The sequence below is a fragment of the Chelonia mydas genome, chromosome 1 (genome assembly GCF_015237465.2).
Source record: "Chelonia mydas isolate rCheMyd1 chromosome 1, rCheMyd1.pri.v2, whole genome shotgun sequence".
NCBI lineage: Eukaryota > Metazoa > Chordata > Testudines > Cheloniidae > Chelonia > Chelonia mydas.
Window position 1 is genome coordinate 54,229,653 of NC_057849.1, and position 144,179 is coordinate 54,373,831.

The following is a 144,179-nucleotide window of genomic DNA, read 5'->3' on the forward strand; positions in this document are numbered from 1 at the left end:
AGATCCTGGCTTGCCCTTAATTCAAACACTGATTTTGGGCTTAAATAGATCGGAGACACTGTGCTAGGCCCTCCCGGAGCTGGGCAGACCGCCGAGCCCGCGGCCAGCAGGTGAGCGACGCCGGCTGGGGCCTGTCAGCAGAGCTCCAACTCCGCCCCTGCGCCGCCACGGAGCCCCGCCCCCACCGCTTTCCCTCTGCGCCGCCAGGGAGCCCCGCCCCCATGCCCCCGTGCCCCTCCATGGAGCCCCGCCCCCACCCTGCCGTGCCCCTTCCCACTCCCCCGGAGCCCCGCCGCCCGTCGCTCCTGGTGTCCCAGCACAGACTGTCCCCCACGGGCCTAGACAGCGGAATCATAATTCCTCGGCGTCGGTTCCCGGGGGGGAATATTTTCGGGCCGCTCCCCGGCAGGTGTGTGAGGTGGCTGGCGGGGGCGCGGCGAGGCCGGTTCCGCTGCGGGCGGGGAAGATGGCGGAGAGCCGGGGTGAGGTGGCGGCGGCTCCGCCGTCGGGTTCCTCTCAGGGGCTCGCCGGCAGCACCGGGACCGCGCCCCCCAGTAGCAACCCGCTGTCCCGTAAGCTCCACAAGGTCCTGGAGACGCGGCTGGACAACGACAAGGTGAGAGCGGGGCGGGCTCCGGGCCTCCCTGTGCGGCCGGCACTGCCTCGGGGGGGCGGCGGGGCTGGGCGTTGGGTACCGGGGGCAGCGGGCTGCCCAGGCCGGAGGGGGCGAGTATGGGGGTGTGTGCCCAGGCCGGGGGCAGCGGGCTGCCCGTGCGAGTTGGGCGAGCACTAGAGCAGGGGGAATGGGGAGATGCCCTGGCGGGGGTGGAGAGCAGGCGAGAACGTGGGGCGGGGGGCAACGTGCCTGGGATCGATGCTCTACACCGTCTGGCCCCCGAGCATCCCGGGGAAGAGGTGAGCCCCTCCTGACTGATCTCCAGGGCGCTCTGGCGGTCGGTGCTCGCCGAGATGCTCTCATGGAGCCCCAAAGCAGGTGTTCACAGTGGTTCGTACCGTGACCTGCTGTACTGGGCCAGGCGGGTTACTGGGCCAGCCTGCGAGTAGGGGTGGCTTGATGTTGGAATGAATGGGTGATGGTGGCTGCCCCAGCACACCCTTATGCTCTTCTCTTATCCTGCATCATCATCCCATTAGAGTGTAAAAACCCAGGTGTGGCTCAGGCCTGCATGGGTAGGTGTCTGGTCCTCTGGGGGTAAAACCTGCAATGTTGATGATAAAGTATGTTCGCTGGGGTATATATAGGCACCTAGATCTCTTTCCAAGAGTCCTCCAACAAGCTTCAGCTATGGAAGCAAACTTTTCAAAGTACATATTTACCCTTTTAATTGGAATAGTATGTTATAGGATTTTGGCTAGAGTAGTTTTAATGTGGTATTACAGTATGGTCAGCAGTTTGCAACAGAAAATATTCAGCAGGCAGCTGTAATATCCCATAACTTCAATCAGAATAGCAATAAATACTATCTACATTATGTGTTTCTGTCACAACCTTATTTTCTAAGACTTTATTACTTGGACATTAAAATTTATGTATTTTGTGTTTAAATTAACATCACGTGTCACCCACTCTTTTCTGACCATAAGGAAATTCGCACTGAAGAACACCTGATGGTTAATTATTTGTGTCAATCTAAATCTTGATTGGTGCATGGCACATTCATATCAGTTATTAATATGGTGGTTGAAAATCATGCACCATGTCACATATGAAAATTTGAAAAAAATAAAATAGAGATAATCTAACTGCTTGAGGAGTTTGTTCTAATTTTTTTTTAAGATGTGTTAACTTTAGATGGTTAAATAATACTCAACACCAACGTCTTGTATCTCAGAACAGAAGTTTTTAGTTAATTTTCTTATATTGTACAGGAAATGCTGGAAGCTCTCAAGGCTCTTTCGGCCTTCTTTGTCGAAAACAGTTTGCGCACCAGAAGAAACTTACGTGGAGATATTGAGCGCCGTAGCTTAGCCATAAATGAAGAATTTGTCTGCATTTTCAAGCAAGTTAAGGAGGTAACATTTTTGTTAACAAATCATCTTAAAACATCTAGAATTGATCTGAAAAAGACCCCTGTAAGCTTGAAAACTCATCTTTCACCAATACAAGTTGATCCAGTAAAAGATGTTATCTCACCCACCTTGTCTCTCTAGTATTGATTACATGAAAACCAAGCCTGAAAGAATTTTTCCTTTTCCAAAACAAATTTACCATCATAGTAGAATTGTTTCAGCATCTTCTATAATTTGACCACTTTTCTCACGTGTAAGGTGTTCATCATTTGGCTTATGAACATAAATACACTGGACATAAAGCCTTCCTGGAAATGACTTGACTCAGTGCATGTAAATATGTACGGTTGGAAAGAGCCTTCAGTGACTGGAGTTCATCGTAAAATGATTTCACTAAAATCACGCAAAACAGATACTCTTTACTGAATTGTCTCAGGGACATCAATTTGAAATTTGTTTGGCTGTAATGTACAAGTCTGAGTCAGACTAATAAGAAACAGAGATATGCTAAACTTCCAAAACTAGTTGCTTTTCCCTTAAAAATGAACCAACTAAATGCTCTGTGGTATCCAGATTTAGTTTTTATTGGTATGATAGGCTGGCACTGAAGAGCCAAAGGAGTGGCAAGTTTTCTTCTGTAGTAATAAAAGGTCCTTCATATTTTGCTAAGCAGAACAAAATTGCAGTATACTGAACAGTCTGTACAGATGCTGATGCATCATGGAAGATAGTGTGTGCACTGCTTCTTAGCAGATAAAATGGCAATATTTTCTACTACTCTTTAATCCCAAAAAGCTCACTAGTATTCTTATTGAGTGAAATTAAACAAATTTAGGAAAAGTACATCCAAGAAGAAAAATGGACTAATAACTTCTACTCCTGAGAGGGTGGGGAAGGGGGAACTGTTGCTGAAACATAGATAAATCATGCATGCCAACATTTTGAAAACTTCTGTAGGTAGATTCAAATTGTAGACTTGATGTAGCATGACCATTACAAAAAAATATGCCCCAATACAAATAAATTACCAGTGTTATTCTATTCTTAGGAACTTGAAAGTATAAATGAAGATGTTCAGGCAATGAGCAACTGCTGTCAGGACATGACCATTCGTTTGCAGGTACTGTAGGAATAGATGTCTGTTTTTCCTTGCCTTTCCCTGCTGTATCTTGACAGGTTACTTAACTGCTTTCTTTTAACACAGTAACCAAAGAAGTTTTTTCTGTTAACAGCTCTATTAAAGCAACTCTAGAATATTAATGCTACTATTTAACTGTTATCTTAGTACTGTAATCAATGTGTTTCTAGCTCTAAGGAAAAGGCGTTCAACGACTTTGGGGGGAGTTACATATCACTACTTCTATTTCAGTTATGGGAGTATGTTTCTTTCAGAGTATCAAGGTATCCATCAGTTTTTTATATTGTGAAAAACTGATTACGTGAAGAATGCTGTACTTTAATTTTGAATCTAAAAGTGTATTATATAGTATAATAAAACTATCTTGTTCCTCCTTAAGGTGTGTATGGAACTATTATGAGGATTGTCAAGATTCCTTCCCCATTCTGAACTCTAGAGTACAGATGTGGGGACCTGCATGAAAGACCCCCTAAGCTTATTCTTACCAGCTAAAGTTAAAAACTTCCCCAAGGTACAAACTTTGCCTTGTCCTTAAACCCTATGCTGCCACCATCAAGCATCTTAAACAAAGAACAGGGAAAGAGCCCACTTGGAGACCTCTTCCCCCAAGCCCTACACCCCCTTTCCTGGGGAAGGCTTGATAAAAATCCTCACCAATTTGTACAGGTGAACACAAACCCAAACCCTTGGATCTTAAGAACAATGAAAAATCAATCAGGTTCTTAGAAGAAGAATTTTAATTAAAGAAAAGGTAAAAGAATCACCTCTGTAAAATCAGGATGGTAAATATCTTACAGGGTAATCTGATTCAAAACATAGAGAATCTCTCTAGGCAAAACCTGAAGTTACAAAAAGACACAAAAACAGGAATATACATTCCGTTCAGTACAGCATATTTTACCAGCCATTAAACAAAAGGAAATCTAACGCATTTCTAGCTAGATTACTTATTAACAGAATTTCTGAGACTGCATTCCTGATCTGTAGCGCAGCATGGTCGGTTTGCAGGTGGAAACGCTGTCCCCAAACGTATGGGCGTAGCTTTTCCAGAGCGTAGATAATGGTGTAACATTCCTTTTCACTGATTGACCAATGGCTTTCCCTCTCAGACAGCTTCTTGCTGAGAAACACGATAGGATGGAACTCTTGGTCCTTCCTGTATTAAGACTGCTCCCACACCACACTCGGACGCATCTGTGGTTACTAGGAACGGTTTGTCAAAGTCTGGGGCCCTTAGCACAGGGTCAGACATGAGTGTTGCTTTAAGCTGGTTAAAGGCCTTCTGACACTATTCAGTCCACTGAACGGCATTTCGCTGTTTGGTTTTGGTTAGGTCTGTCAGTGGGGTGCGATTTGGCTGTATTGCGGTACAAAATCGCCTGTAATATCCGGCCAAGCCTAAGAAGGATTGGACCTGTTTCTTTGACTTTGGGACAGGCCCCATAGCATCCACTTTGGCCTGTAGGGGGTTGATAGTTCCTTGATCCACCTGGTATCCAAGGTAAGTCACTCTGAGGCCTATTTGATTCTTCTTAGCCTTAACAGTTAGTCCTGCCTCCCTTATGCGCTCAAAGACTTTTTGTAGATATTCCAGGTGTTCTGCCCAAGAATCCGAAAATATGGCCACATTGTCAAGGTAGGCAACTGCATATTCTCCCAATGCCGCTAGGGGACCATCTACAAGTCTTTGGAAGGTGGCGAGTGCATTTCACGGCCCGAAAGGGAGCACATTAAATTCATACAGCTCGACGTGTGGTGAAGGCTGATCTTTCCTTGGCGGATTCACCTGCCAGTACCCCTGGTTAAGTCCAAAGTAGAGATGAACTGGGCCCATCCCAGTTTCTCCAATAGTTCATCTGTGCGTGGCATTGGATGGTTGTCTGGACGAGTTACATTTTGGCCCGGACTACCGTAAGCTAAATGCTGTATCTCCCCATCGGGTTTGGGAACTAGAACCACTGGAGATGGCCATGCACTGCCAGAGGGGCGGATTACACCCATCTGTAGCATACCTTGGATCTCCCATTCTATAGGAGTTTTAGCTTGAGGAGACACCCAGTAAGGTTGGGCTTTAATTGGATGAGCATTACCTGTGTCAATGGAGTGGTATGCCCGTTCAGTCAGTCCTGGGGTGGCTGAGAACGTCGGCACGTCGCTAGTGCACAGCTCCTTGATCTGCTGTCGCTGCATACGCCCAAGGGTCATGGAGAGGTTCACCTCTTCCACGCCACCATCACTTTTCCCTTCGTAGTAGACACCTTCAGGCCACTCAACGTCATCTCCTCCCTGGGTTGTAAATTGACAAACCTTTAATTCTCTGGATCGATTAGAAGAGCTGAGAGGCGGTGGGTTGCTCCGTGTCACCGTCCAAGCTCTCTGGAGGCTTTCATCTGCTTCCTGTTCCGTCTGGAACTGTTCCCTTGATGCTGGAGACATCAGTTCCTCACTGGACTGTGGACCTGGGCTTGGTCCCTCCGGAATAGATGCAGGTGATGGGGCTGTTCCTGTTGACTGTGAACCGCTCTCCGCTGGTGCGCTTTGTTGGGGTTCAGGCTCCGGCTGAGCCTCTTGTGTAGGGTTATGGGCTGCTGTTGGTTCAGGTTCGGTGGGGCCCTCTGGTGTTGGGGTTGCAAGTACTGGATTCAGTGCTGGCAGTGGTTCTGGTGCTGGTTGTTCCATCGGTTCCGGTTCTGAGACTGGCTCTGTCTGGGTCTCTGTGGCTGGATCCACTACTGCTGTTGCAGATGTTGGCATGGGGTCCGGTTCCATCACCTCTGACTGGGTCCTGGTAGAAGTTTCTGCAACAGAGCTAGGTGTGACAGCTTGCTTAGCCTGGCTGCGGGTGACCATTCCCACCCTCTTGGCTAGCTTCACATGATTGGCCAAGTCTTCCTCCAACAGCATGGGGATGGGATAATCATCATAGACTGCAAAAGTCCACGTTCCTGACCAGCCCTTGTACTGGACCGGCAACTAGGCTGTAGGCAAGTCAAAAGAGTTTGACTTGAAGGGTTGAATTGTCACTTGGACCTCTGGGCCGATTAAATTGGGGTCCACTAAGGAAGCATGGATAGTCGATGCTTGTGCTCCAGTGTCCCTCCACGCAGTGACCTTCTTCCCACCCTCACTCACAGTTTCCCTCTGCTCTGAGGGTATCTGGGAGGTATCTGAGCCTGAGGACCTCTGGTGTGATTCCGGTGCAATGATCTGTAGTCTATTGGGGTTCTTGGGGCAGTTGGCCTTTACATGCCCCAGCTAGTTACATTTAAAACATCGTCCAGCTGACAGGTCACTGGGGCGAGGTGGGTTGCTGGAGAACTGTGTGGCGGGACGATAAGGTGTCTGGAGTGTTCCTTGGGGTGTAGTTGGGGCCTTGGGCTGCCCCCGGTAGTAGGGAGGGGACTGAGGTTGTCCCTTTTGGTATCTGCTCCAACTGCGACCAGGGCTGTTTCTCCTCCCTCCACCCATTTTGTTCCGGTTTGCCCTGCCTCTCTGGCGGTCTGGGACTGCTTGTATTAATCAGCATAAGAAGCAAGACTTTCTGCTGAGTCCATTTTCTTATCCCAAGGGTGTGACCCGTTTTCATATATTGACTTTGCTACCATGATCTGGGGCAGGGATTCAATGTAGCTAGTAGCTGAATTGAAAGGGAGGCTATAAGCCTGGGAATGGGTAATGAGGGAAGAGATTGAAGGGTAAATGGGAATTTGAATTAGTAGGGGAAGATGGAGGAGGAACTAAAAGCACAACAGTCATGGATCAGCGAGTGACAAATAACAACTTGTTCATTTTTTGCATGTTTCAATCCCTTCTTCTCACTCTTTTTGGTCCTCTGTTATACGAAAGCCTGTCATTCTGACCAATATTGTCACATTGGTTCCTTGTACTTCCCCATTGGTCTATGTCCATCTGTTGTCTCTTGTCTAAGGCCTTGTCTACGCTACCAAGTTTTGTCAGCAGAGCTGCCTTTTGCTGATAAAACGGGGGAGGTGTACACACTACAAAGCTACTTTTGGTGGCAAAAGGAAACCACCTCAGTATGAGGCATAAAGCTTTTTGTGGCAAAGTTAAAACAACAAAGCGTCAGTGTAGACACTGGTGTTTGTTTTGTTGACATAACTGCCTTCCATTTGTATTCCACAATGCTTGCCATGACCGCTCTGCTTACTGTTTTGATCTCTGCTGCCCTGCAGGCATGCACCCTTCCCCTTTCAAAGCTCCAGGAAGTATCTGACAGCTGAGCATGCTGCTACCTTGCTAGCAAATCATTAATGTGGAATGCTCCTGTTCTGCCTTGCACTATGAACACAGCAGCAGGGGACAGAGGGGACTGCTGTGCTGTTTTGACATTCCTCAGCACAGAGAGCTCACAGAGGGGCTGTGGGAGAACTCAGAGGGAATCACAGAACCATACGCAGGCAGAGCTGGCTGCTTCAGGAGAGACTGCTGTGCCGAGCAGAGGGGTGTGTGTGTGTCTCCCCACCTCAGGATAGGTCTGTCAGCCTGCTGTCTCTGCTGTCCCAGAGACACCACTCTCCTCTCCCTCCCGCAACACATTTCAGTTGGAAAAGCCACTGACAATCTCCTAGGATGTTCCTGGAAGGATGGGATTGAGGAACCTGCATCATGTGACGCTGTACCTGCTCTCTGAGGCATTGCAAACCCTTCCCAAAGCACTCTGTGACCAGTTGCACAGTGGGATAGCTACCACAGTTCATTGCTCTCTGTGTCGATGCAAGAGCTGCTAGTGTGGATGCATTCTGCTGACACAAGATGCTAGTGTGGACATGCAACATCACTTTTTAGTAAAGTGACAAAACGTTTGCCGACAAAACTTTGTTGTGTAGACAAGGCCTAATACTTATGTGATAAACTCAGGGACGGAATTTGTTCAGTGTTTGTATAGCACAAAGCACAATGGGGTCCTGGCCTCTAGCACACTGGAGCTCCTAAGTGCTATGTTAATACAAATAATAACAATTGGGAGCTCCTTGGGGGCAGGGATACTGTCTTACTCTATCTATGTGCAACATCTAGCCCACTTTTGGGTGCTAAATAAATAAGACATTCCCACAGATGTATATAGCCAGCTCTGAATCAAGATCTTTCTAATTTTTCTCTCCAGTTTTGGTGTTGGTATTTCTTTTAGCAATTTGTATTTCAATTCAGAAAGGAAACTAGGACCTTGACTTTTCCAAAAGAGGTGTTCTTCAGAAAGGAAGCTGATACCTTCTCTTGTGTTTTGTGGCTTTTTTTTTTTTTTAAATTAAAATATGTAACTTTGGAGAAAAGATCTGGATACAATGCACTTCTTCACAAAATGGTTTAGACTCAAGTCCTTAATTCTGGGCACCTGAATTTCATTTTAATGACCATTAAAGGCTGCATTTCTTTATTATTGATCTATTCTGATTCTTCACATTTGTGTAATAATGTTCAGTTCTAAAAGGTCCTAAAGACATTAAACTTCATAATCCAACCACACAGTATTATACTTGTTAACAAAATATTTTGTAGATACTCATGAATTCAGGAAAGAGGTAAATGCATTTTAAAGTGCTTTCTGGAATAAAACCTGGAAAAAATTGCCATGCACATTTTAAAATGCTTCCTTTACTTTATTATTATTTCCTTTTTTGCTTTAAGGTTAATGATGCTTTCTTTACATTCGGGAGGATGTGATTCTGAAGAGCAATTCACAATGTGCATGCTCTACTATGTTTTTGACAATGGCTAATAGTATATTTAACTAATCAGTTACAATGGAAGAAAAGCTAACTGGGATAGTGGAAAAAAGATTCAACCTAACGCAGTAATATGAAATGTGTTTGGGCGAAGTCCCATCCCAGTGCAACTTCATTAATAACTGTGATGTTTCTTACCTGCCCTCTTCTCCCCTCCCCACACTGCTCCTCTGATAAAAGTACCCACTGAGAGAGAGAGAAAGCAAAGGCAGTTTGATAATGGGGAGTTAGTACCCAAAACTGTGTTACCTGGAGGTTGAATGAGACCTCTGAAATATATTATCAGAGTACATTTATACATGCTGTTAAAAACTTTTAACTGTATCTTTTTTAAAAACTCTGAGCCTCTTCCCTGTAGAGTTACCCTTTCCTCCCTACCCCCAACAAAAACCTGTTGCTGAGCCTTACAGTATACCTTTATGGTCAGTAGCCTTATGGCTTTGACACATGCATTGTTATTGAGGGCTCTGGAATAGGACTGATCTACTTCCATACCACCAGTGGTAAAATCTAGGGCCTGTTCTCATAAACTCCTCAGCTGATCTTGATTGTTGTGGCATAATTGTTAGTGAGGATAATATTTCACAGAAATGTAGAACTGAAAGGGATTTCAGTAAGTCATCTAGTCCAGTCCCCCTCACTGAAGCAGGACTAAGTATTATCTAGACTATCTCTAACAGGTGTTTGTCTTAAAAACATCCAATATCAGAATTCCATAACCTTCCTAGGCAATTTGTTCCAGTGCTTAACTACCCTTACTGTTAAGACATTTTTTTAAATGTCTAACCTAAATCTCCTTTGTTGCAGTTTAAGCCCATTGCTTCTTGTCTTGTCCTCATTGGTTAAAGAGAACAATCTATTGTCCTCCTCTTTTTAACCACCTTTTATGTACTTGAAGACTTATCACGTCCTCCCTTAATCTTCTTCAGACTAAACAAACCCAGTTTTTTCAATCTTTCCTCATGCTTTTTAGAACTTATTCATTTTTGTTGCTCTCCCGTGGACTTTCTCCAGTTTGTCCACATTTGTCCTGAAGTATAATGCCCAGAACTGGGCACAATACTCCACTTGAGGCCTTATCAGGGTTATAGTGGAATGGAAGGAATCACTTCTTGTGTCTGGCTTACAAAAATCCTGCTAATACATCCCAGAATGATTTGCTTATATTATAAAGTTTGTGATCCACTATAACTCTGTGACATACCAGTGTACAATTCAGACCAACGAGTAACTGTATCACCCCTGCCTTGTAACGTGGGGTGCCCTTTACAGTGCTTTGCTCCTGTAGCCTCCAACTGGGACTGCTCACAAATAGCCTCCAGCATGTAAATCACTTCCAACTTTCTGTGTGTGCTGCAGCCAGCCAGCTGCATCATGTCTCTTACCAGCCTTAAAGAGTACTAGAGAGTGACCGCAACACACTCCCAAGCCCAGATTTTCCCCTGGGAATGTATTTCCTGTACTGCCCAGCCCTCTCCTAGCTAGTAGAAATATATTGAGTCTGTTATTCCTTTAAGGGAATATTATGCACAAAACTTGTTATCCCAAATGGGGTTGCCCGGGCACTTCATCTTGAACACACTGGATTAGATAAAACAAAACCAAGCTTATTAATTATAAAGAGAGATTTTAAGTGAGTACAAGCAATGAGCATAGAAGTCAGAAGTGATTACAAGAAAAATAAAGATAAAATACTTACTGATGCCTAACTTAACTACATTAGATTCAAAGCAAAGTTTTCTCACTACATGCTTGCAGCAGTCTTATCCCCAAGCTCCTTTGGTTAGGACCCCTCCCCTAGAGTCCAATGGCTGCATCCTTTGCCTCTTCTGTTGAAGTGGGTAGGGGGAAAGAGTGCAGGGAGGTGTCTACCTCTTCTTTTTATATTCCTTTTCTGCCCTTAGAGAAGCATTTCCAGCTGGCAGCAAGGCGACCAGCAGTCTGTGTGGAAGGAAACTGCATGCTGTTGCTTTGCTAAGATGTAGATTTTTGCCCCTGCCTCCTTTCCTGCCAGAGAACGGCTACTTAGTGGGTAATGTCTGTCAGCCTTGTTTATAGCTGGCTGAGATGTCAGCTTGTCCTGTGTCTCTGGCGACTACCCAGACTTAGCTGGCAGAACATACTTTTAGTCATGATTTCAGCCTGTGTTTATATCTTCACATATAATGCTGCTTTGTGCATTTTGTCATGGTATTATTGATCAGCAAATTGAGTTTTGAAATGATACCTCAAAAGATATGCCTTGTACAACAATTATTACAACACTGTGTGGGGTGTTTACACAGGTGTATTCTGTCAGATCCTTTTCTGAATAAAACCCATGGACTTCAAAAAAGCAGACCATAAACTCAGATAACTGGTAGGTAAGGACCAATGGGTAGAAAAATTTTAGCGATAAAGTAGTTCAGGAGACAATACTAAAGGCACAACAGCAAACTAGCCTGATGAAGAGGAAGGACAGGAAGAGGCCAATATGGCTCCATCAGGAGCTCTTCAATGACCTGACACTCAAAAAAGAATCTTACAAAAAGTGGAAACATGAACAAATTACTAAGGATGAGTACAAAAGAATAGCACTAGTATGCAGCAACAACAGCAAAAAAATCATAAAGGGCTCAGGGACAAAATGATTTAAACCTAGCAAGGGACATAAAATGGCAATAAGAGGTTATTTAAATACATTAGGAACAAGAGAAAGACTAAGGAAAGTGTAGGTCCCCTACCTAGTGGTGAAGGAGAGTTAATAAGGGATGGCATTAAGAAAGCTGAGGTGTTTAATGACTATTTTGCTTCTATCTTCACTAAAAAGGTTATTTGTGATCAGATGCTTAACACGATATTAACAACGAGGAAGGAACATATTCCAAAATAGGGAAAGAACTTTAAAGAATATTGAGTTAGATGTATTCAAATTGGCAGGGGCTGATGAAATGCTTCCCAGGATATTTAAGGAACTATCTGAAACAATCTTTGAACTGTTAATATCTTTGAGAATTCATGAAGGGCAGGTGAGGTCCTAGAAAACTCGAGAAGGGCTAACATGGTACCTGTCTTTAAAAAGGGAAATAAAGAGGACCTGGGAAATTACAGAACAGTCATCATGACTTTGAAAGCATCTAGTGAATAATAGGGTTATAAGTAATAGCCAACAATGGATTTGTCAAGAACAAACATGCCAAACTAACCAGTACTTAGCCTAGTGAATAGAGGGGGACAGTAGATGTTACATCTTGATTTTGGTAGGGTTTTTGAGACAGTCCCACATGACATTCTCATAAAAAAGAAAAACCCTAGGGAACTGTGATCTAGAAGAAATTACTGTAAGGTGGGTACAAAGGTGGTTGAAAGACCATACTCAAAGAGTAGTTATCAGTAGCTGACTGTCAAATGGGGGAATATATCGAGTGGAGTCCTGTAGAGGTCTGTCCTGTGTCTGGTACTAGTCATTCATTTTATTAATGACTTGTCTAATGGAATGAAGAGTATGCTTATAAAATTTGCAGATGACACCATCCTGGGAGGGGTTGCATACATTTTGGAGGGACAGGATTAGAATTCAAAATGATGTTTACAAATTGGAGAATTGGTCTGAATTCAACAGGATGAAATTCAGTAAAGACAAAAGCAAAGTACTGCATTTAGGAATTAAAAATCAAATGCATAGCTACAAAATGGGGAATAACTGGCTAGGGTGTAGTACTGCTGAAAGGGATCTGGGTTATAATGGATCACATTGTGATGCAGTTGAGAAGAGAAGACTGAGGGGGGAACTTTATAACTTTTCAGATATGCAAAAGTCTGACAAGAAGGCTTAATCTGCTGCAAGGGCAATTTAGGGTAGATTTTAGGATATAGGAGACTTTTTAACTATAAGGATAGCTAACCATTGGAATAGGTTTCCAAGGGAAGTTATGGAATTCCTGACATGGGATGTTTGTAAGAACAATTTGGACAAAAATCTATCAGGGATGGTTTAAGTTGACTTGGTCCTGCCTCAGAGCAGGGGACTGGACTAGATGACCTCTTGAGATCCCGTCCAGCCCTACATTTATATGATTCTGTGATTGTTTCCTATCATATATCTTTCTAGGTCTTTTTCCACTACTTCTGTTGGGAGATTGTTCCACAGCTGAATACATCTTGCTGTCAGGAAGTTTTTCTTGATACTCAGCCTAAATCTTACTTTAGGGTTTCCTCTGTCAGTGGAATGACATCCACGGTATCTAGAGGGAGTACAGATAGACCAACAGTATAAAATAGAGCTCATTACCTCATGGCTCAAAGTCACGTTCCTGTGCTATTTCGTTTTGACACTAGAGAGAGCCCCAGCTCTGGTGCAGTTGGCTGTCACCTGGGGGGCTAGCCCTAACGGATCTGTTGTGTTGTCACTGCCCAGCAGCCAGAGCCTATGCTGGGTGTACTATGCTTAAAGGCTCCCCAGAGAGTGGGGATAAATAGATATCTGAGCCCTTTTGCGTTCAGATGAGCATGTCCAACTCATTTGTAGCACAAAATATTTGCAACTGAAGGACCAAATAAAATAATTGAAACTAATTATAATATGTGTTGAAATGGTTTTGTAGCACAGGTCAAGAATTTTAAATGGAATTCCTTTTTTATGCCTAACTATTGAAAACTAGGAAATAATTGATTAATGGTTATTATAACAAGGCAGTTCTCCTTCAAAGAGTACTTCGTTTAAATGTCTTGTAATTAGAGGGCTTTTAAAAATATATTTAAAAACAGCAGAAATGGAATTAGTTTGGTACTGTATGTTAACTTCATATAGCTACAGTGATTCAAATTATATTCTAGGCAGCGAAGGAACAGACCCAGGATTTGATGGTGAAGACGACAAAGCTACAAGCAGAAAAGTATGTATGCTACCTTATTTATAATTCATATAATATTGTGGATTGCTTTTAAACTGGATTCTGCCATCCTTATTTTAAGAAGTACCTTTTTTTGCAAGAGGTCTCAATTGAAACTCAACTTAAATAAAGGTAGCAGAATTGGGTCCTAGTTATCATAAGATGACGTGAAGCTCATTAACACACTGCTGCTTGTTGTTATCAAAAGTCAATGTTTCCAGTAGAAAATAACAACTTACTGTGGTACAGTATGATGAACTATAATGCAGTTTATCTGATGTTTAGCTGGTATATAACATTTACTACAATAATACATTATATATCAGTTCATGGTACATAGTTAAGGCTACGTTTTAGTCACAGGTATTTTTAGAAAAAGTCAGACAGTTCATGGGCAGTAAACAAAAATCCACGGGCCGTGACCTGTCCATGACTTTTACTAAAAATACCAGTGACTAAAACTTGGGGGGGCTGCCCGGGGGCCTCGCGAGTGCTGAGGGGGGGCAGGCGGGTGGTGGTGCATGGCCCAGGATCCTCGCTGGTGCTGGAGGGCAGCAGCACACGTCTTGGGACCCCCGCCGGTGCTGAGGGGGGATTGGCAGAGTTGGCAGGCTCCCTACCTGGCTCCGTGTGCCTGCCCCCCCCAGCAGCAGAGTTTGGGAGGGGTAGGGAATTGGGGCACGGGATGGGTCCGTGCTTACCAGGGGAGCTCCCCGGAAGCGGCGACATCCCCCTTGCTCAGCTGCTAGGCGGTGACATGGCCAGGCAGCTCTGTGCGCTGCCTCCACCCAAAGCACCATCCCTGCAGCTTCCATTATACTCCCCTCCCTCCCCCCCCAGAAAACAAAAACAAAACTGCTCCCATTTACAAATCCTAGACAAATAACTTCTTAACCAAACATTACCTAGATCCCAGTGCTCAGACTCCCATTGTAGGCTGGGTTTTTGTTGTTGAAAACCACTCATTCAGTGGGCTAGTATTGTGCTATGTTAAGTCTGCAGGGGAGAAAAAAAGTATGTTGGTACAAAAAAAAAAAATTAGAATACAGTTCGATTTTGCCATATTTAAAGTCCATTCCGAAATATAAAACTGCTCTTTAATATGAATTAAAATGAATAATTTCCCCTTAAACTCCATTGGATACCCAGTACCAGTGAAAAGGAAGATATCTTTTCTTTGCTTTTACTCATGGGGACCATCATGGCCCATGATAGCTTTATATACTCTTTACGTGTTTTGTTCTTAGGACATATCTTGTTACAGCTTTAGTATTTATTGTCATCTTAAGGAGAATTAAGCTGTTTGCTCTTGTGTCTTCTTCCTCTGAAAAGTATATGTAGATCACTGGAGATTAATTTATCACAAGAAATAATTATTTAGAACAGAAATTATGAGCTAGAGTAGACCTGATTTTGCTTCAAAAGAAGTCAATCGGAGCGTATCATGGATTTTACTGGGAGCTGGATTGTGCCCTATGACAGTGTGAGTGTGGGGCTGTAGTGTAATTTAAACATAGATTTAAAGTAAGATGTAGGATGTTGGGTACATTAAAGAGATGATTGACTTTGCCAAAACCTTGATACAAATTTCACTCTTTGAATAAGTAATTAAGTAAAAGATAGGTAACTTTGATAATTCATTAGTTTGAAAGATGAATATGTGAAATGGTTAGAACTGAGATGCGGTTATCTTTTTTGTGGATATATAAATATATTTTAACAACAAATGGCTGCTTATGGTTGAACGTAGTTCTGCAGGAATTTCTGACTAATGGGAATTAATTGCATATCTGAAGATAGAAGCCAATTGGGTGAAAGTGATCATGAAATGGTAGATTTCATGATTCCTAAGGAAAGGGAGTGAGAGCAGCAGAATAAAGACAATGGACTTCAAAAATACAGATTTTAACAAACTCCAGGAATTAAGAGGTAAAATTGTGAGGCTTCCTTGGGGGTGTTCAGAACTATAAATCGCCTTGTTACCCCTCTGCCTCAGCGAGAGAGAGGTTTGCTGCTGTTAAACTTGTGTTAGCTCCCTGATACTCCAGACTGTTAGGTAGCCCAACAAACACCTCAGGACCCTTTCAGCCCTTACTTCAGCTTGCAGGTAACACTTGGTGCATTTTAGTTCCTGCACTCTCTTGGCGAGCATTCCCCTGCTACAAAATGGGGAATATTGGGTTGGTTGTAATACTGGTGAAAAGAATTTGCAGGTTATAGTGAATCACAAATTGAATATGAGCCAACAATGTGGGATAGTTGAGAAAAGAAGACTGAGGCGGGAAACCTGATAACTGTCTTCAAATATGCAAAGATTTGTTATAAATAGGACAGTGATCAATTGTTCTCCGTGTCCACTGAAGGTATGGCAAGAAGGCTTCATCTGCAACAAGGACAATTTAGGTTAGATATTAGGAAAGCTTTCCAAGTATAACCACTGGAATAGGCTTCCAAGGGAGGTTGTGGAATTGCTACCATTGAAGGTTTTTAAGAACAGGTTAGACAAATACTGATCAGAGATGGTCTAAGTATACGTGGTCCTTCACAAATTTTATAAGCACGCTCTCCACTCCATTATCCAAGTTATTAATAAAAATATTGAATTGTACTGGACCAAGGACTGACACCTGCGTACACCACTAGATATGCCAGAAACAACTGAAACATACTCGGAGTAGGGTTTTTTCCGAACAGATGTGCACCCGTGTTACGGTAATTTCTTCTAAACCAGTGGTTCTCAACCAGTGAGGTCCACAAACTGTCTAAGATTTCCAAAGGGGATCTCATCTGCGTTCGAAATTTTGTAGAGGTCTGCAAATGAAAAAAAAGTCGAGAACCATGGATCTAAACCATATTTCCCTAGTTTATGAGACTGACATGTGGGACTGTGTCAAAATATTAATATTGGACATCTACTGCTTCTGTCGTATTCACTAGGCCAATAACACTGGCAAAGAAGGAAATTAGATTGGTTTGGCATGATTTGTTCTTGACAGTTTCATGTTAGCTATTCCTTATCACCCTATTATCCTCCCAGTGCTTACAAATTCATTGTCTGATAATTTCTTCCAGCATTTTTCTAGGTATCAGAGTTAGATGTCACAGTTCCGGGCAATGGCTCCTATATTCTACTTCTGTGGTCCATGGAGGGCACCCACTTTAGGCTTCTGGTTCCTCAGCAGTCACCTCTCTTGGGCAGAGACCTGTGTCCCTCTCCCCCCTGACTGAGGTTTCTCCAAGCCTCAGTTTCCTGGCGACACTGCATTATTCCCAGCAAGCCAGACTGCCAGAACAGGCCAGTGCCTGCATTTTACTTCCTCTTTGAAGGCTATCAACAGTGTAATGACACACTGGCATAAGTTAGCACAAAGATTTTCTAAGCAAGCACATTTATTCTTAAGGTAAAAGCATAACAGAGGAAATATATTAAAAATGATTAAAAAACAAACAAACCTCTACACACATACTAAAAATCGCAAACTTTGCAAAAGGACTATGAGGGTGAGAAACTGTTTTAGCCAAAGGATTGTAAACTGTTAAGTTTTAGTCATTAAAAATTGTGTTATACTCTGGTTTTATTTGTAACCATATTCTGTTTCTCTTATCCTTGCTTAATATCACTTGAATCTCTGCTCTTATTAATACACTTATTTTGTTTTATTATAAATTTATCTCAGGTGTGCATCCTCAGCTGAGCCAGCAGGCTGTTGTGTATACTGTCTCTTTGGAGACAGTGGAATAGGTAATTTCTGTGAGTGTCCAGTGACAGGGGCTGGATACGGCAGGGGAATGCTCTCCAAGGAGTTCAGGAACTAAAATGCACCAAGTGTTACCTGCAAGCTGAAGTAAGGGCTGAAAGGGTCCTGAGGTGTTTGTTGGGCTACCTAACAGTCTGGAGTATCAGGGAGCTAACACAAGTTTAACAGCAGCAAACCTCTCTCTCGCTGAGGCAGAGGGGTAACAAGGCGATTTACAGTTCTGAACACCCCCAAGGAAGCCTCACAATTTTACCTCTCAATTCCCGGAGTTGTTTGAAATCTGTATTTTTGAAGTCCATTGTCTTTGTTCTGCTTCTCTCACTCCCTTTCCTCAGAATCATGAAATCTATGATTTCATGGTCACTTTCACCTTCTACCTTCAAATTTGCAATTAATTCCCATTAGTCAGAAATTCCTGCAGAACTACGTTCAACCATAAGCAGCCATTTGTTGTTAAAATATATTTTGTTAACAGGTGTTGTAATTAGTATTGAGTTTGAAATTGTCTGGCAATTAGGTTCACTTTAAAACTAAAACAAATAAAAATATTCAACTCTGGAATGGGGGATGGAGACCTTTTTCTATTGGGTCTCTCAAATACAAACAAAGCACTTGTTTGAAGCATTGAAATAATGCCAGAGACCTTATTTCCCCTTACTTTACCACATTTTAATTACTTCACATACATATAGACCTCTCTTAATTTGTCTCATCTCAGACAAATCACAGGTCACATACTCTTCTTTAAAGGTAGCTGCTTATGTTTTGCAGGAACCACACCATCCTCGAAAGGGTAGGCGATTTCCTCAGGGTAGCCAGTGTGCAAGAAAATCAGAGAGTAAGGAGTCTTTGAGTCCTCTGAGACTTCAGTTGGTGCTTCCATCTTTGCAGATTATTCCCATTGATCTCTTCTGAGGCAGCTGCCAAGGATAATGGTCCAGTGCAGGGACCCTGCAGGTTTATTCAGTTATGTTCTATAGGTTGGTTGTTTATCTTTTCTTTTTGCTTGAAGTATAGTCTCCTCATATGCTGTACACAGGTCATATGACTCAATTCCTGGTTAGTCAGACAAATTTTGAAGGCTTTCAACTTGGTAACTTACTTTTTGACTTAGAGAAGGACTTAGGGAAATTGATGGAGTCTGTAAATGAAGGGTGGTCCTCTGGATTACCATAAAATAATCCTAAACAAAGAAGTTGGCTCTTTTCCTTTAGGGGCTTCTTCTGATCCGACAAGTTTGGCCATAGCAGTGAGGACAATCGGAGTTGTAGAATGTTGAGCTCTTTTGAAAATTAGCCCATAATGTGGACAAGTCCTTTTGTCATTTCACAGTAGTGAAGATTTAGGAGCATATTTACACCTTACGTCAGCCTGGCACTGCTTGGGTTCTATGGAGGCTTTCCTAGATCTGCTGTTGTGGGCCTATCTAAACATGCCAATCTAGTAATTCTCCTCAGGTACTTGTTTAGCTATGTATCCTTTTAATTTTGTTTAAATATTTTCTAGCAATTGCAGCTCAGATGGTTTTCTTGGAGGCCTCAGAACAGTGGTGAATCATGAACATGAAATGAGTTGTAATGCCTAGATATACCAGGTAGGCAAGGAATAAAATAGTTATATAGCAAAAGCGGCAATGAGTCCTGTGGCACCTTATAGACTAACAGACGTACTGGAGCATGAGCTTTCGTGGGTGAATACCCACTTCGTCGGATGCACAAAGTGGGTATTCACCCACAAAAGCTTATGCTCCAATACGTCTGTTAGTCTATAAGGTGCCACAGGACTCATTGCCACTTTTACAGATCCAGACTAACACGGCTACCCCTCTGAAGCTAAAATAGCAAGGAAATTCCTTACTTTTGTACATGCTTAAGAAGCTTTTGGACATTATTTTAATGTGGAATTTTTTTTAAAGATATGTAATAACTTGTTTTTTTTTTTAGTGAAGGGCTCTATATTTGTTTTAATAGTAAACTTCTGAAATTTGGTGCATCTGTGGGTTAACATTAACCTTAGCTGTCTTACATTTTTGGATCTGAGATTGTAAGATGATTATTTCAGTATTAAAATAACTGGGCTCAATTCAGCCCGCTGTTATATAGATACAGAACACTTTTTGGTTAGGTAAAATACATTAACAATTATGATGATTTTGTGGCATAGGATCTTTCAGTGCAGTATTACACAGCATTGTGTATTATTCTTACCCTACAAATCACTTAGAAATAACTGGGCTTATAGGTATGTTACCTTTTTCTTTTTTCACAGAACATTTATTATTCGTTAGATAAGTGTTATGAAAAGCTTATATTCCATTTAAGTGTTCATTGCAGCTTGGTTTGAATATGAGGCATGTATCTGAAACAAGTTGGTAAGGTTTTTTTCTGTTTGGAGGGAGTGCCTGTAGTCTCTGCTGTATCAACATTTTAGCCCACAAAATGAATTACTGGAAAGGTGGAGAGACTATAGTATCTAGTGAGCACCATAAGAATAAGATAAGGAAGAAAATGTGTGATCCATAAGACTAAAGTAATGCTGTAATTTTGAAAATAGTTTAAAATAATAAAATGAGTGTTTAAATACTAAATTTAATTCTTTGTTAGCCCAAATACACATTTTATTACATTGGAGATAAACATTTAAGTGCTCTGCTAAGCAAAGTAATATACATTTGGAAATGCCCTATTGGGCAAGATTGTTCAGGCTGAGCTGCAGAGATCAGTTAGGAAACAGTTGAATGCTTTCTTGGGAGAAACGAAATATTGGAAGTAATGAGCCATAATGAGCTGATGGACTTTTTCTTGTCTCAGGACTTTGTTGCTTTTGTCTAGAATTTCCATCTACAGATTTGTTATGAATCATTGAACATTTAATTCTTGTTTAAGAATGGCTAGAATCAGTGACAGCTTAAATTTCTTTTCATTACCAAGGTGGGTGTATATTTTGAAATCATTATCTTAAAATTATTTACAACTCAATAGAAATATAAAATATTTCTATAAGACAGCCACATTTCCCACATAGATGCGCCTTGTAAATCTTGCCGACCTGATTTTTACCTTAAAACAAATAAAAGATGAACAAACCATGTGCTGTAGTTTGGTTTTTAAAAAAGCATATCTTATCAATGCATACCTGGGTACAGAATGTAATTGTGTTCAGAAAAGTTATGTAAAATTCTTATAGAACATTCTGGTAACTAGTTGTTTTAGTGGTTAAAATAAGATTTCACAGCTTTTTCCTCTTTTTAGCACTGCTAAGCCAATACAGCTATGGTAGAGTGAGCAGGATTCTTTTCTGGTCCATGTATCAACAAAATTATTAAGTTCCAATTGCAGAATCGCTTATTACTGATGGTAATGTGCAACCTGAAAGTATCCAGCTTGACTTTCATATCGCACATTGATTTGGCAGGGCTAGCAGTTGCTTTGGTAGTGAACTAATTGAAAAGATAAAATGGAATCCCACACGGCCAGTTTTACAGTCACTTTTCAAAAGAGTCATGATTTAAGAGAGACCACAAAAAGAGTAGTGCTTGGAAATAAAAATGAACTGATGACAGTGAAAGTCTACTGAAAAGATATTTAAATTCCCATTAATAATAATTGAATGTTGGCAGTTTTTATTGGAAAAAAGACCTTAAAACGCGTAGTAATGGCGACTGTTCCATCCTTCTTTACTGCACACTGACCTAACCTCCTCTGGATGTGGTTGCTCTTTGGTCATTCTGGGATGCAGTGGTGGAACTTTGTGGGGACAAACTGTTCTTTACCTATCTCATTTTTGTTTTAAGATTTTGTGTATCTCAGCTCAGTCTCAACTGTGGTGTGTATTGGGATTTATTACGTGTTCCAGCTATATCTAATCTTGATGTTAATTCAGAGCTCGGCTTGCCTAATAAGTGTGTTGGATATAAACAGTGTAACAGAATCCAAGATAGACAGCCATCATGGGAGAGAGCAAGTCCTATGTAGTAGCAGAAAATGGACAAATATATATTTATCCTGCTTAGTTCTACTATGGGTTATGATTCGATTTCACTTGCAGTGAACTTGTAAGTCTGATGAATCTGCCAGTCATCCTGATGGAAGATTGCGAAGCATCTTGAGAGTGACAAGTATATCCATGCCACTGACCCCTCTCATATATTTAGAAAGCATTATACATAGGATGAAAAAAGAGTAGAATGTTGTTTTTCACCAAAATCAAGAATTAGCAAGAACTGAGCTACTGTAGGCTGAAGAGCTACTTAAACTGTTTGTATGATGGTTCTCAGGAAGTGACATAACTCTTTTGAACCTGCAGTTTCCCTCTCTTCCATTCTCCATACCTTCAGGACAATTTTACTGCTCTGTCATCTTTTCCACTCAGAATACTCAGGAAAATACTTGCTACAACATGCCCTTCACACTCAGTATTGAGGATAGTATTGAAGGATTGCCTTGAGCTTTTTTCTTTTCTTGTTTTGTTATTATAATTTGAATTACACTTAGTTTTATGCTAGGGAAATATCTATGTCAAGACAGACTTTTAATTTGCAGGTTTTGGTACTTTATGGGATTACATGTCTTTATGGGTGCTAATCTTTGCCGTAGGATACAAAATCTTGACTAATGTTTAATGCTACTAGAAATTATCTTTATTTTGGCTACCTGTTTTCTGAAACATACTGTAGCTCCACAGGATCCTTCACAAGCAAACCAAAAACTATTCTTCATGTATAAACTGGACAACAGTGATGAACTAGGGCCCAGTTCTGTTGGACATACTCCCTGTACAACTCGGATTGTTAACAAAAATTGTGAAATTCAGCTTTCCTTTTTAATTTATATCATATGAAGGTATTTTACTAACTTACTTATTCCACCTATTGAAATACACTGCTAATGCATGATAAGGGTAAGAAACTGAAGAGAGACAGCATGTGATAAAGATAAATTATGAGCAATTCCCACCAATTTACTAAAGCAGATAAGCGTCAATCAGGCTGCTCAGCCAAGAAAAGGACACCTACATGATGATAGTTGCACAACAATCTTGGCACCAAAGCATTTGTATGTGTCAAAGAAGTAGCTCAAATTCAAAGTAGCTTGTGATCTGAAATCTGCTAGTAAGAAGCTAAAAAGGGTACTACTGATGATTCCTTTGTGTTTTAATATTGTGCTCCTTAGAACACTCTAAAAACACTTCCTAGGTAGTTACTGCATCTTTGAAGCAGGCTGATTCAGAAAAGCAGAACTAATTTTTGCACAATAAAATGTTACCATTTGTTATGTAAGTATAATTAAGTGACTTGAATATTTATTGTGTTCTTATGTCCATCTCTTCTCCCCTCCTCTCCTCTCATATGTTGCTTGTCTCCATAGATTATATCTTCGCGGGACTTTTTTTTTTTTTTTTTTTTTTTTTTTTTTTGGCGGGGAGGGAGGAACAGTTGTCTGCATTTGTAAAGTGTGTAAGACTGGTGACCTGAAACTGATTGGGGTCCCTGGATGAAACAGTACGTAGTTTATTATAAGAAGAACTGGCAGCATGGCCTATAATTATTTGCCCATTACCTCCTATCATAAGACCCAGTTTTCAGTTGCTGATAACTTTGCCAAACTTTTACCATTTGGGATGGAAATTGTCATGCTAAGTCTGTCTGCCTTAGGCTGTTTTTTGAAAAGTTTCAGCTAAAAGGTGGCAATTTTCACGAGTGAGGTTAGTTCAAAATATGTTGTTTTCCCATGTGGAAAAAATTGTAAGTGATTGTTTAAAGACTATCGTGATGCATGCACCTAAGGGGGACAGTTTTAGGTTGCCTAGGAATGCTTAATTATGGCATTTCCTAACCTTTGAGTGCTTGACTTTGTGACCCTAACATTCTTTTAATGTAGTTTTTTAAAAATATTTTACACACAGATACACACACACATATTTTACACACACAGAGAGAGGAGAGAGCATAGGGTTACATAACTCTTGAGTAACTAATGCGGCATTTAATGTGCTGGATGAGATACACCACATGTTGTGATAGGCCTTAATAGCAACTATGATGATTGTCTGGTTTCACTTACATTCTTTTAAATGAACTCTCACATAAAATTAAGACAAAAACACCACATCACCTGTGGGCGTACACTTTTCACAAAATGAGCATGCCATATCTGACCTCTCAGTCCTGGTCTTCAAAGGAAACCTACACAACACCTTCAAAAGTTGAGCCTGGGAGCTTAAATTCATAACTTTGCTAGGCACTAAAAATCATGGTCTTAATAAAGACACTGGTTTTATGACTTACTACGCTCATGTCCCCCTTTTGTGTCCTGTGATGACTGCAGAGGTGTTACTACCTTTATACCATACCTTATGCTACTATATAAACTCACATAGTATAACTACATCACTCAAGGATGTGAAAAATCCACACCCCTGTGTGATGCAGTTATACCAACTTAACTGTGGGTTTAGACAGTGCTATGTCGACAGGAGGACTTCTCGCCTCTCACAGAGGTGGATTAACTACACTAACAGGAGAGGCTCTCCCATCAGCATAGTAGAGATTGCACTGAAGCACTGTAGCGGAGTTGGTCCAATAAAAGATATTACCTCACCCTTCTTGTCTCTTTAAGGGATTTAGGAACTTTCAGTGAGACTTGTGCTCCTAAATACCTTAGACTTTTTAAATCTTCCCCTCGGTTTTCATGCTGTTAAGACATGTATTGTGGGCTGTGGGTCATTATTTTTAAAATGCATTTTGTTATTTTAAAACTGAAACTGCTCATATGAGCATGCCGTTAAAACTATATAAACTGAGAACAATAAATTTCTCTCTTTTTGTAGCAATCTTTCATTTGTGTATTTGTTTTGTTTTTGTTTTAATAAAAATGAATCCAGAAAAAAAGCCTATTGTGATATTGGAATATGTAGCTGTTATATTGATTCTGAAGAATTTGTTTCCTGTAGCATTAAGTAAATTAAACAAGATGAAACATCAATAAGCATTAAATAAATAACCTTTAACTATATTTTATAAAGTTTTTTTATGGTGGTCTCAAATGCATTACTAGTGTTTACACTATTTATAAAAGAAAAAAGTGAGCATAGAGAGAACACCCACAGTTCTCAGAAAAACAGGCTTGAAAGCCTTTCACTGGGAACAATGTTTTCAATAAGCATGCATTCTGCAACAATAATCTTGCACATTCTACAGTACTCCCTTAGCTGAGAATCTTATTGATGTGTTGGATATTTTTTATAGATTACTTTCCCATTAGTAATTGATTTAGAGGGACTTCAGGAAGTTCAGCAATGTTTGTGGCAGGTTGGAGAAATATGCTTTCATCAGTATCCATAGAGAAAAGAAAGTGGTGATTTGTACTAATGAGATGCACTTTGTGTCCTGACCTTTTGCTGGAATTACATTTTGTTTCTGTGAAGAACATTTCATGTGAAAGATCGCCTAATTGCCTAACCTTTTCAATACAAATTAATTTTTTGGGGGGGGAGTTAAGACCTGGAGCCTGATTCTCCTCTCACTTACACCAATATATAAAGCATAAGTAACGAGGCATTAAGCAGGAATAATTCCACTGAGGTCAGTGGAGTTTTGCCAGTATAAAAAATGGTATAACAGATGCAATTTGGGCCATCTATCTACATGAGGAAATTGATCTATTCCAGATAATGCCAGCTATGGCCACCTGCACTGCTATTGAACATTGTCTGTCTATTGGGAATTTTTTTTTGGTTAAGTATAATACTGTATTAGAACTGAGCTGAATCTGAATCAGTCTTTAAGAATCAGTCTCTAAGAACAGGTTAAACGTACTAACACCTGTGAAGGATGGTCTAGGTATACTTGGTCCTGCCCCGCCATTGGGGGACCTCTCAAGGTCCCTTCCAGCCCCACATTTCTATGATTCTTGAAGATGAACAGGTGAGTTCTTAATGGGAGAATTAGTGTAGATTAATGTTGGTTGGAACGTTAACCTATCATCATAAGATAAATCATGAATGCATTAAATACTATGTTCCTGATCCTTATTTTACATCACTGTAAGAGTGTAAAAGGGCATTACAGTGAGCATATATGTCCATTTTAAGATCCTTGACATTGCCCAAACATTGCTTTAATATAAATAAGAATCAGGCTCAGAGTTATATTTAATAATGTGGCCTACAAAAAGAGGTTAATCCTGACAAGGAACGAAAGTTATTTGATGTAAAACAACTTTCTCGTTTGTCTCTATCAACCTTCTTTTGGAGAACACATGGTGAAATACTGAAAAACTGATTTTTGCTAACTTTTTTTTGAATTCTGAACGGCTGTTTGGTTGGTTCATGGCCATTTAATTCAATATTAGTAGTTGAAATCCTATGTTGTTGCATGGGTGTAATTTGTAAATTCACATGTGTAAGAAAGCAGCAAATGGCTTAGAACTTACAATCCAATTTTTAACAGGCCGCAGATTCCACTGATGATTGAACCTGGTAGTATACTGAACAAAGAGAGCTCTCAACCATGCTTGTAGTTGTTTCCATTTCTTCACGTTGACTCAAGACATCTAGGGTATGTCTACACTACGAAATTAGGTTGAATTTATAGAAGTTGTTTTTTTAGAAATCGGTTTTATATATTCGAGTGTGTGTGTTCCCACAGAAAATGCTCTAAGTGCATTAACTCGGCGGAGTGCTTCCACAGTACCGAGGCTAGAGTCGACTTCCGGAGCGTTGCACTGAGGGTAGCTATCCCACAATTCCCGCAGTCTCTGCTGCCCATTGGAATTCTGGGTTGAGATCCCAATGCCTGATGGGGCTAAAACATTGTCGCGGGTGGTTCTGGGTACATATCGTCAGGCCCCCGTTCCCTCCCTCCCTCCGTGAAAGCAAGGGCAGACAATCGTTTCGCGCCTTTTTTCCTGAGTTACCTGTGCAGACGCCATACCACGGCAAGCATGGAGCCCGCTCATTTCGTCACCGTATCTCTCCTGTGTGCTGGCAGACGCGGTACTGCATTGCTACACAGTAGCAGCAACCCATTGCCTTGTAGCAGCAGACGGTGCAATAGGACTGGTAGCCGTCATCGTCATGTCCGAGGTGCTCCTGGCCACGTCGGCCAGGAGCGCCTGGGCAGACATGGGCGCAGGGACTAAATTTGGAGTGACTTGATCAAGTCATTCTCTTTAGTCCTGTAGTCAGTCCTATTGAACCATCTTATGGTGAGCAGGCAGGCGATATGGATTGCTAGCAGTCGTATTGTACCATCTTCTGCCAGGCAGGCAAGAGATGAGGATGGCATGCAGTCCTTCTGCACCGTCTGCTGCCAGCCAAAGATGTAAAAAGATAGATGGAGTGGATCAAAACAAGAAATAGACCAGATTTGTTTTGTACTCATTTGCTTCCCCCCATCCCCCATCTAGGTCACACTCATTCCTCTAGGTCACATTGCAGTCACTCACAGAGAAGGTGCAGCGAGGTAAATCTAGCCATGTATCAATCAGAGGCCAGACTTGTTCCATTAAGAACAATAACTTAGGTGCACCATTTCTTATTGGAACCCTCCGTGAAGTCCTGCCTGAAATACTCCTTGATGTAAAGCCACCCCCTTTGTTGATTTTAGCTCCCTGAAGCCAACCCTGTAAGCCGTGTCGTCAGTTGCCCCTCCCTCAGTCAGAGCAATGGCAGACAATTGTTCCGCGCCTTTTTTCTGTGCGGACGCCATACCAAGGCAAGCATGGAGGCCGCTCAGCTCACTTTGGCAATTAGGAGCACATTAAACACCACACGCATTATCCAGCAGTATATGCAGCACCAGAACCTGGCAGAGCGATACCGGGCGAGTAGGCAACGTCAGCGCAGTCGCGTGAGTGATCAGGACATGGACACAGATTTCTCTGAAACCATGGGCCCTGCCAATGCATGCATCATGGTGCTAATGGGGCAGGTTCATGCTGTGGAACGCCGATTCTGGGCTCGGGAAACAAGCACAGACTGGTGGGACCGCATAGAGTTGCAGGTCTGGGACGATTCCCAGTGGCTGCGAAACTTTTGCATGCGTAAGGACACTTTCATGGAACTTTGTGACTTGCTTTCCCCTGCCCTGAAGCGCATGAATACCAAGATGAGAGCAGCCCTCACAGTTGAGAAGCGAGTGGCAATAGCCCTGTGGAAGCTTGCAACGCCAGATGGCTACCGGTCAGTTGGGAATCAATTTGGAGTGGGCAAATCTACTGTGGGGGCTGCTGTAGTGCAAGTAGCCCACGCAATCAAAGATCTGCTGATATCAAGGGTAGTGACCCTGGGAAATGTGCAGGTCATAGTGGATGGCTTTGCTGCAATGGGATTCCCTAACTGTGGTGGGGCCATAGATGGAACCCATATCCCTATCTTGGCACCGGAGCACCAAGCCGGCAAGTACATAAACCGCAAGGGGTACTTTTCAATAGTGCTGCAAGCTCTGGTGGATAACAAGGGACGTTTCACCAACGTCAACGTGGGATGGCCGGTAAAGGTACATGATGCTCGCATCTTCAGGAACTCTGGTCTGTTTCAAAAGCTGCAGGAAGGGACTTTATTCCCAGACCAGAAAATAACTGTTGGGGATGTTGAAATGCCTACAGTTATCCTTGGGGACCCAGCCTACCCCTTAATGCCATGGCTCATGAAGCCGTACACAGGCAGCCTGGACAGTAGTCAGGTGCTGTTCAACTACAGGCTGAGCAAGTGCAGAATGGTGGTAGAATGTGCATTTGGACGTTTAAAGGCGTGCTGGCGCAGTTTACTGACTCGCTTAGACCTCAGCGAAACCAGTATTCCCACTGTTATTACTGCTTGCTGTGTGCTCCACAATATCTGTGAGAGTAAGGGGGAGACGTTTATGGTGGGGTGGGAGATTGAGGCAAATCGCCTGGCTGCTGGTTACGCGCAGCCAGACACCAGGGCGGTTAGAAGAGCACAGGAGGGCGCGGTACGCATCAGAGAAGCTTTGAAAACCAGTTTCATGACTGGCCAGGCTACGGTGTGAAAGTTCTGTTTGTTTCTCCTTGGTGAAACCCCCCACCCCTTGGTTCACTCTACTTCCCTGTAAGCTAACCACCCTCCCCTCCTCCCTTCGATCATCGCTTGCAGAGGCAATAAAGTCATTGGTGCTTCACATTCATGTATTCTTTATTCATTCATCACACAAATAGGGGGATGACTACCAAGGTAGCCCAGGAGGGGTGGTGGAGGAGGGAAGGAAAATGCCACCCAGTACTTTAAAAGTTTACAACTTTAAAATTTATTGAATGCCAGCCTTCTTTTTTGGGGGCAATCCTCTGTGGCGGAGTGGCTGGTTGGCTGGTGGCCCCCCCACCGCGTTCTTGGGCGTCTGGGTGTGGAGGCTATGGAACTTGGGGAGGAGGGCGGTTGGTTACACAGGGGCTGTAGTGGCAGTCTGTGCTCCAGCTGCCTTTGCTGCAGCTCAACCATACACTGGAGCATACTGGTTTGATCCTCCAGCAGCCTCAGCATTGAATCCTGCCGCCTCCTCTCATCACGCTGCCGCCACATTCGAGCTTCAGCCCTCTCTTCAGCCCGCCACTTACTCTCTTCAGCCCGCCACCTCTCCTCCCGGTCATTTTGTGCTTTCCTGCACTCTGACATTATTTGCCACCACGCATTCGTCTGTGCTCTGTCAGTGTGGGAGGACAGCATGAGCTCAGAGAACACTTCATCACGAGTGTGGTTTTTTTTTCTTTCTAATCTTCACTAGCCTCTGGGAAGGAGAAGATCCTGTGATCATTGAAACACATGCAGCTGGTGGAGAAAAAAAAAGGGACAGCGGTATTTAAAAAGACACATTTTATAAAACAGTGGCTACACTCTTTCAGGGTAAACCTTGCTGTTAACATTACATACATAGCACATGGGCTTTCGTTACAAGGTCACATTTTGCCTCCCCCCACCGCGTGGCTACCCCCCAACCCTCCCCCCTCCCCGTGGCTAACAGCGGGGAACATTTCTGTTCAGCCACAGGCAAACAGCCCAGCAGGAACGGGCTCCTCTGAGTGTCCCCTGAAGAAAAGCACCCTATTTCAACCAGGTGACCATGAATGATATCTCACTCTCCTGAGGATAACACAGAGAGATAAAGAACGGATGTTGTTTGAACTCCAGCAAAGATACACTGCAATGCTTTGTTGTACAATGATTCCCGAGTACGTGTTACTGGCCTGGAGTGGTAAAGTGTCCTACCATGAAGGACGCAATAAGGCTGCCCTCCCCAGAAACCTTTTGCAAAGGCTTTGGGAGTACATCCAGAAGAGCCGCGAATGCCAGGGCAAATTAATCCTTTCACATGCTTGCTTTTAAACCACGTATAGTATTTTAAAAGGTACACTCACTGGAGGTCCCTTCTCTGCCTGCCGGGTCCAGGAGGCAGCCTTGGGTGGGTTCGGGGGATACTGGCTCCAGGTCCAGGGTGAGAAACAGTTCCTGGCTGTTGGGAAAAGTGGTTTCTCGCTTGCTTGCTGTGAGCTATCTACAACCTCATCATCATCATCTTCTTCATCCCCAAAACCTGCTTCCATGTTGCCTCCATCTCCATTGAAGGAGTCAAACAACACGGCTGGGGTAGTGGTGGCTGAACCCCCTAAAATGGCATGCAGCTCATCACAGAAGCGGCATGTTTGGGGCTCTGACCCGGAGCGGCCGTTCGCCTCTCTGATTTTCTGGTAGGCTTGCCTCAGCTCCTTAAGTGTCACACGGCACTGCTTTGGGTCCCTGTTATGGCCTCTGTCCTTCATGCCCTGGGAGATTTCGACAAAGGTTTTTGGCATTTCGAAAACTGGAACGGAGTTCTGATAGCATGGATTCCTCTCCCCATACAGCGATCAGATCCCGTACCTCCCATTCAGTCCATGCTGGAGCTCTTTTGCGATTCTAGGACTCCATCATGGTCACCTCTGCTGATGAGCTCTGCATGGTCACCTGCAGCTTGCCACGCTGACCAAACAGGAAATGAGATTCAAAAGTTCGCAGTTCTTTTCCTGTCTACCTGGCCAGTGCATCTGAGTTGAGAGCGCTGTCCAGAGTGGTCACAATGGAGCACTCTGGGATAGCTCCCGGAGGCCAATACCGTTGAATTGTGTCCACAGTACCCCAAATTCGACCCAGCAAGGCCGATTTAAGCGCTAATCCACTTTTCAGGGGTGGAGTAAGGAAATCGATTTTAAGAGCCCTTTAAGTCGAAATAAAGGGCTTCATCATGTGGACGGGTGCAGGTTTACATCGATTTAACGCTGCTAAATTCAACCTAAAGTCCGTGTAGACCAGGGCCTAGGCTTTAGAGCAGGGGAGGGCAAACTACGGCCTGCAGGCCGGATTCAGCCCATCAGGGCTTTCAATCCGGCCCGCAGGATTTGCCAGCCCAGTGGTGCAGCAGGGCTAAGGCAGGTTCCCTGCCTGCCCTGGCCCCGCACCGCTCCCGGAAGCGGCCGGCACCACGTCCCTGCGGTCCCTGGGGGAGGAGGGAGCAGAGGGCTCTGTGTGCTGCTCTCGCCTGAAGGCACCACCTCCCATAGCTCCCATTGGCTGGGAATGGGAACCACAGCCAATGGGAGCTTCGGGGGTGGTACCCGCAGGAGGGGGCAGCGCGTGGCAGAGCTGCCTGCCCCCCCCCACCCCCAGGAGCCACTGCTGGACATGCTGACTGCTTCTAGGAGTGGCGCGGGGCTAGGGCAGGCTGCCACCCCAGATCCGCTCCTGCACCCCGCATCCCAACCCCCTGCCCTGAGCCCCTGCGCATCTTTCCTGCACCCCCAACCCCCTGCCCCAGCCCTACATTCATGGCCCTGCATACAATTTCCCCACTGAGATGTGGCCCTCGGGCCAAAAAGGTTGCCCACCCCTGCTTTAGAGAGATGTTGTGGGTTGTGTTGAGTTGTTGGTGGGTTATGTTGTGCTGGGAGAATTCTGTGCAGGTGGCGAATGAGGAACGTGTGCTGTGTTGAGAGGCTGTCTGTATTTGGGTTTAATGTGTATGCTTGTGTTCTGCTGGGAGAGTTGTGTGTGCTACTGGGTGTATCATTTGGGCCAGGTAATGCACCATCTGTGCAGTCTCCCTCATTCAACCAATGAAATTGTTTCATGCAAATTAGCTTTAGAGTAAAGCTGGTGTTTGGTTGAGTTACCGGAATGCTTACAAAAGGGAACTTATTCACTGAAATCAAGATTGGTTCATGAACAGAGAAACATAGATCAAATTTAGTGAATTTCTTTGCAATGAATAAGTTGCTTAGTTGCAATATTTAATAATCATAGAATTTGTTAACCATAGTACACAAAGGAAGAAGTTTTGTACCATTTCAATGCTGTTAATATCATCTGGCACCTAAAGTATTGCTTGTGATTTATCTTGTTTCATTTCCCCAAAAAGATTTTTACGGTGGGAGGTTTGTCTCTTTATGCCAGTGCTTGTGCAGATCTTTAATATCGTAAGGTAGGCCTGATCATCTTGTATTAATGTATGTAGTATTGTAGCCGTGATGCTCCCAGGAAATTAGAGACGCCAGGTGGGTGAAGTAATGTATTTTATTGGATCAACTTCTTTCAGTAATAGAGACAAGCTTTTGAGTTTACACTCTGTGTAAACTCAAAAGCTTGTGTCTCACCAACAGAAGTTGGCCAATAAGATATTACCTCACCCACCTTGTCTGTCATCTTGCATTAGGGTTGCCAGATGTCCAGTTTTTGACCGGAATGCCTGGTCGAAAAGGGACCCTGGAGGTTCCAGTCAGCACCGCTGACCAGGCCGTTAAAAGTCCTGTCAGTGGTGCAGTGGGGCTAAGGCAGGCTCCCTGCCTGTCCTGGCTCCACGCAGCTCCTGGAAGTGACCGGCATGTCCTTGCAGCCCCCAGGCACAGGTGTGATCAGGGAAGCTCTGCGTGCTGCCCCCGCCCCGAGTGCCACTGCCGCAGCTCCCATCAGCCAATGGGAACTCCGAGGGTGGCACCTTTGGGTGTGGGCACCATGCAGAGCCGCCTGGCCGCGTCTCTGCTTAGGGGCTGGACATGGCAGCTACTTCTGGGAGCAGCACTAAGCCAAAGCAGGCAGGGAGCCTGCCTTAGCCCCGCTGCGCTGCCGACTGGGAGCCCCCTGAGGTAAGCGCCACCCAGCCGGAGCCCGCACCCCTAACCCCCTGCCCCAGGTTGGAACCCCATCCCACACGCAAACACCCTCCCAGAGCCGGCACCCCCTCCTGCACTCCAATCACCTGCCCCAGCCCTGAACTCCCTCCTGCAGCCAAACTCCCTCCTGGAGCCTGCTCCCCGAACTCCCAGCCCTCAGCCCTCTCCCGGAGCCCCCAGCCCGGTGCCCCCTTCTGCACCCTGAACCCCTCATTTCTGGCCCCACCCCGGAGCCTGCACTCCCAGCTGGAGCCTGCACCCCCTCCCACATTCCAACCCCCTGTCCCAGCCCAATGAAAGTAAATGAGGATGTGGGAGAGTGAGTGACTGAGGGAGCAGGGCTGGAGTGAGTGGGGCAAGGGTGTTCGGTTTGTGCAAATTAGAAAGTTGGCAACCCTAGCTAGAATTGAGACTATTTAGTATGATTTTTAAATTTTTGCCATTGTATAGTTTTCCTTTATTATATCCTGTGACTTACATGAAGACATTCAGCAACTAATGGGTCCAACCTTTTGTATTAAAATGTGTGCTTATTAGGTAAAATATAAAACACAGACATTAATGGTACATTACCACTCTGCATTTACAGCATTTGTTTTCCTATTTGCAGCTGAAGTGCATGTTTGTGGATGGTTTCCTTGCGCTTACCAGTGTCTCCAGAAGAAGTCATCTTATGTTTTATTTTGTGTATATTCCTTCCCAGTATATGTTCCCTGAAAAAGCAGCATTTTTCTAACAACTTGGGGAAGGGAGGGTTAAAAATGACGGCTATGGTCTCTTTTTATGCTTTTTGTTTGTTTGTTTGCTTAAAATAAGTTGATCTTGAAACTTGTAAATTTCAAAGCTTTAAAATGTGATGAATCCTTAGTGCATTAAACTGAAATTAATTTTCAAGGGGTCAGAACGTGCTGCCATGACTCTTCATATGACGGAAACTAACAGACTGCCAGGAAATGTTCAGTAGCAATATAAAACTGAACCACAGAAAAGGCAGTCTCTCCCCCACCTCATTCTTTGAGGAGTCTAGGTGATAATCCTAGCAAACAGAACGCTTTTGTGTTTGGTTCAAGGGAAAAGTGCATGAAGTGCATAATTTTCCCAGCAGTTTGAGTGCTCTCACAGAAGTATTCTGTTTCCATGGTAACTATTAACTGGGAAATTGCTCTTCACTGGTTTCCCCCTGACAGCTTAAAGTGCAACAGTGTTTGGTACTTCCCCCTTTTGCATTGGTGCTACGTTCCCATGATATGTTAGTTTTGCTCTTTTATGCAGAGTTGACTTTTGAAAGGAACCATTGTATTTTGCATAGCAGTACAGTATCTGCATACCCTCTGCTATAATTTATATGCTCAGCACATAATTTAAAAGTGATCTCCAGTATGTCAGATAACATACTAGGGCCCGAAAAACTGTGCCAGGTACTAGACAAATCTTTTTATTATGTTGTCTGTGTAAGAGATGCTCCTCCCTCTAATTTTTGTTGTTGTACATACTCTGTAAATTGCACAGCACTTTTCCATCGTGTGTGTTAGCAATGCACTATCGTACGCATTAGCAGTATCTTTGATTGTGCTTGCTTTCTGCTGAATTGATGGCTCTTGGAACTATTATATTAAATTCCACAATTTATTTTAACAACAAAGTTCACGTACATGCTGTTGTTCAAGAAAATATGCTTATTTAAAAAAATTTCAAGTGTAAGTGGCTTTATATTAATGCTGTATACTGCCATGTGGAAGATGTTGGTTCGTTTTCCAGTCTCCTGCTGCCTAGGAGTCAGATTCTGTCACCCTTATTCATGTTGAAATCAGTGGGGCTACTTTCATAATAAAGTACTAGTCAACATAAGTAGGCTTGGAAGGATTAAATTTTTATTGATAAATGTCTATTTCACAGTACACCACAACCCAACAAAAATATTTCTATCTATAATTGAATTTTACAAATAGACCAAGCAAGAAAAATGCTGCTTGAGAATTTATTAGTCAAAATCCAGTGATTTAGGCTTTTTGAATTAGGCTTGTTACAAATGGACTAAAGAATGAATAGTAAAAACAGGTATGATATGTTCATTTGAGGATATTTACTTTGCATATTTTGATATCTGATGTTGACAAGTTTTCAGTGGTTTATAAAGCTTTAATATTTTGAATCTCAACATCTACTGTCATTAAATAATTGTCTGACCTCCCCATAATTTCACGCAACTGTGAAAATTTTACTAGATAAAAATGGGAAAAAGTACTTTAAAATAAACATCAGTATTATCTGCTGAAATTGTAAAGACGTAAAAATCACATTCTTCCAAGCCTAAACATAAGTGCAGTATAATCTGGTTCTGGACCCAGATTTAAGCAGCTAATTTAAATCCCTTGGAAGGGAAAGAAATCCTTTGTTACACAACAGTCGCTTAAAGAACAGCATTAATATATTTTGATGGAAGCCTAGCTATGAGGTGGGAAAAGGCTGTGTAATGTAGAAAGAGGGATTTTTAACTACTTTAAACAAGTTATCAGCTGAATGTCAATCTGGTGAACATAATAATGAGTAAGCAACAGGGTTTTAACTAACACACAAACTGATAGGATCCTTGTTTTAATAATTTTCCTCATAATCAAATTATATTGTATAAGATAGATAAAACATTGCTGCCACCTAGAGGCTCTTGCGTATTTTGCTGCATGCCATGTGCAATGCTGTTATTTGACAAATTCACCCCAAATCCTCAGGTTTTACTGCATTAGGCTGTGTTTTACTGAAATTATTTGATGATTGTGAGAATTCAAAGTGGGTCAGTTTGTTGTTCTGGCAGACAGTCACCAAGGACATATTGAGGCTAGAGTGGATTTAAAGCACATTGTTTTGGGAGGAGCATCACTCCTGACTGCGGTGACCACCCTGGAGAGATGATCATACGAAATGAGGACATTTGGAAGGAGTGAAGTTGCAGTGGGTGGATGGTTGCAGATGGATTGGGGTTATGAATAAAAAGATTATGAATGTGGCTAGTGAACCCTGAGAGGAGAGGACTGCTGCATTTTTCCATTTCTTTGGTAACATAAATGGTAGCTGCCTTCTCACAGTTATTTTTGTATTTTCTTTCCAAAGGTAATTCTCTCTAGAGCAACTACATTTGCGTATTGTAGTATGACTGTTCCTTTCAAATGTCCAAGCCTTTTGAAATTTTAGGCCAGTATTATTATTACAATTTTAAAGTGACTTGATTTTGAGTGCCTCAATTTTTAAGTCGTCAGCCTGAGACAACTTTAAAGGGACTTTATTTTCTGAGAGTGTGGGCCTCAGTACTTCTGTAAATCAGGCCACATAAGGAGAGCATCTCAAAATTGAGTTTCCAGAATCACTGGTCATTTATGAAAATTTAAACTAGCATAAGTAAACAGGGTACAGTTAAGAACATTTTATAAAAATAACTTTAAAATCTCCATAAAAGATAGCCACAAATAAACAGTTCAGTCTAAATCTGATCAACTTTTAACCAGAAAGTAAACAAAAATTTCTTCAAAACTAGGGGAACTCAGATCAGTCATTAAGTGAAGGCAGCTTAGTTAAGCAAGCTGCCCACCACTGCAAAGAAATCTGCTGATTGGGCTCTGCATAACTACACCCGTTGGGCTTCATTCAGGGCCTTCCATGACTGTAGGACTGGATTTGCCCCAATATGCACATAGATACTGCCCACTCAGTGATTTTTCCATTTAATTGTGAGATTTACCTTAAGGGAGTGGAGGGGAGAGAAGGGGCAAGAGGATGTGGGAACTGGCTAATACGTTTTTGAGGGTGTATGGAATTAGTAAATGACTCCTGACAGTGTGTTCTTAAATAGAAATTGCATCTGTTTTCCAGAAAATGGGTGAGTTAATGTGCCAGTTGTTTCTGGTTCTTCTGTTCTGGTGTTCTGTGGGTACAGCCTTTTTTTCATCTGTGAAAACTTGAGCTAAAGGCTGAGGCAGACTTCATTCTCACAATGAACTTCTTGAAAGGAAATGACAGGCATATATTGAACTATGGAAGTGTGGATACCTGTGCCAGATAATCTATGATATAAATGCTAACTGAATATTTTAATAACTTGTTCCTGCTTTCAAATACATGGGCTCACATTGCTGAGTAAAATCGATTGAAGATGTGTGTGAGCTTAGTAGGTAATAATATCAGGTATATGGTGATGCAATTTAATTATCTGAGGGCAAGATTGCACTATTAGAAGTAGATAGAGCATTGATTTTTAAAATACTAATATTTTCAAAAATCAGTACATGCAAAATAAGTTGGAGATAATATAAAAAACTAATGTCCTTGGCACTTTTATTACAGTCAAAGACTAGAAATGAAAGCACAAGTTACAGGTGCTTTCATAGAAAAATTCCAACTGAGTCCGGGTGAAATGAACGTTCTTCGAGGCACAAGAGATGGCCCAATTACTGAGGTAACTCATAATACATTATAAGTTTTTTTTTGTACTGAGTTAAAAACACAATCGTACATTATAGACCTTCGTATCACACCATTACTTTCCTTTTATATAGAATGAATTCATCTCTTAATGGAATGACGAGCTTCTGATAAATTTCGTGTGTGTGAGAGGATATCATAATGAGTAAAAATAATCAGAGTAAAAATTTCTGTTCTAATTAATGACTTTGATGAGGGGCAGTAAAACTGATATTTTAATGTTGTATTTCTCCTCCACTATAAAAAGATTTTTTTAAAGCCTCAAATTCTGTATTTTTAGTTTGTTAAAACTCTGTCTTGACCAAGTAAAGAAACTGAACAGTTTGTGGTGCTTTCAGATCATGTAACACCACTGTTGTGTGTGTATATATTTTGCTTGGCTACTGCAATATTTAAAGTGTTTAAGTTGATTTAAAGTAGGACTTTCCCTCATTGTTTCATTTGTTGTTGTTTGAAATATTAGGTGCTGACTCACTTATTTTTAGTCACCTTCTAAACTAAGTTTTTAAACATATTGATATGTTTTTGCTTAAAGCACATTGTTCTTTGGTGAAAGCAATTAAAATATCCAGAGAATTAAGTACATTTAATAGCTTTTTATTATTTTAGTTACATGGAAACTTTCAGTGAAATACTGAGTCTCAGTAGGTATTCTGTATCTCATTTCCACAGACATCCTGTTAACAGTGAGAGCATTATTAAAGACATGGAGCAGATAGCCATAAACAGTACTAACAAAAGCACAAATGAAAGCATGTTAAATGATCATGCACTTGAGTAATTGCCATGTATTTAATAAAACACCAAATGTTACCTTGAAAGAAACATTTGAGTTGTGATAGAAAACAGTCAGTTCAAAATACAGACATTTTCATAAAACAGTTTTCTCAAATGTTTACTTATCAAGGCTCTAATCCAAAACTCCTTGAGGGTCTGTTTTTTTTAATTGACTTCAGTGGATTTTGGATTAGGCCCTAACCTTTATTTCTGTAATTATCTTTATGCTCCTCCTCCTCGCATGTAGGAGGCAATCCTGCAAGATGCTGCATGCCCTCTAATCCAGTTACAGTTGAGGGAGTGCAGTAGCTCACAAGATCAAGTCCTAAAAGATTCTCTTACCCATTCCTGAATGAAGTTGCTGAAGTTCAGACTCTGACAGAAGCTAAACTAAATCCATATCCTAACCCTTCTCACTACACCACACCTGTGAAAAAGGGAGTTCTCTGCTGTCTTCCTCCTTGCCTTCCTGGGAGAAAATGTATATTTCCTCCTGGTGAGCTCTCCAACAATGGCAAGAAGATCATTTCTCCCTACCCTGTCCAAATGGAGTATGGGCTAATAATCCATGAAACTCCTTTCATGTTTTCTCTCTTCTCTTGTGTAGGAAGGGATGGAGAAGAGTAGGGACATGAGCACCCACATAACTGAGTAAATTTACTCAACGTTTGGCTCAGGGCAGAGCAGGGAACATTCCTTTGTTGTGAATTCTTTATAATCTACCTAAGACTGTGCAGAAATTGTGCGAATAGAATTGCAGTTGGGGGAACTGAAGCAACAGACTAGATGATGCACAATCAGCTAGTTACAAGTCTAGTGTGGACCTGAACTGTAGATAATTCCAGTGTTTTTTAAAAATATATTGTAGGACTTGAGAATTACATTCCTCAGAATTGAAAAACACAGTTGGTAACACTGTATCAGAAGATAGTTTTATTTGATTCTTACCTTTAATATAGGTGATAACAAAATACAGTAGTTGATTATACAATCAATGACTACTTCAAGTAAACAAAACAATTTTTAAAATTAGATTTCCTGTGTAAAAGTATATTGAATGTCTAGTGGACCATGATGACCTCGTGTGTGTCCTCCAATAATTAAGCACAGTAGGATTAATTCAGAAAGCTACCAGACAACTATTGTGCTATGCTAGCAGAAAATTTATGATGCATGTTAGCTTTGATTTCTTTGCTTTTATTATTTTCTGTCAGAAATTTACTATTTTTGTTACCTAGCTTAGTGTGTGAATTTGCAAAGCTGTTCTCAAATCCCCACTCCCTCACTCATGTATTAAAAACTTTAAAATACCAGCCTCTTTAATCTAAAAGTATCTGTAGAATAATTTTTAATCTGTTGTCTAAAATCATTTTGGCCAAAGTTTACTGTGCAGGTTGACATGCATGCACTACAAAGTATTATGAACTTCTTAGGAAATAAAAAGTTGACACATGCCCAATGTCACTGTCTCTAAATCTGAAATAGTACAGAGACATTTTTAAACTATAAAAAACACTTCTGAAGTTGTTTCAGATTTCAGATATTTTCTCTGGGGAGACCTTGTATGTCAAAATTAATCAAAGATTAACTTTGCCTTTTAATGTTTATTTAAATGAAAGAAAACCTATATTTTGCTACCATGTTGGTTATAAATCCCCCAAATCAGGGACAATAATGGAAATATGGTACGTCCTTAATGATAACACAAAATACAAAAAAATGACTATTGTGGGAGTCTTTTTAACTGCTGATAGTGTATTGTATATTTTTGGCTTTTATTTTGATATGCAGAATGATTTATGATTAAAAAACTCTGGATTTTATTTTGTCTACTTCAAATACTTAGTTTCCTTAGTGGGTTATTATTCCATTCATATTTAAACAAGAATTAATGGAGAAGAAAGAGGCATAGGGAGGAATGATAAATTCAATTTTTTTCATATTTGATTTGCGATGGCAGTGGGTTCTTCAATCGGATAAGCAAGTGAAGCTGCTGGAGATGTGAAATTGAACCCAATGTGGGAAAGGTCAGACGGTAGATGTAAGAAATGTTTGCCGAAACTCTAGATATGGCAGAGGTCACAAAGTGGAATGTGTGCAGAGCAGAGGTTTCCTAATTGTGATCCATGGAACATTTGCTGGTGTTCCAAACATGCTGCTTATGTGCTGCTGGCTGTTGCCATTTTTATCACTGGAGAAAATCCAAACAGAAGAGGAAAAGCAGGTAGTCTGATGGCTCTGTTTCAAAAGAGGAGACAAAATGTTCATTGCACAAAAGTCATTCCAGCGTTACTTTTCCATGTATGTGGTTGCTGTGGTTGCCACAAGGCTGCTGTGAGCATGTGTGCGCTATGGAGGAGACGTTCTGCCCAGTTGCATACGCCACTTCCTCCAAAAATCCTGACTTCTAATGTCAAATAGTTGTCAGTACAACCTCCAGTATAGCATTTTAGAACTATTATTAAGTTTATTTTTCTTCATTTAAAAACTGGAAATGTTTTAAATCATGAAATTCCTTTTTTAAAGGATTTTTTCAAGGCATTAGGAAGAGTAAAGCAAATTCATAATGATGTCAAGATTCTTCTCCGTACAAACCAACAGAGAACAGGGTGAGTTTAATCTGAATAATTGTAAAGAAGTCATTTAATAGTTAAAACAGTAATTGTATGGAGATGCCTTATTTGTTCTTTCAAATGATGACAAAAGGCACTGCAAATCTGAACAAAATGTACACTTAATATAAGTCATTCATTTTTAAATTTCCATTTCTTTATAATGCTAACTTTTAAATTTAGATTTTAGATGCTTCTATAAACATCTAATAAAATATTTTTATTTTATAGCCTAGAAATTATGGAACAGATGGCTTTGCTCCAAGAGACTTCTTATGAGCGACTTTACAGATGGGCTCAAAGTAGGGTTACACCTTTGTTTTTGTTTTTAGAAGATTTAGATTTATGAATATTAGGGTGGTCAACTTTTTAGTTTTTTTAAATGGGGGTAATCTTAGCTAGAACCTTTTCTTTGACTAAATCAGAAGGACATCTAAAACATTACAATTGTTGACAGTTGTTTTCAAACTGCGGGTCACAGTTGTTTTCAAACTGCGGGTCACGACCCAGTACTGGGTCGCAGAATGTAAGGTACGGGGTCGTGGCGTCTCTGGTCAGCACCACTGACCGGACCATTAAATGTCCTGTCGGCAGTGCTACCCGGCTAAGGCAGGCTAGTCCCTACCTGTTCTGACACCACGCTGCACCCCAGAAGAGCCCAGCAGCAGGTCTGGCTCCTCGGCGGGGGGGCCACAGCGCTCCACGCACAGCCCCCGCTCCAAGCACCAGCTCTGCACTCCCATTGGTTGGTTCCCACACTGGGGGAGGGCAGTGACTGCGGGCGAGAGCTGTGCGGAGGCGCTTGCGTACCTCTGCCTAGGAGCTGGACCTGCTGCTGGCTGCTTCCGGGGCGCAGCGCGATCCATGGTGCTAGGACAGGCAGAAAGCCTGCCTTAGCACTCTCCTGTGCTGCTGACTGGAAGCCTGCACCCCAAGCCGGAGCCCCTTCTACACCCCAAACCCCTCATCCTTGGCCCACCCCAGAGCCTGCACCCCAACCCTCTGCCCCAGCCCAGAGCCCCCTCCCACACCCTGAACCCCTCATTCCCGGCCCCACCCCACAGCCCTCACCCCCGCACCCCAACCCTATGCCCCAGTCCTGAGCCCCTCCCATACCCCAAACCCCTCATCCCCAGGTCCGTTGGGTTGCGGGTATCAACAATTTTCTTCAACTGGGTCGCCAGAAAAAAAGTTTGAAAACCACTGCTATAGAAAGACCTGTGTAATTGGCTAGCAGCTGGGCAATAAACCAGTCACCAAGAGATTCTGTTCCTTCTCTTTGAGCCGCACTTATATTACAGGGCTGATCTGGACTCTGTTGTTAAAACTAATTTCTTGCTTGTCACATGACTTTCTTCCATGGCTAGAATCCTAAATGAATAAAATTTGGTACGCCAGGGACATACTTACTACTGGGACATAGGACATCGTGTTCTGACTTTTTGATGGTTTCAGGAAAGTTCTGATGAGTGCTAACTGGCAATCACTAACTGTAGTTTAGAATGTAGGAATGGTTTGATGCTACAGAAAGCGTATTTAGTTTTGGAATGTTCTTTGTTTCAATAGTAATATTTTATTCTTTCCTCATATAACTACTTTCTATTTTGGTTCTAAGATTCAAGATTTCCCAAAACATGTTGGCAATGTAAAATGCAAATGTTCAGTATCTCTCTTCTCTAAGAGATTAAAAGGGAGATTCCTGGGACCAGCTGATACAGTCAGTGAATTTATGGGTTAGTTTTTCGTCAGCGGAGACCTAAATTTATATTCATCTTAGGTCACATGGAAAATGAGATTGATAGTTGCAGCCAACTCCTTAATGGAAGTTTATCCATATCAGAAATCAAACTACACAATTTGACATGATTGTACCAGCCTTTTCACATGAATTATATAAGACTAAAAAGTCATAGTACATCCATCACTTAAAAAGCCACTCATGTATAAAGCTGCTCAAAACTAAATCTGCTTTCATTTTCCCAATAATTGTCATAGAATGTTGCAGTTCCTTATTTACTGCCAGAGTTTTGCTGGTTGGAAGCTTGTACAGCTCTTACCACTGATTTTTGTCTGCAGTTGTGGGTGCCCAGAACTTCTAAAAATCATACGTTCGGTACGCACAAACTGAGGCACTCAAAATCAATGGCCAGTGTGAGAATTTTGCCTTTAAGTGGCTTTATTCCATTTTGAGCTAGCTTGTTTCTTGCAGTATAGGAGTGTCTGGTTATCTCTTTGTAGGCACTGCTTCATTTAAAATTGAGGTAAAATGTGCAGTCTTTTAAAACCATCTTTATTTAAATTTGTATACAGTAATACTCCTGGCTTAAAAATACGAACTTGAGGGCATGCACAAATCTGTATTCAGTAAGCCTCATTTTATATTGTTTTTAAAAATTGTTAAGAATTGAGAACCACATCACTCACCTAGAAAACTACTGCTCAAGGGGAAATTATAGTGATACAGACATGGACAACCTGTTACATATTCTGAGAGTTATATTGTATAATGAAGAGACTCTACTTGTAACCTAGTATCTTTCTGGGACTTTCTCTCCTAACTCTCTTTGTTTCCTGCATGATAGCAAGACTTAAGAGATGTTATAGCATCTTTACTGTCTAAATAACATAGGTTTACCTAATATTGTATTGCTATTTTATAGGTGAGTGCAGGACTTTGACGCAAGAATCATGTGACATTTCTCCAGTTCTCACCCAGGCCATGGAAGCCCTGCAGGATAGACCTGTTCTGTATAAGTAAGTAAACGTTTATGATTATTTCTTACACATGTAGGGTATCTTTTCTTCTCTTAGCAAATAGATCCATTCCAAGTCTGTAACACAGGTACATACGTGTACAAACAATGATACTGAACATGATGATGATTAGTCTGGCATAAAATTTTAAGAAAGGCATGTTTCAGTGTCTCTAAACTTTCAGTGTATTCTTTGTGCAATCACTGTACAAGAAGTCTTGCTGCTGGTCTTCTGCAAACATATTTGGGATTCATTTCAAATAAAATGTTACACCAGCTATACTTTCCTCCAATTAAAATGTGAATGTGTGTGCTCCCTTAAGGTTTTTTTGTTTCGTTTTAGTGGGGCTAGTCTAGGTTTCCTTTGTCGGAATGCAAGTCAGCTAATTACCCTATTTACTTGTGGAAAGTAAAAATTTGCCAAAGCTTACTTAATTTTTATACAGATTCTACCAATACTTAGAGTATTTCCTATTCTGTAAATTATAGTAGTCCATTAAAAGCAATGTATTAAATATATATTCCCTACATGCTTTCTTTTCATATAAAGAACGCACTTGAAGATATTAGGTCTTCCAGTTCAGTGCATTACTTAAAAAGTTAATGATGAAGTACAAACTACTGTATGTGATTTAAAATGGAGATCGTCTGACAGCCTCATTTCCTGCATTGTTGGAGGCTCCCAGTCAAGGCCTTGGTCAGGATTTACAGGGCTTGATCCAAAATGCACAAGTACATTTCTTCACTAGTACTAATGGGGGATCAGGGTGAATTGTGTGTTCTCCAGGTTTCCACCTTGCTCATATCCCCTCCTCTCCTGGTCTATGTTTAGCCTTTCCCACCAACATGAATAAAGTTAATTCTGTTTTTTTTCTGTCTTTTGAATTCTTTAACTTTCTACTTTAATAACATAACTTTAACTTTTAAAATACAAATTTTTGTTTTATAAAGAAAGGACATTGTATGTGTAACTATTCTATTGACATCAAGAAAACTTTATTTATTTCCTGCACTACAGTAAATGGACTGCACAAGCTAAAGAGTAACTAGTTATCTTCTGTAGTGAATGCTTAATTCTTGATCAGAATTTTCTAACAAGACTTTTAAACCTAAATCCAGTTTGCTGATAACAAATGCAAATTAACCACAAGGTGGCACTATCAGAACTGTCTTTGTTTTTGCTTGGGATGCTCATGTTAGCATGTTATGCATTGTACTGCATTTAGCCTGGATAGAGCAAAATACTTAAGTGTGTCAAATTTTTAGCAGACGATTAGTCACTTTGACTTCAATATAACTACTTATGTGCTTTGCTGAATTAGGGCCTTATGAGCAATATTATTTGTGGCAGAACTGAAAGAAAGTAATCATGCTGAACATCAAACTCTTGAAATAACATCAGAAATTCATTTTCTTTTTCCAGCCATTGTGTTGTGACTTGAATGCAGAGTTAATTTTCAGTAATTATATGTATAAGTAATTTGAAACAAAAGTAATTTTAAATAGAAATAAAAAATATTTTTATCTCCTTCTGGGGATAAATGGAGATTCCTTAAATCTCTCCCCAATGCCCTTTTCAGACCAGTTTAGGGTATGCCACAATATTGCTCACTATATTTTATTAGGGTCATACTATACAATACATCTACAATAAATACTGTGTTGTGTTTAAATATTCCCACTTCAAAACCTGGGAAAGTGCAGTGATGTGTTATTAACCTTTACAGCAAGTTTCTGATCTTTGGTAATGCCAGTACTACTGTCTGTGGGAAAGATATTTCAGATATCTTTTGAAGGTTCTTTGCGGTCAAGTCAGATGTCTGTTCTTGCTGCAAAACTAAGAGTGTGAAAGAATTTGTTTCCCATAAATGAAAAAGTAAACACTAATGAAACACCCTGTTGGTGCTTTATAAAACCTCAAGGAGCATGGCTGCTACTCCTGAAACCTGTCATCATGCAAGACACTGAATTTAGCCGTATGGAGTGGAAATCTATCAACTTCCCACTGAATGCATCCGATGAAGTGAGCTGTAGCTCACAAAAGCTTATGCTCAAATAAATTTGTTAGTCTCTAAGGTGCCACAAGTCCTCCTTTTCTTTTTGCGGATACTGACTAACACGGTTGCTACTCTGAAACCTGCTTCAAATAAAGGTCTCTAAGGGCTTGTCTACACTGGCACTTTACAGTGCTGCAACTTTCTTGCTATGGGGTGAAAAAACACCCCCTTGAGCGCTGCAAGTTTGAGCGCTGTAAAGACAGTGCACCAGTGCAGGGAGCTACTCCCTTGTGGAGGTGGGTTTTTTATAGCGCTGGGAGAGCCACGGCAGCGCTTTAGCGTTGCCAGTGAACACATGCCCTAAATCTTTACTAGAGCCAATAGTAGGCTTTCACAAAAAGAACAGAGGTGGTAGTTTGTGATATAATTTACCGGCCATAAAGTTTCTACCTAATTAGGAATAACATTTAAAGTATGTTCAGTTCTTTTTCTGAGTGAGAGCGAATCTTCACAGCAAAGTCAGGTTGAGTTATAACTGAAGTTTTCCCACGAATTACGTGGCGCATTAAGCTTGAGCCAACTAGTTCGGGAAGGGGGTTGAAACTTAAGCTGGCAATGCAGTGGAGATGCAACAGCTTCAGATACCACATCTCCTCTGAAGCTAATCATTTGTGCTGCTAATCAAATCACTCTGTAACTAGAGTGTGGTTTTGAAGTATGGTCACTGGAGCTAGGCTAGCTCAAGTGCAGTTACCTTGTGTGTGCTAATTTGAGCTAACTGTGCTTTGGTTAGGAAATGATCATCGTTTTTATTTAAGTGTTTCAAGAATGGCAATAATGTTTGTCATAATCGTAATATTTTATGACACAAAGTTTGCAATGAAAAAATGTGTTCAAATTAGTTTGTAAAATCAATGTATTTTGGAAACATTCTCAGTATTTTAGAAACTTAATTTCTCATTAGTGTTCATATAATTTTTAAATTTGAGAGATACTTGAACATTTTAGGTTAATTGTGAGTCCAGAGTGATGCCAAAAAAGGAGGAAATGTACATAAAGTGATACTATGTTATGGTGATTTGAATTGAAGATTATATTTTTTTACTCTTTTTTTCCATTTAAAAACAAAACCAAAAAACCACAGCTATTCTTGCACACAATCCAGTAGTGGAACAAACACTTCAAAAGTGTTCAAACCTGGTATTGTCCTCCTTGATGAGATTTTCAGAGATTTAAACAGTGCTGTTGTGCTAACTGAAAGCCAGCTGTCTTCCCAAAAAATTTGTGCTTACATTTAATACAGAGTCTTCCTAAGACAAGCAAAAGTTCGGAAAATAGGGAACAGGCAACAGTAGAAAAATCTGCAATTTTTCTTTTAATATTTTGGGTTTTGTCTTGTTAAAACTTAGTTAACAAAACTTATTAGCAATACTGACATACTTCCTGGAACTGCAGTCAGTCCAGAGCAACTGAAATAAATGCGTCATCTGGGTCTTCACTTCCTCTTCCCAACTAGAATAAAGACAAATTTGAAAACTGTGGGTTTTGTAGATGACGCATGAGCAGCCACAGCAAGAAAGGACATTTCCCTGCTGATTTCTCAAGGTTTTCTCCACCCTCTTCCCTTCCCCAATCTCCAATTATAGCTCCACTGGGAATATGGCCTATTGTTGGAAGAGAGGCTAAAGGAATCCAAATACTATTTTCCTTCTCCATAATGAATACTTATAATAAAGCTGTAGTAAATGCACCATTTCAAGTGCAGATAATAATTCGTTATTGCTGAATTTTTATACAGTGCAGAATTATGTCATAATTATATTGTATTCTATTGAGGGTAAAAAGAAAAATATAATTTTCTATTTCCTCTTGCAAACATAATTGTCAGTATTATGTTACAGTTCTCAAAACCGAGGGGGACAAAATTACAAGATCTAGTCATTTGCCAAATCTGATACTCTGTAATATCATTGCTTGTTTGGAAGAAAGAATCAGTTTGGTTTGTGCAAAACACCTATGGTCTTGTACTATTTTTTTCGGGGGGGGAGAAACATGACTGCTGTCCCTATTCTGTAGATAATGAGTTGACGTTAGCGATCTAGTGCTTTAATCAGATACTCTTCCTAAATACTAAAATTCATTTAAAAATAAATCTTTCACTTGATTCACCTAGCAGTAGCATTTGTTTTGTTTACATTCTTTTACCAATGGGTGGCAAGCAGACTTAATTTGCGGGTAAAAATATAATGGATTATGCAGAAATTTAAGTACCTATCAACGTGCTTATTGTTTGCAAAAAAATAACTAGCAATTTATAGTCAAGATAAATAAGGAGTACTTGTGGCACCTTAGAGACTAACAAATTTATTTGAGCATAAGCTTTCGTGAGCTACAGCTCACTTCATCGGATGCATTCAATGGAACATACAGTGGGGAGATTTTATATACACAGAGAACATGAAACAGTGGGTGTTACCATACACACTGTAACGAGAGTGATCAGGTAAGGTGAGCTATTACCAGCAGGGGGGAGAGAGGAAAAAACAAAACAAAAAACCTTTTGTAGTGATAGTCAAGGTGGGCCATTTCCAGCAGTTGACAAGAAAGTGTGAGGAATGGGCGGGAATAAACATGGGGAAATAGTTTTACTTTGTGTAATGACCCATCCACTCCCAGTCTTTATTCAAGCCTAATGTAATGGTGTCCAGTTTGCAAATTAATTCCAAATCAGCAATCTCTCGTTGGAGTCTGTTTCTGAAGTTTTTTTGTTGAAGAATTGCGACTTTTAGATCTGTAATAGAGTGACAAGAGAGATTGAAGTGTTCTCCGACTGGTTTTTTGAATGTTATAATTCTTGACGTCTGATTGGTGTCCATTTATTCTTTTACGTAGAGACTGTCTGGTTTGGCCAATGTACATGGCAGAGGGGCATTGCTGGCACATGATGGCATATACCACATATGCTTTAAAAAGCAAAAATCCTTGCAATCTCAGTGTATATTTTAAAAAAAAGTACTTATTGGTACATGACTGTCTCAAATCCTTCTTTACCTTATGACATACAGAATGGGATTCTGTCCTCACAAAATTTCTTGAAAATGCTGTAGAGCTTTCCTCAGCCTTTGGAAGCAGGGGGCAGTAACACCCCTATTTAGAACATTCTGATAGTATATGATTACTTTTTCCTCTTTTGCAGAGAGACAAGATTGCCAGAATTTGTATAAAGTTTCAAGATGCATTTGCTTTGTGTTCACAGGCTTAGAGAGGAAGTAAAAGTAGATATACAAAATAAAATATAAAAAAGAATAAAGAGGAAATATATACTGTAGTAATTAATATAAACCAGAAGCTAGGAATTATAGAAAATTGATACGAGAAGCAAAAGAAAACAAGGAAAAATCTATATCCAGCAGAGATAAGGACCCATAAGGAGGAATTTATGTATACAAAAATAATTATAACAGTGATATCCGTCTGTTACTAGTTGGAAATGGTAGAATTGTCAGTAATAATGCAGCAAAGGCAGAAGTGTTAAGTATTTGGGAAAAAGTTAAATAATGTAGTCATACCATATTATGATAATACTACACTTTCCATTAGTAACTCCGGAGGATGTTAAACAGCAGCTACTAAACTAAACATTTTAAAATCATCGGGGCTGGATAGTTAGCATCCACAAATTTTAAAAGAGCTGGTCAAGTAGCCCTCTGGACCATGAATGTTGGTTTTCAATAAGTATTGGAACACTGGGGAAGTTCCCGAAGACTTGAAGAAAAATATTTGTGCCAATATTTAAAAAGTTTAAATGGGATGATATTGATAATTATACTCCAGTCAGCCTGACATTGATCCTGGGCAAAATAATGTAATGATTCATATAGGACTCTATTAATAAAGAATTTAAAGGAGGGTGTGTAATGGGGTGTTCCCTCACACTAGCCTGGAAAGAATTAATGTGGCCCTGATAGGCCACACCTGAGGAAGAGTCAGGCTTGATAAGCAACCACTGATTGAGAATGAAGCCCAGCTGAGCAGGCAGGGCTAGTATAAAGCCAGGAAATATGCAGCAGAAAGAGAGCTGCAGCATGAAGGCCTCAATAACTCACTGGGTTTAGAGAGGGAAAGGAGGAAACACGGGGAGAATAGAAGCCCTGGGACCCTGGCCCTGAGGGAAAGGTTTACACAGAGGAGGGTGGGCAAGGAAGCCTGATAGGGGTGGAAAAGGGAAAGGCGCAGGAAAAGGGCAGTAAGGTTTTGGATGGTGCAGACCATGGCTGCTGGTTCAAGGGACCCTGGGCTGGAACCCAGAGTATTGGGCAGGCCCGGGTTCCCTTACTAGCTACTGGGAAAGTGAGTTGGAGGACTGCTGGGAACGATACCATCAGCCAGTCCTGTGAGACTTTGATACCTTATTGTGATCAGGCCAGAAGTCCAAGCCTCGAAGAGGGTTTTAGTTTTTTTAAAAAGAAAAAATGCAGAGAGGGTCATTGTGAATCAGATTTTTACAGCTAAATCACAAACCTCAACATTTGGACTTTGTATCTTGGAAACATTGACGCAACCATATATATATATATCCAAATGAATGGGCACTAGTACAATGCTCTTAAATTAAGCAGATGTACATTGTGAGGGATAAAATGTTTTTTCTGAATATCTTCATGTTTCAATTGAAGGTACACCCTGGATGAGTTTGGAACAGCTAGAAGAAGTGCAGTAGTCCGTGGCTTCATAGATGCTCTTACCAGAGGAGGTCCAGGTGGTACTCCCCGACCTATAGAAATGCACTCCCATGATCCTTTGAGGTAGGATAGTAATGAAACTGTTCATTACATAATATTTTTGTCATTCATACAATAAATCCTTTATGTGGCAATTCTTGTTTTTATTTAGATATGTAGGAGACATGTTGGCATGGCTGCATCAAGCTACTGCTTCTGAAAAAGAACATCTGGAAGCTATGTTAAAGCTTGTAACTACTCAAGGTATTATTAGATTTTAATGCGTATTTTGCAAATTGTAGAAACTGAAGTTAGTGGTGAGCAATATGCCAGAAAACTACAACAAAACTCCTAGAGTGGACTTCAGTTGCTCCGCTGAGGGTATTGTAAATGACTTCAGAAAATGTAATCGTTCAGTTTGCTAGGAAGAAAACCTTTAATCAAAGAGAATGTTTCAAAGTTCACTGGTGTGTGCATTTTCCTGCCCTCTCAATATATTTAGATTTAGAAGGGAACTTTTCATGCTAGACTTCAGAACTCAAGTGAATTTCTGAAAAGGAACTTTGTAAAAATGGCTTTGTAGGGTACCCTGCTTGTATCTTGGGGATTTTGGTATCAGATTTACTTTTTCTAGAAAACAAATATTTTTCTAACAGCCTATCCTGCATGCTCCTGCTCAGCCTGTGGATCAAGTCTGGCTTCCTTCCATCTTGTACCATATCACCATTAAAATGGTCCAAATGCCAAATAGGGCCCCTGCAACTCCATAATCTTCAAATTCTTCTGCATTAGCTAGTCCACAGAGCCTGCATTGAGTCTTCAGCCTGCTTGCAGTTTTTGAGGCAGATTTGGACCTGTTCTCAGTAGTGCAGTGGTAATCCCTGTAGAAGATGCCAGTGTGATCGATCTCTGTAGCTACAACCAGGGGCTTGTTACAGCTGAGCATACCTGCCTCACCTATAACAAGTATTGAGAGTTACTAGTGAAAGCCAAGTTTTTGTCATACTGAGATACAAACAGCTACTTGAACCTTAACTGGTTCACAAGGCCCTGCCCTGGGATTTAAATTTAATCTGACTTGTTTAGCACACACTTATTTTCCTGTACTTTTGGAAATAGAAAGTGGCATTCCTAATAGATGTCACATCAGCAAGAAGGGTGTTGGAAGAGCTCCCAGTTTCAGTCAAACCACAATAAGGTCAAAGATTGAGAAGTGTGGAAATTTTGTCTGTTTTGTGGTTATGTATATTTTAGGGTCCTTTGAAAATGTTTAAACATTTTCTACTCCTATTCCCAACTCTCATCACATTATCAGTTCTGCTCCAGTTATAGGCTATAAAAGTTGAATACTTTTTTGTACCGTGTTTAATACATTTAAGAAGCAAGAAGCCCAGACACTGCTGTGGGGTGTAGAAGAGGAAAAGACATGTCAATTCCATTAATTTTACATGTGCCACAGGAGCCCTATGCTTCCACTTCTTTTAGGAGGAGACACTCTCTTAGGAAGAGCTCTCTGAAAGCTGGAATCACAGAGTCCATCTCCATGCTCTGCTTTTGCTGTGTGCTTTACAGCCACTCCTCTCCCCACAGCCTCACCTCCTACTCTGAAATCACTATATACTGGGAATGTAAGGCTCTCTACTTAAATGCTCCCTTCTGAGATCAAATAATAGAGCATCTAACCCCCAATTCCTACCACACACACTCGTAGTGTCTGTAGCCATAACCACCCTTAGCCATAGACTGGACCAACATATCTGAGGATATGAAAACTATGAGTGTGCATGAGAAGAGTGTCTGACCACAATTCCCCGTTTAGTTTTCTGGGAGAATCTGGCACCTAATTGAGAACCCACGACAGGCTATCCAAAACTGGGAGTCTCCTGGGGAAAGCTGCACTCCAACAATGTAGTCTTAAGGTAAACCCAGCATTCAAGTTTAAAGTAAAATTTCATTTCCCACAAAAATAGGTCACTTGTCATTCTCTCCAAATTCCAAGCATTCTGGAGAGAACATGGTGCACAGAGATGTTAAAGACTGATATCCTGCTTGAAAATTCTCGTGCAGTTTGTGAGGAAAGGACTCCAAATCATCTATAAGCCTGCTAGGTGAGACTACTCACTAAGGGCCTATTCCAACTCCTATTGAAATCAAATGGAAGGCTTAGGTGGGAACTGGATCAGGCCATGAGCAGTAGCTACATCCTGAGCTAAGAGATTATATGCCTCATACAAATAAATATGGAAAGCTGCTACTTGGTCGTTATTGAGTATGTCAGCTAAGGTAATAAAAGATCATTGTGTAACTCTCAACTGATGTAGCCTTCAGATGACTGGTGTTGCACAGTGATGTAGCTCAGTAAGATGCCACAACTTAATTCTATCATAAATCATTTTTGTAGTTAAATAGTTATTAACTTCAATGATCTGCCTCCCAAAATTCACAGTTCTTAGGAAGCCCCCTGTAGAGTCTATGAATCCATCAGCAATGAAGAAAAGAAAAATGTATGAATCTGAAAACTTCCTTTAGTCTGCAAACACAAGGCCATAGGTCCATCCCTCCCTACAGAATGGAGGGTGTTGGGCTCGGGGAGAGTGAGGAGGATGGAGGTTTGGTGTTGATGGAGGAAAAACTGTTCAAGGCTCAAGTGACACATTTGAAGAAAAATGTGAAAAGTCCAAGCTCACATTTTAAGAAAACTGCCCTTTGTTTTTTAATAAAAATAGTCAAATAGCACATAATCACATGGTTGAAAATAGTTTCAAACTATTTTAAAAGCTTTGCATTTCAAATTCTAACTTTTAATTTAGTCCAACAACTGTGCTGTTTTAAATTTGAAAGGGCTAATAGCAAGTGCAAAGACATTTAACCCCCAACTTTGTAGAGCCAGAAAAGAGAGATTCTCTCTCCTTCTGTGGAGCTTAGTTGCTCCAGCAGAAAGAAATAGCAAAGACTTTCCTCTCTTGCAGAGTTCCTGAGCTCCACAGGAAGGGAGAAATCTCAAGAATTCTGCTAAAGGGAAGCAACAGAGACTCCCCATCCTGTGAAGTTAAAGGGACTCCACTGTAAAGAAGCATCCAAAACTGAGTGGGAGAAAGATACTAGATATGTCCCTGCCGGTTACTCACATCTGCTTTCTGCCACTGTGCAAGTGCCTTCTAAAACTCTGTGACTTTGGGGAAAAAAAGTATCCTGTAATCTTTTGGGTCAGCGTGGCAAACTATTGTGCAATTAACAGAGCTGGCAGGTTTATTTTTATTGAATGAAAATTACCAAATTAAATGCAAAAACAATCTACATTAATGTACGTATGTGTATGCAATATGAACAAATCATTGTTGCTGTGTGTAAAGTATTACTACCTGAATTTTTACTTTTCTGCAACTTAAAATTTAGCCCATATGCATTAAAATTTAGATTTTTTTTTTTTTATTTTTAACCTGTTTTTAATCGTCAGTTGTGTATGTGGGCAAGGATTTATTGTTCTGATGAGCACTAAAATGTGAGGGCTCCAGATAGCCTTACAGGTAAAGTATTAAAAGGGATAATGCAAAATCAGGAACGTTTCTTTTAGATAGTAGTAGTTACAAAATAGGTGTATCATGCGTGTGTTAGCTGATTTTCCTTATTGTCAATGTTTATACATGTTAAATTTCTGAGTGATTATTGATTTACCAATTTATGGCATTAAAACTCTTAATTCAGTGTAATTAAGAACATAAGAATGGCCATACTGGGTCAGACCAAAGGTCCATCCAGCCCAGTATCCTGTCTACCGACAGTGGCCAATGCCAGATGCCCCAGAGGGAGGCAACCTAACAGGTAATGATCAAGTGATCTCTCTCCTGCCATCCATCTCCACCCTCTGACAAACAGAGGCTAGGGACACCGTTCCTTACCCATCCTGACTAATAGCCATTAATGGACTTAACCTCTATGAATTTATCCAGTTCTCTTTTAAACTCTGTTATAGTCCTAGCCTTCACAACCTCCTCAGGCAAGGAGTTCCACAGGTTGACTGTGCGCTGTGTGAAGAAGAACTTCCTTTTATTTGTTTTAAACCTGCTACCCATTGCTTTCATTTGGTGGCCCCTAGTTCTTATATTATGGGAATAAGTAAATAATTTTTCTTATTTACTTTCTCCACACCACTCATGATTTTATATACCTCTATCATATTCCCCCTCCTTAATCTCCTCTTTTCCAAGCTGAAAAGTCCTAGCCTCTTTAATCTCTTCTCATATGGGACCCGTTCTAAAGCCCTAATTTAGTTGCCCTTTTGTGAACCTTTTCTAATGCCAGTATATCTTTTTTGAGATGAGGGGACTACATCTGTACGCAGTATTCAAGATGTGGGCATACCATGGATTTGTATAAGGGCAATAAGATATTCTTCGTCTTATTCTCTATCCCGTTTTTCAATGATTCCTAACATTGTTTGCTTTTTTCACTGCCGCTGCACACTACGTGGACGTCTTCAGAGAACTATCCACAATGACTCCAAGATCTTTCTCCTGATTTGTTGTAGCTAAATTAGCCCCTATCGTATGTATAGTTGGGGGTATTTTTTCCAATGTGCATTACTTTACATTTATCCACATTAAATTTCATTTGCCATTTTGTTGCCCAGTCACTTAATTTTGTGAGATCTCTTTGAAATTCTTCACAGTCTGCCTTGGTCTTCACTATCTTGAGCAGTTTAGTATCATCTGCAAACTTTGCCACCTCATTGTTTACCCCTTTCTCCAGATCATTTATGAATAAGTCGAATAGGATTGGTCCTAGGACTGACCCTTGGGGAACACTACTAGATACCCCTCTCCATTCTGAAAATTTACCATTTATTCCTACCCTTTGTTCCCTCTCTTGTAAGCAGTTCTCAATCCATGAAAGGATCTTCCCTCTTATCCCATGACAACTTAACTTACGTAAGAGCCTTTGGTGAGGGACCTTGTCAAAGGTTTTCTGGAAATCTAAGTACACTATGTCCACTGGATCCCCCTTGTCCAAGTTTGTTGACCCCTTCAAAGAACTCTAATAGATTGGTAAGACATGATTTCCCTTTACAGAAACCATGTTGACTTTTGCCCAACAATTTATGTTCTTCTATGTGTCTGACAATTTTATTCTTTACTATTGTTTCAACTAATTTGCCCGGTACGGACGTTAGACTTACTGGTCTGAAATTGCCGGGATCACCTCTAGAGCACTTTTTAAATATTGGCGTTACGTTAGCTATCTTCCAGTCATTGGGTACGAAGCTGATTTAAAGGACAGGTTACAAACCATAGTTAATAGTTCTGCAATTTCACATTTGAGTTCTTTCAGAACTCTTGGGTGAATGCCATCTAGTTCCGGTGACTTGTTACTGATAAGTTTCTCAGTTACTTCCAAAACCTCCTCTAATGACACTTCAAATCTGTGATAATTCCTCAGATTTGTCACCTACAAAAGGCTGCTCAGGTTTGGGAATCTCCCTAACATCCTCAGCCGTGAAGACTGAAGCAAAGAATTCATTTAGTTTCTCCGCAATGACTTTATCATCTTTAAGTGCTCCTTTTGTATCTCGACCATGCAGGTTGTTTAGCAGGCTTCCTGCTTCTGATGTACTTAAAAACATTTTGTTGTTCCCTTTTGAGTTTTTGGCTAGCTGTTCTTCAAACTCCTTTTTGGCTTTTCTTACTACATTTTTACGCTTAATTTGGCAGCGTTAATGCTCCTTTCTATTTACCTCACTAGGATTTGACTTCTGCTTTTTAAAAGATGCCTTTTTATCTCTCACTGCTTCTTTTACATGGTTGTTAAGCCAGGGTGGCTCTTTTTTAGTTCTTTTACTGTGTTTTTTAATTTGGGGTATACATTTAAGTTGAGCCTCTATTATGGTGTCTTTGAAAAGTGTCCATGCAGCTTGCAGGGATTTCACTCTAGTCACTGTACCTTTTAATTTCTGTTTAACTAACCTCCTCATTTTTACATAGTTCCCCTTTCGGAAATTAAATATCCCAGTGTTGGACTGTTGAGGTGTTCTTCCCACCACAGGAATGTTAAATGTTGTTATATTATGGTCACTATTTCCAAGCCGTCCTGTTATAGTTACTTCTTGGACCAGATCCTGCGCTCCACTCAGGACTAGATCGAGAGTTGCCTCTCCCCTTGTGGGTTCCTGTGCCAGCTGCTCCAAGAAGCAGTCATTTAAGTATTGAGAAATTTTGTCTCTGCATTTCGTCCTGAGGTGACATGTACCCAGTTAATATGGGGATAATTGAAATCCCCCACTATTATTGAGTTCTTTATTTTGATAGCCTCTCTAATCTCTGTCAGCATTTCATCGTCACTATCACTGTCCTGGTCAGGTGGTCGATAATAGATCCCTACTGTTAGAGCATGGAATTACTATCCATAGAGATTCTGTGGAACATGTGGATTCATTTAAGATTTTTATTTCATTTGATTCTACATTTTCTTTCATATAGAGTGCCACTCCCACCCCCCCCACCCCACTCCCCCGCCCAAGGCACGACCTGTTCTGTCCTTCCAGTATATTTTGTACCCCGGAATGATTGTGTCCCATTGATTGTCCTCACTGCACCAGGTTTCTGTGATGCCTATTATATCAATATCCCCCTTTAACACGAGGCACTCTAGTTCACCCATCTTATTATTTAGACTTCTAGCATTTGTGTACAAGCACTTTAAAAACTTGTCACTGTTTATTTGTCTGCCCTTTTCTGATGTGTCAGATTCTTTTTTATATGCATGTTTCTCATCTGAACTGGCCCATACTTTATCCTCTTCCATCCTCTCCTTCTGACTAAAACCTAGAGACTCTCTATCAATAGACTCTCCTCTAAGAGAAGTCTCTGTCGGATCCACATGCGCCTCTGCAGCAATTGGCTTTCCCCATCTCCTAGTTTAAAAACTGCTCTGCAACCTTTTTAATGTTAAGTGCCAGCAGTCTGGATCCACTTTGGTTTAGGTGGAGCCCATCCTTCCTGTATAGGCTCCCCCATCCCAAAAGTTTCCCCAGTTCCTAATAAATCTAAACCCCTCCTCTCTACACCATCGTCTCATCCACGCAGTGAGACTCTGAAGCTCTGCCTGCCTACCTGGCCCTGCGTGTGGAACTGGAAGCATTTCTGAGAATGCCACCATAGAGGTCCTGGATTTCAGTCTCTTTCCTAGCAGCCTAAATTTGGCCTCCAGGATGTCTCTCCTTCCCTTCCCTATGTCATTGGTACCTACATGTACCACGACCACCGGCTCCTCCCCAGCACTACACATAAGTCTATCTAGATGCCTCGAGAGATCCGCAACCTTCGCACCAGGCAGGCAAGTCACCATACGGTTCTCCCGGTCATCACAAACCCAGCTATCTATGTTTCTAATGATCAAATGTCCCATTACTAACACCTGCCTTTTCCTAATGACCGGAGTTCCCTCCCCCGGAGAGGTAACCTCAGTGTGAGAGGATACCCCATCATCATCTGGAAGGAGGGTCCCAACTATGGGAAGTTTCAGAGTGGTTTCCCTCTGCTCCTGTTGACTGCTCTCCTTCCCTGGGTCTTTCATCCTCCTTAACAGTGCAGGGGCTGTCTGACTAGAGGTGGGACAAATCTACAGAGTCCCGGAAAGCCTTTTCAACATACCTCTCTGCCTTCTTTAGCTCCTCCAGTTCCACCACCCTGGCCTCCAGAGCCTGTACGCGCTCTCTGAGGGCCAGGAGCTCCTTGCACCAAATGCACACACATGCCACCCGCCCACAGGGCAGGTAACCATACATGCTGCACGGAGCACAATAAACAGGATAGCCCCCACTCTGCTGCTGGGCTTCTGCATGCATTCTCTCCTACAGCTGCCTAGGTTAATGATAGGGTTTTTGTTTAAATCAAGAAGTTTTGATTAAAGTTTAGTTTAAAGGTTTTAAAGAATGGCAAGTGTACCTTGCCCCCTTCCCAACTCCCTCTCAAAGCTCCCTGTTAGCAGTCCCTGGTCGCAAAGCTCCCTGGTCACTTGCTCACTGCTTTAGAAAGCCCTGGTCTTCTTGTTAGCCCCACCCCCTGACTAAGGCTCAGCCAGTGAACAGAGGCTTCTAGATTTCAAACCTTGTTTAGAAGCTCACAGCTTCCAACTGCTGGCCACAGCACATAGTCCTTCAAACAAACAAACAAACATACAGACAAACACAAGCTCAGCACACACCAAGTAACCCCCAAATACAAACGCACACTACAGACAGCCGCTTATCCCAAGGGTCCCGTATTTGCTCCTCCTTCACCTGGAGAACTCCCTCTCTCAACTCCCTGTTAGCGGTCCCTGTTCCCAAAAGTTGCCTTGTTTTAGTTGCTTCTGCATAAGCAACCTCTCTCACGTTAATACAAAATGATGTGGCTTGTCTCTGATCTTGCTTCCCAAGGATTAGTGTTCACAATTCGTGTCTTCGTTTTGTGGCTGAAAGATAATCTGTTTTGGTGTGAAATAGGGAAGTAACATGGCCTAGTGTCACCTGATTTTATCACGTGGCTTAACCACACTTAGTTGCAGTTTATCTCTGAGGTTGATCTCATGTTGATAGGTTTTAAATTACAATTATTTTTAGACAGTATTATATTGAGACGTATAGAGTAGGTATTTCTGGATGGATAAATTTGACAGTACTGCTTTTCTGTTTCATGACAAGAAGATAGGACAATAAGTTTTTTGTTTGTTGGTTTATTTTGTGAGGAAGGTTGTGTTTGCACTATTCACTTGAACTAGTTAAGGTCCCAATGAACAAGTACACCTCTACCCTGATATAACACGGTCCTCAGGAGACAAAAAATCTCACTGCGTTATAGGTGAGACCGCGTTACATCGAACTTGCTTTGTCCCCTCTCCCCGTTCCTTGTTCCCTGACCACCCCCTTCAGAGACCCCAGTCCCTAATCACCCCCAGGACCCCACCCCCTACCCAACCCAACCCCCCTGCTCTCTGTCGCCTGACTGCTCTGATCACTATCCACACCCCCCCGGCCCCTGACAGGCACTCACCAGCAGCGACAGGAAGCGGAGCAGCCTGGCCCCAGCCCGCTCCACTCCACCACCTCCCAGCCGCAGCGCTTCACTTCCCGCCGCTGGTGGGTGCGGGGAGGTTGGAGAAAGAATGCCCCACATACTCACCTGCGGCGGGAAGCAGAGCACCGTGTCTGGAGATGGGCTGGGGCCAGGCTGCTCTGCTTCCCGCGGCCGGTGAGTGCGTGGAGGTTAGGGAAAGGACGCCCTCCGTACTCACCGGCGGCGGGAAGCGGTGCGACGCAGCCCCAGTCCACTCTGCTTTCCTAGCCCTGGCTCCAGCAATGTTGCTCGAGGGGCGGGGGGGTGTTGGGGAAAGGTCCCACACTCACCTGCGGCTGGAAGCAGAGCACCATGGCTGGGAGCTGGCGGAGTGGAGCGGGCTGGGGCCGAGCTGCTCTGCTTCCGCTGCTGCCGGTGAGTGTGGGGAGGATCCCTTCCCCCAAACCCCCTCCTCTGAGCGACACGGCTGGGGCAGGGGCTGGGGCGAGGGAAGCGAAGCGGGCTGCTGCTCCCGGCCCCCCGCTGATCCCACAGGCCACTCTGGGACTGCGGGGTCCCCAAAAGTGCCCCCCCACAGCTCCTGCCTCCCAGGGAGCTCCTGACCGCCCCCGAGACCCTCTGCCCCTTATCCAACCCCTCGGCCCAGGCCCGGCACCCTTAACACGCTGCTCAGAGCAGCATGTTGGAGTTTTACCGCGTTGTATGCGAACCCGCGTTCTATCACATCGCTTTATATCAGGTTAGAGGTGTATGTGTTATGGTATGCTATGGCAGGGAAGTAAGTGTGGTACATAGTGCACATGTATCTTATGTACTAGTTTTTCCAGGGCGCACGTAAATTGCTTTTAGTGGAGAGGTATGACCTAAGATGAAACAAAATTTAGCAAATGTGTGGGAAAAAAAGAAACGAAAGTAAATTTGTATAATGCTTACTGTATGTTTTCTTTTAACTGTAGGTGTGGAAGAAAATGTACAAGAAGTAGTTGGGCACATCACAGAAGGTGTCTGCAGACCTCTGAAGGTGGAATATTTTGTTTGTGTGTGCCTGCTGCTCATTAAAGCTGTCTTGTGTTTTTATTGCAAAATGCATTTTGTCATATATATCAACTGAACACAATAACAGTGTATTACCATGAGTGGTAGATACATAACTTGAATATTGAGGGATTTTATTAGGACCCTACGAAATTCACGGCCATGAAAAACACATCATGGATCAGGAAATCTGGCCTCCCCCTGTGAAATCTGGCCTTTTGTGTATTTTTACCCTATACTATACAAATTTCACAGGGGAGACCAGCGTTTCTTAATTGGTGATCCTGACCTAAAAGGGAGTTACAGGGTGGGGTCACAAGGTTATTTTAGGCGGTGTGTGGTATTGCCACCCTTACTTCTGCGTGGTTTGCAGAGCTGGGCAGCCAGACCGCAGTGGCTGCTAGCTGGGCACTCAGCTCTGAAGTTCAGCGCCCCGCCAGCAGCAGTGCAAAAGTAAGGGTGGCAATACCATCCCATGCCATCCTTACTTCTGCGCTATTGCTGGCGGTGGCTCTGCCTTCAGAACTGAGCTCATGGCCAGCATCTGCTGCTCTCTGACTACCCAACTCTGATGGCTTTACTGTTGCCAGCAGCAGCACAGAAGTAAGGGTAGCAATACCACAACCTCCCCTACAATAACCTTATCAGCCCCCTACAACTCCTTTTTGCGTCAGGACCCCTACAATTACAACACCATGAAATTTCAGATGGTAATAAATGAAATCATTAAATTTTTGATTTTTAAAATCCTATGACCGTGAAATTGACCAAAATTCCATATAAGCTATAAATCAGTTGTTTTTTAAAGTAGAAAAATTACGATATTTTAAGGAATTTTATTCTATCTGACTAGTTGACTAATACTGTAAAATGTCTGGTAATCTAAATACTAAAAAGCAGGCTGTGGCTGAAATATCCCCATGTCCTTGACTGGAGAGGTGAAAAATTGAAAGAAGGATCAGAAAGGGGGTGTGTTTGTGAAAGAAAAGACAAAGGAGAAAGCACCACTAATCATGTAACCACCATAACATTTCACAACTTCAAAACTTGCTTCTTACGATATACCACAGCACCCTCTTTTCCCTAAGCATTTGAATGTTAAATGTTAGTGTAACACTTATTTTAAGATGGACTTACTTTTTTTCTCTGATTACATCTGAATATATACCAGATTGTATATGACTTTTTTGATGGTTTAGGCTTACTTATAAAGATGTCTCTTTCCTTGTAATTTCCTAACGTTTGAAGAAATAGTTTGGTTATATGGAATAGAAATTGTCCCCATTTCTTAATGATATTTTACTTGTGCTTGTAGATCTTAAAGGTCACCATTTTCAAGCTTGGATGCCTAAAATAAATGAGTTAAAATAAAAAGTAGGGCTGTCAATTAATCGCAGTTAACTCAAGTGATTAACGCAAAACAAATTAACTAGATTTTTTAGAAGTTGCAATTAATCACAGATTTAATTGCACTGTTAAACAATAATAGAATACCAATTTAAATTTATTACAGATATTTTTGGAAGTTTTCTACAGTTTTAAATATATTGATTTCAATTACAACACACAAAGTGTACAGTGCTCACTTTATATTATGTTTTATTACAAATATTTGCACTGTAAAAAAGATAAACAAAAGACAGTATTTGTCAATTCACCTCATACAAATACTGTAGTGCAATCTCTTTAGCAATTTAGCAATCTCTAGTGCAATCTCTTAGCAATTGGCTGAACAAGAAGTAGGACTGAATGGACTTGCAGGTTCTAAAGTTTTACATTGTTTTGTTTTTGAGAGCAGATTTTTTAAAAAAAATTCTACATTTATAAGTTGTGATTTCACGATAAAGAGATTTGCACTACAGTACTTGTATGAGGTGAACTGAAAAATGCTATCTTTTGTTTATCTTTTTATCGTGCAAATATTTGTAATATATAAAGTGAGCATTGTACACTTTGTATTCTGTGTTGCAGTTGAAATCAATATATTTGAAAATGTAGAAAAACATCAAAAAATATTTGATACATTTAAATTGGTATTCTGTCATTGTTTAACAGTACAATTAAAACAGTGATTAATCTTGATTATTTTGTTTAATCTCAGGATTAATTGCGATGGATCATTTTTTAAATTGTTTGACAGCCCTAATAAAAAGCAGCCTAATTTTCAGAGTGGCTGAAAATCTGCAACTCTCTTTTGCTTCTGTGGGATTGGAAAAATACGGCCACTTTTATTTAGGCACCTGCATATAAATTAAAGTCGAAAAATTTGATCTGAGTTAGTGACTAACTCTCCAATTTCATCATAGAGGAGACTGTGGTTAAAAATCACAAAATATTTTTTTCCTTCTGATTTAAAAGGTTTTGATATTCTACTAAAGCCAATTAAATATAGAATTCTTAGCACCCTATCTGTCCTCCCAAAACACACAACCAAAAAAAAAAAAATCAGAAAGTGTGATGGTGATAGATGTCAGCCTGGCAAACTTGTCTATAGGGGGTGGAGGAGCTCCCTTTATAACTTTTAGCACAGTAGTTAGGGTATCTCCTGGGATGTGGGTGACCCAGGAGCCAGTCCCCCCGTCCAGTGATTTGAACTGGGGACTCCAACATCCCTGGTGAGTGCCCTGACCACTGGACATTAAGTTACATGGCCTCCCCTTGGCTTCTTGCTAAAATGCATAGCTACCTAATGCCAAGTGAGGTTTTGCAGCTGAGAATCCCAAATAGAGGGAAATGCCTCCTTGCAGCCCAAACAGAGGCACCTATCCCCAAGAGGGGTGAAGTTTAATATATGCACTTCGCTTGGCACTTCCCATTGACTAGCTTAGGCTAGGAGCTGCCTAGGGTGGTGGCTTTTGTATATCCCATTCTGATGCACCTGTCTTTCCCCATTCATTGAATAGGGAGCCTATGTGCCAAACTCAGGCTTTGTGAATCTCAGTGACCTTCTAGGTGCCTAAAATTTAGGCATGGCAATGCTCAGTGTCACCACGCCTAATATTCTTTGTGAATCTGACCCTGGGATGCTACACTGAGCAGCAGACAAATAATTTGGAAGGATGATGAATGGTTAGCAATATGTAGATGGACTTGTCACATATAAGCACTTGGGGAATAGTGCTATAATAGTCACTGACCATGATTGCTTCCTAAATGCCTAAAAACTGATTGTGGGGCAGCCCCCTTATGATCATGTTGAGGCTGCACGTGCCATGGAGACAAAAAAAGTCAGGCCTGTTTTGCTCTGTAATCCAGCCTCTCTTGGCCCAGTCAGCATGTCAATACATGTTTTGTAATAGCTTCAAATATATCTGCTTACCTACTGTTAGCATCTCTTTTTTCAAGATAAAGTACTGGCTAGAGGTCATGACTAGGAGGTGAGATTAAATCAGGTAAAATAAACTAAATAAACTCCTTGATAGATCAGTTCTGATTATTCTGCATCTCTGCTGAGTGCTGCCATTGATGATCTGTTGTAATTTAGGGATTTTGCAGCTGTTCTTGCTATTCGGGGCTGGGTGGAATTCCAGTATGTACTGGTGCTAATCCACAAAATGATCTCATTATATAGAAATTTCCAGCAACAAGCTACATACAAAACTATGGGAAACAAGGCCGTTCTTAAGGAGTGGCATACACCTGCTTGTTTTCTGCCCTTCAACTTGCTGCAAAGAAATGCCCTATTCAAGAGGAATCCTGCAATATAAGTTGACGATGTGATGTTCTTATGCTTCTTGCAAAGTTTATTTGTCCATGAATATCCCTCATGCACGTAAAAGCATCGAGGCTGTTTTTCAGAATATGCCTATAAATAAAAATGATTATTTTTTGTTCCACAGGTCAGAATTGAGCAGGTGATCGTTGCTGAACCGGGAGCAGTTTTATTATACAAAATATCTAATCTTCTCAAGTTCTATCACCATACAATCAGGTATACAAAATTACAAAACATGTTAAGTAACTCTCCTGTTTGAACATGCATCAATTCTGGTACAGTAAAAAACTCTCCCTCTGTTTTGCTTTGTTTTGTTTGTTTTTTGGGGGGGGTTGTTGGTTTGTTTGAGTTCTGATTGTGCTCAGCCATTTACAGAACAAAGAGGAAGACACAGCCCTGACTTGAAGTAGTAATCAATTATTTTAATAGAAATCTGTCTGTAAATGGAAAAAAAATTCAACATATAGACATACTTTATCACTCTGTAGCATTGTAGATAAAGTTCACACAAAAAACTACATTAAAAGAACATTAAGGTTGCAAAATTAAAAACACTCAAAAGTTAGGAAATGCCAGAATTAAAGTTACCTGTGCAAACCTTAGCTTCAGTTTCAACGCTTTACACGTCTCTGAATATGTACACTGTGAGATTTTTTTTTCAGAGGTTTATATCTTGGCAGTTTTTCATGGGAACAGTAAAAGCCACATCTCTGACATAAAGTCAACCTGCGTGCCAAGTTTTAATTCCCTACTCTAAAGAATGAGGCAGTACAGTTTCTCAGTAAAACAGTTGTAAGATTTTTTTTTTAACATAAGTTAAACAGCATATTTTCTCCTTATCTTGTTCTCAAAATGGCAGAACCATTTTTGCTAAAACTTTCCAAAAGTGGGTGAGGAAGACAACCAGAATACTTTTTTTTTTAAGCCCAAAGTTTAGCAGTTACAAGCAATTGAAAACAATCTTATAATGGGGAGTGTTTTGCAGCCTTAACTATAGGCATTGCTGCCTATACTGTATTGTTTAAAGATCAAAGATTATAGTACTGATCCTACTAGTCAAATGTTTTTTTCAAAAATAGAGGAAAACAGATCTAATTACTATAACAAGGTCTAATTTGAGAGATGGTGACTTTACTGGGGCTGATGGTGCTCTGAAAACCAAGCTGCTATTTTTTTTTTAAGGATGTCACATTAGTCCCACTCAGATATGATAGTTTTTACCCAAGACAGTCTGTAACTTAGAATTACTTTTAGTTTAGACGACAAACTCATATGCAAGAAGTGTGTAGAAAAGTGTCATGGCATAATGGGTATAAAATGGTTGTAGTAAAACTAATAAACTAATTTTACACTTCCAGTAGCCAAGCATGTACTCTTTAAAACTTCAAAAATGTACAGTTTTATATGTGAAGAGACACATTTACCTGGAAAGTAGTGGAGGTGGAATGATGTTATCAACACATCTTTCACATTTGGATTTTGTTCTCTGTAGCAGAAACAAAGTTGAGTATTTTTTCCCACTTATTTAAAAAGACAGTAGCATATTGGATAGGTAAATATTTTTAGCCCATCTTGACAAAATAAAATGTTTGTTTTGTTATGGACTACGTTTTTTTGCTGTAAAACTGAAAATTTAGCATTTTCTCTTCCTTGTTGGCTTTAAACATTCAAACAAAAATCCACCAAGGCAAAACCTGAATTGGATGCTCAGGTAATTTTCTTTTTAACAAAGCTGTAATTCCAGTATTTTTTTTTATTGAATATATGACTTAATTTAAGTTATGCATATGTTATAGCTGAGATAGTATATAATTGTTTATTATCTTGGCTGGTGGTGCTTGTTCTCACTAATCATCCTATCTTACAAATTATTATTAGCATTAGTTAATAGGGGACGCTGTTTCCTATGACAGTCACTGTGCATTTCCAACTTTTAGACTTGGTGTCATATTCTTGAACATTGACTAAAATATCTGGATCTGTTTTATATTTCTTTCTTGGATTTAACAAAGTATTTTCTTTTTGGTTTCAGTGGTATTTTGGGAAACAGTGCAGCCACGTTGTTAACCACAATTGAAGAAATGCATTTGTTAAGCAAAAAGATATTCTTCAATAGTCTGAGCCTACATGCAAGTAAGCTAATGGAAAAGGTTTGTTTCAGAACTATAAGCTTTTCATATTTTAAAACACATTATCCAGTTTTTCCTTAATGTAAGGAGACTGATGGAGTAAAAATTGTTGTTTACAGTTTGATTCATTATCTTAAAATTGACGTTTCATGTTGCTATGTGCTCTATAACACATACAGTAAATGAGGGTGGGATGAATTAATTATTAGTCACGTTATTGTCCCTGCCAGTTGTCCAACTATATATGTGTGCGTATTTCTGATCGAAGACTTTTCGTTAGCGGCATCTGCAGGTCTGCGCCTTGTGCTCCAGACCGTGGGTATATAGGTAGGGACAGAGGCACCACCACTCCAGTTCCTTCTCAGCCGCCTGTGTAGCTTGAGACAGAGTGTTGCGGTGTCCGCTAGCTAGCTCCTTAGCTTGCCTATTTTCTTCTTTACTTTTTTAATATTTTGTCCTTTTTTATTTAGTTTGTAGTTTTCTTCTCTGTTTTATAGCATAGGTTTGTACTTCCATGAGGGTTCCCACCCCATTCGTAGTCATGGCCTTCACCCCCACAGCCTCTCTTTTGTTTGCGGCCTGTCTTACATGGGTTATGCCCAAAACTACAGGCTTCAAACCATGCCAGATCTGTCCCTGGTCCTTTCCCCTCAGCAAGGGTCATTCGAGCTGCCTCAGAGAGTCCCACATCCCATTGAATGTAAGGTCTGCTCCGGCTTCAAACGTAGATCCAGAAAGATGAGGGAGGACAGATTGAAACGACTCCTTATGAATTGCTCCTTGAGATCTGATGAATATACAGACCGCCCATCTGTATCGTCTCTGGTACTGCTCGACACATCCCATCCTGAGGAGTAGTGCCCAGGATCACCAGTACTGACCATGTTTCTCTTCCAGGAGGTTCTCCAGCTGTTGGAAGGACTGAATCCCTCTACTACAAGTACCAGAGAGGCATTTCCTGCCAGTACCAACATATATGCATGCCCTGACATGTCCTCCAGTACCTCCGCACCTTCACACATGAAGTCAGCCACCGGTACTGATGTGGATGATAATACTCTCTTGGCCTCCAGTACCAACATGGCCACTAGTACCAACGCCCCTAGCTCTTCCCTTGGATGCAGGGGATGACACTTCCTCTGACTTGGAAATTTCTCTCCAGGTGGTGGAATCCTTCCCATTCCAGCCTCCTTTGGTGGCATACCCGGTTGATGAGACTAAGGGCTAGTCATTGTCCACCCCATCCTCCCTGGCAGGAACACCGTGGGATTCCTTCCCCTTTGCTTATGCTCCTCCACAATGTGTTTTTTGGAACCTGGGGCTCCCTACAGTGACCAGTTCTATAGGATGTCCCCACATAAGAAGAACCATCAAAATGAGTAGGCACAGTAGATGGGCCTCTCTTCCATAGGGAGACCCTTTGGAAGAACAGGAACTAAGGGCAGAGGAGGGGACACACCCTTCAAACAAATCCTCTTCCTCCCCAGATGAAGTTGTTATGCCTCCTCCTACATCCTATGCTAATGATTTCAACATCTTTTGGAAACTGATCAGGAGACTGGCTGAGACTTCTCAGATCCCTCTAGAGAAGATACAGGAATCTCAACAATTGTTGGTAGATATCTTGCATACCTCTCTTCAAGGCAAGCCCTGCTGCTAATGATGCCCTCTTGTTACTGGCCCATCCCATTTTGCAAACACCAGCTACCCTCCTACTTACATACAAGAAGGCTGACAAGCAGTACTGTGTGGTAGCCAAGGGCTCGGAGTACCTTTTTTCTCACCCTAGCCCAAACTCTCTGGTGGTCAACGTAGTTAACAAAAGAAAAAGATGGTGCTGATCCAGATCAGCTTTTCACGATAAGGGGCTCAAATGCCTGGACCTCTTTGGCCATAAATCAATCTCTGGCTTCACTGCAGTTCCACCATGCCTTGTTGGCAAAATGTGACTACATGAAATATAGTAAAATTTTTTCATTTTATTGACCATCTACCACAAGCCCTCATCTCCAAGAGCCAGATGACTGCCAAGGCTTCTCTGTGGGCCTCTCTTGACACACACGATACCGCATCTCGCTCTATGGCAATAGGCATAATTATGCATCAGACTCCAAGGCTGCAGTCCTCTGGTCTCCCCAGGGAAGTACAGCACATAGTGGAGAATTTTTTCTTTGAAGGAGCCATACTCTTTAGTGACAGCATGGACAGGTCTCTCCACTCTCTCAAGGACTCTAGGGCAACATTGCGATCCCTAGGCATCTACGCTACTACAACAAAAAGAAAATGTAGATCACAGACAACCCAGTGATCTCTCCCAGTACAGTATTTCACCTCCCAGAGGTGGACCAAACCTCCCCAAAAGAGGCCCAGGGTCCACAAGCAGGGGCCATCTTTCTCTGTTGCCTCCCAAGTGACCAGTTTGACCCACTGGTAGATAGTCATGAATCACTCCATTGCCCTACCTTCCATCTACCCTATGGGGACTGCCTCTCCCATTTCCTACTGTTCTGGGACGTCATTACTTTGGACAAGTGTATCACAGTAGTTTCCACAGGCTATTCTACCTAATTCAGTTCCACCCCCCTTCTCCACTCCCAGTCCCATTTCAGGGACTCATCTCTCAAGAGTCTCTAAAGACAGGAGGGTACAATCCCGCAAGTTCCTCCCAACTTCAGCAGAAAATGTTTCTATTCCTATTACTACTTAGGCTCCAAGAAAAAAGGAGAATGGAGACAGATCTTGGATCTCAGGACTTAGAATACATTTTATCCATGCACAGGATGGTAAGCCCTACAGCAATAATTTCAACTTTAGGTTTGGGAGACTGGTTCATTGCCCTCAACCTCTAGGATTCATACTGTAGCTTGATTTATAGGTTATGTATTAATTATATTGATTACAGTAGAACTTCAGAATTACGGACACATTGGGAATGGAGGTTGTTCGTAACTGTGAAATGTTCGTAACTCAGAACAAACCATTATGGGATGCTCCTCAGGGTGGACTGCTCAGAGCGGGGGCTCACAGTTGTGCCTCCAAACTTCAGCATCTTCACTTCCTACCTGTAAGTGGCTGCCCAGTGGGTGGATGTGTGCGTAGGCAGCTGGTTCTAGCCGCTTGGCTGCAAGAGTGATGAGTGAGGCATCCTGGGGCACCGCAGTGTCAGTGGGCACATGGTGCCCTTTAAAACTGAGCAGCTCCTCCAGAGCGCAGCATATAGGCCAGAGCTTGGGTTCCAGTAGCAAACATTCCAGGCCAGGTTCCAGAAGGAGCTTGGGAAAGGGGAGGAGGGAACCTGTGTCTCTGATTTACAGGAAAGCCACAGACCCCAGCAGTGCTCCTGCTCTGGGTCTCACAACTATGCCTGTGAAACCCACCATCTTCACCTCCTACCTGTAAGTGCCTGCCCCCCATGTGGTGGGGGAGGAGACGGGCAGCCCAGATGTGCCTACCTCTACAGTACAGGTGCAATACAGGTACAGTATTTGCTGGTTTTTTGTTTTTGTCTCTGCTGCTGCCTGATGGTGTCTGGTTGACCGGTCAGTCCGTAGCTCTGGTGTTCGTATCTTTGAGGTTCTACTGTACTTAAGAATTCCCCGTTATCACTTCGAGGTTTTACAGATTCTTGTCCCAAGATCAGGCTCAGTATTATTAAAATTACTATGTAGTTGGGACCCCCTGTAAGCACAGTTGCAACACTCTGACTGTATAGGAACCCTTCTATATTTACAATAGTTTATTAATACGTTTAGCAAAATCACAAACCAATTCAGTAAGGTAGATAGAGATAATACAGAATGTACATCTGAACATCCATATACTCACAACATCCCTTCAGAACAACTTGTGATGTTGGCCATTATCTTCCTCATCACCATCACCTTCCTCCCAAGGACTACATCTCTCTCTCTTCCCCCCGCCCCCCCTCCTGAGCACAGGCTGGGATACAGCTTTTATGTTACACTGACACCACTATGTCTAATGCATATTCAGGAGGGGTTTCTCCTCTCATTTGTATTTCCTCACCCTAGTAATGTTGGGGTGTCATTCTCTTGTAGGTTAGCATATTAATGATCTCAACTTATTATCATGTATGTCAGCTCATTGCCACGGCACTCTTGTGGTCAGACATTTATGGATGTTCTATCCAAAAACTGGTGTTAGCTCATGTTCCTGTGGCTGGCTGATGTCATTATGGACAAAATCCTGCCCCCACTCCTGCCCCCCCGTGTCGCCATGCCTAGAGTGGGCCACAGATGAGAATGCCCAGACTCAGGACAGACTGCCAGAAAATAGGGCAGACACCTCAAACCGGTGGTATATTCTATCATTAGATTTCACCACGCCAGTAATAAAAGGGTACTCGTGGATCATTGTACTAGTTTACCACAGAGTACAGACAGCCAGGCAAACTGGGTCTCATGATGTTAGGTTATTAAAACCAAAGCAACCACATGTTAGGTTTTTCCAGCCCCAAAGCATTGGTCATTCACCCAAGTTCGCTGGATACTTCAGGATCTCATCAAAAACAACGCCGTTAGCTAATCCTTAGTAAACTAACTAAATATATATTAATTAAGAAAAAGAAATGAGTTATTAGAAAGGTTAAAAGCAGATTAAAATACATTACAGTTGAATCAGAATATATGAGTCCACTTGATTGCAGAGATACCGTGTCTGCTAATTCTCCGTTAGTCTTTCAGGGCTTTCCCAAAACTAGCTTTTTGGGGATTTCAGTCCAGTGGCTCAAAACTCCCCCTGTTTAGAGTTCAGCAGATTAGAGATGGCAGGATCATGCCCAAGGTTTCTCTTTTTATAGTTAAAACAGGCTAGCAAGCTGACCATCGTTATTACCATGTGGGAATTTCCTTTGATGAAGAATAGGTAATTCAAACAGTCTGAATCTCTATTGTTAAACCAACCACACCCGCTTTGAAGTTAACCTTCTACTTCCCATGTATACACACATAATCCACAATGTATATTGATTTAGGTAAGGTAATTGCTGGCCATTCATTATAACAGGGCTAGATAATTGAAGACAATACAGGTAATATCATTAGTTTCATGAAGTATATACACATCTTTGATCTGAAGGTTGATTGAGTACAGGATACAGACAGATGAAAACAATACCATCCACATTTTCCTTGATCTCTTATCAACACAAGTGAATGGGCTGGTGTCTGCTAGCCCATTTAACATCCCTTTGATACAAACACACAATTGAATTAGCCTGACAGCATTGCACTGCCCCTTGACATGCCTTTAAAGGTTACACACAAGTGAACTGGCCTGTTAATTTTAACCTGAGCTGGTTTGTTGGCGTCACGCATTCTGTTTCCAGTTCCTCAAAACTTAGGGGTGACCATTAGGTCATTTGTCTGTGCCAAATTTCATAGACCTCAAGGCTTAGGCTAGCTGCTGAAGCCAGTGTCTTACAAGGTACAGGCCTGTAAGTTCCTTGCATTACTGCTGACTGTAATAAAAGACAGAATATAATGAAAGCAAGACAGAGAATATAATAAAGGCAAGCTAGCCCTATGGACTACATTACTTCCATGTTGCTGTGCCTCTGTGCCACAGATACTTCCGACAGTTCAGTGTGGGCAAGGACCACTATGAGTGCAGAGTTCTTCCTTTCAGCCTTTTGACCACTCCAAGGGTTTTTACAAAGGTCTTCTCAGTAGTTGCAGCCCATCTTTGACAGCTGGGAATAGTCATACTCCCCCACCTGGAGAATTGACTCCTCAAAGTTTGTTCCTTCCAGAGGTTCAGTCAGCAATCAACAAGGCCCCTAGCCCTCTTCCAGTCACTGGGTCTTTGTCTCAATGCAGAAAAATCGACAGCGACACTTGTCTAACATATCAACTTGATCGGAACCATCCTGGACTAGACAACCAGCGTGGCTGTAATAGGGTGCAGGTAGGCCCCTCTATCTTCTGCCTTTTCTGCACCAACAAACCAGCAAGAGATCTCTGCTTTGGTGCAATCACCCGTGCTCTTTATTTACAGTACAAGTTCCCACCATCTTGTAGATACAGACAGCGTCAGGCTCACAGCCTCAGGGACTGCTAACTTTTGCAGCCAACAGGGGAGAGCAGCCTCTAGCTCCTCCCTTTCCTCTCCCCTGGCTTCCTTCCTGCCAGCCTTTATGTAGCCCCTTGCTAACGAGGCTGGCAGCTGTCCCCTATTTGCCATTTAGGCCTGGGGTTACTCAGCCAGCTCCAGTTCCCCTTTCCTGATTGGAGCTGGTGTGACAGAGGGCTGGCTCAGGGTTACTCTGTCACAGTGGCATACCAGGTTTGTCATGTTGTGCAACCTCATTTCCTCTGTGCAGCAGAGTCCTTAGACCATAGCAAGGTCTTGCCTTCAACTTCTAGGCTATGTGGCCACCTGCACATTTATAATACCCCATGCCAGACTCCATTCTTGATGCCTGCAAAGCTGTCTCAAAGCCATTATACTCCCAACAAGCACTACCTGTCTGTGTGAATGTTGGTTCATCAGAGAGTCCGCAGGTCCTTCCACCACTTGAGGGATTCCTCAGTTTGTGTGGGAGACCCATTCTTTTCCCCTACAAAAGTCATCACCACAGAAACCTCACTGTTAGGTTGGAAAACTCACCTCCGAGACTTCATGGCACAAGGCAAGTGGACTCCACAGAAGTCATCCCTTCATTCAACCTATTAGAACTCAGACGGTTGGATATGCATACCTTCATTTCCTACCCAGGAACAGGGGTTATATAATAAAAGTTATGATGGACAGCAGGGCAACAATGTACTGTATAAACCACCAGGGAGGAGTAAGATCAAAGCCATTATGTGCAGAATCAATACAACTTTGGAATTGGTGCATACTGCACCGAATAGACATCTCAGCAGTCCATTTTGCAGGTCCGGAGAACGCTATAGCAGACACCTTGAGTAGACTTTTCTGTCAAGATCATGAATGGGAACTAAGTGATTCTGTATTTTGGAACTTCTTTATCTTCTACACTATCTCAGAGAGATCTCTTCGCAACACTGTCCAACATGAAATGCAAACTTTGCTACTCAAGGGGAGTTTTTGGTTGTAACTCTCTGGAAATTGCCTTTCTCACTCCTTTGCCTCAAATGCTGCTACATGTCTGTCGTGCAACACCGCTGCTCCTTGGGGTCCTGAAACAGGAAAGAGCATTAACTTATTCTCATAGCTCTATCATGTCTGAGACAGGTATGATTCCCCAATCTGATTTGCCTATCCGTGAAGTCACATCTCCACCTTCCCAAGTTGACAGACCTTGTCAAGGTTCCTTCCCTACTCTGAACTCTAGGGTATAGATGTGGGGACCTGCATGAAAGACCCCCTAGCTTATTCTTACCATCTTAAGTTAAAAACTTCCTCAAGGTACAAACTTTGCCTTGTCCTTGAACCCTATGCTGCCACCACCAAGCGTGTTAAACAAAAAACAGGGAAAGAGCCCACATGGAGATTGCCCCCCCCCCCCCCCCGCAAAATATCCCCCCAAGCCCTACACCCCCTTTCCTGGGGAAGGCTTGATAAAAATCCTCACCAATTTGTACAGGTGAACACAGACCCAAACCCTTGGATCTCGAGAACAATGAAATATCAATCGGGTTCTTAAAAGAAGAATTTTAATTAAAGAAAAGGTAAAAGAATCACCTCTGTAAAAATCAGGATGATAAATACCTTACAGGGTAATCCGATTCAAAACATAGAGAATCCCTCTATGGCATAACCTTAAGTTACAAAAAGACACAAAAACAGGAATATACATTCCATTCAGCACAGCTATTTTACCAGACATTAAAAAACGAAATCGAACGCATTTTTAGCTAGATTACTTACTAACTTTTTACAGGAGTTCTGAGCTGCATTCCTGATCTGTTCCTGGCAAAAGCATCACACAGACAGCCAGACCCTTTGTTCCCCCCCCTCCAGCTTTGAAAGTATCTTGTCTCCTCATTGGTCATTTTGGTCAGGTGCCAGCGAGGTTATCTTAGCTTCTTAACCCTTTACAGGTGAAAGGGTTTTTCCTCTGGCCAGGAGGGATTTTATACCACTGTGGACAGAAAGGTGGTTACCCATCCCTTTATATTTATGATACGCTCCCCAAATCACAGATAGGGTGAAACACTGGCTGTGATTTCTTACTGGAGCTCTAGGAGAAAACAGAGTTAAGACACATGCACCTCTGAATATATTACCAAGTGTATAAAGACTAACAATATTTTCCATATCTCAAGGACGATTTTAACCTGTTGATTCTGGGAAACTTTCACGGGAGAGTGCGTCAGCCACTTTGTTAGAAGCTCCTGAGATGTGTTGTATGTCAAAATCAAAATTTTGGAGACCTAAACTCCACCGAATAAGTTTTTTGTTATTTCCCATGGCGGTATGAAGCCACTGTAGCGCAGCATGGTCGGTCTGCAGGTGGAAACGGCGTCCCTAAACGTATGGGTGTAGCTTTTCCAGAGCGTAGACAATGGCGTAACATTCCTTTTCACTGATTGACCAGTGGCTTTCCCTCTCAGACAGCTTCTTGCTGAGAAACACGACAGGATGGAACTCTTGTTTCGATTCTTCCTGCATTAAGACTGCTCCCACACCACGCTCGGACGCATCTGTGGTTACTAGGATCGGTTTATCAAAGTCTGGGGCCCTTAGTGCAGGGTCAGACATGAGCGTCGCTTTAAGCTGGTTAAAGGCCTTCTCGCACTCTACAGTCCACTGAACTGCATTTGGCTGTTTCTTTTTGGTTAGTCTGTCAGTGGGGTGCGATTTGGCTGTATTGCGGTACAAATCGCCTGTAATATCCAGCCAAGCCTAAGAAGGATTGGACCTGTTTCTTTGACTTTGGGACAGGCCACTTTTGGATAGCATCCACTTTGGCCTGTAGGGGGTTGATAGTTCCTTGACCCACCTGGTATCCAAGGTAAGTCACTCTGTTTAGGCCTATTTGACACTTCTTAGCCTTAACAGTTAGTCCTGCCTCCCTTATGCGCTCAAAGACTTTTTGTAGATGTTCCAGGTGTTCTGCCCAGAAATCCAAAAAAATGTCCGCATCGTCAAGGTAGGCGACTGCATATTCTCCCAATCCCGCTAGGGGACCATCTACAAGTTTTTGGAAGGTGGCGGGTGCATTCCGCAGCCTGAAAGGGAGCACATTAAATTCATACAGCCCGACGTGTGGTGAAGGCTGACCTTTCCTTGGCAGATTTATCTAGCGGTACCTGCCAGTACCCCTTGGTTAAGTCCAAGGTAGAGATGAACTGGGCCCGTCCCAGTTTCTCCAATAGTTCATCTGTGCGTGGCATTAGATAGTTGTCTGGGTGAGTTACAGCATTTAGCTTATGGTAGTCCACGCAAAAACGTATCTCCCCATCTGGTTTGGGAACTAGAACCACTGGAGATGGCCATGCACTGCCAGAGGGGCGGATTACACCCATCTGTAACATATCCTGGATCTCCCGTTCTATAGCAGTTTTAGCTTGAGGAGACACCCGATAAGGTTGGGCTTTAATTGGATGAGCATTACCTGTGTCAATGGAGTGGTATGCCTGTTCAGTCAGTCTTGGGGTGGCTGAGAACGTCGGCACGTCACTAGTGCACAGCTCCTTGATCTGCTGTCACTGCATACGCCCAAGGGTCATGGAGAGGTTCACCTCTTCCACGCTACCATCACTTTTCCCTTCGTAGTAGACACCTTCAGGCCACTCAGCGTCATCTCCTCCCTGGGCTGTAAACTGACAAACCTTTAATTCTCTGGAATAAAAGGGCTTTAGAGAATTAATATGGTACACCTTAGGCTTTCGGTTGGAGGTGGGGAATGCTATGAGATAATTAACAGCTCCCAGGCGTTCTTGGTCCGTGAATGGCCCTTCCCACGACGCTTCCATTTTATGGGCCTGGAGCGCCTTTAAGACCATGACCTGGTCCCCTAATTTGAAGGAACGCTCTCTGGCATGTTTATCATACCAGGCTTTTTGCTCTTTTTGAGCATCCTGTAGGTTTTCTTTAGCAAGGGCTAAAGAGATTCGGAGGGTGTGTTATAGGTTGGTTACAAAGTCCAGAATGTTAGTTCCTGGAGAAGGTGTAAACCCCTCCCATCGCTGCTTCACCAGCTGTAATGGCCCCTTAACCTCGCAGCCATATACAAGTTCAAATGATGAAAACCCTAAACTGGGATGTGGTACAGCTCTGTAGGCAAAAAGCAACTGCTGCAACACTAGGTCCCAATCATTGGAGTGCTCATTTACGAATTTACGTATCGTGGCCCCCAAAGTTCCATTAAACTTCTCCACCAGGCCATTTGTTTGATGATGGTAAGGGGGTGGCAACCAAGTGATTCACCCCATGAGCTTCCCAAAGGCTTTCCATAGTTCCTGCATCTGTGAGGATGTTGGAGAGCCAACCTACCCTGGCAAAAATGTCTGTTAGTGCCTGGCACACACTTTTAGCTCTGGTGTTGCTTAGAGCTACTGCTTCCGGCCATCGGGTGGCAAAATCCATGAAAGTCAGTATGTACTGCTTTCCTCTGGGTGTTTTTTTCAGAAAAGGACCCAGAATATCCACAGCCACTCGCTGAAATGGTACCTCAATGCTGGGGAGTGGCTGGAGAGGGGCTTTGGCCTGATCTTGGGGTTTTCCCACTCTTTGGCACACCTCACAAGACCGGACGTAGGTAGAAACATCCTTGCCCATTCCCTCCCAGTGGAACAACTTTCCCAAATGGTCTCTGGTTCTGTTCACCCCAGCATGGCCACTAGGATGATCATGGACTAAGCTTAATAGCTTTACCCGGTGCTTAGTTGGATCTACCAACTGTCTGTGAGGATGCCAGTCTTCCTCGTGTCCACCAGAAAGAGTTTCCTTGTATAAAAGTCCTCTTTCTACAACAAACCTGGATTAATTAGAAGAGCTGAGAGGCGGTGGGTTGCTCCGTGCCGCCGTCCAAGCTCTCTGGAGGCTTTCATTTGCTTCCTGTTCAGTCTGGAACTGTTCCCTTGATGCTGGAGACATCAGTTCCTCATTGGATTGTGGACCTGGGCTTGGTCCCTCTGGAAGCGATGAAGGTGATGGGGCTGTTTCCGTTGACTGTGAACTGTTCTCTGCTGGTGCACTAAGTTGGGGTTCAGGCTCCAGCTGAGCCTCTTGTGTAGGGTTATCTGCTGCTGCCAGTGCAGGTTCGGTGGGGCCCTCTGGTATTGGGGTTGCAAGTACTGGATTCAGTGCTGGCAATGGTTCTGGTGCTGGTTGTTCCGCTGGTTCCGGTTCTGGGACTGGCTCTGTCTGGTTCTCTGTGACTGGATCCACTACTGCTGTTGCAGATGTTGGCATGGGGTCCGGTTCCATCACCTCTGACCGGGTCCTGGTAGAAGTTTCTGGAACAGAGCTAGGTGTGACAGCTTGCTTAGCCTGGCTGCGGTTGACCATTCCCACCCTCTTGGCTAGCTTCACATGATTGGCCAAGTTTTCCCCCAACAGCATGGGGATGGGATAATCGTCATAGACTGCAAAAGTCCATGTTCCTGACCAGCCCTTGTACTGGACCGGCAGCTTGGCTGTAGGCAAGTCAGAAGAGTTTGACTTGAAGGGTTGAATCGTCACTTGGACCTCTGGGTCGATTAAATTGGGGTCCACTAAGGAAGCATGGATAGCCGACACTTGTGCTCCGGTGTCTCTCCATGCTGTGACCTTCTTCCCGCCCACACTCACAGTTTCCCTCCTCTCTGAGGGTATCTGGGAGGCATCTGGGCCTGAGGCCCTCTGGGGTGATTCCGGTGCAATGATCTGTAGTTTTTTGGGGTTCTTGGGGCAGTTGGCCTTTACATGCCCCAGCTAGTTACATTTAAAACATCGTCCAGCTGACGGGTCACTGGGGCGAGGTGGGTTGCTGGAGAACGGTGTGGCGGGACAATAAGATGTCTGGGGTGATCCTTGGGGGATAGGTCGGGCCTTGGGCTGCCCCCGGTAGTAGGGTGCGGTCTGAGGTTGTCCCTTCCGGTATCCGCTCCAACTGCGACCAGTTTTTTTCTTTTCTGCCACTTCCACCCATTTGGCTCCAATCTCCCCCACCTTGATTACAGTTTTGGGCTTCCCATCTAGGATGTATCTTTCTATTTCCTCAGGAACACCCTCTAAGAACTGCTCCATTTGCATTAGGAAGGGCAAATCTTCTGGAGATTTAACACTTGCTTCTGATATCCAGGCATCCCAATGTTTCACAATGTGGTAGGCATATCGGGTAAATGACACGTCTGGTTTGCACCTTTGGGCTGTGAACCACCGACGGGAATGCTCGGGTGTTAGCCCCATTTTGACTCTCGCCTGGGTTTTAAACAGTTCATACTTGTTCATATGTTCCTTAGGCATTTCAGCCACCACCTCGGCTAAGGGTCCACTGAGCTGCAGCCTCATGTATTGGTCTGTAGAAATGCTGTACCCAAGGAAGGCCCTTTCGAAGTTTTCTAAGAAGGCCTCGGTGTCATTGCCTGCCTTGTAGGTGGGGAACTTTCTGGGATGGGAAATGGTACCTGGAGAAGGATTGCTAGGGTTTGTTGGTATATTCTGCTGAGCCTTTGCATTTTCCATCTCCAGTGCATGCTTCCTCTCTTTTTCCTTCTCCTCCGGTTCTTTGTCCCTTGCCTCCATTTCTTTTTCCCTTGCCTCCATGGCTTTCCTGTGGGCAGCCTCTAGGGCTTTTTCTGCCTCTTTCGCTACCTCCAGTCTGGTTAACTCCAATTTGTGTTGTGCCTTGGTTTCTGTCATCTTAGCCTCTCTGTTTTTAACTATACACCCAAGAGTTAGAAAGAAAACCACAAAAAACAAACCCTGGCTTGTAAAATTTTGCTGTGCTTTAACCTGATACCTATGTTCTCTGATAGCTATTCTCAGCCTACAGAAAAATCCTTTAAAAAAAACAAAAACTAACACCTTTGTCTCCAGGCAAATAGACAGAAAACCCCTCTAGCTGCTCTTAGCTTAAAAAAAACAAAACCCAACCTCTTCAGGTCTGTGAATTTCCCTGCAGGAGGTTAACTACCCTGCCTTTAGGTAGAGAAAACTCCAGCTCAAAAAAGAAAAATCCCTTTGTTATGCCTGCTGCTCCGTCCCCCCAGGCAGAGACATAGAATTTATAGCTGCAGTCTTCTTTACAAAACCTTTTAAAATCTTGCTGCGCTTCTGGTGTTCAAGATATTTTGCTCCATTATCTCCTCCTTTCCCCTCTGCTACAGAGTCCTTGTCTTTTTAGACTCTATGGTTGAGAAAAATGGGAGCAGCAGCAGGTCCATCCCTCCTTATATCATAGAATATCAGGGTTGAAAGGGACTTCAGGAGGTCATCTAGTCCAACCCCCTGCTCAAAGCAGGACCAATCCCCAACTAAATCATCTCAGCCAGGGCTTTGTCAAGCCTGACCTGAAAAACTTCTAAGGAAGGAGATTCCACCACCTCCCTAGGTAACGCATTCCAGTGTTTCACCACCCTCCTACTGAAAAAGGTTTTCCTAATATCCAACCTAAATCTCCCCAACTGCAACTTGAGACCAGTACTCCTTGTTCTGTCATCTGCTACCACTGAGAACAGTCTAGAGCCATCCTCTTTGGAACCCCCTTTCACGTAGTTGAAAGCAGCTATCAAATCCCCCTTCATTCTTCTCTTCCGCAGACTAAACATCCCCAGTTCCCTCAGCCTCTCCTCATAACTCATGTGTTCCAGTCCCCTAATCATTTTTGTTGCCCTCCGCTGGACTCTTTCTAATCCTTCTTGTAGTGTGGGGCCCAAAATTGGATACAGTACTCCAGATGAGGCCTCACCAGTGTCAAATAGAGGGGAACGATCACGTCCCTCGATCTGCTGGCAATGCCCCTACTTATACATCCCAAAATGCCATTGGCCTTCTTGGCAACAAGGGCACACTGTTGACTCATATCCAGCTTCTCGTCCACTGTAACCCCTAGGTCCTTTTCTGCAGAACTGCTGCCGAGCCATTCGGTCCCTAGTCTGTAGCGGTGCATTGGATTCTTCCGTCCTAAGTGCAGGATTCTGCACTTGTCCTTGTTGAACCTCATCAGATTTCTTTTGGCCCAATCCTCCAATTTGTCTAGGTCCCTCTGTATCCTATCCCTCCCCTCCAGCATATCTACCTCTCCTCCCAGTTTAGTGTCATCTGCAAACTTGCTGAGGGTGCAATCCACACCATCCTCCAGATCATTTGATTTACTTTTGGGTTTCACCTTTATTTAGTGGATAACAAGCAAGCTCTATGGAAAGGGGCCTTAAAGGGACTAATATTTGGGGCTTTATTTTCATTCTAAAATAAAAATTCTACACAACCTTGTGCTTTGACAAATGAAACTGCCCACCATCTTACTGGCTAGTATCCTTCTGGTTTCCTTTTGCTGATGATATTTGTAGTTTGATAAGTACTTGCTTCCCCATATCCCTTATCTTCTCTTTGAGTGATTCTGTAAAGGAGTCATAATTCTTGGTATAAAGTACTTCTATCACAAATTCAGAATGGTTTTACTACAGGATCAAGTAAGATAGTTTATGCCTATGTTCTATCAGTTTTCAGCCAGGCAAAATGTTGAGTGGGTATCCCAAAGATAGGTTCTAGGATTGGTGGTATTTAATATACTTATCAATGATGGGAAAATGAGTGAGGTGGCAAAACTTGTAGATGAAAAGATTGTTTCAGTTAGTTAAGACTAGACAAGGTTATCAGGAATTTGAAAAGAACTTAACAAAGCTAGGTGAATGGGCAGCAGGATATTGATTGAAAATCAATATTGACATATGCAAGATAATGCACACTAGAAGGAATAGATTATGCTATTCATACATCTTACTGGGTTCTAAAATAACTATAAACTCAGGTTAAAGACCTGGGCATCATTGTGACCAGCTGAATGAAGATCTCCGCTCAGTGTGTGGTGGTAGTAGTCCAAAAAGCAAACAAAATGTTAGTATGTGTAAACAGTGGGAGAGAAAATAATACAGAAAATATTATAATTCCAATATATAAATCATTTTGTGTTCCCTTAACTAAAATTTAACACGGTATTCTGTGTATCTCATCTCAAAAACTGATATAGCAGAAATAGAGGGGTATTGTGAGAGGCAAAGAGAATGACAAGGAATCTGGAAACACTTTCAAATGCAAGAGGACTGGGACTATTTACAGAGGAAATAAGGGGTGTTATGACAGAGGTATACAAAATAATGAAGGGTTTCAGAGTGGTAGCCGTGTTAGTCTGTATCAGCAAAAAGAACGAGGAGTACTTGTGGCACCGTAGAGACTAACAAATTTATTTGGGCATAAGCTTTCGTGAGCTAAAACCCACTTCATCAGATGAATGCAGTGGAAAATACAGTAGGAAGATATATATATATATATATATACACACAGAGAACATGAAAAAATGGGTGTTGCCATACCAACTATAACAAGACTAATCAATTAAGATGAGCTATTATCAGGAGAAAAAAAACTTTTGTAGTGATAATCAGGATGGCCCATTTCCAACAGTTGACAAGAAGGTGTGAGTAACAGTAAGGGAAGAATTAGCATGGGGAAATAGTTTTTACTTTGTGTAATGACCCATCCACTCCCAGTCTTTATTCAAGCCTAATTTAATGGTGTCCAGTTTGCAAATTAATTCCAATTCTGCAGTTTCTCATTGGAGTCTGTTTTTGAAGTTTTTTTGTTGGAGTATTGCGACTTTTAGGTCTGTAATTGAGTGACCAGGGAGGTTGAGGTGTTCTCCAACTGGTTTTTGAATAGGAAGCTCTACTATTCTTGAGAGTATAGTATAAAAACTCTACTCTTTCTCATAATACTACAATAAGTTATTCAATAAACTTAAGTCTAAAAACGGAATAAAATATTCATATGGTAATATATGCAAATAAAATATTTTTAAGAGTTAAGGGAGTTAAAAGTGTTAAAAATGGTTAATGGGATTAAACCAGCTGCTAACTGCCTCATGTTAGGAGGAAGGCTCACTTTATTGGCAGGTTATTCCATAATTGTCCCTACGGGGTATTTTTCACATTCCTCTGAGGCATCTGGTTCTGTTTCCTGTTGTGATGATTGGGCACAGTAATTTACCCTAATTGTGGGCTCAGCTGTATGTAAAAGTTCATAAGATGTCACAATGATCTATAATAAATATTTATGGGAAAAGACAAGAAAGGGAGACAGATTGTATTAGTCCAAACTAAAAGGCCTACTGATATAACTCAAGAACTGTGTTAAGACCATACTTGGTAAACAAGGAAAGTGTGGACCAGAAATCAGTGAACCAAAATTGGCGTGTAGAAACTAGGCCTAGTTGGTGGACAAAATGATGAGGGGGTAGACTATATTTCTCACCATTCCCTTTGTGGGTCCTGAAAGAAAGAGTCTTTGGGAGAGAAACTGGCTATTGAAGGGAGCTTCATCATCATGGCTGCCACCCCCACCATCTCCTGGGACCCTGGGCCTTTGTCATCCTGATCCTGAGAGATGTCCTGACCAAACTGGGCCAGAAAGAGGGACCCAGATGATATTACCTCTTCTATGCTCCAGCTGAATCCCAAACACCATGTGGGATGAAATGGGATCAGACTTTAACAACAGCAGCTCCAATCTGTCTCAGCTAACTTCTTCCTCTCTTTTCACCAGAAGGCCAGATATTAACATCTTTGTTACCATGTGAGACTGTCAACAAGGGGAAGAGGGGGGGGGATTTCTTTCTAAAAACTCCAGCTAAAGGATAAGGGATGTTGTTAAATGAAAGCCTTTCCTAATACTTTACATTTCAAATGCTTTAACTGGTTTTCCTCCCCCCCCCCCCCCTTTTTTTTTTTTTTTTAAATACAAAGTTAAATTTTTTTTTCAAGGGAGTGTTTGCCATGGCATTAAGAGATCTGAGGTCTCTGTATACCAAACCCTGGACCTCGTTTAACACAGTTTAATGTTGGACAGTGACTAGATAATGTTAACACCTTTGGCCCATATATTCCATTTAAATTAATACAACATGCATCTCATACATGGACCACTGGTCTGATCCAGTGTAGCATTTCCTGTGATTCAAATCAATTCTACATTGATTTTAAAAAATTGCAAAATTGATGACATAACTATATAGTCAAAACAATTTCCATAAAATAAAGTGTTTTATTTAGTTGTAACTAATTTTCATTACCTCTGTAAAAGTTTAAAAATGCAGACAATCAGCTAAACATTTATACTGGAACTTTTTGTTGATTTTAAGTTAGTGGTGAATGTCATTTTTTTTTAATTAAGAGGGATCACAGGGTTATGTTTTTAATCATCCAGTTTTTTATTATTGTGTTTCAAAACCGAAAGGGGGGGGGCTTCTATTCTATTCACATCCCTGCTTTTTTACCAGTTCATTGGATTGTGCTTATGTGCATGTATCAGCACACTGAAACTGTTTCTGAAAATGTTATGGTTTTCAGGGAAGATTATAGCACTAGAAAGTCTGTTGAGCTTACAGTATGCCATTTGCTAAGGATTCAGTGCACATCACCTGGCATGCACACTTGAGAATACTTGTTTGTAAAAGTAAAATGTGCTCATTGTTTTATTGTTTCTAGATTGTTTAACAGTTTCCCCTATTTCTTCATTATTGCTTGAATTATGTATTTTAAAGGAACTACTGTAAGATCTTAAGTCTCTTGATTGTTATGCCTGTTTCAGAGGATATTGAATATTCATTAAGTATATAAATGAAATAAAATTAATTTATAAAGCAATTAAAAATCACTTCAAAAACTTTTTAGGAATACCAGTAAGTAATTACTAAACTTATTTTTTGTAATCCAAATGAACCCTTTTTTAATTTAGACTATTTTTGTGTGAGAACTAAAAATGAATCTGATCTGGTTAAAATATAATTTTGATTATAATGCTCCCTTGATAACTTAATTTGTTTGGGGTAGTCCAGAAGTCTTAAACTGTTTATCCGGAGATTTTAAATAAATTGCAGCTTAGATTCCTGGAACTGCTTTCTTTTTAAAGGTCGTCTCAGTTTTTGTTAGTTACTGTTCACATGCTGAATTCCAGATGATTAGACCATTTATTCCTGTCTATGCTCTATACATTTGACTTAGGGCTCTTTTATACCACTTGCTAATGCTGAATTGGAAATGTACTTTTGCTGTGGTGAGGGAAATAATGCAGAATGACTGTCTAGATTAAACTGAAATGTCAAGTCTCACAATATGGATGCAGTGCTGCCTGTTTTGATAGATTTACGTTCTATGTCTAGTAGTCTGTGGAGAGAACAGAATCACATTTGAGCAATTCTTGATCTTGAGTACTGATGTGCCCCCACATTATATTAGTAAGTAAAAAGTGTCATTAGTACATAGAGCTACCAAAGTGTGTTTTTTCTCAAGATACCATGAGTTCAGGATTCTTGCTCTTTGGTCCTCATGCATTCAGTATAAGTTATGATGGAAAACCCCTTGCTCTTAAGGTTTTTGACCCTATGTGGCACATGTCAGCTTGTTCAAGAGCACTGCACTAGTCAGCATGCTTCCAGTGTCTCTGAGGCTCCAGTTCTGTGGTCAGCCAATAAAAGTTCCCAGCAGATTCAACCAACACAGTTTCAGTTCTTGCTGGAATCCTTTTTCTGCTTCTTTCCTGCTTCTGATTTGGCTCCTTAGGAGCTGTAATATTGTACATCGGTAACACATGTAGATCCTCAGCTTGGTGCCTGAGGATAAGTAAATCTTGGCCCGTGGAGAGTATAGGCATTGGGAAGTTGTCTTGGTTCCCCAGACCAGGCTTGAAGCATTGACACCTATGGCAAAGTTTGGTAGCAAGGGATCTTCTCCACAGTGCATCAGTTGTGTGGATCTTTCCATCCCCACTCAATACCAAACAATGCCTCCTAAGGACAAGAGCCTATACAGGAGCTCAGTGTCAGGGAGTCCTTCCCAGGCCACCTCAGCTTTTGTATGTCAGAGCCAACAGATTGGTTGAGCAACAAGGCCTTTCCCAGCGCCTCCTGTGTTCAGTGCATCAGCACTGTCAGAATAATGTTTTGCCAGGGGACCTTTCTTGAACTTCCACAGGGTTCCTATCCTGAAGAAACAGTTCAGCATCTGTCTTCTCCATGCCTTCTTGAATTCGGTGTATCAGTGCTGGTGGAGCAGTTTAGAACCATAGTCAGAGTTATTGGCATATCATTGCCTCATTGGCTTTCTGGACTGGTGTCATTAGAGTTTGGGTACCTTTAGTAATTTGAGCCCTCATATTGTGTGGTTTCTGGTGTTCTTGCACATTCATTGTTTGGTGTTAAATGCCTGAAGTCCTATAACTGTGATGCTTTTGCACTATATAAACTTCGACACATTCTCCCCAATTCTACACCTGCCAGTGTGTGTTCCCTTGACCCACTGTAGTGGAAGGATTCTGTGGCACTAGTTCATACAGGCACTCCCAGCAAGGATGCTGACACTTGCAACACCCAACATATTTTGCTGACCTTTATGTGAATAACTTTCACATGCCCTGAACAAAGTTGTGATTACTAGGACCAGGCACAGGCTGCTTCTGCGCAAGATCCAAGGGAGAGGAAAATTGTCCTTTCTTAACCAGAACACTCCCCTTTTTGGTTCTGATTTTATTCAAGAAAGTTCTGTTATCCCAGCCTCTGTGGGGGATTTGTAGCACACTCATTGCAGGATTTTGTTCACTTGATAGCCTCTGTTCCTCTGATTACTTTTCTGTCTGGAAACTGTGCAAGGTGTCTAAATTATTTGTCCATTATGAAGGGCTGTATAAATAGCACAATGGGCTGTTGACTCACTTCCAGCACTCCAGACTTCAATAAAATGACTTAAGAAGTTTATATTTTCCTCTACATTTTACAAGCCACTACAGATTTTAATTTTGCCAATTTCTGAAGCAGCCATGATGCATATTGCTGAATACTAAATTTAATGCTAGATATGACTGAGATGTTGGTTGGTTTTCTTTACTGTCAGTAAGTGATATTGTAACGCTGCAAGTCATAGGCAAGTATATTTTGGAATAAGTTATAGATCTGTCCAGTGTCAAAATATTGAACTCCATCTCTGCTTGACTGTGTGTGACTTTACCAGTAGCTGATTGGTACCTACTAACATGGATACATACTGCTTATTATTTCCTGTGAATATAACACAAATAGGGAATAAACCATCTGTTGTCTAGGTTGAACTCCCACCACCTGATCTTGGCCCAAGCTCTGCACTGAATCAAACACTCGCATTGCTACGTGAGGTTCTGGCATCCCATGACTCATCTGTTGTGCCATTGGATGCTCGTCAAGCTGACTTTGTACAGGTATAGTTTGTAGAGTTCATTTGAACACAGAGAAATATGCACATAATTTGGTCTCAATATAAAAAATACTGAAGAGGCATGAATTTGGTTTGCCAGAAGTTGGGAATGGGTGACAGGGGATGGATCACTTGATGATTACCTGTTCCGTTCATTCCCTCTGGGGCACCTGGCATTGGCCACTGTTGGAAGAAAGGATACCGGGCTAGATGGACCTTTGGTCTGACCCAGTATGGCCATTCTTATGGTTTTTGTCTGCAATTGTTTATAGGCTTCCTCCCACCCCCTCCACCCCCGATTTTAATACTAATAATACTGTGGCTAATAAAATCGATAATTACATTACAGCATGGAATGTCCTATGACAATATCCACATTCTGTTATCCTATTGATAGTTATTTTTCTTAAATTACATATATATACTATGCACATATGTTTGGTCCTGCCCCAGTGTGGGCATATGGACTAGGTGATCTCTTGAGGCCCCTCCCACCCATCATTTTTATGATTCTATGAACCACCAATCTTCTCTTCTAAGTTGCTCCATGTCCTGCGCAGGTAAAATCTATTCCTTTCAGGTTCTTATATCACACCACTAGTCTGGTAGCTGATCACCTGCTGGTCAAGAGCTATTTTCCACTAGATCTCAATAGGGGACCTCTCATTTCTTTTTATTTTGTTTTGGGAAATAAATAGATAATAAAGGCAAAATGGTCATTACCCCGCAAGTCTAAAGTTTCATGAAACATTTTTTTTCCCTCTTGTTCATATTGCCCTTTTAGGTTCTGTCTTGTGTGCTAGATCCATTATTACAGCTATGTACAGTATCTGCTAGTAATTTAGGCACAGCTGACATGGCAACCTTCATGGTGAATTCACTTTATATGATGAAGACTACCCTGGCTCTCTTTGAATTCACTGACAAACGTCTGGAAATGTTACAATTTCAGGTAAGTGTCAAGAATAAGTGCAAAGGTAATTGCATATTGTTTTGTAGCTGGTAAGCTGTGAATAGCAGACATAACCAACGTTTTCAAACTTGGGTGCCTAAAGTTAGGCTTCTAAATCCATATATAGGCACCTAAATGAGGCATTATTTTCATAGGTGCTGAGCAGCCCCACTTCCACTGAGATCAGTGACAGCTGAAAGTACATAGCATCTTTGAAAATTAAACCTCTTTTATTTAGGCACCTAAATATTGATTTTAGGTGCCACATTTCAGGCACCCAGGTTTGAAAATTTTGACCTATGGTTTTTATCGGAAAGTAAACCAATATAAGTGAAAGTATTTATTATTCCAGTCACTCATTTTTTAAGACAAACGATCTGAGATAGTTAAAACAAATGGAAGTGTAAACACCAATATGCAATATCCCTAATTATCTACTCCTGGGGGAATTCTGTGCCATTGCATGCATGCATAATTAATGTGCCATGGATATTTTTAATTTTATCGCAGAAAATAGCTTTGCAGGAAAGTTGCTGCAGTTCCACCTTTTGCCCACTTCCAGCCCGGTAGAGAAGAGAGAGAGCCTGCAGTGCCTTCTTCACAGCACCTGCCGGACCAAGTCAGGAGACAGGGGATATGAGGAGACAGACAGCTTGGGGATGTTGGGGGGGGGGGTCACAGACAGAGGCTCATAAGGGCTAGTGGGGCAGAACAGACTGGGGCAGAGGCTGAATGGGAGTGGAGGCGCAGGGCCACAGGGGGGAGAAAGGGGTGCAGGGCCACAGGGGAGAAGGGGGTGGCTGAGTGGGGGCACAGGGACACATGGGGACAGGGATTGCAAAGTCGCATGGAGTTGAGGGGAGGGGGCTGGCTGAGGGGGTGCAGGGACACATGAGGACGGGGGGAGGTGCAGGACCACATGGGAGAAGGGAGTTGCTGAGTGGGGGCACAGAACATGGGGACGGGTGGAGGAGGCTGGCTGAGGGGGGTGCAGGAACACATGGGGACAGGGGGAAAGGGGTGCATGGAGAAGGAAGGTGACTGAGTGGGGGCACAAGAACATGGGACAGGGAGGGGATGGAGGAAGGGGTGTCTGAGTGGGAGTGGAGAGACTCGTGGACAGGGGGTGCAAGAACATGTGGTGCAGGGACACATGGGGACAGGGACACATGGGGACAGGGACATATGTGGCTGACTGAATGGGAGAGGCTAGGGGTCAGCCAGGGTCTGCATGGAGGAAGCACCCTAACAATCCCTGCCTGCCCCCCCCACCCCCAAAAGCACCCATTCCTTACTTTTCCCACCTATACCCAATAACCCTCCCAAGTTCACACCCAGGCTCCTTCCCAGCAATTACTTCCCTCTCCCTCAGTTCCTCCATTACCCCTGACACCCCCAAGCCTTTGCACTGCTTCTGAGAGGTGCAAGTAATATGGTTCTGTGTTGTAGTTTAAATGAATTATTACTATGAGTTCTATATTAATATGCCTAGTAAGGAATCTATTTGTCAAAAAAAAATTCCTGTATCTTTTTTGTTGTCTGTATTGTTACAGACATACTTGCTGACAGGTATTTTGAAATAAATTACCAAAATAATTGAAACTTGTGTGATTATATTGTGATATTTTGACAAATAGAATATGCAGAATTTTAAAATATTGTGCACAGAATTTTATTTTTTGATGCAGAATGTTTGACTTTTTGGCATAGAATTCCCCCAGGAGTAATGATCAAAGTATGATCATCAGTCAGTGTTGTTGTTTTTTTTTTTTTTAATCTCCTTACTCTGAAGCGTCAGGATGACCATGGCTAGAGATTGGACAGGGAGAGCTAGGGCTCTGAGCTGGCACCAGGCATTCTCTCTTTCAGGTGCTTGGCTGGCTGCTTCTTGCTCACATGCTCAGGATTTAACTGGTTGCCATATGTAGGGACAGGAAGGAGTTTTCCCCCAGGCCAGATTGGCAGTGACTTGAGGGGTTTTCATCATCTTCTGCAGCATATGGATGTGGATCATTTGCCAGGACTATGGGGGTATATCTCACTTAATCATTTCCCTGCGGGGGAAATTGGGCACTGGTGCACCTCAGTCCCTCCTATTCTCTGTCTGTGGTATATAATAGTCTAGTCTTCTGTGGGCTGTAATACTTCGGTCTAATTTTGATTTTTGAGTTTACTGAGCAGGTGCTTGGGGGGGCTGGTGGCCTGTGATATTCAGGAGGTCAGACTAGACAATCTGGTGATCCTTTCTGGCCTTAAACTATGATTATGAGTAATCAAATTCTGTTTCCCTGAACATGGGGCTATATCCATGGTAGGATTAGATGTTACGTTTTTTCCCCAGTGCTTGTTTTTACTTAACATGCCAAAATAATGTTTTACATATTGTAATATTTTGAAGTAATAAATAATGTTAACACTAGCCACAGTTCACTAAGACATTTAAAAATATATGCTTTTTGGATTGTTAATTTTGGGACACATTTGGCATAATCCATCTTCAGATGTATAGATCAGTGGTTCCCAAATTTGTTCCGCCGCTTGTGCAGGGAAAGCCCCTGGCGGGCTGGGCCAGTTTGTTTACCTGCCGTGTCCGCAGGTTTGGCCGATCGCAGCTCCCATTGGCTGCGGTTCGCTGCTCCAGGCCAATGGGAGCTGCTGGAAGTGGCGCGGGCTGAGGGACATACCGGCCGCCACTTCCAGCAGCTCCCATTGGCCTGGAGCAGCGAACCGCAGCCAATGGGAGCCACGATTGGCCGACCCTGCGGACGCGGCAGGTAAACAAACTGGCCCGGCCCGCCAGGGGCTTTCCTTGCACAAGTGGCAGAACAAGTTTGGGAACCACTGGTATAGATTCCTTATGCCTGCAACAATTTTGCACTGCATCCCATGTCCTGATTTTGTTCTTTAAAATGTTTCCCAACAGGAAGCACAATTATAGGGGGTTTCTTTGGACAAGTTTTTAATTAGTGACTCTCCTGTAATATTTCAGAGGGTTGTGGAGGTTATCTCTTGCTCCTCTTCATTATCACCGCTATGTCATTAGCAATAGAAACTGTGGCACTTGAAGCTGGCCATTTAACTAATAAAAAAAATTCAGATTGTCTAAAACCAAACTAATAGTGTGTTGTTGTTTTTTTTAAGATACTTCTGGAATCCATTTATTCTGCTATTCAAAATCTAGAGACTAAGTGGGAAACATTTGCTACTAAACCGGATTCACTTTTTGTAAACATTTCACAGTTAAAACTAAATTGGAAGGGATGTCTTGAGGTCATGCAAAAGAAGGTTACTGATTTTGAGATAGACTAGTGTAGAACAGAAACATTTATTGGGGGTATTCATCAAAAATAATTTACTGAATAGGAAAATTGAGACCTTTGAAAATTATTGAAATCACCATATTCAAATATTAGGTTTTCCTTAGAGAGCAGGCTGGAAAGATATATTTTATTATATTCTAGTTTCCATAAATTCATTAGAAAATGATGATCCTTCTCTGGAGATATCAAAGATTTGTAGGATACCTAATAAAGGTTCTGTATCTGCTATATCTATTAAATTAAATTGGACTCTTTGTGCTGTAACAGAAGTTTTTTGTTTCTTGTGTAGACCAGGAGAGAAATAAAGCGAATGGAGGATTATGTATTTTTAAAAAAAAGTACATTTTTTTCACTTCTGTCTAAGGCCACTCAAACCTGAAGGAGAAAATTGCTGCTCCTTTGCGTTAAATCGACTGGATTTGGGTTCTTTGTTTTTATCTCCAGCAAAGTTGCAGTTGTACAAAAATTGTAAAATTATTTTATGAATATATGGCATTTTTGATGTCTCAGAAGTAATAAGGAAGCTTTTTCTGAAGATGATAAAAGCACAGCTGACAGTTATACAGCTCTTCATTGCCTAATTTTTGAATAGGTGCTTGTAGTTAACTTTCTCTTTCTTTAAAATAAAGTAAATTATGCCTTTTGAATCCTATACTGATTGCCTAACATGGTTTAGGTTTCAGTTTTATTCTCTTCATGAAATCTTAATGGTTTCATTTTATTTTTTGTTTGATCTTGTCTTGCACTCTTCAGGATTTTCAGCAAGAATTTGATTTCTTTCATGTAGTTTCAATGAATTATATCATTCTAGTTTTGATATTTTACTATAACTTTTTGAAGTTTTAATTTTAGGCATTAGTTTTTGTCTTTTATGGCTATGGATTTTTCAGATTTGAGCATTTAGGCGACAGTATTACAATGTGGGCAGACCCATGTGTCCAAGTCAAGCCCTGCTGAAGTTAGTGTGGTTTCATCTGTGCACAGGTTCTTCCTTTGTGGAGCTCACTGCAGGATAGGGACCTCAGCTTCTGGCAAAACATCTTGCTTCACTGAGCTCCCTGGTAATGCAAAATAATCAAGATCCAAATTGGCTTTACAAATTAAACCTTGGTTTTCTGTAGTCATGTGATTTGAATTCTTAGGTGCTCATTCTCCTTTTATTCTGAGTTGATTTTCTGGATGACTACTAAGCTGTCACTTTGTAATTAAGAACAACTTTTATTTAATGTTTCTTTTAAGTATTTCTTCCCCTCCAAATTTCAGATTGAAGCACACTTGGATACGCTAATAAATGAACAAGCTTCCTGTGTGTTAACTAGAGCCGGTCTAAGTTGCATATACAAATCTGTGCAGCAGCACAAACCAGAGCAGGTAAGTATTTACTTTTTCAGCAGCCAATTGAGTACTTCGTTTTGCCTGAAACTGTTGAAAGTGTGATGCTATCTGTTCTCTGTGGCTATCCTAACTTCAAGACCGTCAGAACTAGCGTGACACAAATAAGATTTTACTATCCGTTGAGAACCTGCAATCTTAGCTCCTGTTCACTCATCTTTTTATGTAGCTAATTTGTTATACTACAGGTATTATTAAATTCCTTTTTCTCTTCAGCTAGATTTTTGTCCTGTGTCTTTTAACTTCAGTGAACTCAAAATTCTCTGAATAGCTTCCTATGATTAAAAGTGATAAATTGAGCATGTGTTTGAAGAGAGGGTAGTTAGTGTATTGTTCTGTAGAGGAGGATACTAGAGTTAGGTTTCTTGTTTCCTAAACCAGTAGAGGGATTGATTTTGAGGGGTGGGTGGGTGGGTGGGGGTGTGTGTGTGTGTGTGTGTGTGTGAATGCCCCAACATAATGGGGAAATAATGTTAAACAAGCATTTTTAAACATGGCAATCCCCATTAAGATGCTAAATTTGATTTCTTGGTCATCAGAGGCCCATTTCGATTCTAAGCCTATTTTCAAACTCTGTTCTAAATTATATTGATTCCATGAAACAATTTGTAATACAGCAGAATGGTGGAGATTGTAATGATGTTGTCTGTGGTAATGAAAAGGGAGGAGGAGGTGGTTGGGAGGACAAATGAGGAGCTCAGTTTTAGTTATTTTTCATTTAAAGAAGTGATAGGAAATGATACATTCACTAAAACAGACCATTTATTACTTTAATATTATTACTGTTTTCCTGTACCTACAGGTGTAGTTGTTGACAGTCATAACAGGTAGTCAGACGTGGTCCCTGCCCCAAAGAGTTTACAATCTAGCCTTGGATTACAATAAAATCTTAATCTAGGATTATTTTCACATTTTATCCACTTGTTTAAAATGCTGCTTTATTTGATTACCTATTTTTAGGGGCCCCTGGCAAACTTGCCTAGCTTGGATTCAGTGTCACTGAAAGCTGCCATGGTGAGCTTTTTGCAATTTCATGTTCAGCTGTGTTGTTGCTATGACTTTTAAAGGAATACTATCCAAGTTATAAGCAAAAATATTTATCAAAAAGTCTGTGTTTTGTCTTTGGAGCTTAATATCTGTATTTCTTCTATAAACATTTTTCAATCCATTCATCAGACTCTGAGGTAAAAAAACATTCTAAAAACCATGCATACTATACTGAATTAAAGTTGTAGATGACAGAAGGAACTTCTAATAGAATTAAGCCAAATTGTGCATTTGGTTTTCGTCCTGTGACCCTTTAACTATGTTTTCATCTAGCTGTAGGTCTTAACAAATCAATTATACTGTTTGGAAAAGAAAAATGAACATTTATCTTATACAGAAATTATTCAAGAATAAAATGGGGGTATTTTGATACAGATGGTAACGTGTGTTATTACAAAACTAATTCAGGGACTTCAAGAATTGACAGTATTTTTCAACTGTTTCCCATAGCAATCATGTCACAAAGAAATTTTGTAATGTTGTGTTGGGTCATAACTAAGGCTGTTGATTAATCGCAGTTAAGTCACGCAATTAACTAAAAAAAAATCGCAATTAATCACACTTTTAATCGGACTGTTAAACAATAGAATACCAATTGAAATTTATTTAATATTTTTGGACATTTTTCTACATTTTCAAATAAATTGTTTAATTACAACACACAATACAATGTATACAATATTCACTTTGCAAATATTTGTAATAAAAAATAATCATATAATGTGAAAATGATAAACAAAAGAGATAGTATTTTTCAATTCACCTCATACAAGTACTGTAGTGCAATCTCTTTATCATGAAAGTGCAACTTACAAATGTAGATTATTTTTGTTACATAACTGCACTCAAAAACAAAAGAATGTAAAACTTTAGAACCTACAAGTCCACTCAGTCCTACTTCTTGTTCAGCCAATCACTCAGAAAAACAAATTTGTTTACGTTTACAGGAGGTAATACTGCCCACTTCTTATTTACAATATCACCAGAAAGCGAGAACAGGCGTTCGCATGGCATGTTTGTAGCTGGTATTGCAAGGTATTTAGTGCCACATATGCTAAACATTTGTATGCCCCTTCATGCTTCGGACACCATTCCAGAGGACATGCTTCCAAGCTGATGGTGCTCAATTAAAAAAAAAAAAAAAAGTAGGGGTAAATTAAATTTGTGACTGAACTGCTTGGGTGAGAATTGTATGTCTCCTGCTCTGTTTTACCCGCACTCTGCCATAATATTTCATGTTATAGCAGTCTCGGATGGTAACCCAGCACATGTTGTTCATTTTAAGAACGCTTTCACTGCAGATCTGACAAAACACAAAGAAGGTACCAATGTGAGATTTCTAAAGATGGCCACAGCACTCGACCCAAGATCTAAGAATCTGAAGTGTCTTCCAAAATCTGAGAGGGAAGAGGTGTGGAACATGCTTTCAGAAGAGTTAAAAGAGCAACAGTCAGATGCGGTTACTTCAGAACCCAACCACCAAAAAAGAAAATCAACCTTATGCTGATGGCATCTGACTCTCGTAATGAAAATGAACGTGCATTCGTCCACACCGCTTTGGTTCGTCTTCTGGACTGGTGGTTGAAGCATGGTGGTTGAAGCGTGAAGGGACATATGAATCGTTAGTGCATCTGTCACGTAAACATCTTGTGATGCCGGCTACAACAGTGCCATGTGAACACCTGTTTTTACTTTCAGGTGACGTAAACAAGAAGCAGGCAGCATTATCTGCTGCATATGTAAACAAGCTTGTTTGAGCGATTGGCTGAACACGAAGTAGGACTGAGTGGACTTGTAGGCTCTGAAGTTTTACATTGTTTTATTTTTGAGTGCAGTTATTTTTTTTGTACGTAATTCTACATTTTTAAGTTCAACTTTCATGATAAAGAATGCACTACAGTACTTAGGTGAATTGAAAAATACTGTTTCTTTTGTTTTTTACAGTGCAAGTATTTGTAATAAAAAATAATATAAAGTGAGCACTGTATATTTTATATTCTGTGTTGTAATTGAAATCAGTGTATTTGAAAATGTAGAAAATATCCAAAAATATGTAAATAAATGGCATTCTATTGTATAACAGTGCTATTAATCACGATTAATTTTTTTAATCGCTTGACATCCCTAGTCATAACTTGTTGAATTACATTAATCTTGCCTCACATAATAGAAACCATCACACTCTTCTGAAACACTTGTATTTAAATTTAAAAATCCATTAAATTGTGTTTTGGAATACTTTTGTTGTTTCTAGTAGTGGGCCTTTGATCTACTGAAGTAGTACAAATATAAAATTATTTGTGAACTGGTAGTAAGACTCAAGTTTCTAAGCCTTGAGAAACAAAATTTTACTTATAATGTTACACTGTGAAACATTTTGAATTGCTTAGAGCAAATATTAATTCTAATGAGTTCTAATCACTGAGATTTCTTTTGCCTGAGTGCTTTGAAATACAGGGATTATAGTTATAAATGATAGGGAAAAGTAAAGCTTTCATTTTATGCAAGTAGTTCAGTGAAGCTCAAAAGTTAGGTACTGGGCGTATGTCACAGTTGATTTTTTGTTTGTTTTTGGGGGGTGTTAAGTTTCATTACACTGTAGATTTAAAAACAAATTATCAGTTATTGCTTTTCATCTTAAACAACATGCAAAAGTTAAATGACACAGATGCAATCTCACAGTTCAACAGCTAGCTATAAATGAACTGTCAATCTTCTCAGTAAACCTTTACAGTACAGTTTGCTGAAAAGGTGACTATCTATCCACAGCTACTTGGATTCAGTGATTTCCATATGAAACTTGCTGAGTTCATAAATGAAAAAAGAATTTTTTTTCCTGAGTTCTAGCCTTAAAAAACTCAAACTGGGTTGTGTAGGTCATGCTGTATATTTTGATTCATGCATTGTCACTATTAATAAAGATTCTGCAGACTAAAATCTGCCCTCGGTTATGTTTGTGTAACCCTTTTTTTCCTCAAATGTTGCTGTTAATTAACACCAGTGCAACTCAGTTGTGTTCAGTGGGATTGTAAAAGTGTTTCTGCAAATGCACCATAGTTAATAATGTTGTTAGTTAATTAGTGAGAAAAAAAATCAGTTCATTCTCTCATAGCTATATTATATCTGTAGGGCTAATACAACTAACATAGTATGTGTGTGTATATAGGAGCTAATTGGCTGAGTAAGAAGGTGCCATTTTAACATAGTCACTTTTCAGAGGGGGACTCTATTTTAGAGGAAATTTGCATGGAGAGGTCTGAAGCATGTTCTTGGTGCTTTGGTATGGTGTATGTTGCAAAACTCTTACTTTTTATTACTTCTTCTAGGTTCAGTTTGATCGTTACCTGTCTGCTCCTGATAATCTGTTAATGCCACAACTGAATTTCCTTCTAAGTGCTACCGTGAAGTAAGTGTTTTGACTGAATTTCTATGTTCTGTACCTTTTTAATGTGCAAAAGTACAGACTTGAGTGGAATATAGCAGAGTATGTTAGAAGTGGAATTATTCTATTGTAAATGCTATTCAGATATGCTTTTAGGTTCTACTTTAATTTGTTTTGGTTACACTTTCTTGAGCAAGTAATTAATAAGGAGTAATTTTATAACTTTCTAAAGTAGCTACTCCAGAGTCCATGGACACACTGACATGACAAATACGGATTGGAAATAAGGCATAAATTTTTTAACGGTGAGAGTAGTTAATCATTGGAACAATTTGCCAAGGGTTGTGATGGATTCTCCATCACTGACAATTTTTAAATCAAAATTGGATGATTTTCTAAAAAATATGCTCTAGGAATTATTTTGAGGAAGTTCTCTGGCCTATATTATACCAGAGGGTAGACTGGATTATCACAGGTTTCAGAGTAGCAGCCGTGTTAGTCTGTAGTCGCAAAAAGAAAAGGAGTACTAGTGGCACCTTAGAGACTAACCAATTTATTTGAGCATAAGCTTTCGTGAGCTATGAAGTGAGCTGTAGCTCACGAAAGCTTATGCTCAAATAAATTGGTTAGTCTCTAAGGTGCCACAAGTCCTCCTTTTCTTTTTGGATTATCACAATGATCCCTTCTGGCGTTGGCGAACCTGTGAATCACACTAATCTATTTAGAACATGTTCCCTGTATCATCACCAGTTTTTCATCTCTGTTGGAAATTTTTAGTTATTTTGTAAGCGTTCCATAAAAGATTTTTCTTTTATCCCTATTTCTATATCTACTTTACAGAATTCTACAACTTTGTGGCACTGTATTGTAGAATATTGATATTCTTGTCTCATTTAATATAGTGCTGCAATTATTTTTTGCAGAATTTTTTGACTTCTACTTTGAAGTATTAAAGTGAGGATTTTATTATGTATCTCTCCTCTTGTTTTCATGAATATATTTTAAGATATGACAAATATGGGCATAATCAACCCTAAGGCTAGAATATGCCAAGAATTTCTTTCCAATTAAATGTGAAGCTCATGAAGACATTGTATAACACTTACATTCAAAAATTAGATATGCTACAGTGATCAAAAGGTCTCTTGCCACTATTTTTGGCACTTTGTGAAAATACACCGATTATATAGTATCATATGAAAAACTGTTAATATGACATTAAATTTATTGTTTTAATACTACAGAAGTCAGCAGTATCAGCAACATTAACTGTCCATGTGTTTCTATGCATTACACAGGACACCGTCTTGTCACTAAAATGGTTGTATATATGACTGAAAAATTATTTTTGCCACCATAAAGTTTAAGAATCACTAGCATTTCCCTCCCCTGCTTTCTTGCTGCTAGCAATGTTGATGAGGCCTGCTGATTAGTGCTCGCTCTTCCTTGTTTGGCATCACAGGAGTTCTGCCTGCCTGATGTGTTGGGTTTTTTTAAGAGACCTGGGCTGTGGCAATGCAAGCTTCTGCACGCTAAAGTGCCTCCGTTTTACAGAGTGACCACCTCTATAAAATATTTCAGTCTCTATGCCTATCAGCTCAATGGCCTTTTTATTAGAGGCTAAGTAACAAAAGTAATAGGATGTTTTAGTACAGACGAATTATGGGTGCAGTTTCTAGTCAGTCAGCAGCAATTTTCGCTACTTACCACCTGCTTGGCCTGCATTTGGAGAGGGCCAAAAAGGAGGCCCCCTGAGGTCATGCAGACTTATAAAATGTAGGTGCCCTCTCATGGGATCCCAGCTGGGAGTTGGAATCTCCTGGAGAAACAAGGAGACTTAGAGGAAGTACAGCAAGATGTTCTATCCACGGACGTTCCTAGTCTCTATAGTCTCAGCTAGGTTGCTCCTGCCATAGCTGTCACCCTCAGTTCCTGGAGAAGATTGTGTAGAGTGCCTTACAGCCCCTCTGTGCAACAGTGGAATTCCATGATGGGATCTGTGACAGGAATCAGAGGAACAGCACCACAGCAATGGCAGACAGGGTCAGGAGACAACCTCAGTGATCTCAGTTCATGGGGAGCTAGACAGACAAGTATGCAACAGCCTCCCCCCTCCCCAGAAAGAGACAAACAAGACCTCCCCCAGTAGAAATCTGGAGCCTTATGGATCCTGCTGCTTGGAGCAGCTGTGGGGTCTATAGTAGATAGCAATTAATGAGCAGCTGTGGGATCTATTAATATTAGAGTTAATGTGGCACCAGTAGATTTCATATAGGCTGCCAAACAGCCATCACTAGATGTACATGTGGCACTCTTCAGAGAAGAGAAAGGAATGTGGAGCACAGTTAGCATAGCTGGACAGGCCTGATGATGTCAGGACATCAGGAAGACTCTGGGTACAAAATACCCCTATTTTTTAAAATTTATTATTAATACAACAAATTATAGGATAGTATACCAGACTTCGGATGTGTCTGTGTGAACACTAAGTTGACAGCAAGCTGGGGTATAAATCTGCCCCACGCCAGCGTGCCGAACACTTGTTCTGTCCCATTGGGAGCTGAGAGCTGATTGTTTGCCTCTATAAAGTAGGCCCTGTACTTGTAGCAAGAGATGAGCCATATTATTGATTCATTCTGATAATCTATTTGTAACGTTTAAACGCTATAACCAGGAAAAATATTTATAGTGTATTCTGTTTTGCTTGTTTCCAAATTAAGATAATTCCTTTAATTGTTTAAAAGCTATGAATTAATATTTTAGTTATAGCTATAATAAAACTCCATTTTAGTTTGAATAGGAAAACAGAAACTGAAAATTGAAATAAGATGCTATTTTTAGAAAATGCAGTGGTGTGTATTGATAAAAATTGTATTGTTATGACATCTGAAATCCAAATGCAATAATTAATGACAGATACACCACTGACACCAGTTGTTGAAAAGGCTCAGGTGTTGATACAGTTCAGTACTTAAAAATATTTTTGATAAACTGGTTTTCCATCAAATTATTTTAACTGAAAATTATCTTATGTAATTCAGTTTGCCAGCTCCAGATGAGTAGCTGCATAAAATATTTGCTTAAAGATTTTCACACTTCAGTAGTTTTAACATTTTTAGGTTGTGCTGAGAAGAGAGTTGGTAGAAAATGTGAATGTATTCCGTGCACTTGCAGGACTTCTGGATTTGATATTGTGTCTGATCCATTTTCATGTATTGTAATAGTCAAGAAGTTTAGGAAATCCAAAGGCCTGATTCTTAGCAGTGTATCAAAAGAAAATACAATTGAATAATAATTTATTTCTGCTAATCCTATTTGCTATAAATTCTGTTGCTTAGCATGCAAATATTTAAAAGCAGGGAATTCTGCTGAAAAATAGTTGGAGACTTACAAACATACATCTTGAGATTCTATTAACTTCTCAAATCCCACTAGTCCAGCTGACCTGGTGCTAAATTGAGACATGGCGTTTGTAAGTGTAATTCTGCTGTCTTCTCTGGAGTTACTACATTTTACACCAGATGTGACTATGACCCATGATCATCCTGATATCACTGAGAACTCCCAATGTTTGTGAACCTAAATAGCAGAAGTTACAATTACAGTTGATCTACATCTAGCTATGTACAGTAGATAACTATAGACAAGTTATGGTAACTAAAGCAAAGTGAATGTACAGGTTGAAAAAATATAACACTAATTCATTGTTTAAAATGCTAAAATATTTCTGGAAATCAGAATGTTATGATTTTAGTCTCCAAACTCTCCTACTTGCAGTAACATTCATTTCTAGCCCTGAAAATTAACAAGATAACAGAATCTTAATACTGTTTTTGGTGCAAAGTAAAATATAACAATACACTGGACGGAACTGGGAAACTTTCAAGATATGCTCATATTTGAGCCATGTTGTGAGAGAGGATATCACAAGGGGAGTAAAACATTTTACTGGTGGATTTTTTTTATTTTAAAAAAATAGCAGCTGAGGAAAAACCACTTGATAGGATTAACATTCTATTAGTAGTCCCAGCAAATTGCAGGTAAGAAGATCATGTATGCAAATTAAATGCAGTTTATTCCATTCTTTGTAATTTCTCATGTGGCAGATACAAAGAGGCTTATTCCAGGCTTATCAAGATCACATATTTGGTCTTATGTGTGTGTATATATATATATATATATGTGTATGTGTATAGTACACAGACGCAAAAAACATTTTTGTTGTAAACTCTAAGCTGATTATTTTCACTGTTGAAACAAAGGACTTGTGATGCATCCAAAAATCTTGGATAGTGGAAAATCTTCCACACATATTCTGTTACAGATTTAATATCTTGATCGTAACTTTACTGTACACTCTTTTCACATAACTTTTTTGTTTTTTAGAGAGCAGATAATAAAACAGTCCACAGAACTGGTCTGCAGAGCCTACAGTGATATATATGCAGCCGTGATGAATCCAGCCAATGAATATAAGGATCCGGAAACCATAGTACACAGATCTCCTCATCAAGTTCAGTCACTTCTCTCATAAACTTATTTTCCAAATTATGTTGCAGAACACTTACTGTAATGTTACTTAACATTACATTCCCTCAATATTAAAGCCCTGAATATTTTCAGTCTGCTTTTATATTTTTGAATTTTGATTATAACCATGCAGTTACCTTGAAGGCAAGTGATGGGGTTTTGTTTAATATATCTAACAGAAGTCTGGCCATTTCTATACACTTTGCGTTGAGTTCTAGCTTTAGACAAGAACAAGAATATAGAATATAGATTAATAATTATTTTTAATTTATTCTTGGAAAGGAAATGAAGGACCATGACAACTTTTCTGATTAGAAATGAAAAATAATAGTCTGCTACTTACTACACCTAATCCTTTGAATAAGATGTTGAAACACTCTATCTTCTGACGTCATAAGTGAACTAGCCAGTACTCTCTTAATTGCTGTTTCTCCTTGCTTTTTTCCATTCTATTACTAGGTGCTTTATTCAATAGCCTATTGCAAGTAAGCATATTGTTGTTGTTTGTATTGTCATAGCATATAAGAGTGGTAGTCATGGACCAAGACCCCATTGTGCTAGGTGCCGTACAAACACAGAACAAAAGAGTTTCCCTACTAATAATACATAATTTGGATATAGCTGATACACGTCTGAATATCTAGAAGTAAATCAGCTTTACATTCTGTATGTCATTTCAAAATATTTGGCACTGTGGCATACTAAGATTCTTTAAATCCCACTGATTTCAAGTCTCTGGAACAAGGTAAAAAAATCAGTTTTGTTTGTGATTGGTTCTGGTGTTTTTCTTGATGCCAATGGTGCCCATACCAAAAAAATCTAAATTCAGAGAACAAATCATTGCCTTGCAAATTTAAAGGAGAATTTAGAAGGTTAGTAACATAACTGTGAATTATATTCCATTGTTAACAGGGAAAATAATTCAGACCATTAGGCAGTTAAAAATTTGTAACATATTTCCAATAAGAACAGGAAATACAGTAGATTCCGCTTACTAGTACCCTCTCAGTTGCCAGCAAATAGTTGCTATTATCTAGCAGTTGCTAATAAGCAGAAGGCAGGTTTGCTAGGCAACAGCCAGGATAAGAAGTGCTGGGGTGTGTCTTCCCTGGCTGCAGCCCTGCAAACCTGCCTGTAGGCAAGGCAGCAGCGGGGAGGAAGGCTGCAGCCTGGATGCCAGGGCTTTCTGTATGGCGTTGTGGGGCTGTACCATCCCTCTCCGTGCTCTCTCCAGGGATTGGGAATCAGCACGTCCCAGCACTTCCTTCCCCACATGCAGTCTCCCGGCAGGATGCAGCACAGGGAGAGGTACGATGCAACTCCGGCATTCATGCTGTAGTCCCCTTCTCTGCTACTGCCCTGTTCACAGCCTCCACTGCCAGACCACAGCCCCTTACCTCCTGTGCAGTACCTGTGCACAGGCAGGTTTCTAGGGCTGCAGCCCCAGAAGGAAGTGCTGGAATGGTCTGATCAGTGGCCCCGGGCATGTTTCTGGGACGTCAACCAGGGCAGGAACGTTCAGCACTTCCTTCTCTGGCTGCAGCCTTGCAAACCTACTTGCAGGTGGTGCTTTTCTTCCGAAAAACATTGGCAAGGGCACTCTGCTTATTAACAATCTCTGAATCCCATTAACGTTAAAGTCAATAAGATGGGATTGGCTCCTGGCAAAATGTTGCTATTAACCAGAAGTTGTTAATATCCTGGTTGCTATTAAACTTAATCTGCTGTATTTCAATTACAATACTTTTCCTGTACACTCACACATGATGCACACAGTCTGCAGACTCATGCAGTCTGTGGTGTCATTCACAATGTGGGCTGGATGTAAAATTCTGTAGAAACCCTGCAGATATCCCAAAAACTCTTGCATGATTCCATAAAACCTGCTGGGGGTGTAGTTTTTAGTTGGTCATAGTGCATTTTTCTCTTATTCTAGAAGCTAAAGTGATGAGCCATTTGTGTTTGATTAAATGATTTTTCTTTAAATAATACAAATCATTAAACAAAACAAAACAAAAAAGTCATTTTTAATCCTTGCTTGAAAACTGTACTGTTATGGCCAGAGTGTCAGCAGTGGCTTTGGGTACCATTGGAAAATGAAGAACTGTTTTGTATGGTGGTCACCATTACATTTTGTCTTTGCAAGCCCATGGTATCACTGTGTGTATTGCATTATTTAGCACAGAGAGTACTTGCAAAACAAATAGATACGAACTACTTGCCTTTGTAAATAAGTTACTGGTGACCAGTGTAGGATTTTTACTCTGTAATCCAGAATTTAATAATTTTTCTTTTCTCAATCCCACTTTACTGAAGAGGGAATTTGTTTGAAATAATTATTTATTCTGTATGCATCTTTATATTAACTGAAAATCACAGATCTGTTAGGAGTGATCCACAGAAATCATATGGAATTAGTGAATCACCTCTTTGCAAACATTTTTTAAATGGTGTAGAAAAAGTCCACCTGCTCTAGGAGTAACAAATTTGTTCAGTTAATCGTGTTCAAGAGATTTTAGTGGTTAACAAGTCTGCAGTGGTTCTCTTAAAAATACAGTTGGGATCAGTTGTGGCAGTTGCACACTGTAGTGCATCGCCAGCAGTTCAAACTGCTCCTCCACAACGTAACTCAGGGTGGGTTTGTGCAAGATGATGCAAGGTTTGCAATGGTGCTTGGCCAATGAGTGGAGTGAGCAAGGGAGAGTCCCTGCTCCTCTCTCCATCCCATCATTAAATTACTCAAGATAGTTAAGTCCAGAGCAGACTGTGAGGAGTTACAAAGGGATCTCACTAAACTGGGTGACAGGGCTACAAAATGGCAGATGAAATTCAACATTGATAAATGCAAAGATGGAAAAAATCATCCCAACTATACATATATAATAATGAGTTCTAAATATAGCTATTACCACGTAAGAAAGAGACTTTGGAGTCAAAGCGGATAGTTCTCTGAAAACTTCCACTCAATGTGCAGCAGTGATCAAAAAGGCTAACAGGATGTTAGGAACTATTAGGAAAGTGATAGAAAATGTCTTATTGCCACGTATAAGCCCATGGTGCCCTCACACCTTGAGTACTGAGTCTAGTTCTTGTTGCCCAATCTCAAAAAGGATACAGTGGAACTAGAAAAGGGGAAACTGCCAGGAGACGTTGTGATGGCCAAAAGTATAACTGGGTTCAAAAAAGAACTGGATAAGTTCATGGATAAGTCCAGCAATAGCTGTTAGCCAAGATTATCGGGGGCTCAATCCCGCACTTGGGGCAACCCTAAAACTCTGACCGCCAAAAGCTGGGAGTGGAAGATAGGTATATCACTCCATTAACTGCCCTTTCTGTACGTTCCCCAAGAAGCTTTGGTACTGGCCACTGTCAGAGACAAGATACTGGGCAAAATGGACCATGGTCTGACCCAATATGACAGCTCTTACGCTTTGTATGCCAGTGTGGCAGCCAGGCACAAGCTGTGCATTTGTGCCTTATCACTTCCATCTAAAACCTTTATATCTGTAACCTGCTTTTCCTAGAAACCAGCTTTTCTTTTTTTCTTTCTATGTTTGTGGTTCCAGTTAATTACATAAATATAGACAGCTATAGTGCAGATGATCTATGCTTCCAGAAGGAGAGTAAAATATATAATAGAAAGTTTACTGGATTTTCAACTGACCCGTTAAGAGACAGTGAAAACATTATTATCAATTGAGAATATTTGCTTCATTCAAGAAATCCTGTCTGGAAAATCAGAGGTTACCAATAAGGGATCTTTATACTATGGAAGAAGGAGGCACAGGTGGGAAACCTTCCTTTGGGAGACCTCTGTTTCCTTGTTTTCTTTTCCTCCAAGGTTTTCTGTAGGAGGTGGACAATGGGTTGTTTCAGGTGCTTCGGTTTAAGCTGGTGCATACTTAGATGGGATGAGCTACCATTCACATAGAATTTTGTATTATGTATTTTAAATTTGTGGGATGTGCATTGTGAAGAGTTGGGGACTCTGTACAGCTTATGAATTCTGGATGATATGATGTATCATGACCATTACTGTGTCACTGTAAGCCTATACGTGTGTGGATCCGCTGTTGCTAACCAGGCATACTGCAAGCGCACGCTGCAGAATGAGAACAGTGGGGAATACTTAACGTTAATGATAGTGCTTTGACCACACAAAGGTTATGTTAAAAGCTGACTGCATCCTAAAAGAAAACCAGTCTTCTCTGAGGGATGTTTTTGGAGCAGTGGAAAATTACCAAACACAGATTAAAGAAAGCAGGGATTTAAATGAGGAAACACAGGAACAGAGAGGGTGCAGTTGAGGGACTCTGAGGGAGAGCTGGGGAAGAAGACTCCATGAGGAAGAAGCCACTCAGTATGTATCAGCCTGCATGAGGCAGGGAAACCCTGCCTGCCTTCCTGAGCCCAGGTGGCCTTCCAAGGGAAAGGTGAACTAGCGAGGGGCATTGCAGCTAGGATTTTTTTTCTAACTGATGCATACTCTCTTGTGCTTGATATGATTAAGAACAAGAAATTTTGTTAGACTCTGGGCAACACATCTGTGTTACATGCTTCACAATTACATGTGCCTCCTGAAAGAATTAAACTGTAAACCAGAAGGCTCACATTTTTCCATGAGACTCTGGGACAGGGTGTGTTTAAGAAACTGGAGTATCTTGGGGGTCAGTGCTGGTTCTGGGGGCCTAGGACACATGGGCTGAGAAACTCTGTGTAGGGGTTGCAGACAGTCATTGCCCAGGAAATATGCCAGAGAGGCCAAGGGAGGACAAGATACTGGGCAAAATTGCTGAGACCCAAGGGAGGCTTAAACCATGGAAGGATTGAGGCACCCAGAGGCTTGGCATCCCCTCATAGCAGTGCAGTAGGTGGCCTGCAGGGGGCACCTGACCGAATCTGTGACAGGCACCCGTAGAGGTTTATATAAATAATATACCTCCATGCCAGTTATGTGCTAATCAGCGGCCACATCGACTGCCCAGTGTATGTCTGTAAAAGAATCAGTGGCAGAGAAGAACAGCAACTCAGAAGTTAATCCTAGAAAAATAGTCCAATCCAACTATCTGTTAGGAATCAACTGCAGTGATAATGTCACAGGACAGTGATCCTCTTCATTTTCTAGTGTATCGTATACTTTACTGGCATAATATAAAAGAACTAGAAAATATAAGTGTCCTAGATCTCTTAGAATAAATGACTCTGATCTGTTATAAACGTGATTGTTATGGGTATTTTGGATCTTTAAATAATTTAAAGGGAGAGTAAAAAATATGGTATCATTTTGAACTCTTAACATCATGCAAGGCAAGAAATCCATCAAGCCTGGAAAAGGCTTCATATGGAGAAACCAGCCCTAATTCATAAAACACATCTGAACTGAGAAGCTCCCAAGGAAATCAATTCTTCAGTACTTCTCATTCATCTGTTACCAGGTGAGATATCTTCAATTGTTCGATCTTTACATTACCATGATATGTATGGAAACAGTTTTGTTGAAGTTATGTAATGTGCTGTATATACTATTGTTTAATTAACGTGTTAAATTATGGGAATTGCATAACTAGTAGTAAGAGGACAATAAACATGGGCTTGCGATAATAGACACATGAAACTGAACAATTTTTTGGCTTTGAAGTTTAAGAAAGACTAAACAAATATTTCCTCCAGTCACAGAAACTGACCGCAAATGTCAATAAGCAGTCAACAGCTTGTAAAAGGATTTGTGAGACGTTATTTGCTATACTTGAGTCCATGCTGAGACTTCTCCATGATGTGCCTCAACTAACCCTTTCATCCTTTCCTGTTAGTAATGTAAAGGTCATAAAGTTGTTACTTTAAAAAAAATAAAAATCAATCGCTGATTTTGGCTTGATCAATAGAGGTGAACAACAAAGGATCATAGGTGAGAAAATTAGTCAATAAAAGCTGAAGTAACTGATTAGGTCTTCCTTGGTGGTGATGCCTGATTTTCCCTCTTATTCTCTGAAAGGAAAAAAGACTTTGAGCTTTTTATTTGCAGTTTCCGATTTGTAAAATAAAAGTCAATAAGGAAAAACCTGCCTGTGTTGATCCTGTAACACATATGCATCAGAAAATGGGAAGCAGTTTGTCCTTACAGAGGGCCCAAACCTGCGGACGCCTGCTACTCAACATTAGCACTTACACCTGTAAGCAATCCCATAAGTATTGTAACAAATGGGATTACTGGTGGGGGAAAGGACTAACTTTCACTTATTATCATTGTATGCAGTGTTGTAGCCGTGTTGGTCCCATGATATTAGACAGACAAGGTGGCTGAGGTAAAATTTTGTATCGGATCAACTTGTGTTGGTGTGAGGGACAAGCTTTTAAGCTTCCACGGAGGTTTTTTTCAGGTGTCCTGACGCTTTCACATAGGTTTTGCTTTCGTGTGTGTGTGTGTGTGTGTGTGTGTGTGTGTGTGTATAGTTATAATATGTAACCACTGAGAAAAGTAAAATAAAAACTGCTTTCATAACAGTAGCAGGAGCCATGTTTATATTCCTTGTAGAGTTAAACATATGGTTAAGGTGTTATTAATAAGCAGGTTTACATATTGCTGCTTGTAGGCTATAATGGTGCATTTCCCATATACCATGTTGTGCTGAAACTACAGAGGGTGTACTGTGTTAAAGTAGTTGGGTTTTTTAGAAGCAGCTTACTTTTAGCCATAGAGATTTCAGGCTAGATTTTCAGAATTTGCATGCCTATGTTTTAGGCCTTGGGTTTCAAATACGGTACCTGATGCAGAATGTCGATGTTGTACAAACACACTTTTGGCATCTGTGCATATTGAAATCTGTTCTTTAAATACAACTTTCTGTTTTTAAAGCTCCATTGTACAACTGCTTTCAATTTGATCAGGTGTGGATGCACTCATGTTATTAATGGTCTATCAAAATCAAATTGGGGAAGCCAGTGAATTTTTAAAAAAGTAATTATTTCAAGAGGATTCAATGGACAAAATAGAACCATAGTAAAAGCAAATACAACAACTGAGCTGAATTCAGAAGAAAAAAAATGTATTTTCAATGCCAAATTGTGCACATGTAGGGATAGGTTGGTGGCATGTTGGCAGGAAATAAGTGTTTACTCGTGTTTTTGTGTGCATGTGTGAATGATGGCACATTACACCTTTCTTGATGTTTTTACAATAGTGTATTCTTCTTCCACATGGGGGTCTAGGATACTTCATCTCTTTAATCTGGAGAGCCACCAGTTTGCCAACAAGAAAATAAATCTTGCTATTGTAACCTGACACCTTCAGTCCTGAAAAAGTGGATAAGCACCATGTTTAAAACTGAACCAAATATACCACTCTGCAAATTAACCCACAGAAAGTGCAAATGTAGAAACTAGCCATCTGTTCACACACAGTGGCCTCTGAATCCAGCTCTCCTGTACTGCACAACTGTTACCTCACGTGACATAAGGCCAGTTCAAGCTTTCTTGATATATACGTTTAGGCTGAGCATGAGGAAAAACTTCCTAACTGTCAGGGTGGTTAAGCACCGGAATAAATTGCCTAGGGAGGTTGTGGAAACTCCATCATTGGAGATTTTTAAGAGTAGGTTAGACAGACACCTGTCAGGGACGGTTTAGATCAGTGGTTCTCAAACTTTTTTTTTTCGCAGACCACTTGAAAATTGCTGAGGGTCTTGGCGGACCACTTAATGATCTTTCCAAATGTCATTTGTACCGTTAGCTAATTATTGTAAACTGCTTTGGATAAAAGCACTATGTTAAAAAAAAATCCTTAATAATAAACATTTTTTTGTTCTACAAATAAAAGCACAAACTCATATTTTAATATCAGTAATCTTACCTTTCTAATGCAATGGATGTGCCCTCCTTTCCCCGAGCTGGGGCTGGGAAGGAGAGGGGTTTCTCCCTGGCAGCCGCAACCCGGGTGCTGGGGAAAGTCGCCTCTTTCTCTGGCTGCCGCAGCCCTGCATGTCCCAAATTCCCCCCACCTCCTTTTCTCACCCCACTGCCCCCTCCCATCTACCCCATATACCCCCCAAGGCCACCAGCTCACCTTACATGTGCGTCTTCTCCAGGGTCAATGCACCTAATGAGTGGAGCCACACCTGTGCAGCTCCACTAATTATTTGGGTGGCCCTTCATTCTCTTGTGTGCGACCGCCCAGGCGCGAACCTTAGTGGGAATTGTCAGTGGACCACCTGAATGGAGCTCGCAGACCTCTGGTGGTCAACGGACCACAGTTTGAGAACCTCTGGTTTAGATAATACTTAGTCCTGCCATGAGTGCAGGGGACTGGACTAGATGATCTCTTGAGTCCCTTCCAGTCCTATGATTCTATGATGCTTTATCCCACATACTTTAAAATAATGCATCACTGTTTGTCTAGTTCTAGATTAATCTTAATCACAGCTTGAAAAGTCTGTGACATGCCATATTGACTCTTGTGGCAGTGCTAAAATAACACTAGATTGGGGAACTAGTAAGAGTTTTACAGGGCAATCTCATGAAATAACTAAACAGGAAATAAATATTCTATGCTTTTAGAAAGCTGGCAATCCCAGCTGCTTAGTGATGTGACACCTCAATTTGTCTTGGCAAGTTATTTCAAAAGCTTATAATTATGTCATCTGGATTGCCATCTTGCTTAGTTTTTTCCCACTTCACCTGCAATGTGATTTTAGCAGCTGTTTTCTCCAAGTGACAGTGGTAGAAACAGTTGCTTTATACTTTCGGAATGCTTGGAATGTCAACTTTCAAATGTTATAAAGTATTAATCCTGAATTTTAGCAGTCCGTGAGATTTGCTGCTAAAATCATGTTACAGTTTACGTGGGGAAGGAAAACAAGATGTTCAGGATGTGACTTTTAAGGTCTAAGATGATGTGATATCGGACCCTCACTAAGTGGTAAATAGTGGAGTCCTTTATTGAAAATCTTGTCTTAAGATCTTATCTTTATATATTGGCCCAGACACTATGTTGACTGGTGCTGTATATGGTGCTATGTAGACAGGACAACAAAACAAAAGAGCAATGTGATTTTACGTTCTGATCTCCCATCAGGATTGTTTTTTATGATCTGTCACAACCTCGCGACTATCCCAAACTCTGGGAGCCCTGGACGATCTCTTTAAAATTACACTCAGAAATAAGCACTCACTTTGTTTACTCCCACATCACCGTACTCCAGCAACAACAAAAATTTAACGTACCGGAATCCTCACCACAGTGTTTCTCCCAGCTGTGCCTGCCATTCCTCGCCTTCGGAGTCAGGGATAAGACTAGAGAAAAACATGGCACTTCAGTCGAAATGCTTTCAGTGCTTATTTCAGAGACCAGGTTCAGGCAATTTCTATCATGCCCTGCTTTGGCTGGCTGTTGTCACCTCTTTTTTTATTTATTTATTTCCCCCCCCCCCCCCCACACACACAAAGGACAGAAGAGAATTTGTTTCCTCTCCCCTTATGTCCCGCCTCAATTTTTAAAGGTTTGTTTTCCCTGTTGCACTATGGCCGTCCCCTGCCGTAGAACTTCTGAATCCGTTCTTCACATTCAAGGGGTTGACATTTCTGATGTACCTTTGATCCTCTGATTCTTTGACATCTTTTATGTCTTATGATGGGTTTTTTCCCTATATCTTTCTAAGATTTTTTTGTATTATGCCAAAAGTATGTAAAATACACTCCTTTTATCTATAAACACTAGCTAAAAGAGATCTATTTCTCCCCCTGTCTGTGGTGCTCATTTTTGTACTTTTCAAGCGGTATCTAATTTTTTTTTAATGTTCTGTTCTGTGTAGGACTGTTCAGAAAACAAAAATTTTGTTTCATTAAAAATTTCAAGGTGTTTGATGTTTGTTTCAGTTCCAGAACTACAAGGAGCTTTAGATGTTCTCATGGGGTGGAGGAAGGAAGAGACACACGCTCATTCGCTCACCTGGGATGTGAGAGACTCAGGTTCAAGTCCCAGCACTGGACCATGATGGAATTTTGGCTCAAAATGAGAGAGAGAAACCTACCCCAGAATAGGCAATAACCCAGTGATTAGACTACTCACCTTCGATGCAAGAGAGAGACAGGTTCAAGTTACTGGTCTGAATCAGGCAGAGCAGAGACTTACACCTGACTCTCTCGTATCACAGCTGTGTGACCTAACCAGTGGACTGTTGGGGCTCTCTGACTAGAAACTCCATCCATTTCTTCCTGAAGATAGTTTTGTTGAATCTGATACTTTCCATGAAAAGTTTCAGTTTTGATAAATTGACATTTTCCAATGAAAAAGACTTTGGTTAAAAAGTTCCTGACCAGCTCGACTTCTGTGCAATTTGTGATTCTATCCGTGCATTTTCTCTCAAAAGAATGCATAATTGTTATTTCAAAAGCTTAATTTTAAAAAAAATTAAAGCCTTTCAGGACCACTCGTCTTTTCCAGTTTAAAAATTACTGCGTTTTTTAACCTCTGCTTGCCTTGCTGAGTCATTGTCCCGTGAGGAAAAAGGTAGAACATTTTGAGAATAAATGAAGGAGTAAGACTTACTTTGATGACTAAAAGATGGGGCAGCCATGGGTGTATAGCTGTTTGAAAGCTACTGTCACCCACTTGTAATGAGGGAAAGACCTGCCCAAGAAGCATTTGTTTTGTAGGAATGCAGCAATTCTAACAGATGACGACAGTGGGCCGAATACCATCACAGATGTATTATTATGTTTAGTTAATCAAAAGGATTTTCAGAGCCCAGATTATAAAACACTAATATAAAAGGATGTCCAGATGTATTGTATAACTGTACTTCTTCGAGTTGTTTTTACAGGTTAATGAACAAAACCCACATGACTCTTGAGATAACTTAGAAAACTTTTCTTGTTGTAATTAATGAATGAATCGTGAGCAGGATGTTTGAACTGATGGATTACCGCTAGGTGGAGAAAGGTCATTCCATTTCACAGAGGATTTTGATACTTTGACATTTGTTTTCATTCAAATTTAGAGTCTGTGCCTGGTCTCCCCAGCAGCCCTCCAGATAGCTGCGATGAAACCAGGCAGCTGGTTTCTAACAAAATCCTGCCCAAGTTCTGTCAGTACTTCATCAGAATCAGTCGCTGCAAAAAATTTAGATTTCGGTGAATCAGCAAATTCCAATTTTAAAAAAAAAGTTTTGGAATTTCTCCAACCAGATCTACATTGGATCCTTTATGGCAATCAAATTTCTCCTTTTATGTGCCCCGTTCAATCTCGAACTTCAGCAAGTGCGTAAATCCCTTGAAATCAGTGGGGCTAAAGAATATATTTTAATGCGAAGCACAGGCTTAAATGCTTTTCTCAGTTGGACCTCAGTGTCCACTTCGTAATTAGAATTTTCACCTCCCTGCTGTATTTATTATGCAGGAGCAGATTGGTGCTAAACCAATACATTGGGTCAGGTACTCAGCCTAGCTATAGCAGTTCAGTGCAGCTCTAGCATGAAAATCTTCCCTTCAGTTGGTTTATCCAGCTATTTGAAGATTACCACGGCATCCCTGGGGAGCTAGAGCCAATTTCGTGGCCCCTCACACAGGAGGTTTGGCTGGGGTAGCGTGGCCAGGGCCTCCCCTATACCTTGGTGGTCCTCAGATAGTTGAACAGCCCCTGTGGGGCCAGCAGAGTGGTGCAGTTTTCCAGGACTAGGGGACCAGATTGGTGCTGAGCATCCCAAAGGTAGGTAGGGTAGACAACGAGCACCTTTGCACATGCTCGTGCATACACACTCCCTGAGCTGCAGGACGTTTTCCTTGGCCACAGCTCAGGGTCTGACCCATTAAAGATACAGACCCCATACAGGAATTTGATGTGCGTTTGAGAGGTGAACCTCACTCAAATACATTTTATTTTTGACTGCTTTGTTCAAGTTTTAAAGGAAACTTAAATGATCAAGCAAGATATGGTTGGAAGACGTGAGGTGTCATTAATGTAAAGTGGTTGAGTAAAAACACCATTAATCTGTTGAGTGTTTAATGTGCAGTCAATAAAGTTCTCATTGCTAGCTAGATCACAGATGTGGTATTGTCAAATTAGAGGAAAATGCCTGCCAGGCAGGATCACTGACTATATTTAGGGAGAAGACATTCAGAACACACTATTTATAGAACCCACACAGATATGCACAAAGTTCTTAATCTGCCAAAGATAACATTAGTCGTGATTTATCAAAGTAATCTTTATCCATTTTCAGTAAAATAGTGTAATTTAATCCTTTATGAATGTAATGTACATTTCACAGGATTCTTTTTGTGGATAGAAAGTCATTTGTTGCACTTGTTAAGCCAATTAACCTATTTCTGGGGTTTAGAATAGAATAAAAGGTGCTCATGAATGGAAAATACGGGGGTTTTAAAGTTTGTGAAAGATATTCACTGTGCTTTGCAAATCAATATTCAGCTCCAAACATTTTCTGCACTTAAATGCAGCCTTGTGTCAATTTAGATCCTACAGACAAGGCAGATCTATTTTCATTTCCTTAGTTCCTCGCTGTACTATTTTAAAACTGTACCTTTTCTCTGGTTTGATCAGCAACTAGGTGGACCCTGCTTTCTCCTCACTAGCTGCACTGAAGGCAGAATGACAACCAATTAAATAAGATTTTCATGCTCTGAGACGTTGCACCCCATAATGCTTTATAGAAATATGCTTATGAATGTAAAAGACATAACTGGAATATATTTTTATGCTACATATGCCATGTAACATATCTTTGCAAAGGTTATGTTCTACTGAATGTATTCATCCTATTCGTATGCATGTATCATTTTTATATCTGAAGTTATGAGCGTTGGCTCTATGCTTCTATTTAAAGTGTTTGCTCTAGGAAGCACATAAGACGGATTTGGTCAACATAGTGTGAAGGGGTTATTCAAGTAATTGGGAGTACTTAACTAACAATGAACATTGAAAGAGGCCAATCCACATCTGAGCTTTCCTGGGAATGTTCAAACTAACATGTAGACAATGGCGTCGGCCTGTAAAGAACTGAGTCATGTATGGACATGTGACTTGCCCATGTGATTCCAAAACTCCATCTTGTAGCTGTGATTCTACACAGGGGGAGAGAGGGGTTTCCACCCACAAGAGAGATACTATATAAGCACCTGGAAACCCCTCCATTTTGTCTTCAGCTGGCTCAGGAGAGAGCCTCTCCACCCCGAAAGAGATGCCTGAAAGAAACTGGAACAAAGGACAGTATGAGTGATTGCTGGACCCAGACTAGGAGGAAGTCTAGTCTGTAAAAAGCATATTGGAACATCTCTGAGGGTGAGATTTACCTGCATTTAGTTTCCTACTGTATTAGGCTTAGACTTGTGTGTTTTGTTTTATTTTGCTTGGTAATTCACTTTGTTCTGTCTGTTATTACTTGGAACCACTTAATCCTACTTTTTATATTTAATAAAATCACTTTTTACTTATTAATTAACCCAGAGTAAAGCAATTAATTCCTGGAGGAGCAAACAGCTCTCTATCAGTGTTATAAAGGGCGAACAATTTATGAGTTTACCCTGTATAAGCTTTATAGAGAGTAAAACGGATTTATTTGGGGTTTAGATTCCATTGGGAACTGGGTATCTGGGTGTTGGAGACAGGAGCACTTCTTAAGCTGTTTCAGTTAAGCCTGCAGCTTTTGGGGGACGTTGTTCAGACCTGGGTCTGTGTTTGTTGCAGGCTAGCGTGTCTGGCACAACCAGGCAAGGTACTGAAGTCCCAAGCTGGCAGGGAAAATGGGCTCAGAGGTAGTCCCAGCACAGCAGGTGGCTATTCCCAAGGGGGTTTCTGTGACCCAACCCATCACACACTCTATTTCACACGCACACCAACTCCCTAGATTGAGCCTGCCTCTAAGCAAGGAGCAAGAAGAAAGGTGACTTCCATGACCACACCTGGCTGCTATTTGATTTTTTCCCCCACCACATGCAGACAAATTCCAGGAGTCATGGAGAAGGCATGAGGAGGGAAATAACAGCACAGTCTTAGTGCTTCCTACAGCAGTCCTTTGCTGCCAGCACGTTCAGCCCTCAACAGGAGCAGGTCCAGCTCACAATGGGAGGTGGAGCAGCCTCTCCTGCTGAAGCTGCACAGGGCCTTGGCTCTGCAGAGGTACAATCAGCTGGCTGGATAAGTAGAAAATGAGCTCACTTTCTGGGATCAGAGGAGGAAAGGAGGGCACAATTAGGACATAAAACAAACCCACCAAAGGAATGCCACACCCTACACAACAGTATAAAAAGGAGGACCTGGAGAAGGAAACGGTTAGGGTTAACTAATAAGTACTAAACATTAACAAATTTACCAGTTACCTACCTCCCGACACTCTCACAACACTTTGCAATCCCTAGCTCCCTCCCTGGCACCTTCCCAGGCACGTAGATGATACGCCGAGGTTGAGTTGAGTGCTTCAGTGAACACTGGCCAGCTTAAACAAAAAGGGTCCCCTGAGTATGTCTGCGCCCTGGGGTGAGGTAGGGTCCTCTCCTGGATTCCTGGTCTGGAGTTCTGTGGTCTTGGCTGGCTCTCAGTTGCTGGCACCATGTTGGATCTCTGCCCCTCTGGTCTCTGCAGAGCTGGAACTACCTGGCCCAGGCACTAGATCGGGGCGGGCAAACTTTTTGGCCTAAGGGCTGCATTGGGTTTCTGAAATTGTATGGAGGGCCAGTTAGGAGAGGCTGTGCCTCCCCAAACAGCCAGGCATGGCCTGGCCCCTGCCCTCTATCCGACCCCCGCCCCCTGCTTCTCACCCCCTGACAGCACCCTGGGACTCCTGCCTCATCCAACCCTGTTCCCTGATGGCCCCCAGGGTACCTCTGCCCCATCCAACCCCTGCCCTCTGCCCCTAACTGCCCCCTGCCACCCCATCCAACTCCCCTTTCCTTCCTGACTGCCTCCCGAGGACCCCTGCCCCATCCAACCACCCCTTCTCTTTGACTGCCCCCAGAACCCCTGCCCCTGACTACCCCCCGCTGCCACATCCAACCCCCCTGCTTCCTTACTGCCCCCCGGGACCCCTGCCCTCTGACTGCCCGGACCCCTATCCACACCCCCCACCCCCAACCATCACCCTGAACTCCTCTGCCCTCTATCCAACCCCCCCTCTCCCTGCCCCCTTACCGTGCTACCTGGAGCACCGGTGGCTGGCGGCATGGCTGCACCAGGACAGGCAGCCGCACCGTCTGGCTGGAGCCAGCCACGCACCGCGCAGCAGAGAGCACCGAGTCAGGCCGGGCTCCGCAGCTGCGCTGCCCCAGGAGTTCACTGCTCCGCCACCCGGGGCATTGCGCTGGCGGCACAGTAAACTGAGGCTGCGGCGCAGGGGGCGAGCCTCCCAGGCCAGGAGCTCAGGGGGCAGGACGGGCCCATGGGCCGTAGTTTGCCCACCTCTGCACTAGATCCCACAGCAGTTCCAAGATGCCCTCTGTGGAGAGGTAGGGGGAATTAATCAGAGACTCCCTGAGGTGTTCTGCTTCTTTCTCAGCTCCAAATTCAAAGATTAAATTTGAGACTAAAACCAGTCTCCTGTCTTTGAGTCAGGCTGTTCACTCCCGCTGAGGGGCTGAGCAGCCCTGGCTCGTCATTGGCCCAGCAAATTGTTTTTCCATAACACCCCATGTAGAAGCCTCCCTATTGGGCGCAGCAGGAGTTTCTAATAGTCAGTTCTGTCCTCACCCCGACTCCAACCATGCTGGGAAGTGGGAAATGGTGTCAGAGGGTTCTGGTACCAATTACAGATGTAGTCCCTTGGTGGGAACCCCTAGAGGCTCTGTTTGGCACTCCAGAAGCTGCCAAATGGGGGTTTGCAGAAGGTACTGTCCTCCACTCCTGGAGTGGAAACAAAACCTTCAGTAATGAGAGAACCTAAGCCATCGGATCCTAGTTCCAGAGACAATGGAACCGCACAGGTGTCTGCCTTTGTCAGCAGAACCAATCCTAATGGAAAGTGCCCCTTTGGATCAGATTCCTTCAGCTCTGGATAAGAGTATGACATGAGCTACAGGTTCTGTTAGCAGGGCCAATCACTATTCTGGGTCCCTCTTGGATCCTTCAGGGTTGGTTCTGAAAATGTCCTCAGAACCTAGGCCAAAAGTTAACGACACCACACAGGACAAATCCTTAAAGAAGGATTATGTAACACTCTCTCAGGGTGTCCAGGACTGTGGGTTACTGTGTTACTCTCCTGCCTCCAGTCAGAGGGAGTCTTGCTTTTGGTAGCTGGGAGTCAGCTCCCTGACACTGACACCCCTTCAGCCACTCAATTACGCCTCAGGGCTCTGCCAGTCCCTACTTTGCCTTTCAAGTTAACGCTTGGTGAGCCCCAGGCCCTGAACTCCTCAGAAGCGTCCCCTGTAGTATCCAGCCCCTGGACACTCAGTAATTACCAGGTAAGCTATTAGACAAAGAGACAGTGAACCCACAGCTTGACTGGTACAACTCAGGACCAGGTCCTTTATAGCAACACAGCACTGGAATCTACTTATAGAGAAAACAAATATAAGTTTATTTGCAAAGATTAAGATTTAAGTGTTCTTCTTTGCATAGATGCAGCCATGTATTCCACTTAGGTGTGTGTGCGCCAGAGCCAGAAAATTTTGTCTAGCTTGATCCATAGGGGGTTGGTGCTTGCCATCTTATGGCTATAGCCCCTCCCCTGGCTATATCAGGTGGCACCTCCCCACCCACCTTAGTTCCTTCTCACTGCCCATGACTAGAGTAGCAGCTCTGTGTGGTTTTCACCTCACAGTACCTTCTCAGTTACTGAGCATTTTTTCTGCATATCGTTTTCACTGTGGTATACCCCGTTTACTGTTAGTGTTAGTATAGTTAGTTGCCCTAGGTGATGTCCTCACCGGGGTTCCAACACTGTCCGTTGTGTGAAGGGGGCAATCCCCATCAGTGATTTTTATGAGGTGTTTGCTCTGTTTGGGTGAGGGTCATGCCAAGGCATGGTGTTCGATCTGTAAATTGTTCACTAAAACGACTCAGGTGACTAGAGACCTTTGCCTGAAGCAGCACCTCCTCAAGTACGGCATGAGGCCTGTTTCAGCACCGCAGCTCATGTCGGATCAGTGGTCACCCTCAGGCTCAGTGAATGACTCTGCTTTGCATTCCAGGGCTGGCATCTCTCCTGAGAGATGGAGAAGCCATTCTTCCTCGAGTGCACCAAGGAAAAGGTCTCAAAAAACAGATCAGGACTGCTACAGGTCTCCTGGAGACCCTTCTTTGTCTAAGAGGAGTACAGACCAGCGCTACATACTGCTGGCACATGGGATGGTGCAGATCCTTCAAACCACTCCCTGGTATGGCGTAGAGATATTCAGGAGCCCGTACTGTTGACTGCAGTTCCAGCCCTGGGGTGTCTGTTGAATCCGGTACTGACAACATTGATGCCGGCACCAGTTGTCTCCATGCCAGCAGCATACCAGGCAGTGGAAGGACTACTCGGCCCATCCTGGACTTTTTTCTGTGGTGGACAGTTCAGGGTAATGTATTCCAGGGCGGTCCCTTTACTTCGTCCCCACTGAGGAACACATCTGGGGCCTCTGAGAGCTCAGGGTCTGTGCTCAGAATGGGAAGCTATGTTTCATATCAACATTCTGGAACTTTGGGCTATTTAGAATGCATGTCATGCCTTTCAAGATTGCCTCGGGGTGCGGGGCTCAGTGGTTCACATTCTGACAATACCATTGTGATGTATTATGTGAATAGACAAGGAGGAGCATGCTCGAGAGTGCTTTGTCGGGAAGCAATCAAGTTTTGGTGGTTTTGCATCAGAAAGAACATTACTCATCACTTACTTGGAGCCCAGAATCAACTCACGGATCACCTCAGCAGGAATGTATCCCTGAGCCACGAATAGTCTCTGAAGCCTAGTGTTCTGTGGTCCATCTTTGCAATTTGGGGCATCCCTATGATCAATCTGTTCACTATGAGAGACAACAAGAAATGCAGTCTGTTTTGTTCTTGAGAGAGCCTCAGTCCAGGCTCCCTGACAAACAACTTTCACCTGGGTTGCGAAACAGCATTTCTGTATGCTTTCCCTCCAAATCCAGTCATCCCACAGGTAATCCTTAAACCCTAGCTGGACCATGCCAAGGTCATCCTTGTTGCTCCAGCATGGCTGAGGCAATGTTGGTTCTCGGGCATATTGATTCAGCCTCCCATATCTCTTCCTCGTCATCTTGATCTCCTGAACCAGCATCATGATCAGATCTTGAATGCATCACTCAGCTGTTTGCATTTCACTGTCTGCTGCTCTATGGTTAAATGAGGAAGAGGAGGTTAAATGTTTGGAGGCTGTCGGACAGCTTTTAAGTTTTTATGTAAAGTGCTGTCTCAATTTCACCTGAACCAGGCAGTGTATCTACCTGTGTTCCGTCCTAAACCGCCTCCAACCCTGGAGGTGCAGCATCTTCATTTGCTGGACATCAGGTGCTGCCTCGCCTTTTACCTGGACAGGATTAAACCCTTTCATTCTTTACTTTATATGTTTGTGTCATATGCAGACCAGATGAAGGCACAAGGAGTCTCTTCACAAATTATCTCTACATGGATAACTTCCTGCATCAAGACTGCATATGAAATAGTGCAAGCTATGCGCCCTCAAAGGGTGCGAGCTCACTCTGTGAGGGTGCAGGCTATGTCAATGGTGTTTTTAAGTGACGTTTCAGTATTAGACATTTGCAGGGCCGCCAGTTGGTCATTTGTGCATACTTTTACCAACCCTTATGCCGTTACCATGGCATCCAGAGCAGATGCAAACTTTGGTAGAGCAGTCCTGCAATTCTTGTGAAGTAGACTCCAGCCACCACCTCCTGTGGGTACTGCTTGTGAGTCACCTATGTGGAATACACGGCTACATCTACTCAAAGAAGAAACAGTTACTTACTGTAACTGTAGACATTGAGATGTGATGCAGACGTGTAGTCCACCACCCACCCTCCGTCCCCTCTGCATTGGAGTCTTCTTTGACATTCGGTGCAAAAGAACTGAGGGGCGTCAGGACAACGCCACCTCATATAGCCAGCGGAGGGGCGATGGCCATGAGGTCTGAGCACTGTTCTCATGGGTACTGTTAGGCAAAATTCTCCAGCTCCAGTGCACTGGGTGCACACACGCCAAAGTGGAATACATGTCTGCATCACATCTTGAAGAACCACCATTCCAGTAAGTAACCATTTCATAATGCGCAAAGATAAGAAGACCAACAGGTTACATGTAAAACAAAAGGTATAACATGCTTCTTAGAGTCCAACCTTAACAGGCTAAAATCCTGGTCTAAAGCAAATTCTCACCTCAGGCAACCTCTCAGCATCAGTACCCCACAAGGCCAGGATCCAACTTTCATTAATGCAAAAAATTTGCTTTCTCAGTGAAGGATGACAAAATGTCTTTTTGATTCTCCTCATATTTCCCAAAACTAATTGTTTTCTCCCCCAAAGACAGGATGACCACCGTGGTTCCCCTTCTGGGCTCCAAGGTGTCATTGCATACTGTTTGTTTCAAATCCCCCCATCAATCTGTTTTTCTTGTTGAGTTTCACATATAAATGGGGCTTCCACTGTGTTGGCTTTACAATGCTTAATCTACATATGAACCTAGGCAGGCATCTGAAAATACATCCTTCTGTCTGGCAATACCAGTTTTTTACCTCTGCTAGGGAGTAACACCTTCATACAAACTATAAGGACATATTTTCAGTTTAAAGACCTAATGTTTTAATTATAATCAGTGCACACATTTCATAATGGTATTAATGACCAGCATGGCCCTAGCTATCATTTAACATCTCATTCAACACTCTTTAAATACTGTGTCAGCAAATACTATGACAGGTGAGCTTGTCAGGCATGGTAGGAGTTGCTGCAACAGAACAGTGAACCCTTTTCCAGTTGGCATCAAGGGGTTCTTAACATCACAGGTCATACTGTAACAAGTCTACTAGTTCCAGATGTCAGTTCCCGTTCCTTGGTGCTGCCAGCTTCCGTTATGACAGTAGATGCCCTCTCCGGTTGTAGAGTGGTGTTGTGTTGTCCATAACTACTTAGGGTACCTTGCCTTTCAAGTGAGGAAGAAAAGATCTGAGAACCCAGTGAGTGGCTTGCTATGTTGCTTATGTGGCTTCTTCGCCATGTGGTTCCAGTTACCATGAATTGTTAGGTCACGAAGTGGGCCCTGTTCCAAGTTGGAAGTGTTAGAGGCGGTAGTTGCTGATGGAGCTGTGGGGTGTTGAATATTACTTCTTTAAGGATGTTTAGACACTGTATCCACCATGGAGGGACAGGAGCACTTCTTCTGGAGAGTCACTTTCAAGACCATGCTGTCTGAATGTGGCTGATAGTGTTTGGCTAGCCAATGTTGCTGAGTCCTCACTCTCAGTCAAATATAGGGGTTTACGTATGCAGCTGAGGCCAAGAGGCCCATTGGTCTGAGGAAGAATATGACTGTCTGGTTGGAGTTCTTCTGAAGTCTGAGCACAGCTGACTGAATGTTCAGGAATCTTTCCAGCGGATGGAAGGTTCTGCCAACGTTGAAGTCCAGAGTCACCCCACTGAAGGGGGAGAGTTTTGTGTAGAAAGCAAACTGTGAGAATTTTTTTTCACCATTTCATTCTGAGTCTTAATTCTGATCTTGGAACGGAGGCAATCTGAGCACCACGCTTCCTGTATAGCCTCATCCTCAGAACATGCAGGCACAGGGAGAAGAGGGGTAGGAGGAAGGGACACAAGAGCACTCCAATGAACTCTGCTACAAACTGTTCCACCCTCAGAGCTGTGCTGCTGGTACATCCCAGGAGTGTGAACGTGCAGAGTCCATCTCAAAGAACTCCAGGTACAGGTGAGTAACCTTCATTTCCTGTCATCACCCCTGTGGTAGTCCCACACCCTCAACCTCTCTTTATGCCCATCTGTACCCATCTGCTATGTCTTTGTCCTTGTTCAGACTCTTCACTCTTTGAAGACGGAGCTGTGTATTTTGCCTCTCTTTATACACTGCCCCTCACAATGGGCTTCTGAGCTCAGTTAGGGCATTGGGGCAATAACATAAGAATAAAGTTGGAGAAGGAGAGTAAGCAGCAGCAGGCAGTAGGTTTGTGTGTTGACAGCAAGAGAGAATGGGGCAATCAGCAAACAAAGTACCAGCGCTGCTCGTATAAGCCTGTGGAGACTGAGCTGGTGAGGGAGAACGTTCGTTTATGCTGTCTCCATCATGATGAGGAATTGGGATGACAGGCTTCTCACTATCACCACAGCCTTTTGCTCGTCTCTCTTGGTTCTGTCTTCCACTATAGAGACTGGGCAATCATGTACGTCTTCATTTACTGTCTGCGCAAGCAGAGGGCAAAAAGCTCAGCTCCTGTGTGTGTAACTACCTCCTTATTAGGAAATCAAAATCTAGGAAATGAAATCTTCAGCGCAAATGGGAGAGCAGAATTTTGTTCGTACAATTCACGGAAAAAATTAGCTGTTTTGCTTGTATTTTTTATTTAAACACCAAATGACATGGCTCTTAGTTAAGGGAACAAATGTGGACTGGCAAAATAGCAGAAGTCAGATGCAGTATTTTGCCTACCAGTAAGTGCACCCAAGAAATGCCATGGGTAGAGTAAACAGGTGGGGTTTCTGTGATGTGGAACATGTTCTTCTTTTTCTTCTTGGAAAATCACACTCAATTAGTCTGGAACATTGAATAAGCTGATGCTAATGAAGTAAAAGGGTTCATTAGGTTCCACAACAATATATGCTTTGGGTAAGGGAACAAAATTCAATATTTGCTCTGATTCACAACAGAGTCAAAACACCAGGAGTATCACAAATAAAAAGGTGTGAAAATTTCAAAAAATCCTACAGCCTCAAACTATAAGCAAGGGTGGAGACTATGGAATATAAAGGAGTAGAATTGCATAGACTGTTACTTAAATAGATTCTTTCTGACTCTCCACTACAAATTGCTTCTTTGTAATATGACAGGTTTCAGAGTAGCAGTCGTGTTAGTCTGTATTCGCAAAAAGAAAAGGAGTACTTGTGGCACCTTAGAGACTAACAAATTTATTTGAGCATAAGCTTTCGTGAGCTACAGCTCACTCAAATAAATTCCACTGTATGCATCCGATCAAGTGAGCTGTAGCTCACGAAAGCTTATGCTCAAATAAATTTGTTAGTCTCTAAGGTGCCGCAAGTCCTCCTTTTCTTCTTTGTAATAGTTGCCACTCCAGCTCACCACCCCAGGGCATGTGGCCTATGTGGATATGTCTGCACTGCAGCTGGAAGTGTGCCTCTCAGCCTGGGCGGACAGACTCACGCTAGCTCAGCTCCAGCTAGTGCACTAAAACTAACCGTGTGGCTCAGGGGGCAGCGCGGGTTCTCAAGCCTAACCAATCCCCTGGCTCCGAGCTTGGGTGGCTCACCCAAGTCGCCGCAAGAACTGCAACCTCCACACGGCTATTCTTAGTGCTCTGGCTCCAGCCGAGCTAGCATAAGTCTGTCCCCTGAGGCTGGGACACTGAGTCCCAGCTGCAGAGTAGACATGCCCAACAGGGCCAGTTCATCAAACCTTCCTAATTCAGCAGAGCACTAAAACTTGTGCTTAAGTCCCATTGACTTTACTAAGATTTAAGCATGTGCTTACATTTAAGGTGTGTGGGAGAAGATCTATTTAAGCAAAAAGCCAATGTTGGCACAAGAACAAATGGGTACAAAGTGGCCATGAGTAAATTTAGGCTAGAAATGAGAAGAAGGTTTCTGACAACCAGAGGAGCGAGGTTCTGGAACAGCTTCCCAATAGGAGTAGTGGGGGCAAATACCCTAACTAGTTTAAGATGGAGTTTGGTAAAATTCATGAGCAGGATTATATGTTGGAATTGCCTGTGATAACCAGGGACTGGATTCAGTGACCAAGGGGGTCACTTCCAATCCTATGTGCTTAAGTGCTGTCATGAATCAGAGCCTATGGCCCTGAGCCAGATTCTACTGAAACCAATGGCATAGCTCTTAGTGACTTAGGGGATGTCTACACAGCAAATAAAATGCTGTGACAGCAAGTCACAGAGGCCAAGTCAACTGACTCAAGCTCACAGGGCTAAAAATAGCAGTGCGGATGTCGGGCCTCAGGCTGGAGCCCAGACTCTGAACCCCATTGAGGGGGGAGGGTCTTGAAGCCCGGGTTCCAGCCCCAACATCTACACTGCTATTTTTAGCCCCGCAGCGCAAGCCCTGTGAGCCCAAGTCAGCTGACCAGGCTCTGAGACTCTCTGCTGCGGGTCTTTATTTGCAGTGTAGACGTACCCTAACTGGTGCAGTATCAAGCATGAAGTATGGGCGTGTTCTCCCAGTGATAGAGTTTGCTGTCATTCAACAACAGGACTTTGCAAGTGTACTCTTAGCATCTCTGAGTGCTCTAAGAGTGCTACAAAACAATACACATAATTCTAACAAAGCTCACAAAACGTGCATGCTGCTGCACAAGCCATTTCACATTTTTCTTCTTCTTTGAATAGTCGCGCAGGTGTAACAGTCCTGAGCACTGGCTACCACGGCTTCTGTTTCAGTTGTGAGTGAGTGGGTAACACTGATACACAGGACAACTGCATGACTCTCTTTAAACCAGCCTGAACCAGATCGAGGAACAAATAACTGGGCCCATGTTCCACCTGGAACCAAGAGTGGCCCTATTTATGTATTTTATTTATTTAGATTCAAATAATGAAAGGACGCCTATCCAAGGCTCTAGGTGCCATACGGTACCATTAACACCATAATCAAATCTCAGCAGCAGTAAAATAATTCAGCAGGAACCACAAAATGCCTTTCTGCCCCTGCATTGTGGGAAGCATTCCCTCAGCTCTCTCCAAACCCCTCTCAAAGAGGTGTCTTTTGCAATGTGCCCTGAAAATCACCAAATGTGCGCTATTATGGGCCAAGGGGGACAAATTCCAGAATCTTGGAACCCTGCCAGCTGCTCCCCCCCTTTTTGTTTTTTACAAGGAGGGGGACCCACTTTGAGTACTATAGCCGATCGTAGCCGTGGCAGCATGACACAAGGAGAGAGGTGAGCCATCAGGTAGGTCAGTCCCGGGCTATTTAGGACTTTTAAAGTCATAACTGACAACATAAACTGCACCCAGAGACCAATGGGTGGCCAATGCAGATATTAGAGCCAGAGATGACCTGTACCTGATAATAGTGGGGGGAGGGGAGAAGAGTGAGGGCAACAGGGTTACTGAGCATGCTCTGTCCATGTAAGCATGCTCAGTACAAGCCAAGCAGCAAATCTGGGCGGACACATGACCCACATGCCCCCTTTCCTCATGCCTCACACTACAGCCCTGTGTGGTGTTTGCTTGAAATGCCCTTTTTTAAGTCCCTTGTATGGCCGGAAGATAGAATTCAAGTTAGCTCTCATTTAACTTCTTCCCCTAAAGAGGAAGGCTTTGTGCTTATAGATCATAGAGATGGTGGCCTTGTGCAGCTTACCGCGCCTGTGCCCTCTAATCCATCTCCTCTGGACTTACTCCTGGCCTCTCAGCAGCTTCAAACACCTCCCACTTTTATAAACCATCAAACGGAAACACTTCTTTTTTCTTCTTCCCCATCCCCCGAATACTGAATTTCCCCCTCAAAAATAAAGGACATCTCCTAAGGCTTAGAATAGGTGAGGAACAGTTCTGCACTAGTGATAGCTTTTCTATGCATTAAATTGTCATGGCTTTAAAGTCTGTTATCATGTCTAGGGCTAGAAATGGAAGTTCTTTTCAGCTTCCCAATGAGCTAGCCCTGGCCCAAGTTATCAGAGTTTATAGCCACAACTTTTGTAGGGTTAGAAAAACTGCCTAAGTGTTGTCAAGGCATAAGAAATGGATCACTCAGAGCTCTGTCAGAGATAATCTGGCTAGTATAATCAGATGGGGTTTTCAGTAATTAGCTTCTTCAATAAGGCCCTGATTTGGCAAAGAAAGATTTACACAATGTGTTGAAGTTTACACGTTTAAGTTGTCCCATTGAACTCACCTATGTAGAATTAAGCATGTGTCTTTGAAGGATGGGGTCTCTGAGGGCATGTCTACACATCAATTAAATATCCACAGCTGGCCCATGTCAGCTGACTCCGGCTCGTGGGGCTTGGACTGCAGGGCTGTAAAATTGCAGTGTAGATGTTCAGGCTCAGGCTGAATCCTGGGCTCTGGGACCTTCCTCCCTTGTAGGGTCCTCGAGCTTGGGCTCCAGCCTGAGCCTGAACATCTAGACTATGTTTTTACAGCCCTGCAGCCTGAGTCCTGCAAACTCAAGTCAGCTACCATGGGCCAACCACAGCTGCTTAAGGGCTGTGTAGACATACCCTGAGTGTGTGTGTTCTCATGGAGTTCAATAGTTACATTAACAAGAGCACATAACGTTGCATTTCAATAGTTCTAACACTTTACAGAAGGTGCAAGCTATGATTAAATTCTGTTGCTGCTCTGTAAGGTGTAAGTTATTTATAGCAGCAAATAAAAATAATTGTGAGGATGCTGTCTCTATAGAAACTGCTGGTGGACTAAACCTAAGAGGTCTCTTACAAGAAATCTCTTTTCTTTGTTCTCTCCCTCAAGAAGATCAAGAACAGATTGTTTTCTTAGTCAGGGCTGGTAGAAATTGATACATTTGGCATCTGAACGTTTTTTATCTCTTTCATTAATAACAATCTAAACATTCACATTTGACAGGATTTACTTAAAAAGAATTGTCCTCAGTTAAAATGTATCTGTGTATTCATTGCGTTAAGAATTCTTCTGCATCCCACCCCCATTGCAAAAGGGGAAATTCCAAAATAAAAAACCTGTGTTAACCTGTGATGTCCATCCCTAAATAATAGAAACACTAAATATACCCCCCACCCCCAAAAGTTACAATTTTGGCACAAACTTTGGAAATTTACTCATTTAAACGTAATACTCCAGTTAATTCATATATATACATATAATTGTCATTGAATGTCATGATCCCTTTTATACCAAAAATGTTTGTTTGGGATGCTATGAATTCAGTGGCACCAGACCTTTATTTTATGTATAACAAATGCTTTCTGTTTATCATGTATAATAATTTGTGTACAATGTATTTCATATTGAAATACTAATATTTTTGTTTAATCTTTCAGTTGGTTATATTTGTTACATGGAATTGTTTCCTCATGGTCATCTTATTTGCTGAGTTGGTACAAAACTGTTTCAGGTGCCAACAGCTTGGGAAAATATTTAAATACACAGAGGAACATTGCTATTTCCTTCTATTCATACTCAAAGAGCAAAAGAAAGAGAGAGAGGTATATGATGTATCTTTTAAGACAAATATAATACAATATTTGGTCAGAACACTTCAGCTGATGAGTCAAAAGTGAACACATTAGCAGCATATAGTCAAGAAATCCTGGCTTCTGAAAACAGGAAACTGATTGGAGTTTCAAAATCACAAGACTGTAAAGAAGAAATGCATGGGGTTGGAGAAGTGTTAGGAACAGGAGCAAGGAAAGATGTATGGTCTGAAGAAAGCAATGATGTGCAAAGTGCTTACTAGAAAAGCAGAGCGATTTGGGACAAATGGAACAGAAAATATTACAGGAAACTGTAGACATTGATGGCAGGATGAGAGGACAGAGGAAGGAATGTTAAAGGCAGATAAGGGAGGCAGTTAGAACACTGGCCAAGGGGATTTTGATTATCCTGACACTGACTAGGAGAGGTAGTTACGGAATGAACCAGGGAAGGTGTGTGTTTCTGGAGATAGCACAAAGCTGTTTCTTCACACAGCTTGTGCAGCCAGCTGACAAGATCAGTCTGTTTAGAATGTAGTTCTAGGAAATGAACCAGATAGGATAAAGAAGAGAGAATGTAGTGATCACCTGTGAAAGAGGGATCGTACATCACTTTAAAAATAAAACATGACCTGAGAGAATAAAGGCTTTTCAGGTTTCAATTAAAGATATTTCAGACAGGCCTGCCTGCCTGTCTCAAGAGCTGGCAATAGTAATACAGTGTTTTGCAGGAGCCTGAATATATATATACATTAAAAAAAAACATTAAAGTTGCAAACTCAAGCACTCAGAAGTTACAAAATGTCAGAGTTAATGCAGCCTGTTACCTTAATTCAGCCTCCTTGTATGTATGCGTTATGATATGGTCTTTAATTACATGGTCACGTACTGGTTTTTTTCCGTAGGACCCCTGCCTCAGTCAATGCACAGACCTGTATGAATTCTGGAGCTGGGGGCATATGGAGCCATTGCACTCAGCGCCGGGGGTGAAAGTAAGGTGGGACGGGCCGGTATGGTGTACCAGTAAAAAGTGGCCATTGGTACCGGCTTGGACAGCTGACTTTAAAGTGCTGCCACAGCAGCCCTGTAACGTCGTTGCCCCTTTTGCCCCCCCTCCCCCGGGCTGCTGATGGGGAGGGGGCAAAAGGAGCAGCTGCCCCGGGGCCAGCGATTTAAAAGGGCCCAGGGCTCTGGCCACTGCTGCCACCGCAGCAGCAGCACCCAGAGCCCTAGGCCCTTTAAATCACTGCTGGAGCCCCGGGCGGCACGGATGGGCTGGCTGGGGGACACTGACCCCCAGCCCTGCCCCTTCCACCCAAGGCCCTGCCCCTTCCAGAGGGGCCAGAGCCAGGCCTGTACTGGTAAGAATTCAATTTTACTTTCACCCCTGCTCAGCGCGCAGGATGGATCTGCTTTGTGGATGAATCAGAATTGCGTAGTGAAGATGGCTGCTGACAGGAGGAATCCTGTTTCGTTTTGTTGCAGAAATTAGAACATGTGCAGTGAATGAAGCTGGGGATTGCAAGACGAGAAAGGAGGTAACATGGGTGAGTTGACTAAGCACAATACTGAGAGCAAGGGACCTCCTGAGTTGTAATCCCACTATAACACTTTCTGTGGGTTTAGTCAATTAACTTATCCTCTCAGCCTCAGGGTACTCAGCTCTAAAACATGGAGAGAATTCCACCTTCTGCTTACCCCACACGGGGGTTAATCTTTATAAAGTGTTATTAGAGAAGTACTGAGAGTCACCTAATTGTACACACAACCCTGCAGTTGCTGGCATCCTAAGAGTTCCCTACCCCTTTCTCCAAGCTTATCTGCATAAATATCCTTTGAAAAACTAGCCTAAATATTGTAATTGTGTAGAGATCTCAGCAAAAGTTCCCTGGGCTGCAGCTCTGCAGGAGGAGGCTAGTGGTGGCGAGAAGTTCCCACAGCCATTTTCTATAAACTTCAAATGCTGTCACTTCACAAACTGATGTGAGCACAATGGAGTGATTTTCTTGGCAGGGGGAGGGTGAAACTGTGTTTTGCAGGCCCAGGGTAGGAGAGTTTTGTGGTTAAGGCACGGGACTATGAGGCAGGAAATCTGGGTTCCTTCCTGCGTGCCATAGACTGTGGGTAAATCACTTAATCTCTGTGCTTCAGTTCCCTGTCTATAAAGCAAGGATAAGAATAGGTAGCATTCGACAGGGGTGTTGTGAGGCTAATTGTTAATGTCTATGAGGAAAAGCCCCCATTCACTATGTGTTTTAATCAAATTATAGCACTGAATAAGTAGGTATTCTAATAATTTGATGTATCCCTAATGTGAATCTTTCTGTTCTGTTTGTGCCCTTATCTGGCCACAGCATGCCCTGAAAAGGCACGGAAAATCCCCTGACTACATCTGATCGCACACCCTTTAGCTGCCACTGAGATAGAAAGACAAAATCGGATAATCTGCTTTCCCAACAGTTTTTTTTACATGAATGTTAGATCTGCGGGAAGATACTGTGCCTGAATGAGCTTGCTGCCATCAGCTGTAAAACTATTTAACTGAGGCCCTGAGACAGCAAGTCAATAGGAATAGGAGACATATGTGGGAAGCAGAGGATCTCCCATCTGCCTATTGTGGGGTTACTATACCTTCTTCAGAAGCATCTGGTGCTGGCCACTGTCAGAGACAGGATCCCGGACTAGATGGATCTTGAATATGACCCAGTCTGGCAATTCCTGTGTTTCTATTTATTACTCATAGAACTAAGCAATTTGTTCTTCATGAGACGTTTTTCTTGAAAAATGAGCTTTCTACACTTCTTCATTTTTCCACAATATCTTTTACCAGTATTTACCAGTACTCCCATGCTTCAGGAGGCTTGATTCAGTTCAGCTCCAGGGCCGTCAGTCTTGTAATTTGCTTTAATGGAAGCCAGATCGATCCTGAATCATCAGTGTTCCATGAAAACTCATGTTTCTTGGATCATGAATCCAACAGAATGGGAAAGATGCCCTCAGGGAAATAGTTACTGATACTATCTAAAATGGCCACATAAAGCTACTTGGGAAATTATTCCAGTTTTAAGCATTGATTTTTTTTCAGGATTTGTTTTGTTTATTAAAAAATGTTAGTGTTTTCTTTCTTGGCAGGTGAACCTGGTGGCTCATTTATAAGGATAAGAATCAGTTTGTACTAATACAATCGAATCTCAGAATTACACCCACCTCGGGAATGGAGGTTGTTTGTAACTTTGAAATGTTTGTAACTCTGAACAAAACATTATGGTTGTTCTTTCAAAAGTTTACAACTGAACATTGACTTAATACAGCTTTAAAACTTTACTATGGAGAAGAAAAATGCTGCTTTTAACCACCTTGAATTAAATGAAACAAACACAGAAACAGTTTCCTTACTTGTCAAATCTTTTTTTTCAACTTGCCCTTTATTTTTTTGTAGTTTATATTTAACACAGTACTGTACTGTACTTCCTTTTTTCTTTGTCTCTGCTGCCTTATTGTGTACTTCCGGTTCCATATGAGGTGTGTGTTCAACAGGTCAGTTCGTAACTCTGGTGTTCATAACTCTGAGATTCTACTGTATTTTAAAAGTTATCTTTTTTAAATTACATCAAGAGTTGGCCCTCTGTGATGCTAGGTTCTGCTGACCCACTTGGCACATGACACTGTTACAATGGTGAATTAGGAGTATCAAGGATGTCTGTTTTACAAAAAAATACTTTGAGGTTTTTGCTTTCGTGTACTAATTAGGAGAATTTAGCTTAAAAATGGAAGCTGATATGTTTTAAAGCCCTGATTCCCTTTTGGCTAGCTTTTTGCTGCCCTTGTCTCTTACATGTTGGATTTATCTGATTCTCAGATTATTCTTGAGGGGTTGGCTCCCCATTCTCCAATTCCAATACAGATTTTCTTTAACTCTTAGATCTTTGTGGAGCCTGTTGTAATGCCACGTTGTTTGGTTCTTATAGTCACATCTTTTAACCTTCTTCTACGCTTGCTGATTTTAATTCTTACTCCTGGACGCTTGTTACGAGCTAGATTTCTTCATCGATCCCAAATTTTCTTTCCTGAAATCTTATACCTTTGTTCTGCTGCATGCTGTACTACGCTGAATTCAAGGAGCCTTCTGGTCATTAGTTCAAGTTCTTCCTTATTATTCTCAGTCAGCTTCTCTTTATCATTAAGAGGTAGGTTCAGGATGGCTTTTCCAGTCATTGAGGTATCTGCTTTGAGGATCATTAAGCTGTATCATGTATCATATGGGAACTTCCTTGATAATGTGTGTTTGGCTGCATTTTGTTTACACAAACTGGTATCTGTCTCTTTTTGCCTCAGTTCTCCATCTATGAAATGGGAATAATACTTCTTTTCTCCCACTCTGTCTTGTCTCTTTAGATTGTAAACTCTTTTTGGGCCAGGGTCTGTCTCTTACTATGTATTTGTGCAGTATCTAGCACAATGTGGAACCTGATCTCAGCTGGGGCATCTTAAATACTACTATAATACTAATTATGCTACCAAAAATAATGAATAAATGGGAAATGTGTGTGATCTGTTCATAGAGTGAGGAAATTCAATAAATAAATTCACAGAAATTAAAAGGAAGGAAATACTACTTCACACACACACACACACACACACACACACACCCCCATGGAATTAGATGGTGGAACTCATTGCCACTGGAAGTTGTTGAGGCCAACAACTTAGGAAGATTCAAAAAGGGACAGGATATGATAAATATGCAGAGTTGGCATAATTAATAAAAAAAATTGGAAGAGCTATTAGAACACTTGGTTAAGGGTTTAAGCCAATCTCTAACTACTAGAGATCAGGGTGAGACCTATATGGGAGGCAGATCATCCCACATCTGCCTATTGTGGGGTTGTTATACCTTCTTCTGAAGTGTCTGATGCTGGCCACTGACAGAGACCAGGTCCCAGATTATATGGACCTTGAGTCTGACTCAGTCTGGCAGTTCCCATGTTTCTATTTATTACTCAGAGCTAGTCAATTTGAGTTTTTCATGATAATTTTTTTGTTGAAAAATGAGCTTTCTACACTTCTCCATTTTCTCACAATATCTTTTACCAGTATTTTTATCAATCATTTTAAAAATATTTTCAACATATTTTTGTTCACTCAAAACCTGTTTTTTGCTAAGAAAATGTACTTTTAGTGAGCAAAAAATTGATAATTTCTAAAACAACTAAAATGTCAGTAAAAATATTGTGTCAATTTTATCCACAATGAGAAAGGGGTCCATTTTGTACCGTGCCAAATGAAAACAACTTTGAAATTTCCAAATATTTCACAAAATCTTTGTCCTGTATTTTTACCAGCTCTAATTACTAATTATTTACTCAGATTTACATTTTAGTAAGAAAGAGACACCGACAGAGTTCTGAAATGGCAGTTCTATTTTAAAACTTTGGATCAGACTCAGTGCTGATGTAAATGGTGTTGTAGGTCACAAATCAGGTTTATGTTGTTTATAAAGTGTAACTGATCTGGCATTCAGGGAATGTGCAAAACTGGTGTATTTTACAAACTGAGTAGAGATAGAAGAAGGTGATTAAGCGAAAAAATAAATTAACAGGAGGCTGTCAAGTTAGGCAGCCTCAATTGTACATTATTTCACAGCTTCATATTAGCATCTTTCCCCCCCTACATGAACGTCTTTTGCTCCCACATGCTTATCTGTATGTCCACTGAATGCCAGATTGGTGCAAGTGACACTACTTTACCACTGACTCCCATTTATACTTGTTTTCTGACCAGCTTACCCTATGGTTTTCAAGTCACAGCAGAATTTGTCCCAAACTTTTCTAATGGAGCTGCATCAACTTCCATCAAGTCGGAATTTGGCCATTTCTTTTTAAAAACAGTTCAATTCACAATACAGACATAATAAGAAATGTTTGCTCACTCTGTGAACTGTCAGAACACAACTCTGAGGAAAGTGGATGCTGTTAACTTCGATAATGGGGAACCACTTTTATTGCCTCTTCACATCATGGAGGAGGATGTTTTTTTAAAAAAAAGTGCTTCCAGGTGACTGAATCCTCCAGAAGTGCTGCAATTTGTCACATTAGATCAAGCTTTTCTAAAACGTGTGAAGAACCTTCAGATAAAAGTGTTCCTTGGCAAACAAAGTCACTCTCAGATGCTGGGCTGTACAATCTTCTAAAATAAAACTGCAATTAATTTGGAAACAACCACCCATGCCAAAGTTTTTCATTACACTTAAACCAAAAATGTAAAGCCATTACTGAACATATTTGTTGTGGGGGTTTATCCAACTAACCTTGGCACTTTTAGCTAAAGTGTTTTGTTACTGCGTGCTTTATTCTTGCTTGGCATAATAATTTGTAGTTGTACGTAGTCTTCTGATTACTACTGTACCTGCATAGCCTCTGTGATTTCAGACTGTTTGAAGAACATTCTGCTATTGAGATACCGTTCAAATATGCAAATACACACTGTGGGAATGCCCACAAAACACACTTTCCCATCCAACTTTTTATTTTTGTAAAGAAAGATAAACATTAAACAGTGGAAAGAACAAAAACATCCTAAGAGTTGTGAATAGGAACCAACGTGAGATGATGGAGAAGTTCTCCAGATGAAAGTTCTTGCAAAACAACAAATACGCTATCCTTGAAAGACATGAACATTGTTTTCATTTAAAAGCAGCTCTCACATGGGCTATGTAGCAGTTTAAAGACATCTGATTAAATATCTTAGACTACACTGTCTGATATTTATTATCAGAGTGTCTAATCCCAAACACCCAGCACATAAATCTGCTGATGATTTACCTATCTTATAAGGTTTTTTTCCCCCCCTTGCTGAGAACGTCAGCTAGGGCGTCTGACTCTTGTGTATAAGTTTGAAACCTCAGCTGGCTCAGACCAGAGGCAGGGGGCAGACTGAGGCAGTGATACTGTCTGTAGAGGAAGAGGGAGGCTTATGGAGTTCAAGGCTGGGCTCAGTCAGCACCAGTGCAAAACAGAAAAAAAATGATTAGGGGGCTGGGGCACATGACTTACGAGGAGAGGCTGAGGGAATTGGGCTTGTTTAGTCTGCAGAAGAGAAGAGTGAGGGGGGATTTGATAGCAGCCTTCAACTACCTAAGGGGGGTTCCAAAGAGGATGGAGCTAGTCTGTTCTCAGTGGTGGCAGATGACAGAACAAGGAGCAGTGGTCTCAAGTTGCAGTGGGGGAGGTTTAGGTTGGATATTAGGAAACACTATTTCACTAGGAGGGTGGTAAAGCACTGGAATGCGTTACCTAGGGAGGTGGTGGAATTTCCACCCTTAGAGGTTTTTAAGGCCAGGCTTGACAAAGCCCTGGCTGGGATGATTTAGTTGGGGTTGGTCCTGCTTTGAGCAGGGGGCTGGACTAGATGACCTCCTGAGGTCTCTTCCAACCCTAATCTTATATGATTCTATGATTTTATTCTAAGTTTAGAAAGCAAAGGGGAAAATGGTAGAGTCCCTTCCTTCCCCTTAACAATCTCAAAGGCGCCTGGGTGTGGAACATGGCCTTTTAAAAAGGCACTTTTTAGATATTCTGCAAATGTTTGTGTATTAAATTATTTCACTCTTAAATTCTGACCTGTTGCCAGCACCAAATGATTGAGAGCTGTGGTTTTGAGATTGTTACAGTTACATTTTATCTAGCAGGAAAGGTGCTTTGCAACATAATATGATGCAATAGCATATTGGGTGTAACTGAGGATGAACTCCAGCCCTCACTGAATTGAGATGACTTCAGTTACTCCATTTCAAAATTTCTCTAAAACACTAACCCATTTCTAGTCCATAGCACAAAGGGATTTTTTTTTTTGCTAGTGTGAGACCAGAGTGGGGCGCCGCTTCCAACACAGAAGAAGAATATTCAGATTGCTCTCAAGGATATTTATTGGCTATTGTGATACAGGCGCTATGGGTTACAATGCAGACATGAATTTTAAAGGGAAAAATGGCATGGCTGAAAGGTAGCTGGTAATGAGCTAGGGAGCCTTTCTTCTCGAGGGGACCAGCTCAAAGCCAGATTGCTTTGGTAGTTGAAAGTTATCATATGGCAGCAGTTCAGTGTCCTACGTGAAATGAGTATAGTTGCTAGCGACCAAGGCGTCTGCATCATTAAAAGCACCATCACAACTGAAACCAAGTAGCACCTTTGGTAGAGAGTCCAAAACGGGAATGGAGATGGAGACTGATTTGTGATCTCACCCTTTGCTGTACAGATTGCGGCAAATTAATTAGGCAGCATGGGGAAAGCTGCAGGGCCTGTGCCCATGCCCATTCCATGGCTGTATGGCTTTGAACTACAGAAAATATCCTTTGGGAGATGCTTAATGCTTCTGATTCAAAGTGAAGACAAAGTGTGTTTGTTGTCTCTCTCACCCACAGAAGTTGGTCCAGTAAAAGATGTTTCCTCACCCACCTTGTCATTCCAACTGGCAGCAGTCGCGGGCTCACCAGCAATGGTATTAACTAAAGGCTCAACGTTACAACCCAGGGGCGGAGGTTCTTTTAATTTGTTGCCCTTGTTTTCAACTGCTACCTTTACAAGTGATTAACAGACTTTCATTGATCTGATCCCATCCTTGTCCCTGCAGTGAGGGTCCCTGTTTTTGCAAAGCAGAGGGCCTCACCTTGTGAGGAACTGTGTGCCTCCTGGGCCATTCAGTCTCTTCACTCCCATTGACTTCACTAGGAGCTCCAGGCTCTTGGCCTATCCCAGGAGATGTTCAGCATCTTGCTGGATCTGGCTCAGAAGTTGTTATTGGTACTGTGGCAGTGCCTACAGCTTCCAGTGAGGATCAGGATTCCGTTGTGCTAGGTGCTGTACATACATATATCAAAAGATGGTCTCTGAGCCAAAAAGCTGAAATGTACACATAATTTATCCAATGTGCCTCTCACCTTGGTGTCTAGGCAGTGAACAAAATCATGGGGAAGCATAAGAATCACAAAGATCAAAAACATACAGAGCTAGATCCTGTGTTGTGCTCTGATCCCTTTGTGCCACTCAGGTAGCACCAAGGGATGGATTCTGTCCAAAAAGAGTGGCTGGAGAATTCCCTGGCTGGTTAGAAACACCCAAATGGTGTCTAGGGCCCTTAAGCAGGGCCCAAATCCCTCACTACAAGTAGCTGGCCCCCACCCTCTCTCAACTTATTGGGCTTTGGAACCCATGTCCCCGGTCTAGCAAGTGCCGTTTAGTTGAGGTTGAGTCACTCAATCAGGATACACCAAGCACAGTTCTGCTGCTTGTGATTCACACAACAAGGATAACAACCTCTATTGCTCCTGCCCCAATCAACAAGGTGACTGGGGATCCAATACTGGCCAAAAGTGATCATTTGGGCAAGCATTTGACCCTTTCTCTCTCCACCGTGTAATAACAGAGCTAATATAGACTCAGTTGAGAGTCTTGTTACACACCGCAGAGCTGAAATCACTGATACCTAGGTCTCAGGATGAGACCTGCTTTGTGATAGTGTCTCTGATGCAAGAGACTGCCCAGTGTGCACCAGCGGTGAGGCTCCCCCACTAACAGTTGAAATCACTGAGAGCTGTGTTAAGTAGTGGGACCTGAAGATATCCTGGCCAATCGGCTGGCAGGGCGGATTGTGGTGATCGGCCAGCAAGGAGACTGGCAGAGAAGATTGGGGCACGGGATTCGACAGCAGGGCATCTGGTGGAGAGGTGTGGTGATCGGCTGGCAGGATGGCCAGCAGGGAGGAGCTGATGAGCAAGTCCCTGGGCAACAGAGTGAGTAAGGTGCCTTCTTACCCCCCGCTCCACCCAAGGTGGGAGGTGAGCTCTGCAATGCACTTCTGAACTCTGGGTATGCACTAAGGACAACAATTGTGAGTGGGGTGCAGAGAAGGGACAGGCACGTTAAAGGGTCATTTGGTTGCTGGACTTAAGAATCTGAGGGGAAAAGGTCACTGCCCAATGTACTCTGGGGTGGGGCTTTTGCTCATGGTTTTATTTTTATGAATCCTGCTTGCGGCATTTCACCAAATTGATGCCGGGTGACTTCCCTCCTTTTAATAAAAATTTCTTTTTTACACTCAGACTCTGTGCTTGCGAGTGGGGAAGTATTGCCTCGCAGAGGTGCTCCAGGGTCGTGTGTAATTGTCCCAGGTTACTGGGTGGGGACTGGAGCCGGTTTTGTGTTGTATTCTTGAAAAGGAACCCCTAGATACTGAACCTGGCCCTTGTTGCTGCTGATTCCAACAGGCAGAAGGTTACATATACTGTGTCATAAATATAAAGGGAAGGGTAAACACCTTTAAAATCCCTCCTGGCCAAAGGAAAAACCCTTTCACCTGTAAAGGGTTAAGAAGTAGGATAACCTCGCTGACACCTGACCAAAATGACCAATGAGGAGACAAGATACTTTCAAAGCTGGAGGGGGGAGAAACAAAGGCTCCCTCTGTCTGTGTGATGCTTTTGCCGGGGACAGAACAGGAATGGAGTCTTAGAATTTAGTAAGCAATCTAGTTAGATATGCGTTAGATTCTGTTTTCTTTAAATGGCTGAGAAAATAAGCTGTGCTGAATGGAATGTAGATTCCTGTTTTTGTGTCTTTTTGTAACTTAAGGTTTTGCCTAGAGGGATTCTCTATGTTTTGAATCTGATTACCCTGTAAGGTATTTACCATCCTGATTTTACAGAGGTGATTCTTTTTACTTTTTCTTCTATTAAAATTCTTCTTTTAAGAACCTGATTGCTTTTTTTAATTGTTCTTGAGATCCAAGGGTTTGGGTCTGTGTTCACCTATGCAAATTGGTGAGGATTTTTATCAAGCCTTCCCCAGGAAAGGGGGTGTAGGGTTTGGGGAGGATTTTTGAGGGAAAGACATTTCCAAGCAGGCTCTTTCCCGGTTATATATCTGTTAGACGCTTGGTGGTGGCAGCAATAAAGTACAAGGGCAAAAGGTAAAATAGTTTGTACCTTGGGGAAGTTTTAACCTAAGCTGGTAAAAATAAGCTTAGGGGATTTTCATGCAGGTCCCCACATCTGTACCCTAGAGTTCAGAGAGGGGAAGGAACCTTGACATGCTGTATTCTCATTGCAACCTCCTAGCCACTAGAACAACTGTCTTCTAAGATTTAAAAAAAAAAACTGTTCACACAGATGAGCTGCTTGTTGAGCTTAATTAGAAGAATTTGAGCTAAAAATTGGAGGATCCTGTTGATAGCACCAAGTGGTGACCTTGCTGTTGTTGAAGTTGAAAGAAAAACTCCCCTTTACTCCAAAGGACGCAAGAGCTAGGCTAGAGTGCTGAATTTTCCATCTGTTTTCGTACTTCCAAGTGAGCTGTGGCCCATTAGGAAGATGTCTGGTACGGTTAAGCTAGCGCTTCAACTGGGCAGCAATAAAGTGGAAGGGTGGGCAAGAGTGGTAGGAATTGCCACTGCCAGATACTCCTGAAGCAGGAGACCGAGACTGACCAGGAGGGTATTCTGCCCCTACAGACCATGTCTCCTCCCTCTGTGGGGGAAGAGTGTGGCAGCCTGGAGGAGTATCTGCTGGAAGACACTGGCGGAGTGGGGGGAATGCAGACTTGCCATGAGGCGTGACACCATTTTCAATAACACAGACACCATCAGACTGGCAGTTCTTTGTTTGCTTATGTCATTTCTTTCCTCACCCTGTGCCTGAGTCTGTTTCTGTGGGCTGGACAAACAGCTGAGAGGGCAGAGCTCACTGGTCAGCAGTGGTGGGGGAGGCTAGCTGAGGTGTCTGATCAAGAGGGAGAAGTGGGTGGGGGAGTGGGTTAGAGGAATTGCTAACAGTATAGCTAACAAGAGCTGGTGCCTTTTGATGTTTTGTTAATATGTTGTTTCTTTTATTCTATTCAAGTTTTTATACAGCCCTGGCCACCCTAGTATCCAAGCATCTTCTGGAGGTGCGTGAAGTGATGTGAATGATATCTGTCACGAGTGGTGGTTCTTAGTTCATGGGGGAGTTCCTTCCACAGTCCGGGCCTGGCCCTGGAGAAAACCCTGTCTCCTACATGGCCCAGTTTTACTCCACTGTGCCTGAGGAGAGGAGTTGTTGAATGTGGTTCTCATCCCAGAGATCTAGGTGATCTTTTTGGTACCCTGTGCTCACACCTTTAAATGCTTTGATGACAAGGACTGAGAGCTTGAATCTGACATGATGTTCTAGAAGGAACCAATGTACTGAGCGGAGGACATGACATATGTGCTTGCAGCCTGACTTGACCAGTTCTAGCTTGTGAGCATCTTCAGCTGCAGGAGAGCACATTGTGGCTGCAATCTCCTCAAAGTGCCAGTCAGCATAACCTCTGTCTTGCTCAGGTTCTGCTTTGTCTGGCTGTTCTTCATCCATATGATTTTGTCCATGCACTAAGCCTGCCTAGTGACAGTGCAGTTCTCATATGTTGTGAAGGATAGATTGACAGTACAACAGATAAATATTCTGTTCTGATTTTAAAGCACCTTGCACAGGGACTGTCTCTTCATCTGTGTGCCTGGCACATTGGACACTACAATAATACAAAAATAAAGTTTAAATTATAATATTAATTAGTAAGAAGAAGAGGATAACTTGCCTTTCACAGAAATGTTTTATTTTTATTATCTGTGGGGGCTGGTACCTTCTGAAAACAGAGATGTGATTTTATAATGTATGGTACATTTGATTTTATGTGATTTTGTTTAAAATGTTTAATGTGAGAATTAGTGTGTGTACTCTACTGCAATCTAATTTCAAAGGAAAAGCTGGGTAATAGCACACCAGATAGCACTGAGTTGCATGGAGGATGTTTAGGTGAGAAGTCACTGTAGTTACACATTAATTAAAATCCAGTATGGGAAGCACTTTATTTGATCCCATATTTGATTGAAGAACCATAAATTACTTGCTACAATTGATATTGATCTCCAGCGAGGAACTGAAAAATTATCTGTCTTAGTTAGAGGAAAGCACAGTTCACATCTGTCTATTTATATTCTGCACAAAGCATATCCACAGTTTCCAGGAACTGAATCTATAGTTTCAAAGTGTTCAACTCACCCTTTTTGTGTCTGTTCTCATTTTAAAAAGTCTCCAGACTGCTGCTGGAGCTCAGCTCTACAGTCACTTAGCAACAGACATTGCAGTTACAAAACTACTAAAACTTATCCACAGCTATACCACATGAAGCTATGCGGCGATCCTGTCAGATGTCTTCAGGTAAGCAGGCTTAGATGTGGCCAACACTGGGATGGGACTGGAACTTGTAAGGTGCTTCAGGAAGTGGTGTTAGTGATTACGTAGGTCATATATTTCACTTGGAGTCAATACTGAAGCAATGCCCAGACATAGTGTTAGGGAGACTAGCCCTCACGGAGACACCATCTTTAAGATGGAAAAATCACGGAGCAGGTCCTCAAGGAATCAATTTTGAAGCACTTCGAGGAGAGGAAAGTGATCAGGAACAGTCAGCATGGATTCACCAAGGGCAAGTCATGCCTGACTCACCTAATTGCCTTCTATGAGGAGATAACTGGCTCTGTGGATGAGGGGAAAGCAGTGGACGTGGTATTCCTTGTGTAGCACCCCCTCTCCACCGGTTACCTTCTTTAATGGCAATCTGCTTACAGGTTTTGATGGACAGGTCTGGGTTCTTCTGGATCCTGCCACCCACTCAGCAGGGTGTCTCTTCTTTATTTTTTCCTATGAATTAATTTGGCAGTGCCTCCACCCCCCTTACTCCTTCCTGGCAGGGTCACCAGGGCAGCCTGGGAGGAAAATTCTAACCACAGGGTAATCCCCACTTACTTGCCAGATAGTTGGAGACTTCCAAGAAATAACACAAACACATACAATATATTCAACACAATAATTATATTAAACAGGAGACAAATATAACATAACAAGGTAAAACAGTATTTTTAGGTTCACCGGTGCCCATGCTGCTAATACCTGTGAATTTCCCCAGTCACGTGACTTGATGTAGCAAAATGTAAGATTAGTGTCCCGTTGGTACATGTACTTTGTTGGGGCCCTTGATGACCTATGACCACAAAATTCTTCACTGCAGCGGTTTAGCAGTGTGGCTGAGTGGGTTCAGTACAGCCCAAAGGACTCACAAGTGGGAGAAGGTGGTAAATCCCTCCACAGGTTTAACATGCAGCAGGTTATAAAATCCCCAAACCCTCACTCCCTGGCTTGAGGACACAGTTCAGGGAGTAGGGGGTCCCCAAAACAAATTCCCTGACTAACTAAAAGATGGTGCACTCACAAACTCCATGAATGATCCTCAGGTTCAGCGATGACTCTGGACTCCTCGGTCACTGCAGAGTTTGCCTCTGCTGGCAGGGATCCTCTTCAGGCAGGAGTCAGGCTGCTTCAGTCCCAGGATTTCCCCTCACCACAAACGAGTGCAGGGCTCAAGGTGCAGATTGCACAACTGTACTAAAATCCAAACTGTAGTCTCCTAGCCCAGCATCCAGACACATACACAGCAGGCAGCATCCCTGAACTAGCAGACAGCAGAGCTAACCATGTGGTGACTGGTCTCACCTAGGGAGCTGGAGGGCTAAGTCACCCTGGCTGGGGAAGTTTCCCAGCAAAACTCTACAAACTGGGAATCATCAGTGGAGAAGGAAAAGCCCAGCTGAGGGATCTTGCTTTCAGGTCCCTAGAGGCCAGTTTTCAGGGGGAACCTTGCATGCAGGCCTGGGACTCACCACCTCCCCACACAGCCAGTCCCGCCCTTGCCCTGGCTGGCTCCAGACTGACTCAAAAATGGCTTCTCCCCTTTTCTGAACTCCCTTGGAAGAGCATCTCACGCCCTATTGATTGCCGGGCAAACTCTGAGTTTACCTTGGCTCCCCCTCCCTACCAGGGCCAGTGTGCCTCTCCCTGAGCTGCCAGCAGACAGAGCCCCAGGAATCTAGGTAATCTCCTTGGGGGTTACACTTGACTTTAGCTAAGCTTTTGATACGGTCTCCCACAGTATTCTTGCCAGCAAGTTATGGGCTGGATGAAGAAGTATGGGCTGGATGAATGGACTATAAGGTGGATAGAAAGCTGTCTAGATCATCGGGCTCAATGGGTAGTGATCAATGACTCCATGTCTAGTTGGCAGCCGGTATCAAGTGGAGTGCCCCAAGGGTCAGTCCTGGGGCCGGTTTTGTTCAATATCTTCATTAATGATCTGGAGGATGGCATGGATTGCACCCTCAGCAAGTTTGCAGATGACACTAAACTGGGAGGAGTGGTAGATACGCTGGAGGGTAGGGATAGGATACAGAGGGACCTAGACAAATTAGAGGACTGGGCCAAAAGAAATCTGATGAGGTTCAACACGGACAAGTGCAGAGTCCTGCACTTACGAAGGAAGAATCCCATGCACTGCTACAGACTAGGGACCAAGTGACTAGGCAGCAGTTCTGCAGAAAAGGACCTAGGGGTTACGGTGGACAAGAAGCTGGATATGAGTCAACAGTGTGCCATTGTTGCCAAGAAGGCTAATGGCATTATAAGTAGGCTTTATAAGTAGGATCATTGCCAGCAGACTGAGGGATGTAATCATTCCCTCATCTGGAGTACTGTGTCGACTTTTGGGCCCCACACTACAAGAAGGATGTGGAAAAATTGGAAAGAGTCCAGTGGAGGGCAACAAAAATGATTAGGGGGCTGGAGCACATGATCTATGAGGAGAGGCTGAGGGAACTGGGATTATTTAGTCTGCAGAATAGAAGAATGAGGGGGGATTTGATAGCTGCTTTCAACTACCTGAAAGAGGGTTCCAAAGAGGATGGAGCTAGACTGTTCTTGGTGGTAACCAGATGACAGAACAAGGAGTAATGGTCTCAGGTTTAGGTTGGATATTAGGAAAAACTTTTTCACTAGGAGGGTGGTGAAGCACTGGAATGGGTTACCTAGGGAGGTGGTGGAATCTCCTTCCTTAGAGGTTTTAAAGGTCAGGCTTGACAAAGCCCTGGCTGGGATGATTTAGTTGGGGATTAGGTCCTGCTTTGAGCAGGGGGTTGAACTAGATGACCTCCCGAGGTCCCTTCCAATCCTGATATTCTATGATTCTAAGGTAAGGTTCTGAAACCAAGCTCCTAACAACCTTCGCTCATCAAAGATCCAATGACACATTCTGCAGGAATAGGGCTGTTAACTCACCAAATTTCAATGTGAGTAATAGCATTCTGCCTATACAAACTGTCTCTGCAATTTCAATTATTATTCTTAATTTCCTGTTCTAAACTGTTGCATAAAGTTCTTATGTGTTAAATACCTACTACCTTCCACCTCAGAATTGTTGCATTTAGTGACATAAGAAGAGATTCCTCTGTATGTGTGTAGATTATATGCAGTTATACAGTGTGCGTGTTTAAAAAAAAAAGCATAGATGGAGACATCTTTTAGTCAGCCTTAGTTCTTAATATAAGAAGACATATATTTGTATTTATTTTGATGTCCTGAGGATAACTTATCAAATTGATAGATTTTCTGGTGAGGCTGCTAAGTTTTTTTTTTAAATAAAATGCCCCCAAAATATTAAATTTATGTAACTCATAATTCATGTTTTTTTCAAAATCTGTAAATTTGCCATTTAACAGAAAAATGAAGTCAAAAGAGTATAGATAATGTAAAGGAGCATGTTTTAATTATCTTCCCTTATATCTGTAATGTTTTGTGACTTTAATATTACCTTTATGGGTGTTCAATATATATTTAAAACTTCTGAAAAAAAAATCACTAGGCATCATATAGATTTTGGCAGTGCATTTATAACTTAATAGCAACCTCTTCAGTACACCTATGAATCTGATTTGCTTACATCCGATTGTTGAAACACAGTTGCCATAGTGCCTGAAGATGCACAAACCATTCTAATTTTTGATACAAGCTATGATGATTTGGGGAACCAATGTATGACTTTT

General features: G+C 41.9%; 1 protein-coding gene across 1 annotated transcript; it reads left to right on the plus strand.

Moving 5' to 3' along the window:
- The first annotated feature begins 238 nt into the window (after positions 1–238).
- COG6 (component of oligomeric golgi complex 6) lies at positions 239–101,028 on the plus strand. Its single transcript, XM_037892829.2, has 19 exons — positions 239–616; positions 1,891–2,034; positions 3,080–3,151; positions 13,729–13,787; positions 37,033–37,144; positions 40,474–40,556; positions 40,791–40,861; positions 43,220–43,313; positions 49,986–50,114; positions 50,203–50,294; positions 60,037–60,101; positions 63,955–64,046; positions 65,863–65,980; positions 86,186–86,317; positions 87,098–87,265; positions 91,849–91,956; positions 92,938–92,991; positions 96,351–96,430; positions 100,793–101,028. Exons 1-19 carry the CDS (start codon positions 467–469, stop codon positions 100,938–100,940), a joined length of 1,971 nt encoding a protein of 656 aa, XP_037748757.1. The 5' UTR covers positions 239–466; the 3' UTR covers positions 100,941–101,028.
- The last annotated feature ends 43,151 nt before the right edge of the window (positions 101,029–144,179 follow it).

What these genes read in the sequence shown, in the direction of transcription:
- COG6 (XM_037892829.2), top strand. Translation starts at nt 467, where the DNA reads ATGGCGGAGAGCCGGGGTGAGGTGGCGGCGGCTCCGCCGTCGGGTTCC. An exon ending in TTCTATCACCATACAATCAG is followed by an intron (nt 64,047 to 65,862) that starts GTATACAAAATT and finishes TTTTGGTTTCAG; the next exon opens with TGGTATTTTGGGAAACAGTG. An exon ending in AGCAGCACAAACCAGAGCAG is followed by an intron (nt 91,957 to 92,937) that starts GTAAGTATTTAC and finishes ACCTATTTTTAG; the next exon opens with GGGCCCCTGGCAAACTTGCC.